At 31.2% G+C, this 144179-nt stretch overlaps 3 protein-coding genes across 4 annotated transcripts; all 3 read left to right on the top strand.

Moving 5' to 3' along the window:
• The first annotated feature begins 1271 nt into the window (after nt 1-1271).
• LOC107455632 (nose resistant to fluoxetine protein 6) lies at nt 1272-43244 on the top strand. The gene is made up of 15 exons (XM_043048458.3): nt 1272-1710; nt 20303-20526; nt 22671-22785; nt 24299-24386; nt 26513-26595; nt 26840-27016; nt 29151-29247; nt 30658-30750; nt 33446-33611; nt 33687-33766; nt 35138-35260; nt 36783-36903; nt 37982-38156; nt 40013-40155; nt 42851-43244. Exons 1-15 carry the CDS (start codon nt 1401-1403, stop codon nt 43034-43036), a joined length of 2181 nt encoding a protein of 726 aa, XP_042904392.2. The 5' UTR covers nt 1272-1400; the 3' UTR covers nt 43037-43244.
• A 5182-nt stretch (nt 43245-48426) lies between these two features.
• LOC107455673 (nose resistant to fluoxetine protein 6) lies at nt 48427-142145 on the top strand. Of its 2 annotated transcripts, none has more exons than XM_087161086.1 (15): nt 48427-48826; nt 49719-49942; nt 53866-53980; nt 58887-58974; nt 60385-60491; nt 61917-62096; nt 63588-63678; nt 66139-66231; nt 72046-72211; nt 85852-85931; nt 88265-88387; nt 90215-90335; nt 92306-92480; nt 95482-95624; nt 141793-142145. In XM_087161086.1, exons 1-15 carry the CDS (start codon nt 48553-48555, stop codon nt 142000-142002), a joined length of 2190 nt encoding a protein of 729 aa, XP_087017212.1. In that variant the 5' UTR covers nt 48427-48552; the 3' UTR covers nt 142003-142145. The 2 variants fall into 2 exon arrangements, with proteins under 2 accessions (XP_087017212.1, XP_015928801.3); XM_016073315.4 differs by lacking the exon at nt 141793-142145 and adding an exon at nt 97428-98736.
• Nucleotides 106843-125135, top strand: LOC122270580 (nose resistant to fluoxetine protein 6-like). Its single transcript, XM_087161112.1, has 7 exons — nt 106843-107189; nt 108322-108545; nt 114413-114527; nt 119476-119563; nt 120858-120964; nt 124339-124518; nt 124966-125135. Exons 1-7 carry the CDS (start codon nt 107087-107089, stop codon nt 125001-125003), a joined length of 855 nt encoding a protein of 284 aa, XP_087017238.1. The 5' UTR covers nt 106843-107086; the 3' UTR covers nt 125004-125135.
• Nucleotides 142146-144179: the final 2034 nt, after the last annotated feature.

Genomic DNA, 144179 nt, shown 5'->3' with positions numbered 1-144179 from the left:
ATTTTATCGACCCACTGAAGGGATGAAAGGCTGAGTCGGCCTTGCCCGGCCCAAGGATCGAACCATGGACCTGTGGCACGACAGCGCGAAGCGCTACCGCTCAGCCACCGGGCGTCACTTCTTTAAAACGATGCAAAAATTTGAAAAGCTCACTGTCCTATATTATTAAATAAAATATATTCTAAGAAAATAGTTTTTTGCCTTCTCTTTAAATAAACGAATTTTATATTGCTGTAAAGAAGTTTTTTTGTTCCCTTAAAAAGTTCTTGAGATAGGGATCTGCATACAGGTTGGTTGTTGTTGTTCATTTACGTCGCACTAGAGCTGCACAATGGCTATTGGCGACGGTCTGGGAAACATCCTGAGGATGATCCGAAGACGTGCCATCACAATTTTGATCCTCTGCAGAGGGGAGCATACAGGTTGGAGTTCTCTGTGCAAAGAACTGTTTATAAGCTTTTAACAGATTGCACAATTTAGAGACGGATGGTACAAGCATGCATCCGGGGTAAAGGAGGCATTCCAACCCGTTATCTCCATGTTTCAGAGCGTTTGGAGGAATGGCAGGAAAACTCGGTCAGATTAACCCCTACCAATTCAGCGAAGGACATCACAAAGTCAAGGACATCATCCAGGGCAATAACGGGATTCGAACCCGTAACCTCCACGCTTTTAAATTTTATTTATTAGCTTATTTAGATTTATTTATTTATTGGAATTACGTACATTTGCAGGCTTATGCGATCAATTTAGGCTTATAAACTTTTGTCAAATAGAAGGAGGGATAACACAATTCAAGGAAAGACTGCACGAAGAAAAATCCAGAGTAATTCGAACCATCTACCTCCACGCTTAGCACAGCATTTGGTGGTCGATACCGCTCGGCTAGGGGGTCCCAAGTTTAGCTATGTTGAGGCAGTCGTTATATTGACACGGTTCCTATCAGATCGCCGAAGTCAAGCATCACTGGCTGCCGTCAGTGTGCGGGTGGGTGACCATTTGGATCAGTCTGCATAGGGACCGAGGGTGTGCGGTATTGATCCTCGTTAAACTGTGCTACCGTAAAGTGCTCGACTTCGCGTGCAGGTCGTTGGGCTACTGAAGCGGGGGTGCCATCCCCTCTGCAGAGGATCAAAATTGTGATGGCATGTCTTCGGATCATCCTCAGGAATGTTTCCCAGACCATCGCCAATAGCCCATAGTGCAGCTCTAGTGCGACGTAAATGAACTACAACAACAACAACAACAGCAGTCGTTATATTGATGTGAGCAGCTGGAGACACGCCGAAGTTATCTGAAAACAAATGGCAACCTTTCAGTTGTTTTCGCGTGTGCATCGAGTTCAATTTCGTAGCTTTAATCTATTTTGCTTCCTGCATTTAACAGAATAGAGTTTGTAAATGATTTCAAATATAAAAATGATTAATAAGATTTCAATTGCTTTATTATTGTTTTTGGGATATACCGAAGCTGCTAATAGTGCATCATTTAGTAGTTTGATACATTCCCATGGGAATATTATTAATAGCACATTAAAATGGCCTATCATACAGGAGATGTTCCAAAAAGCGCTTGATAGCACACTTTCTATGTCCACGTTAATGGAAATAAACCGAATGTTAGAAGAACTGCATCTGTCGTCGGACTGCACAGAATCTTTAGTTAAAGTTATGTTTGGTTTAAGAAAAACAAAAAGATGGGCAATACATAGTAAGTAATTTTTACCATATTTTAATAAATTCCCTTTCCTGTTTGTTTGTACGGAATGAACCTAGAAATCGACTAGCTGCAGTGCTCATATTTCAAATTAAGTTTTGATAGTTACATGCAGGATTTATCACAAAGCGAAATTTTGTCATATTTTCCACATAAACAAACTGTTATATATCACATTTAACTAAACACAGAGTTATTAGAAATTTTTTCAGACTATTTCAAAGTTCAATTTATCATTCGACAGATTTCGCTCAAATTTTTTGAAATAAATACTTCGAAATTTAATTTTTTGACTATTATTAAATAAAATTATAAATATTTAGTAACAGTTACATTTTGCATTGAATTAAGATTGTATAAAAGAATTCGATAGTTATGTGCGTAAATTTTTCGATTCGCTTAAAAATCTCGAGATATGCTGAAATAAGCAAAAAGTAAAATCAACAAACTTTGTAGAGAAAAGTAAAACCAAACTTTGAATCGCTCTCTTCTGGCGAAATTATTGGGACCATATTTCCCAGAATGTGATTATCTGCCATATTTTGGGTGTCAAATCTGAAACCGTCGAAAAGGTGTGTTTTTTTCAGCGAAACTACGTTTTAGTGCCTGATTTTGTAGTTTGAAATATCGTTTTCAATAATTAGCTAGCATATTTAAAGTCTCCCCTTCGAACCTAGGATTTAATACTAGAATGTAAAGAGCTGATCTTTAGTTATTCAGGATGGTCCGTTATCTGTTTCGATCACTTTCAGACACAAAACTAAAATAAAATAAAAATAGAATAACGAAAATAAAAGATGAAATAAGACATATAAAAAAAAACAGGTTTTTTAAGTGAACCATGTAGAAGATATTTCGATTTTGTCACGCCTGAAACGAAATATATAAAAAGGGACTTAGTGATGAGCAAGTACAATTCTGCTCAAAATTCCATTTTTTTTTAAAAAATCACGTGATGGCTCAGGGGATAGCGTTCGCCTTCCAATGAGTGTACCGTGTTCGAATCCCAGCGATGGTTGGTCGATATAAATCCGCATCCGACATGCACCAACCGCAATGCTGACGTGAAATATCCTCAGTGGTAAACGGATCATGGGTTAGAGTCCCTTGCTACCCGTGGGAAGTTTTCGTTTTCTTCCTCTCCATGTAACGCAAATGCGGGTTAGTTCCATCAAAAGGTCCTTCACGAAGGTGAATTACTCCCAATACTTGATCCAAGAGTTCCTTTGTCTTCTGGATTGGGTTCAAGGCTTCGGAGTTGAATGTAAAAGTTGTAAACCCGAAAATTGAGTCTGCTGTTCAACCACGGTAATAAAGAAACACGATTATCTTTCAATATCAATCATGTTTTTTTTTATTACGTTTAATCACGATTTTCTTTCTTTCCTTTTTTTTAATATAACATAATTGAAATATGCTTTATTTTTTTTTAAGTATAACAAATTTAAAAGTTTTCTTAAAAATAATATTTAAAAAAAAAACGTGATCGAGGTAGAAATGTGATTGAAAGAGAAGGGATCTTCAGCTGTTTTTGCCTTCCAATAGATTTCTCCCATCACATAAATTTCCTTATATTTTTTGTTTTAAGCAAGACAAAATCGAAATAACTTCTTTATAGTCCACTTGAAAAACTGTTTTTTTTTTCTATTTATTTTTTTTTACTCTGTTTTTATTTTAGTTTAGTGTCTGGAACTGACCGAAATTTTGATAAGCGATAAAGATTGCTTGAAGAGGTCAAGAAATAGAAACTTTGATTATTATTTAACTTTCTTAATCTATTTTAACACTTTATATCTCAACATCTCTGATTTTAATAAAAATTACTCATACATTAGAATACATCATTCTAAGCATGTAAAAAATAATAAAAAAATTTTACAACATAAAATAAGAAAAATTATCGGAATAAAATTGATTGTTGCATTTCTGCAACATTATGCAAAATGACAAACAAATGCTTGTTGCATTCCTGCAACATTGTGAAAAATGGCACTAAGATTGAAAGATTCAAAAATTTTAATTCATATCAAAATTTTTAAAACAGTTGTTACTTTTGTTGTAACAAAGTCCTACACCGCATTTCTCATAAATAGTGTTGTGTAAATCCTTTGCATTTTGGGTATTTGCATCTGATTCTTTTGTTAGCCCAATTAAGCCAGTGCCCAATTTCATCTTGGAGCACTAGTTTTGGCCGATAATCGCCGAAATCGTCCTTTAAAATTTGTTGGGGCAAAGACATAGGCTTTTTGTGTATGTTGCTGATATGCAACAAGGTGATATAAAGGGTTAAGGAAGTGCAATATTGTTTTTTTTTTTTTTTTTTTAAAATTCCGAGTATATTATGTTTTATGTACTGTACGCAAAATAAAAAACGGATAACTATTAATCAGATCCTAAATCTTGACAAATGGTGACTTGTTCAAATGGGTGACTTCAAATATGCTAATTATTGAAAACGATATTTTAAGTTACGAAATCAGACATGAAAACGGACTGTCTATGAAAAAACATACTTTTTTTTCGGACGGATTTGGCTTTTTGATACTCAAAATATAAGGGATAACCACATTCTGGGAAATATGGTTCTAATAGTTTGGCCAGGAGAGCGGTGCAAAGTTTGGACCCCTAAATGGTAATAACAGCATATCTAGAGAACTTTTTAAGCGAATCTAAAAATTTGCGTGTGCAAATATCACATTCGTTTATTCAAAGTTAATTCAATGCAATATATAACTTTTAATAAAAAAAATCTATTTTATACAGTCGAAAATATTTTATTGTATTTACTTTATAAATTTGTGTGAAATCGGTCGAATAGTTCATGACAAGTTTTACTTAGAAATAGTCGAATTTTTAAAATTTTATTTATTAGTAACTATTTGACCGATTTATCTGATAGTGTTAGCTTTTCCATTTAAAATTGGATTCTTTAAAATGATGTAAAAAATTGCATACTTTGCAATTCACACTTTTCGACAATTAATTAAATAAAATAATAAATATTTACGAAAATTAAGTTCTGTATAAAATTATCTTCAGATAAACGCAAAATAGTAAAATTTAACATTAGGGCAGAAATACGCAAAAAGTAAAGAATAGAAATACGCAAAAAGTAAAATTTAACATTAGGGCAGCATAACTTTGGACCTCTTTTCTTATAAACTATTACTGCCGTATTTCCTAGAATGCGGCTTTGGGGGTCAGAAATCCGAATCCGTCGGAACAAAGGTACGTTTATTCAGAGAAAGTAAGATTTTTCTGATTTCGTAGCTTAAAATATCGTCTGTACTAATTAATTAGCATATTTGAGGTTTTCCCCTCAACCCATAAAGATTGAGTCCTAGAACGCAATGATCCCATCATTAGATTAAAAGTTATTCTGGGAGGTCCATTTTTTTTATTTTGCGTACAGTACAATATAGTGTAATTCAAATAACAAAATCAAGTAATAAAACAAATAACAATCAAATAATAAAACCAATAAATCATGTTAGTTTGGTGAAAATTTGTATTGGTTCGATATCAAAAGGTTGCAAATTTTACTGAATGTCTTTATTGATAGCCAGTTTTTGTGCAATTTATTAAATGTACGGAATAAAGAAAGCTGTGTAATTATTCATAGTGTCTGCTGGTTTAAATTTCTTTCACATGTTATTATAGTTATTATTTTATAAATTCCAAGTTCAAATTGTAGCTGTAAAAATCTGTTATTGAAGCCCTGTAGCCACGAAAAAAAAATTACAATGATAATTTATTGTAGCAAATAGTTTTCTAAATAAAGCTTTCACAAATATTATTCTCTATTAAATGATTGAGGAGCATTAAATAAGCTAAACAGCAAAAAATGAGCATGCTCTGTATTTTTTTCTGAAATCAATTGGGAACGGTCAACAACCTATAAATAAAATTTATAGTCTTTTCATAATTTTGAAAAATGATACTTTGTTCGTAATTTAAATTCTAAAAAACCCCGTTAAGATTAAAAAATCTATCATAAATAAATGCACAAAACTGTCTTCTATAGTATAACACGAACAACATTAACGAAAAAAACTTTTATTAATGCGTCTATTTTTTTTTCAGATCTAGCGCTCGTTTTCAAGCATTTGTATCAAAGATACTCACTAACACCATAAGTTGAAACCTGCACTAACACATAATAAGTTAAGATTTTCAAATGATTACAAAGAGTCGCCCGCCGTGGCTCACGGGATAGTTTTCGCATCTTGATGCAACACCACTGGTTCGAATCCCAGTGAATGACTGGTCGATACGTATTTCGCACCCAGATCGCACCGACCACAGTGCTTACATAAACATATTCTCAATGGTAGGCGGATCATGGGTTAGTCTTTTTGATATCAGGCTAATCGTGGTTGGTTTTCATCGTTTTCCTCTCTTTGTAACGCAAATGCGGGTAAGTTCAAAACCTCCTAGTAAAAAGGAAGGCTTCTGCACGAATTAATTTAGTAGTCCGGTGTAACAAACATAAACTGCGTAGTGGAGAGAAAATACGAATGATGTCACTACGTATGGACTACTAATGGGACTTTTCTTTTCTAAGAGGTGTTTCAAAAAGTCCTCCACGAAGGCAACTTTCTCTCAATGCTTGATCCAGGATGTATAATGTGTTAGAGTCCCCTTTAGTCAGCTAACTGTGGGAGGTTCTCGTAGTTCTTCTCTCCCTGTAACGCAAATTCGGGTTCGTATCATCAAAACGTTCTTCACAAAGGCAAATTTCTCTTAAGTCTTGATCCAAAAGTTCCCTAGTCTTCTGGATTATCATCGAAATTACAAGGCTACGGAGTTAAGCATTGGTAATCAAATTTCGTCGGATTATTCAAGCACGGTTATAAAATAAAATAGTTACAAAAAATAGATTAAACTTGAACTTTGAAGATACCATGCGCTCTCATCATTTTTCGTACAGCACTTGATTTTGAATTAGATTTTGAAAATGTTTATTTGTCTTGACTTGGACTATTGATCACAGAAACATATTTTTAATTTTTGATAGAAAACCGTTATCTAAGTAACCATTATTCGTAAGTTTAGGATGAAAATTGTTATACATAATTTTAAAATTTATTTTTCATTTATTTTCGTGTTTTATTTACAATTATTTGTTGTGCGATTATATTTTTTTATTTGAATAAAACATGTTTATTCATGATTGTGATCACAATAAAAATTGCAATTCATTCTTATGATAAGTAATAAGATATGAATTTAATAGACTTGATAACAAGTGTTGGAAAACTATTTTTATGCGATTGAGATTTTTGTTAAAGTTCCTCTAAGGAATTTATGAGGTTATAAATGTTATTCTTGATAGATCATTCTTGATAGCATGGAAAAGATAACATTATTTATTCAGTCTTTAAAGTTATAAAATTTTCTTTTTAGGGCTTTCAAAGGAATTATTAACAAATATAGGTTCCACATTCCCGAGGTGTTGCGTTTTGTGTGTTTTCTAAAGTTTATCTTTTGTTTTTGCCGCAGATATTGCTTTTATAAAAATTTATTTTGCTAACACTGTCCTGTTCAGGATTTTAAGTTCTTCTGTTACTTGCAACTGACGTACCTAGTAAACTAAATACAGTTTAAATATAAAAATTGTATAAACTAGATAATGAATTAACGAAAATAGATAATGAATAAAAACTAAAAAATTATTAATATTTTCAGCATTGCCTACTTTTTTTTAACTCTAAGTAACTGATATGGCAGCACTTTATGCTTTGAGTTCGGCACCGCATAGCCTCATTTGACTTATGTGCTTTATGTAAAATCTATTTTATATTTTTTTAAACCAAATTTTCTTTGATAACATATTTTTATAAATAAACAAATCTTAGGCGTGAATGTAAAAAACTCGATCTTACTTTTTATTTTGTAAAAAATAAATAAGAAAAGCATCATGATTTATTGAGGGAGTGCTTCTGTAAAAATTTTTAAAAGTAGATTTTTTTTCTTTACACATGTTAGAACATTTTTACATGTTAAAATGTTCACAGCTCTACTGAATTTTTTTTTTTTTTAGATTGGCGAAATTATGGATGAAATAAAATTTCGTAAATTGTTAATGGAATTTTTTCAGAAATATTTTTAATGTTAGTAAATACTTAATTTTTCTATAATTTTCAACCAATATGTTCGCAAATAGAACAGCATTGACATTTCAAATGTAATTTCTTGTTGTTTAGCACATACTTTTTTTATTATTGAATTTGTTTTCAATAATTTAAATGATTATTTAAGACTTTAAAAGTAAGATTAAATTATTCCGTTTATGTAAGTTTACCTGACTATACCTTTGTCTGATTTTACATTCTCTTTTTTCGATTCAATAATGTTTTGATTTAATGCCAAAGAAAATTTAGATTTTATTACGCCGTAGTTTATATTGGTTTATTAAAATTTCTAGAAATAATGCGTATAATATAAATTGCTCTAAATTTGAGTCAAATGATTCAATTCAGCATTTCCAAAAATCTATAATCTTACTTCGCAAGGAAGTGTTGAATGTTTTTTTTTTTTTTTTCTTTTTGTTATAGCATACGTAGTTACAATATGGCGCCAACTATCCTTGTCTAATGATATAGTAAATATTTTAATGAATTGCATTTTTTAGAAACATGCTTTTTTGATGGATTTTGATTTTTATAAGAAAGGTACTGAGCTACCATTGGAAAACATTGGGGTTCGATCCTCTGTAGCGGCTTGAAGTAGCACCTCCTAGAAGAGAGTAGGCCTTACCACTAGTTACCATAAACGAGAAATCCAGTCCTTCAATGCTCCAAACGAAGGGACATCTTTCGTATTTTTTCCCCACTGCGCAGTTTAGTAGCCTGAACTTTTTGAATTTTTTTCATTTTCCCCACTTTACAGTTCTTATCTGGTACGACATACTACTAACTTGATCCGTGCAGAGTACCTCTCTCTTCTACGGAAGTGTTTGTTGCCCACCTAGATCCAGATACATGGACGCCATCTTGTCTTGGAAGTAATTCGGACTATGCGTAATGCTAATCACAAACCACGCGGTAGGTTACAAAATTGCAAAACCTTAACCTTCATGATCCTCTTGGCTTACTGCGGGCTTTCATGTTCGAATCCCTCTTCGGGCATGGGTCTAATTTATCTCTGTTCTATTTGTCATTCTTTTTGTCATACTATACATTCTATTATGGAGGTGGCATTGACCTAGCCAAATGGTGTCCACGATAGTGATTAGAAATGTTAGATACATAACAAACCACAACTTTTTTTTATTTATTCATTTATTTATTACTTTTTAAAAAAAGATGAAATATTTTTTTTACTATTGACAGAATTCGTTCACTCGAAGTGACAATAGTTATTTCGTCACTCTGACGAAATGTTCGCTCGGAGCATGTACCAAGAAACGGTTTAATCAGAAACGACATTTGAGTATCCATTTATTACAGTGAGGTAACGTCATTAAAATTCACGATAAAAGCAAACTCCAATCTTAATTCTGCTGAAAAAATATGAAATTGTAAATTGAAAGATTATAATAAGGGTCTATATAATCATACAAAGCATAAAATTTTGAGGGAAACTATTAAAAAAATTTCATAAGCTTAAAATCATTTCCGACATCTGGTTTTGTCCTACCTGTGAGGTTGGAAAAGAAACCTGCTTTATTTCGTAAGCTAAGGTAAAAAGTATGAAAGAAATCGGTTTAATAGTTTCCTATAAATGTAAATTCACACGAAAACTATGATCCTCATATATAGAATTATTTTAATTGCATATATTTTGTGCTCTGATAAATGTTTATCATAAATATGCAAACGTAAGCGACATGAGCAACTCCTACGATTTTCATGAAAGTTTTATTTCAAAATTGATTTGATTTTGAAACCCAATGCAACTAGTAGTCTGTAACTTGGCAATACTTATGTTTATTTCTCAATCGAGAGTGATAAAGTGTCATAAAAAGATATCATAACTCCCCAAACCGATTTTTTTCCTATTGTTTTTGTTGATTAAATTGATAAAACAAAGAAATTTGAAATTTTCAATGCGTAAAGTCATTTTAGGTGATTCAAAATTTCTATTGAGAGTTATTTCATAGCATAGCATATCTTATCTTTCAAGTAGAGGTATTGTTCAATCAAAAATTTTTTTTAACAAAATAGGTAATGTTATTTGTATAAACAAAGCAAATGTTTTTATAAACTAAACAAATTCTTAGGCCTATTGTTATTGAAATAAAAATACTACTGTATGCTATTTTAATTCGCAATTTTTAATTTTAGTTTAATTTGTATACATATTATGACTTTTTTTAAGGTTATAGTATACCTGAAAGTAACGACTCGTCGCATGGAGAGTCAAAAGAAATAAAAAATGGCGACTTAAATTAAATAATCAGTTAATCACTTTTTCCCATCGATTTTTTTTAAATGTACCATGTATCCATTCAAATTTTTGATCCTTCAGAATCCATCTATTTGTTAAAAAAAAATTCACGTGGAAAGACGTTCGTTAACAATTCGTGTATTTCAAAGTTGTTCTATATATATATATATATATATATGTTACTGTGTCAAGAGAATCAAAGTACCGAATTCAAGAGAATGTCGACCGGTGAATGTCAACAATCACATAGTTGCTTTGGTGAATGTCCGAAATATATGTTATATCCGATTTGATATTAATTCATTTGTTGATACTATTATATTTATTCCATATTTTAATATCTACTGAGGATAGATTAGGAGAAACATCAGTCCTCGCAGTACCGGTTAACTGCGTACTGTGCAGTGCAATGACCTTGAACTGATGTAGGGCATACCGGTCAGTGGCACTAAAATTGATCTAGTATTCAGAGTATTCGCTTTTTTTATTTTACGCAGTGTAATTTCAACTTCGTAAAAACGAAGATATTCAATTGCTCAGAATTGAACCTTTCGAACTTATGATTCTTAGCACAAAAACTTAGAACTTTATTTCTTTGAACTCTGATACACCTTTAATTGTATTTTTTTTTTAGCAAAATTTTGATTACTTTAAAGGTAAGGCTTGACTAGAAAGCATAAATCGATTATTTTTAGTCTTTTTTTAACCCCCAGATTTTCGGGATATCTCGAATAGGAAAATTATATTTAAATTTTTTCGGTAGAAAATTTCTGATCCTTTTATCTATTTCAAACAAAAACTTAAAAAAATGGAAATCCTCTTTTCTAATAATTGACTAAATAATTATATCGAACCGCGATGGAGCAGTGCATAGAGCGATCACTTCCTAATGATATGAACCAGGTTCGTTCCCAGCGTTGGCAGGTCAGATCGAATTCTGCACCCGGCTCGCATCGACCATCAGTGGTAGACGGATAATGGTTTAGTTCCCTTGTCGTTGGGCTAACCATGAAAGGTTTTCGTGATTTTCTTCTCCATGTAACTCAAATGTGGATTAGTTCCATTAAAAAGTCCTCCATGAAGGCTAGTTTGTCGCAATACTTGATTCAGGAGTTCCTTTGTCTTCTGGATCTGGTTCAAAATTACAAGCCTACAGTGTAGAACATTGATAGTTGTAAACTTAAAATTGAGTCAGCTGTTCAATGTCGGTCATAAAATAAAATAGTTATATAGTTTTTATAGAATTTTAAAAGGAAAAAATATCCACACTTTGCATACAGTACTCACCGAGTAGACTTCTGATACACCAGAGGGTATGCAGAAATAATTTTTCTGAAACACATGCATAAATATGAAAAAAAAAGTTAAATGAAAACAAGATAAAAATATAACTTTCACCACTTTTTCAAGGAAAAGTTAAAAGTTGATAGGTAGTAGTTTTTTATTAATTATTATGTTGGATAAACGTTGATAAACAATGTTGCAAGCTTTAATTTCTTTTTTATGTAGCCTTTCCTTCACGCTTTTAAGAATAACTTCGAATGAACCAATTATGATCAATTTTAGAGCTGCTCACATTTTTGCAAAGGAACGATGGTTTAACCTTGGCCTGAAACAGAGCTTTCCCCTAAGAGAGTTCATTCTACTCACCTTAAATAACTACAACTTCTAGAAACAACTAAACTTTCTTTTTATACGAATTACTGGTTATATTTTTTATGCGAAGATAAAATTCTTTCTTCATATTACATTTTTGTATTTTTATTTTTCATGTGAGAAAACAAAGTAATTAGATTTTTTTTTCAGACAGCCTTGTTTCATTTTTATCATTACTATTTTTTGAAATTCACGTAAGACAGTTGGAACCCGACTCAACGATATATCGATATAATCGATACAACTGTATCGATGTAACTATATATCGATTTTCGGGATTTAAAATTATTCTATAAGGCAATAATTCTTTTTTAAACGAATAATACACTTCGATTGACGAACAATAAACTTCAATAAATTAAACATTCTAAAAATTATTCTTGGCACTTTTAATAGATTTAATTTTTTATAATTTTTGTACTTTTTTAAAACTTTTTTTTGGATATTTTTACTTCTTTAAATAAATTTATGATGATGCAAGGGAAAAATTCTGCTATTCATTTATTCATATTCCACCTATCCTCTAATTCTCAATTTTAAAATGAGTCTTATATTTTCTTGTAAAACTCCAAGTGTACTTCAGTCACTAGACACAGGATCGTTCGTTTTCTTAAAATTAATGACAGATAGTTGTTATAAATAAAATCATAGCGTTATTGGTCGAAAATGTAGAGAAAAGATACTAAGCCTACTTTTTGGATGCTCGCCGTTTGAGGCAATCAAATTAAATCACATCCAAAAATCAAATAAAAAAATGCATTCAAATAGTTATTTTTTTCCTGCCCACATGTGGAATGAGACAGTGCCTTATTACTAAATAGAACTAAAGATTTTCTATTACTAAATAGAACGTGTACTGTAAACTATAAATACGAGATGCAATTTTCCAATCCAGCTATCTTTAACGACCCATTTTCTTTTATGGCATTTTCTAATAAAAATAAACTTGATTCGTGGATCTTTTTTGTTCAGGAGACAAATTTTTAATAGAAATAAAAACTTGCATTATAATTGGGACAACTAAAAGGAAAGTGTGCAAAAGAAAGAGAGAGTCGTTAAAAGCCGCTGGATCGTAAATTAGCATACGAGATTAGCCTAAATGATGCACCAGGTTACAAAGGATTGTTTACTTACAAGTAGTATACGTCATATAGAGACAGAGTGGCTCAAGGGATAGGGCGCGTGCCTCTAAATGAGGTGCCCCGGATTCGAATTCCAGCGATGGCAAGAATTCGAATTCCGCACCCGGCTGGCATCGACCACAGTGCTGACCTAAAAATATCCTCAGTGGTAGACGGATCATAGGTTAGAATCCCCTTACCATCAGACTAACCGTGGAAGAGTTTCGTGGTTTTCTTCTCCACACAACGCGAATGCGGGTTAGTTACATCCCAAAGTCTTCCACAAAGGCGAATTTCTCCCTATACGTGATAAAGGAGTTCCCTTGTCTTCTGGATTGGGTTCAAAATAACAAGACCACAGAGTTCAATTTTTTCTAAATTGGATTTGCTATTTAAAGATGGTTATAAAATAAATTTAAAAAGTGTACGATATACAAAGTTAAGTGGTCCTTGGTACATAGACATATCAAGTTTATCGTACAATTTTCAAATGTTCAACGTGTATATCAATGGTCAACCAGTGCGTATCCCAATGGTATAAAAGTTTTGTCCATGCATTTACTAAATAGCGCGTTACTATCTATAACCATCAAAGCAGCGCCGATGCGTTTCTGATGTGTTGTTCTCGTAGGGGGGGGGGGGTACATTACTTATGATTTACAAAGTGAAATAGTAAAAGACATTTTTGAACTTATTAAAATATTTCTCGTCTCGCTTAATAAGCATTTTCTGGAAGAAAATTACAGAATTTTCTAGCAACATTAACTCAATTAATAGGGGAAAAAATGCTGTTACCACTTTTATGCTAAGTCTAGAAAAATACATGGCCCCTCCAAACAAACATTCGCGTATATTTTTTTGTTAAAATTTTAAAACTACAATGAAAACAAAACTACAAGACAAATCTCTCTACGTAAAATTGTGACAATTGACCATATCAAATATAATTGTAAATATGAATATAATTTATATCAAAGTGACTTATTTCTCTTTGTAAAGAAGAGAAAAACTTTAAAAAATATATTTTCGTTAAAGAAAATTTAGCTCACAGCTAATTTTTGTAGCAATTTCTGAAAAGAATTTTAAATATTCCTTAACTTTCACCGGCCTTCACCTCATAGGTTGTTTGTTGCTCTGATAATTGAGATGAACAACTTCTGTTGGTATGATTGCTGTTTAGATATTTATTGACCTTTCATTCATTGACCATTCCTTCAAGGTGAAGGGAACTTGGTTCAGTTGATTTCTGTAATTTTCAGACCTTCAAAAATATTGTATAACTTAGTATTATATCTAGAGACAACTTTAAAAATGCAATACCAATAAAAGTGCCCTGATCAAAGCGAATAGTCTTATTTTTAGAAAGTGCAGGATGGCGTTATATTGGATGTTGATTTTGGTCTTGGGTTCAGCTTCTGTTTCTTTCTCGAGCAATTTTGTAAAAGATGAGGGAGTACATTCTTGGAAGAATTTCTTGGGCGAAGCCAAATCTAGTACCTCTGCAACTTTAAAACTTGTCCTGCCTCATCTTCTACGTAGTCTTAGCTCATCTAACGTGACTTCTAAATGTGAAAAAAGTATGATGATTTACATAGTGCATCTGTCAAAATGGAAGCCATGGGCTATTCGAAGTAAGTGGGTCAACTTGAAACTCTATTGATTGAATTAGGGTATTGAGACAACTTTTTACCAAAAAATATTCGTCGAAATTTTTGTTTATATTTAAAATTATACTTCGGAAAACACAATGTTTGAAGCACCGATTAGGAACTTATAAACTCATAATTTAATAGTAATTTTTAAAATCTAACTAATTTTTATAAAAAAAAACTAAATAATTATTTTAAAATAATTAACAAAAGAAAAAACCTTGTCCAGTCTTTGAAGACCACATTTTTATATTGCGTAGAAATTCTTTCTTACATAAAAAATTAACGCTTACTAATTAATACTTAAATTTCTATTTCAGGGGGCAACAAAAAACTGAGATGATAAAAAGTGATCAGGTATAAGCATGAGCGCTTATACGTTTAAGTTTCGAAAATACGTTTATGATTATATTTTAGAAAAATTAAAAGTGAGCTATAATTTGGACAGAAATAAGAGGTTAAAAGCGTTCTGTATTTTTGTTTTAATTACAGGACAGTTCGTTTTTCTTAGAAGTTGAGGCCAAAAATTCATAGTTTAAACCCGTTGACGATTTTAACGGTGATGCAACGAAAAAGTTTTATCGGTTCTGTTATTCTGAAACAAGGCTAAACTAGATCGCAACTTTGGGTCTTTTAAGAACGCTAACGCTAGAATTTTTAAACTTAAACCTTTGAATCAGTTGTAGTTTGCAAATTATCTAAAGATGATTTGGTTTCAAAGGAACGAATTAAACTCATTCGTTTTAACGAATTTATTATCATTGTTTTTTTTATTTTTTCTGATAGCAGATTTTATTTTATTTCTTTATCTGATTTTTATTCAGACTGATAGCGATCTGTGTTTCACGTTCATTTAAAAAATGTAGAAAACATATTTGTTTTTGAATTCAATGATATGAATTAGTATAAAATAAAGATAAAAGTAAAAACAAAGTTTACTTCTTTAAATATTTTTTTTAAATTCAACTAGTAAAGCTATAACTGTAGCTCAAGATGATATTTTATCAAAATTATTAATGTTTTGTAATAGTATTTCGAAAAAAAAATTATTTTAAAAAGAACTAAACACACTAAGAGTTAACACTTTAAATCAAATGACTAAAAGTTTCGATTTAAATTGTAATTTCAACGCCTTCATTAAAAAAAAATTCTTCCTAGCCCTTTTTTAATATAATTTTCAGTATTCTTTTTTAAATTTAAAACAGCAGTGATTTTTAAGAAACTATACATTTTCATGAATATGTTCTAAAGACTTATCTTAATATACAGCAGAGTCATGCATTATTTACCTTTGTAAACACTGTTTTAATATATATCTATATAAAACAAATTTTAGTCTAGTTTGAAAACTTTGCAAATATTTTTTTAGTGTTAATAAATGCTTCACATGGGAATGGTAAACTCTACCATTGTTTAAATTTAAACAATAATAATAAACCATTTTCTAGTTTTAAATATATATATCTAGTTTTAAATGTATATATCTAGTTTTAAGCTTATAAGCTGTATATTATGGCGTGTGTTACTCAGACTCGAATGTAATAAAATAATTTTTGTAATACAATATGGAGTTATAGTCGGGAACACCAAAGTTAGTGGTTAACCATTAAATTAATTGAATGGTACAATTTCTTTCTTTCAATATAACACAAATGTACTCAGCCATAAAAATTGTTTATAAAGAATCTTAAAGATTAGGTGCAGGGTAAAAAAATTTCTTAAAGTGCTTAAACTAAAAAGAGAAACAAAAAAGAAACATCTAAAGAACATCTCGTGGTTCAAACAGTTCAGATTAACGCCACAATGTCGGTCAAAGTTACGCTCGTTACAGTATTAAAAAAAGATTTCGAATGAAAATATAATGAGTCATTGAGTATATTTTCAATAGTTAAAGGTATGATTATAGTAGTGTTTCGCAATAAAAATATTTAAAAAGTACAATGCAGTATTTGTAATTTTGATTGGAGACATTGAATTTTTTTTGACTCGCAAAGTGGTGCGGTAATCCCCAAAATGGTTGAGAACCTATATTTTTAACTATGAGGTAGTTTCGCGGAGTACTGAAATCTTAATTACCTATTTTTTAACCACTTGCGTTTAATCACCGTTTTTTAATGTGAGGGAAAGGCTGTCTTAATTTAACCTTTTTTTCCGAGCTGATTTATTTTGGGAGATAAGGTTCGATTTCATCACTATATAAATTCGTAATGAAGGTAAAAGCTAATCAATTATTCAGACATTCGTCTGGTAAACGTGATATTTACAAATATGTTCTATATAAGTAATGCGAGAAAGTAGTAGTGGATTGCCAACTTGAATGGTCAAGGGCCACTCCCTCTATTAACTTATTAACGCACGATTTTTTCCACCTTTTAAGGGGGTACAACTTAGTAGAATCCTGAAGGAAAAGAAAAAGATTTAGTAATTAGTTTTGCAATTGTGATAAGCTTAGCACATTTTTTATAGCACGTATTTTAATCTTAATTTTATGTCACAATTAAAAATTTAAAAAAGTAGCGCTTTTACAATATTTATAACTCATTTCTTAAATTAGTCATAGCTTGCTGTTCTCATCAGTTGTAAAAATCATCCAAATTTGATTCCGTTTTGATTTTTCTAAACGATTTGAATGTAGTTTTCGTTACACGTAGAAGTTTTGAAAAATAAATTTTTTGGCGAGTTGGCAAAAAAATTTTAAAAAATTACAAAGAAAATAATTAAAAATTTTAAAAAAGGGGAAAAAAAGCTAAATTTTCGTGACTATATCAAACACAATTAAAAATCCCTACGTGAAATGAAAACTATATTTATTAAGAACATTAGGTCAAAATTTGAAGTAAATCGGTTTAAAATTGTGCTGGTTAGAGGTGCAATAAGTAAAAAAACAGTATCGAACAAATTACGTTTAAAATTTTGTAATCAATAATCCATACAACTAACTATAATGCATCAATGCTAGGTCCGTAAGATACTTCTGCTCCAATTTTTTCAAAGTTTCAAGTGCTTGTCTAGCACTTTTTCTTGTCTATCTACCTTCATGTGAGGCCTCATATATTTTTAGAGTAGCAGTCGAAATTTTGCTGTCATCTTCATTTTGATCACACTATTTGGATGCAAGGGGCCTACATTTATTTCCAATAGCTCTAAAACTGTCAATATTCCTTTGCAACTTTTATTAGAAATTATTACAGCTACATAAGTTGCAATTCCAATTATTTACATTGAAAGTACCATTAATTTATTTTTTCCATAAATTAAACAATTTATTTAAATGAAATAGTTAAAATGAGAATATTTTGATGAAGCGTTTTCTTCAAATCTATTAAACTCAACTGAGCGCAGAAGTTCAATTGTTCATACACAGTGTCACGCAGTGTTGTCACAGGGGGTCGCGAGTGACATATTTGCTGTAATTTTAACATTATTTCGAATCTTTAAAGAATAAACTATCGAAAACTTCAATAAGTTTTGTTTCCCAATTTTTCGAAAATTTTATAGAGTTGTTCCCCTTAAGTGCCTTGCACTTCAAGTAAAGCCATAATTTTGAACTACATGTGTCATTTTGTCTTAAATATTGAAACCTTTGGAACGAAAAAAAAAACTTTCAGATTTTAAAAAGTAAAAAAGACTTTTTTAAAAATCAACATTTTGACTGGGTGTCTCCACCCAAATACAAATGATAAAAATCAATGTATAATTGTTTTTTTTTTTACAAATTTTTGTGAATCTAGGGAATGAAGCGTTTGATCAAATTTTTAAATATTAAAAAATTTGTTTACGTGAGCAATTTATTTTCACTAAGCTATGGCTATACTTTATATTACTGTTTTGCGCCATTTTCATTATTAAATTTCCTGGCACTGATCACAGGCTTAACTATGTGTAACAGTAATCAAACTCACATCAGTTAAAAAATTAGAATATTACTCACAAAGTATATCCCGTGACGGTGCGATCTTCGGAAGAAAAAGAAAACACATTAAACTGAGTGAATATATTTTCTTCTATTTACTTCCACTTTAGATAATAATTATTATTTTTTTAATATTTGTAAAGTTTTACAGTTATATAGAAGTTTTTTCCAGGTAGTGTACAAGTATTTTGCTTAACCAAAATAAACATTGATAATAAGATCATGTTAGTTTTAACCTGTAATGGTTTAATTATTGTTCTAAAATTTATCGCAGAAACTGTTGAAATTTTTTAAGCTCCTTTTCTACTTTAAGAAATCCTGTCTAAAAGCGTTTATTAAATTATTTTTTAATAAATTAAAAAGAAAATGTTTTAAAAACTTAGCACGATTTGTAAACATGTGAGATGCTAAATATAAACCGCTCTTAGAGTTGTATGTATTAAAATAAATGAGAGCTTGAAACTTATTTACCTACATAATAACAGAAAATTCTGATTTAAAAAAATGATGCTAAAAGGCATGCAGAACTGGAAATATGTGTAGTTCTGCAACAAAAATTATGTATCTCAGACTGTTACAGTGAATGCCATACTTATGCTGAAAATATTCGTATAATTGTAACTACAATTATATTTTATTTTCATGCATTAAAATTTTGTATAAAAAATACTTAATGTTTTTAATTGTATTAAATTTTTTGAATCTAAATTTAATGTTTTGGAGAAAAAAATTTTCAGTATCAAATATAACTTAGGAATAAGTATACATTAAGAGTCGCAAATTTAAGCAAAATAAAATAAAAGTTATAGAAGGAGCGCTTCATCGTAGGAACTTGCAAAGCTACTGAAGGAGGACGACTTGATTAAAAACATTTGAGCTTGTACATTTATTAAGACAATTTTTAGGCTCAGAATCAATTTTAAAAAAAAATCCTTAAAATTTCATTTTGCACTAAAACTGGGCTAGATATTTTACAGGAGCAGCGATGACTCAGGAGATAGACCTTCCAATGAGGTGTCTCAGGTTCGAATTCCGGTGGTGGCTGGTAGTTACTCTCCTCCCAGCTTGTACCAACCACCGTGCTGACATAAAATATTCTCAGTTGTAGACGAAAATGGGTTAGAATCCCCGGATTGCCGTTGGACAAATTGTGGGAGATTTTCAGTTTTCTTCTCTATGTAACGCAAACGCGAGTTAATTCTAAATCTAGGAGATAGAAGGCATCAACTCGGATCAATTTAGTAGCCTGACGTAACGAAGATAAATTAAGCGGTGAAGGAAATATAAGAAAGATGTCATTACGTTCTGGCTACTAAGCTGTGCTGTGGGGAAATATACGAAAAATTTCTTGCTTATGGTAACCCGTGTTGAGGCCTTCTCTCTCATAGGAGACACTGGTTAGTTCCATTAAAAAGTCTTTTACGAAGACAAGTTTGCCCCAATACTTAATCTAAGAGTTTCCTTGTCGTCTGGGTTGGGTCCAAAATTATAAAGCTATGGAGTTGAACATTGGTAGTCGTAAAATAAGAATTGGCTGCCTCTTCTACGCTAGTTGTAAAGTAAAATATAAAACCATCAATACAATGATTCCTGACATTTTGATAATATTTTTGCTTTTACTTATTAAGGGAAGTATATATTTGTGATTCTTAATGTGCATAAATTACTTGCGTCATTATTACAGCGATTTTAAAATAATTGCTGTGGTTAAAGAATATCTCCTAGATATATATGTTGCTCGTATCAAGAATTTTTTTATAGAATATTTATGAAAAGTCTAGATTCTTATTTTTTTTTCTTCCCTTATTGTTTACTGTGCAAATGATTACAATTTTAACAGTAGTGTTAATTTATAGTGGTCGACTCTAGTGGCAAACTACCAAGTGGGATATTGGAAGGAACAGTTATGGATTTCGGTTCGTATGACGAATGCCTTAAAATAAGATTCAACGATTCCTCCTTGTCATTCAGAGGACAATACTGTATGGTTGGATATTCATCTCCATTAATTAGCCCATTTTCTCCTAACAGTTCTTCTGGGAAGAAATACATCGATTCCTATGGGTATCCTCCAGAATGGGTAAGATTTTTAGTTTAAGTATAATTTTATTTACTTTATAACTTATCCAGTTTCGTTCTGAATAGAGATTGACTTTTTTTACAGGGGTTTAACCTAAGCACAGATATTATTTAAATGCAAACACTTTTATAAAACAATACATAAAGCTTTTATAATTTATTTTTTTAGAACTGAAATTTAAAGGAAAAGAGCAAAGAGCAGATATTATTTAAATGCAAACACTTTAATTAAACAATGCATAAAGCTACAACTTAATTATTTTAAAACTAAAATTTGAAAGGAAAGAAAGATACTATGACTCCTTGTGCTCACGATGAGTCATACAAATCGTGTTAAGGGCTAGAAACAACTTATAAATAGGCTGACAAATTTGCTCTTTTTTTTAAAAAAAAAAGTAATTCAAAGAAGTTTAAAAATAAAAAAAACATTTTATGAATTTATTTAAAAAAAAAACAATTTTTGAATCGTTTTAGAAAAAATTAATTTGACCAAAATATATATAAAATATTTCCTAATATTTAAGCATTAGTTTGAAGTATGAATTTAGGCAACAACTCAAATCAATTACCAAGTTTTAACTTAATAGTTTTATTAGAAGTTGAGAAATCTTGCACACTAGGCAAAAAAATTTGTATTAGGAAAAACAAATTTAAAGACAAAATTTAGAATGAATAACATCGTACAAAATACTCGTTTGTAGACAATTCCATTTTAAAAATTGGAATGCGTGGTATTTTTTCTGTTTTTAATGAGTAGGATTAAGTATATTTGTTGAAACTTTGGAGTTTTTGAGTATTATCTGATACTTTGAGTCAAATTGCTCAGAACCCTCTAGACCTCTTCATTCGTACTAATATTTCAAGTGTTATGCTGTGGTTTTTGCCAGAAGAACCACATGTTGACGAACATTACTAATAATTGTATTTTAAATTTTTAAGAATAAAAAGTCTAGTTTCCTTACCAGAACGCAGTATACTGTAAATTTCTATCTTCTTTCATCCTTAAGGCTGTTTTTCAAAGGCTCCGAGGTAATATGAAGTGATGCTTTTTTGCGAATAATATGCTATTTTTATAGCTCCTGTGAGTTAGTAACAAATTTAGCATATTAAAAGCCAGAGCTGTTTATTCTTATTTTGAAAATGGCACAAAACATCAATATGGAAAAAGACACAGTTTTGTGAAAATGAAAAACATTTGTGATCTTTTTTAATATTTAAAACTTAACTCCAATGATACATTTACTGAGCTCATAAAAATTTGCAAAAACTGAAAAAAATAGCAGTCATTTTGATAATTTTCATCTAGGTCAGGGGTTTCGAGCTTACTTGAAGCCTGAGGCCGCAATTAAAAACACCAATCAAAATGCGGGTCGCCACTTTATCAAAATTTTACGTAGGACTTTTTACGTTTGAAGGAACATTAAATATTACTGTTAGATTTACTTTCAGATACTCACATGCTAAATTATATACACAAAATACAAGAGCATACCTGATTATTTTTGTGTTTGAATAAATATTTTCTTGGATGCAAAACATGAGAAATAAATTTTTTTTGCATCGTTGGTATGTTAAATTTCACAGAAACGAAGAAAATAAGTTTCTTCAACGAAAGAAAAGTATTTTAAGCTCATATAGATTTTTTACGAAAATTGTCCGCGAAAAATGACTGCAAATATATTTTAGTTCGCAGGCCACAAAAAAAAAAGCATCGCCAGCAGGATGCGGCCCGCGGGCCGCCAGTTGGTAACATCTGATCTAGTTGGGGAAATGTCGCCAAATTGGCGATTTTTAAGAAAAGTTTAATAACTTTCAATATATTTTAGTTATTTGTCTTTTCTAAAGCCCAAATAATTCTTCACAGTAAGATTATATATATATAGTTTAAAAATCATCACATCGCTTCATGTCTACGGCTTTTATTTATTTTTATTTTATTTTCCTTGGCTACAGAGCTTCGAAAGACAGCTTTAACTATTTTTTTTTTGAAAATCCTTATAATTTCGGCACATCCAAAAAATTTATTTACTTTTGCAGAAGATTGGTAAGTAAAATCTTCTTTAACTTCAGTTTATTTTTATCGCTGAATAACTTATCTAATTTATTGTGAATAATAATTTTCTTATTACAAATGTCTTCTTCCAGATAGCTAAGGAGATCATTAATGCTGGAGGTTACTTGAAACGTGTTGCATTTTGGCTTGGAACATGTGTTCCATCCACATGTTCTCAAGAAGATATGACGAAGCTCTTATCGCAAGGTATGTCAACTTCCACTATTTCGTTTTAATCAGATTGATGTTATTGTTGTTACGTCCAATCATATTTAGGCTTCTAATTTGATACTTTATTTTGAAGCGTTTTTTAAGTTGACTAGTTTGCCAAAAATAACACGATTAGAAAAAAATTATTAGCAAAAATTGAAAAGGAAAACGAGGCATGTTTTGCAAGCAAGGACCGTTTTGTTATGTACACAAATAGATGTCGCGAACACCGCAATGAGTACTTGCGTTGTGTTCCGGCATTCCTCGGGAACAACCGTTTGGATTACTGAACTGTGTTTTGTGTATTATGTGTATGATTATTGAATCGCGGACCCGTACGAGATACAGACAGTGAGGCATTCTTTGATCGGCAAAAAATCCTGCCTGCTGCAAACATTGGCAGATTTTGCTTTACTGATTGGGAATTTTGCAACTCGATGCAGCTCAGATCAGCGCTTTATTGGAATCTTTCGGCTAGGAAGTTCTGCATCCTCCTCCCTGTAGCCCAGACTGAGCGATATTCATCTTTTCCGATATTTCAAACACAATTTCGCCGGTAACCACTACAATGATGACGAAGACGGAAAAACGGCAGCGACCTCGTGGTTATCGGAGCAGGCAGGAAGTTCCTTTAAAGAGGGTATTCTAAATCTAGTAAGGCATTACAAGTGCTTAAACAAACTTGGCAATTATGTTGAGGCATAGAAAAACGTCTGTAGAATATGAAAATAAATTTGTTTCTTTAAAATTTTCCTTCGTTTGATTTTTATTTTAGAGCGGCTCCTACTTAAAAAAAACACACCTCGTATTATTATGAGTTTTATCAGCAGAGGAAACAAGACAATTTAATTTTGATAAACTTTAAATCTTGTTTAAAAGTCGTTTGTTGATGGCACTGCTTATTGAGAAACAGTAAGTTTTTTAAGAAACTTCTATATGCTGTAGTCTAAAAACGAAATTAATACACATCTGAGGAAATATTTCATCTGGAATGGTCTGTACACACAAAATTTTTTCATTTTATAGTAAGCTGTGCTATCTGTTGGAAAAAGCGTAATAAATGGAAAAACTTGGTGTGAAGAATAAATAGTTACCTTAGCAATTGACAAATTCTTGTTTTTCTTAAATTGCTTTTTCAATTTGACCGTCATTCGTAGTCGGTTTAGTTTTAAACCTAATTAGACCGAACTATAACTTAAAAACCACTTTATTTCTTAAATATGCCACTTAACCCATTTTGACATAGCATGACATATACGTCACGGTAATTTGGAGATTTCTTTTGATTTGAAAAAAGACTGTTTTCACATCAAGCAAATGTTTTTATTTTCAAATATCAAGTATTAGCTAACAGAAAAAAATATTCATTTAGTAAAAAAAAAAAATTTCTTTTAATAGACTTTTTGCGTCATGGTATACAAAAAAAAATCAGGTTTTAATGGGTTAATGTGTGTGAGATTTCTTTACATAAAATATTTGTATTAATATGAGCTATATTTCACAATTTTAGTTACAAAGCCATTAGGGATGAAAGTATCTATCGCTGATTGCCAGATTGAAAAACCAAACCCATGGCCTTACTCTGCATTTGTAGCTGTGTAAGTACCGTTTATTTTTTCTTCAAAAGAAAAAGTATTTTTTTATAAAAAAAAAATGAAAATCAACATGAATATCAGATAAAACAATGCGCAATTGTTTTGCAATATCATTGATTAAAATCGCATTATTAATAATTAGCAAGTAAAAATATTTGTTACAGGATGATTACATTATTTACTTTAATTAACAAGGAGCAAAATTTACTCATCGAATTTCAAAATATTAACCTCAATTTCTTAAAAAATTTAATGAACACTTATCATCCGTGTGATTAGTCACATTTAATAAATTTAAATCAATTCCAATATTAAGGATATTCAATTGATTAAAAAATAAGTTTAAAAAATAACCTCAATCAGAAGAGTTATACATCCGTTTTATTTAACCAAAAATCATCTACTGGGTACCACCCTTGCGATTTTTAATCTGTTGAAATAAAGGGTATGTGTATTTAGAGAAAGTTAATTTTGTATCTGATTTCGCAACTTAAAATATTCTGCGCTTATGAGTCCTAGAACATGCAAATCCGATCATTACATCAAAAGTTATTCAGGGTTGTCTGTCTATATTTTTGCGCGCTGTATATTCTGTAAGACTAAGTATAAAGAAAAACTTATAGTTTTTTCTTCATAAATTTACGATTTTTCTTTACAAATTACGTTAATTTACGAAGACCTGAATAGGCAAAGGTTCTAAGCGACTTTTCAGTGAATTTGAATAAAAGTAGCTTCAAAGCTTATATATTACTATTTCTCGTGCGCTAAGTAACAAAGATTATGCTTTGTCTATATTTCATATCCATAAGTTTCCAGTTAAGGAAATCTATAAATATCTGATTTGTCAAGACTTAGGACCGGCCATATAAAATGTTTGACCTTCAGAGCGAGCGAAAAAACTTATGCCTATTGTCATTGCTCGGCCATCGCTGATGCGACATGATCTTCTGGACTTGGTCTAGGGCTCTAGACCAAGGGGATAAGCAGCAACAACATAAATATCTGACACTTAAGTAAAAAAAATCATATCTCAGCATTTATCCAACTGGCATTACTTACAAAGTTATTGACAAAATGCCGGTGATACTCTTTTTTTTGTTTTGTACCAGTAACCAAACGCTGCATCTGTTGCCAAATGAGGAAATTTCGTCTCGTGGATAGATGTGTGTCAGTGTTCACCCTTTTGGCGTTTTAATATGACGACAAAAAAGGCTTCGTAAGATTACCGTTCACTCTTTTATTGCCAAATGTGCCTTAAATCTGTTTTTATTCTAAAAATGAACTTGGGCTGTGGTTGCTCAAGGGGGTAGAATGTTCGCCTTTCAATGAGGGGAACCAGGCTCGATTCCTAGCGATGGTTGATTCGAATTCCACACTCGGCTGCACAGACCATAGTGACGACATTAAATATCCTCAGTGGTAGACAGATCATGGGTAAGTCACCTTGCCATTAGGCTAAAACCGTGGAAAGTTTGTGATTTTCCTCACCATGTAATGTAAATGCGATTTTTTTTCTATCAAAAACTCCTCCTTGAAGGCAAATATTTCTCAATGCTTGAACCAGGAGTTCCCTTGTCTTCTTGACTGAGTTTAAAACTTCAAGGCTATGGAGTTGAGCCTCAAAAGTCGTAAAACCCAAACATCGAATCGGCTGCTCATGCAATGACTGTTATAAAGTAAAAAATGAATTTAAAGGTCTTTCACTTAGCACAATTATCCTCTGAGACCTCTGAAATTTGACGGCTTGGTCAAAATAATGTTGCATAGTGTCATGTTTATCTCTTTGTTTATCATGTAAAAATAGACATTATTTCAGTTATAATTCACATGGACCCACGTTGCAATGGATTAAAATAAGATATTTTTCCAAGAAATCTTAATTTTAATTAAAAATTGTTACTCAGAACAATGTTTTAAACTCTTTAACTGTCTCTTTGTATGACTCAAAAGTGCGATCTGTTTTGGAATTAAAACGAGGTTTAACATTTAAAGCTGCGCATCAAAATTTGAATTCATATGATAAATGAAACATTCAAATTGCTGTATTTAAAAAATTTATTTCAATGACCAACAATTTTATACTGTAGCTTTGTTTTGTATATCTGTATGATGACAAACTTTTCTTTCAGATGTTTTATGATGGTTATTGCTGGTTTATGCTTTCTGGGAACTACAGCTGATATCATCACAATTCGTCAACATTCGTATTGTCGTAAGTTTCCGGAAATATTTTTTAGTTATGAAATTATGATTAATAATGCTTTTAAAATTAGTAGTTTTTCATATTAGAAAATATTTAAGTTGTGATTAGTTTAATAATTCTAGTCAATTTACTCGTTGATTTCAAATAATTTGATATAAGATTGAAATGCTCGACAATACTGCATAATTTGGTGGTATTATGATTTGAAATTATTTATTACATGAGTCGATTAAAAATGAAATTTGTTTTATAGATTTGGTGAGATTTTTGAAAGCTTTTTCAATCTACACAAATACTGAGAAGTTGATGAGTAATATTCCTGATGGTGGAGCTTTGGGATGTTTTCATGGAATGAGATTTCTGTCTTCCACTTGGATAGTTCTGGGTCATACTTATTTTTTTACTGATACTTGGAAATATTTGAAATATAGTAAGCTATATTTAGATTATTATTTAAAATTATACACAATTTTAAGGCTTAATGAAGAGAGTTTAAGAACTTGAGTTGTTCTTAAAATTATATAGTTCCCGGAACATAATTTCTCCTTTCTTAAGTATAATTCTTCGTGGATTTCTTTTGAACATTTTTTTTTCTTGCTTACATCTCTGACATAATTTTTCTAAACATACACTTTAACAACTCTAAGTATTTCATATCAATTTTGAGACTTACTTAACTAGCTCAATAATCTCAAAGAAACTGAATTATAAAAAAAATCGAGCTATCCCGTCGAGTAGGGTAGAATCTTTGCCTACCACTGTTTGGACTGTGGTTCGATTCCCCGAGCTAAAGGTTCGGAATGCTGTCTTAGGTTACGGCTCAGCTGTTTGAAATCTACTTTAAATCAATATCCTCAGTTGTTTCAGAGCTGAAAAATTCCACTTGTATTGGTGATAGGGAAGTTGATAACTGTAGATATCTGCTCTCCTATCTAGATTGTGATATTGTAGAGGGCACAGGAAACCAGTATTGTCTTCACATCATCGTTAAGGATGAATTGTAGAAAGCGTAGCCCATTAGTGCAGCTCTAGTGTGACGTTAATAACCGAAACCAAACTATTGGTAAAAATGTAGTATTGTTTTTTTCCCCTTCAAACAATGGTATTACATAAGGTAACTTTCTGTATCAAACTTTTCTCAAAGTTACAAGGTTACGGATCCAAAAATGAATAGATTGCTCAACGCCGGTTTTGATATGAAATATATCAACCTTTTTGTGATCATATTATAAACTGGTTGGAATTTTTTCTGATGGACAACATATGTGGTACAATGAAAAGAAAAAAATCATTGTTGAAAAATAATTTAAGAATGAAAAATGGTATTAAATTTAAAAAGAAATCATAAAACATCATTGTGGATTATCTCTCCCCTAAGTCTGTTGATAAACAGTATTGTTAAGCAGACATTTAACAAAAAAGTGTTAGATGCTATTGTATATGGGAGTTCATTCCCACTGTTTTTCTAAGAAATTTTCAAAAGAGAATTTGCAGAGTTATTCTCTTTTGAAATTCTTTGCTGTCTTTGTATTTTGACCATTTTTATCAAAAAAAATTGCATACAGTCAACAATATCAAGACACTTTATGGTATGAAGAGTTCTGAGGTATATGTTATGATGTTGGATCCTCTTTTGTATCATTGACAGCTTTCTTACCCCTGGGGACACATACCTTTCATTTTTGATGAGTGACCATTGGAATCGACTTCCAGGAGTCCATCTCAGTTGAAAGGAATGTTTGCCAGCCTGCTTGCATTGAGGAAGGTCAATTGTTTTTGGCTACGCAGTCTGTGTTCCAATTCATCACGAAACTGTTCTATAGAATTTAGATCGAGGTTCTGAGAAAGCCAGTCCAGTTTTTTAACACCAATTTCCTTAAAGCATGTCTGTGCAGAGTTCAATGTGTAAATAGAGTTTATGCCTAAAGCAAAGGGAAGTGCTCCTTCCCCGAAATTCGGTAATGGAATTGGGAGAATGTCCTCTTACCAATCAGAATTCTTTTTTAGTAACAGGAACTAAGGGACCCAAACCAGACAATGAAAACACCTCCATATTTTGAAACCTTTGTTTGTTAATAATTTTGCTGTTTTTGACTGGATATTGTAATGTGTGAAATTTGATGTATCCTAATCCACTGAGTCAATTTAATTTCAATTTTTGAGAGCCAATTTAAGTGTAGGAATTCTAATGCATTTTTTATTCGCTTTAAAATTTTAAAAAGTTTATTTTTTTCTTTCTTGCTGTATCATGTAATTAAGGAACTCAAATTTAGGTAAACTAATTTCTATTGTTCATTTCTGAAAAACGAATTTTCATTTCGCAGCATTTTATCGTTGAAATGCATGCAAAAAACTTTAAAAAAAAATGCAAAAATTACCTTTTTTTACTTTTTACGAATCCTAAAAATATCTAAAACTTCTCACCATTTTCAATACTGTTTAAAATTTTATCAATCTGTATCACTAAATAATTGTGAAGGAAATTCATAATATTTGAATGAATTATTTTTCCTATATTTTAGTTTTTTATTTAAGATTTTATATTGTCTGTCATATCTTTTTAGGAAACTTATTAGGATTTCAAGCAATCTTTAATCATAACTTGCCTCTAGCTATAATTGAAAACTTTACTATACCCGTTGGATCCTTCTTTTTTATGAGGTACTTTTTCTCTTCTTATCAAAACTTAAGGTCAAAATTTGAAGAATTGATAGATCTTGCCAAAACAAGCAATATTCACCGTACAAAGTGGATTCGAAAGGAAACGAATGAGCCACGAAAAGGCACCTCTTCAAAGAAAATCGAGAATACTGCATACTTATACCGATGAATAATAAAGAACAAGGAATCCCTGTAATTAAAAAGTTTACAAATTTATATCTGCGCAAGCGCAGAATATTGACATTACTTCTTTAGAATTAAACTACGGATGCCATATTTGGACATGTACAATGTGCAAAAAACGGACCTATATCTAATTAAGTAACTTTTGATTGAATGATAGGATTTTAAGGTTCTATTTTAAATAAGTCAGATGCTTAAAATTCGATTTCTCAGGAACTATTCGCCTAATTTAACTCAAATTTTTTATTTTGCCATAGAAAATTAAATTTTTTAAAATAATGAAAAAAACTGTATACATGACTATTTAAGAAATTTTTTTGAACATTCTTAAATGAAATAAAAAATAATAAATATTTACTAAAATTTATTTTTTGAATAGAATTATCTTTGGGTAAACGAATTTTATAATTGTGTGGAAAATGTTTTCAATTCCCTTAAAAAGTTCTCGAGATATAGCGAAATATGCATTTAATCGAGCCATTAAGTTTGAATTGTGGAAAGTGAAAATAAGATCATTTGGATCATAAGTTGTTCAGGGTTGTCCCGTAATATTTTTCTACTCTGTAGATTAGATGTCCATATGCGTTGCCGTCAGCTCGCACTGTGAACTCAACCTAATTTCGGTGATTGTGTTTTCAGGTTATTTGATATATATTCATAAATGATACTTTTTAAAATATCACGCGGAGATAAAAAAAATCTAGATAAAGCATATCAGGAGATGTTAGAGACCATGAGACGAGCCCACCATCACCAACGCATCTGTATAGAAAGACCAAAGAATATATATATTCTATACAATATATATATTCAAAGAATATATATATATATTCTATTCACCTATATATTCTTTGGAAAGACAATGTACCAATTGTTTGCCTAAGCAGATTTCACTTATCAACGCTCTCCCTTTGCGTTCCAATCCCCCACTATGGCATGAAATTGTTTTTGCAAGTCCTGTCACCCTTAAAATTGTGACCAATAGTTTTGACATACTCTGAATACTTATTTAACCAATACCTCCCAGAAAAGGGAATGCCTCAGCACGGGTTGACATGAGCAAGAAACTTGATCCTTTAGTAGTCCAAACGCAATGCCACCTTGCGTATTTTCTTCCACTGTGCAGCTAAGCAGCACGTGTTTCATATTTTTTCTGAGGCCTTCTCTTTTTCTGGAGGTGTTGATTTCACGCACATTTTAAACAATTCCTCATACAACTTATTTCAGTGGATTTTTACTTGTTTACTCTACATGGAGAAAATTGGAAAGGAATAATGGGAAGCTTAATTTGATTATGTTCTTCATTCATAAATATTGGAGGTAAGTTTTGTAATGCAGAATTAACTTAATTCCTTAAGTCTTGTTTTGACGAATTTACTATGTAGCATTATTAATGTGCGTATAAATCGACAACTTTTCATACTTTTAAACCTTAATTAGAAGAAAAATTATAGGAAAAGTCTTTACCTAACTCTCCTTTTTTACATCCAGTGCAAAATGTAAAATAAAAATACCGAATTCTGAAAAAACTGGGAATCTATTACGCATCACGCATAGATGCCTTTAAGGAAATTCTTCAGTAAAAAGTTTAAAGTGGTATCGACTTAACAATTTTGATATGCTATATTAACTTATGCTTAATTTGGATATGTTTAATTTTACAAAAGCTTTTCAGCACAATTATGAGAGAACTTATGTATTTGTTCAAATTATTTAAATTTGTCTGTCAAAATAAAAAAAACAATCAATCAATGGTCAAAAATATTATGAATCAAATTTATTGAATCGAATATTAAAGGGGAAAGAATAAGTTACACTACCACTTAAATTATTTTTGAAAACTCACTCTCCAAAAACGAAAAAGTTTGGCAGTTTTATCTATGTATAACATTAAAGCTGTTTTTCGAAGGCTCCGAAAATTTTTTTTGTTGCAAATAATACACTGACGGAAAAACAAATCGCAACACTAAGAAGTTGTGCTGGATAAACTAAACTTGCTAGGCTAGTTTATACAACTAAATGACGATGTCAACTCAAATTTCGCGCTAGTAGCATAAGTTTTAGTATATGGCGCCACTGTGAATATGCAAATCGGGGTTGCTTTGAATACGTGCTTTACAGTTCGTAAGTTATTTTTCGTTAAATGTTGAGATAGTGAGTTGCTGTTAGTCAAGGAATCCCTTAAAGAAGATGAAGAAGCCATTATCAGTTGCGTGAATGTGAGGTGATAGGTTTTCAATGCCCTTCTATGCGATAAATTAGTTATACGTAATTTTTTTTTCCCTTAGAAATTGTCACATCAAGAATATAAATGATATTTATTATCTGTATGAGCTTCTTTTGCAAAGGCGGACACATGACTTCGAACGTGTTCGTGTATTAGGGCTGCGAGAAGGTGGATTATCTTTCCGCGATATTACAGAAAGACTGGGAGAAAATGTATCCACTGTGCATGATTGTTGGCCGCAGTGGTCAAGGAATGGTACTGCTTCAGAAAGGCTGAGTTCTGGGCGGCCACGTGGCACTACTCAGATAAATTTGTATCCGGCCTAGACACACTAGACTTACAAATATAGTTATGATCTGGGGAGCAATTTCCTATGACAGCAGGAGTACTCTCGTAGTTATTCCACCCACCTTGACTGCAAATTTGTACTTCAACTTGGTGATTCAACCTGTTTTGTTGCCATTGCATGAGCGCAGTCAAAGCGGTATTTTTCAACAGGATATAAAATATAAGCTACTTGCCAAAACTTTTAGTTTTTGTTACTTTTTCTTATACAAAAATGACTATCTAAAATTTTAGGTACTTGCTTGAAATTTAAATTCAGTCATTCTGATTGAACTATTTACACAACAGTTTTTGCAGAAATGTGCAACTAATCGAATGCAGTACGTTAAACACGCATTACATCGTAATTTCTGATCCGAAAGCAATTAACTGTTCTCCCGGTCTTATGACCGGTAGTTGTAGCAATGGGTATGCAAAAAGTATTATTCGAAAAAAAATAATAATAGAATATTAACTGTATATCAGAGCTCGAAAAGCCGCCCGTCCTCGGCGGTCAAAAATTCCCCGCGGACAACAAATTTCTCGAATCCAACGTCCGTGCGGACGGCCATTTTCCCGTTAATGTTCGTGATGCATTTTTCAATTTTTGTTATCTTACACGAGTTTAGCGCCTCACTTCTAAAATGACCCTCTAATCTAGAAATACAGCAACATACTGATCATGGTGGAATTGATGTTTTTTCTGTCTGGGAGTATTGCAGCTGTTGAAAGAGGTTTTTCAGCAATGAACTTACAAAATAACACATTACGTACTGGTCTTAAACAAGAAGCGTTAAACGCAATTATGAACATCTACCTAAATGGAAAACCCCTTTCATATTTCTGTGCAGAAACCTCTGTTAATCATTGGCTTGATTGTGGAACTGGCAAACGTCATATTTGATTCATTTAGAAAACGCAGTACCCTCGGATAAATTGACATTCCAGATAACTTGACCTTTGTCATTAAAATTATTTCATAAAAGAAATACTAATTTTTACTAATAGTAACCTAGTATTTCTTTTACTGTATAATGTAATCCTAGTAACTACTAATTCATTGTGCAATTTATATAAATGATTGTAATAAATAAGAGAAAATTATATTTTTATTTATTTAGAAGCTACGGGTTAGTTTCAAAGGAGGACGGGTACATTGTTGGACAAGTCGTCCTCGGGGACGGGTAAAATTTCGGAGTTTTTTCGAGCCCTGCTGTATATAATTGCTAGAAGAATTCATGAAGTCAAATGTGCAAAAACGATAAGATGATAAGCGCATTTTCGATGCAAAAGTTTTTAAACGGTCATTTGACCGGTTATGGTATGTTCAGTGTTAAAACAAAAATAAATAAATTAGTCATGTACTAAAATATAAATTCATCAATATAATAATAAATTTTTAGATATCGATGTTTTGCGAAAGTAAAAACTAAATAATTTCGCTTGTCATTATTTCGATTTCAGAATGACTCCAGCTCTTGTGCTGATGATATTGATGCTCATGGCTTTACCACTCATTAATGCTGGCCCTCTTTGGAATTCCACTTTAAATCCTCCAATACAAGCATGCGAGAAGCATTGGTGGACTAATATTTTGTACATCAACAATTGGTGGGGAGCTGAGGACTTCGTAAGTTTTTTTTATTTTTTACTAGTACTATAAATTTTCTGCTGAAAGAGTTTCATTATTCTTTATTTCCTCTAGTGTGTAATACATACTTGGTACTTAGCAGCATTGATGCAGTTTCATCTTGTTGGAGTCATCGTTTTATTGATTTGTTATAGGTAAGAACTCTGTTTAATGACTGGATCATTAACTTATTTAATAATTACACATTATGTATTAAACTAATTTCAAAAACAGATTTCTTAACTTGTTTTGTGGAAGTTTAAGAATTTCGTTTTTAGCTCAAGGAAATCAACTTGCAATTATAGTTCATCACCTTAGTTAAAGAAGCTATTTCAGAATTTACTATTTCATCTTTTACTATAACGCAATTCGGTTATTTTCTTGCAAAATATTTAATTAAAATATTAGGTATTTTCATGCAAAATATTTATTAAAATATTCGGTATTTTCTTGCAAATTAGTTAAAATATTCGGTATTTTCTTTCAAAATATTTAATTAAAATATTCGGTATTTTCTTGAAAAATATTTAAAATATTCAACAACTAAAAGTTTTCTCTAGCAAAAATGTTTGCTTTGCCAGTGTAATTATAATATATTATAATATGTCCTTGATTATAAATTGTTTCTATGGTGTTTCAATTTTCATAGTGAACATGAAAGTACCCAATTAAACTGTGTTCTGTAATGGCCTACTTAATACATACTTTTAAAATCCTTGTTAAAGATGAAGAGAGACTGAACGCAAGGGGGGAGGTAAATTAGTATTTATTGAAAGTCAAAAACAAAAGCCCTCTCTAAATTGGAAACATCTTTATTGAGCATTCAGACAATTTTCAAAATTACAATTGTATTTAAATATTGATTTCTAAAGATTCAGAAAGTGTGTTCAGTGTAGAACATCGCAGGGTTACTAGGTTTTGAAGACATTTTTGAAACCTTTAAATCGTAGCTGCTAGAATTTTCATTTATTTCTTAAATGCTTCATTTAAGCTCTTTCGCCAAGGAAAATAAAAAAAACCACAGTTTAAGTGCCTTAAACTTGAAGCAAAGACATAATTTTAAACTGTATGAGTCGTCTTTGCAGTGAAAAATTATCTGGACTTTAGAACGAACAAATAACTAAAATATTTTAAAATTTATTAAACTTTTTTAAATATCACCAATTTAGCGAAATCTTCCCACCTAGTTGAAAATTATCAAAATATTGATTTATTTTAAGTTTTTGCAAATTTTTATGAGCCCAGATAATGCAGCATTGGACTAAATTTCTAAATATTAGAAAATTTGACCACAAACGCTACATTTTCTCAAAATTGTGGCCTTTCTCCATATTGACTTTTTGTCCCATTTTCAGAGTAAGCATGAAGGACGCTGGCTAAACATAGGTAAAACTTGATCTAACGGTTATGTGTAACTGTTTAAAATTTACATCAGTTATAAAAAATATAATATAATTTGCAAAAATGCATCATTTCATGCTACTACGGAGCTTTTGAAAAACACATTTAATTATTTTCTCTTACAGGTGGAGAATTTTCGGAACTGTTTTAGGACTCGTAATTGCTATTGGAAGCTGCATTTTAACTTCATTCATTGCTGCCTGGAATGATTATCCTATGCCGGCACCAGGATACATAAAAGATATGGAGTATGTTCTATTTCAATTTCTTTTTAAGATTTAAAGCATATGAAAATAAATCATATCAATGTTATTAAATACACTTATTATTATAAAATTGTTTTTCGAAGCTGTGTTGCCAAAGAAAATAAAAATAGAACACAGTTTGAGTGCCTTACATTTGAGATAAAGCTGCAGATTTAAACTATGTTTACAGTATTGCCATAAAGAATTATATGGGTTTTAGAACGGAGGAATAACTTAAAATATTTTAAAAGATTCATTTTACAAAAAAACCATTATGGTGAGATATTTCCTATATAAAAAAGACCAAAAACAAAGAATTATTCACAATTTTAACAAATTTTGAGCCCAGAAACAGGATGGTGCAGCTTTCCTTCGACGAAGCTTTTCTGACTGAAGGGCGTACTGGGAAGCGACGTCATCGTGGGTATGGATCCTGATTAGCTGTGGATACACGGCAATTGTTAAAGTTCGCAACTGCTCGTTTCATTCTATTTCGAGCAAAGCCTATCACGTCAAATCGGAATTCTTTTGAGTGACACATTCTACATTCTTTCGCAAAGAAAGATTTTTTCCTTTTCTTAACACAGAGGCAGGCATGAAGCAATGTAGAACATAAACTAATTATGCAACAAAGTTTCCCGATACACAAAACAAAAGTATTCACGGTTGCAATAAAATGCGCAAACACATAATAAATCTTTGTTAAATAAAACAGACAAAAAGAACCATATTTTAACTAATTCGATATGAGATACGGCATTGTATTTAAATATCTTCAGGTTAATTTGCAGTTTAACTTATGCAGAGAGACCTAGCTGGACCTTAACTAGCAATATCCAGAATATTAACACGACATCTTGTTTATAAACAACCAACTGACGCTGATCCCCATAACTGATGAATACAAATTTTAATATAATGATCTATCGTCAAAAAATATCGATATTTGGTAATATATCACGATGTTTCTTGTTTAACCAATTTATATATTTTTTACATTAGTCAATATTTTTGTTACCCAAATAAAATTTATCGCTACTCAAAATAATATCGTATTCAGTAATAATCGTTAAGCATAATAATCACGGTATTATCTTTTTGATATTTAATTTTATAGTATGGTATTATTGTATTCCATATTTTTGTTGTTAAAGATCGTGTCATTGCCGTATTTGGTACGCCCAACCTATGGGTATTATCAGTTGTCGGTGATCTGTGTAAACCAAAAATCTGATGTTCTTTCCGCGTGTCGGCAAATTTGGCTTCATGTTCCCTACAACTGATAAGAAACGGAAGCTGTTTAAAAATCAGAAATTTTTTTGAAAACCATTTCATAAATGTTAAGGCAATTTTGGTATTTGACATGCTCTTAAATGCCGGAAGTTCAATGCTTTGAGCTTCCACTAAGTTCTTCAGTTTCAACATCTTTTTTTTTGATTTTATATGAACTATAAATATTTTGATAACTCATGTCTTGCTAAATCAAATCGTTTATTTACTTAAACATATATTGTATTCTTTGCAGCATTGTTGATGATTACAACACAAAGATATATGTGAAATCATTCAATCACACGGTCACTTATTTCATGGGAATGCTGACAGCTTATCTTGTTTTAAAATACAAAGACAAGAAGATGGCTACTGTAAGTTATTCTACTTGAATGGAGTTTCAATTACTAGAGAAAAAGTTTTTATTACTGCGCTTGAAATTTCGACTAACAGTAGATTATGAATAATTCGAAATATCTTTATATTGAAGTATTATCGCTTTAACTATTACCACTATCTTCGTGTGCATGTTTCGGTATATAGATGTTCTTATTGCAGCTTTGTTCGGGTTCAATAACATCGCTTAGTGAAGCATATAGGCAGCAAATAACGATCTCATAAAATAAATCTGTAGGAATTTTGAATCTGTTTTTTTTTTTTTTTTTTTTTTTTTTTTAAATTTGTGCTGGAAATTGCTTCTGTATATCTATTTAAGATTTCTTTTTGCTAAAAATAAATTTATGTAACTTTTTTTTAAACATAAATAGTGCAGAATTTTTCGTAGATTAGAAATCTCCGTCCATCTACCCCCATGGTTGCCTCTTTCTTTTTTTTTTCTCTTTAAAAGTTGATATTTTTTCGTAGAAAGTCTTGTGTATAAAATATATACTTATTAAATTTTAAGTAAGAAATTTTGTTTCCAAAGCCACTTGCCAATACCAGCAAGCCTGCTTGGTGAAATCGACAAATTTATGGCAGAGGGTGCGTTTCTTGTTTCTCAGTGGCGCCATTTTGGCCAAGAATACGACTTCTGTCACACACACACGACACAGTCCTTTTTAAAGGGTGAACCCAATCAAACTCCATTCATCCTTCCGCAGATCGTAATTTTGACCTGTACCAGAGAACGATTAATCTCCGACTCAGTACCCTAGAGGCATTGATTTGTTACGAGAATTTGGAGGACTTTGTGACTCGATACATATAACGTGCACCAGTCGCCATTTACTACGCATTTCATATTTGCAAGGCTTTTAAAAACATATTTTAAGAGATTATAATGAGACACCCTATATCACTATCTAAAACGGATAAAGCAATGCAAAAATAACATGTATATGTTTTTGAAAAAAAAATATTCTTTAAATTTTATTAGAAAGGGTAATTTATAAAGAATACTATTCATTTGCATCAACTAATTTTAAAAATGAAATTGTTTTCTTTTCTTCACAGCGTTATCAAATACTTGGATGGATTTTAGCTCTTACTAGTTCTTTGTGTTCTATTTATGGACTATATGGACCAGCAGATTCGATCGTTGTCCGATCATTTTACATTGGCTTCCACCGTATTGGCTGGACTTTTGGTGTTTGCTGGGTTGCTTACTCTTGTATAACTGGAAATGGAGGTAATGGACAACTAGTGTTTTCATTTTGTAACACTGCGAAGTTAACTGTTAACCGAGCTTAAAGCAAAAACGTAAATATTTGTCTCTTTTTAGCTCTGAGTATAAACTTAAATAGGTTCCGAAGCTTGCAAAGAGGTTTCTTCCTATATATATTTCTTCCTATATATATTTCTCCCCATATATGTTTCTCCCAATCATATATAAAGCAGAGATCGTTACGTAATAGAGTTGAATTTCTTTCCTAGCTTCGAAGATCTTCTCAGTGTGAAGTATATTCTGTCTGTGGAAAGAATTTCTCACGCCATTTGTCTGGAACAGTGGCGGTGACTATGGTTACGAGGTTTAACTGTTTAAAGTGGGGAAGCTGGGTCAATATTTAAGACAGGTTTTAACTGGTATCGACGAGAAAAAATTAGGTGAGAGCGAGAGGCTTCCCTCTTTGAAATGCGCTATTTCTTGTTAGCAGTTGGCTTTATACTTTGTGGTGAAGGGAGTCTTTTCTATAGACAAATTATAAGAGGTTCAACCCCATTCTAGATGTGAATTAAGAATCTATTTCGTGTTATCAATTTATTAGAAAAGTTTCTATTTCCCTATAATTTGTACCAGTATAATTGAAAAAGTTGGGGCAGTATGAATAAATTTTCTTGTAATACAGGAGAGCGTTATTGCGTTATCAATATAATTGAAGAAGTTGGGACAATATGATAAGTTAGATTTTCAAGTAATAAGGAAAGCATTATCAATATAATTGAGGAAGTTGGGGCAATATGTTCAGTTAAATTTTCAAATAATAATGAAAGCGTTATTGGGAAAAACATCACGATTTTTATATACGTAAAAGGATATTTCTGTGTGTTGCGCTGCTATCTTGTGGAAGTTTTTTTTTCAAACCATTTTCAACGCTTATTTTCGTCTTCTTTCAGTTTTCTTTTTTGTCAACGGGAACCATATTTCAGTTCATTAATTTTCAGTTTTCATAAAATTAAACTAAACAAATTAAAATCTAGGACAAGAAAATCCAAATCGAAGCTGGACAACATGGATCTCCCAACCTGACATAAAACCCAATTTTAAGAAAGTTGATGAAACGAAATAATGAAAAAAATGCATTCTTCATTCATTTATTATTTTCAAAATATTTCATAAAATTTTCCTTTTTATAACCGTCGTTGAACACCCGATCCATTTGTTTTGGGTTTACAACTACTACTATGTACAAGTCAGTAACCTTGTAGTTTTGGACCCAATCCAGAAGACAAGGGAACTTCTGGACGAAGTCTTGGAAGAAATTTGCCTTGAAGGAGCACTCTTTGATGGAACTAACACGCATTTGCGTTAAATGAAGAGAAAAACCATGAAAACCTCCCACGCTTAGCTTGACGGCAAGGGGAATCTAATCCATAATCCGTCCACCATGGAGGATTTTTTACGTCAGCACTGTGGTCGATACAAGCCGTATTCGTATAGACAAGCTATCGCTGGGATTCGAACCCGGTTCCATGACGGCTCATAAAATTTTAATTATTGAATATTTTCGAAATGATTAATATTTTTAGATTGATTGACAATTATTCATTAAGGTTTGGGAGCTTTGCCAAAAAAAGTCGATGATTTAAGCTTCCATAGCCGAAAAGAATTAGGAATCGCTGCTTTAGGCAATTAGAGACTGGTCAAAACTTTTATTACAAGCCCCACTGTTATTAATAAAAAAATTGTATTGATAAAAACATTGCGAAAAATAAGTAAACCTAGCTGGTTTGCTTGAATTGTATATGAAATTATTTATTGTATTTTGCAATTTGATTTTAAATTTTGAAACTATTTCAAGGCACTTTAGAAGTTAATTTTTTCAGGCATAATAAACAGATTCTTATCCTGGAAACCTTTCATTCCGTTGGGTCATCTGAGTTATTTAGTCTATCTCATTCATCCACTTGTAATACTTTACAGAACAGCCTCTTTGCGTGAGAGAGTGTATTATGGACATACAGATCTCGTAAGTGAATCCAAATATTATTCTTTAACTTGCGTATGTTTTTTGATATAATAATTTGATTGGTTAATAAATAGTGACTAGAATTCAATGTTTTTTTCTGAATGTTATTAAATCAGTGTAGAGTGCACAGAAAAAAACTGACCATGCTGAATAACTTTTGATCTACTGACTGGATCTTCACGTTCAATTTTAATGGTTCACGGTGGTGACCTCAATAATTATATTAATTACTTTGTGCAGACGATATTTTAAATAACGAAATCAAACACAAAAAAGTACTTTCTCTGAATAAACTTACCTTTTTTTCAATGGATTTGGATTACTGACCCTCAAAATATAGAGGTAAAGACTCTCAAAGTACAAGATACTGACCCTCAAAATACAGGGTAGCCGCTATCTAGGAAATATGGTCCCAATAGTTTGGTTAGGAGAGCAGCTCAAACCTTGGACCCCATGTTAATTTCACTTTTTGCGTATTTCACCATATCTCGAGAACTTTTTAAGTGAATTGAAAAAGTTTTGCACACAATTATAAAATTCGTTCATTTAGAGATAATTCTATGCAAAAAATGAATTTTAGTAAACATTTATTTTTTTATTATTTTATTTATTAATAGGCGAAGCAGTTTTGAATTAAGTGAGGTGATCAGATAAATTTTTTTTACATTTTTTTTCAAGTACGTAGTTTGCATAGCTAAATATAGAATTTGAGCGAAATCGGTTGAACAGTAATTGAGAAATCGAATTTTGAAAAAGTCTTATATTTTAAATACAGTTTCTCTAAATAAGTAATGAATATTTACTAAAATTTAATTTTGGCTTTATATTTAGATAAAAAAATTTTATTTCATAATTGCATGGAAAGATTTTTCAATTCGCTAAAAAGTTTCTCCAGATATGGTAAAATACGCAAAAAGAAAAACTAACATTATGGGTTCAAAGGTTTTATCGCTCTCCTGACCAAAATATGGGGACCGTATTTCCCTGATTGCGGCTACCCCCCCATATTTTGAAGGTCAGAAATAAAAATCCATTGAAAAAAATATATATATTTATTCAGAGAAAGTACGTTTTTTGATCTGATTTCGTAACTAAAAACATCGCGTGCACTAATTAATTAGCATATTTGAGATCACCCCCTTGGGCCATTAAGATTGAGTCCTAGAACGTGAAGATCCAATCATTAGAACGAAGGTTATTTAGGGTGTTCTGTTTTTTCCCCCTCGTACTGTACATAGTGTCCCATAATGACCATCCTTAAAGTTTATTTTTGAAATCTTTTATAAAAATCAAGCAAAAGTAAATATTTTAAGGGACAAACATTATTGGTTGAGGAAAGAAAAAAAAATGCTACTGAAATCTAAAGAATCACGATTAAAAGAATCTGGACCATAAACATTAAAACCTTTTTGATTGCCTGTAGAAAGAGAGGAACTGAAAAGTGATTCTTTTATCTCCTAATTTCCTAGCTGTTAACTCTACTGGATACGTTAGTAAACAACTGGATTTTGCCAGTTTTTCCCGGTCTTCTAGTTTAATAAAATTCTCCTGGATTTTGTACAGTTTAAAAAAAAATCTTGAAAAAAACATCTGAAATTTTTTTTTATAAAATAGAAATTTTACACAATTATTGGTTGCTTGATTGTTTAAATAAGTATTATTTTTACGAGCCTCATTTATAGTAATCAGTTTCAAGCTTTTTTTTTATTTAGAACTCTCGTCCGAAATTAAATAAAGAATATTTTAACTATCAACAAGGAATTTTTTCCATTGTTATGTAAATATGACTTTATAAAAAAAAAATGCACATATAAGTTCTTTTATTATCAATCATAAATGGAAAACTTTTCAGATAAATGAGGGCAAAATCGTACAGTTTGTAAAAACCTGTAATGAATTCCTTTAATGTATATTTTTTGAGTTCTTCGCAAAGTATTTAATTGGGAATAAAACAAAATGATATCGCAATATACTAATCATTCACGGGGAAGATCAAAACCAGTTTGATTGCCAGAGGAAATTTTGATGCTTATAATAATCACTTTTTCCCTCCTATTTCTTCTAGGTTCAATCAAGGTTTAATAGTTTGCCCCACTTTTCGGTTGTAATTCCTTAGATTTCTTTAGCGTCTTAATTTTTCCTATTAGCTTACATTTATTACATTGTTTTTTTTGTCTTCAACTTTGATAACTAATCAATCTTTACATGTTAAGGTTCGTAAATACGGAACGTTAATGGATCACACATATGCACACATTTATGATTCAAAAAATTATTTTCGCTCTGAAAAATTAAAACAAACGTTATCAATATATGGCTAATCATTATTGAGGAAGCCTGAGTTTAGGAAATAAATATTTTTTTCTAATTTCTGTCAAAAATTAAGACATTAAAATGCAATTATGTAACACAAACTTAACTCAGAAACTTTTTAAATAGGAATTCAAATTTGCAATTATGCATCTAAATTCCATTAAAAGTATTCTCCCCTTTTATTAAAGAAATTTTTTTAACTCTTCAAAAGCATTTCTAAATTGATTATACTCACAATACAATTGAAATTTACCTAATTAGCAAACTTTTAATTTTTAAGTAGAATGGGGACTGGAATTAAAGAAAATTAATGCATATCTTATTCAAAAAAGTTTGATTTGGAACATTTTTGATTATTAAGCTACTAAAATCTTTGTTACAGGTTTTTGAATATTTGGCATACACACTAGTCAGTTTCTTTTTGGCATTCATTGGATACATCACAGTAGAAATGCCATTCACAAATCTTGAAGGAATGATATTCAAGACAAGTTCATCAGTAAAACCAAATCCAGATGATTCCAACCAAAAAGAAATTTCTCCACCGCATGTTAAAAATATTCCGTAACGATATTAACTTATTTCTTTTTACATCTGTTAATTTATATCACCAGAGCTGTAGTACAAAGTTCGGAACATTTTGAAAACACTTTATCAAAATTTTGATTTCTGTTTGTATATATTTAATATTACCTCATACAGGACAATATTGTTAATAGTGATATAGCTGGCTATATTTTACATTTTGTTATTTATTAAAGTGTTTTGTTGAATTATTGAGGGTTTTTATTTGATTTCTTGTGTTGTTCAGGTTGATTATTTTCCACTTAAAAGCTAAGTTTTAATTTTAAAATACATATACTATGTAAATGAAATAATTGACTGGAATTAAAAACAGATAAATATTCCAAATACTTTTTAAAATTAAATTTTTAAGAAATCACCAATGCTGTTTTTTTTCCAAAGACAAAAACGTTAAAATTAATAATTCTCAATTTGTGCAGATTTTTAATAGCCTAAACAATTTAGCATTGAAGTTTCTCTGGAAATATTAACCCTGCAACGCATATAAGAGACACCGGTGCCCTTTTTATAGATTTTTTTCTGTCGTTCTAATTACTCGCAAAAGTATATTTTGGTATTTTTTAGTTACAAAATAGTCTGATAGTTAATAAAAGCAATCTGTTAAATCATTAGAATTATATTTGTACTAAATGTAAAATCTAAAAAAAAGTAGTTCAAAAACTTTTTTTGATTCATATTAAAAAAACTTATCCATAATTAACTTCGTAAATTAAGGAAATTTCAATGAGGAATAACTGTTCCCCTTGGATCTAAATAACTAAAAGTAAATGCAAATTTGAAAAATTGTTTAGAAGATTTTAATACTCCGGTGGTTCATGCTATATTTCTTAACCATCAATCATTAAAATGCTAAATATTATATATTTCATTTATTTTGACTTATTAAAACGAAATAATGTAAAAAAACATGAAGTATACGTTTAATAGAAATTCTATGTGAAAGGGTCAAACTTTTTATCGCAAATGCTTTTTTATTTCAGAAAAGTTAATTTTCTTATTGACTTTCTGGCCATTTTCATAATTATCAACAGAGGGAGCTGATTAAAGATGGACAAAACCTTGCACAACAGTCATGAATAACTGCTACAAAATTGAAATAGTTATAAAAGTAGCTTATTATTCGCTAAAAGAACATTTTATATGATGAAATAGCTGTCAAAGAACGACTTTATCCACTACATAAAATTTAACAGAATACTAATTCTAGTCAGTTTAATTCATTTCAGTAGTTAGCAGTTAATTGTGGCAACTACTTATTGCGGTGTAATACCTATCCGAATTTTGCGTTGAAAAACTTCTATAAATATCGTGTGAATGACTACTTTGTTTCGAGTTAATACCGTATCAAACTTCCATACAATTTTTAAAGGGTGAATTTAGGCACCGATAATCGAGGAAGTTTACCACAAGCTCAGATGGCAATTTTGGCGTACGTTTGGAAACAGATGAAAACGGTAGATTGTTTTTAATTGAGCACGATAAGGTGAAAGTTTGTCAACCTTTGAAAGTCTTATCTTTTCCAGAAGCAGAAGTTAACTGTAACCAAGGACAGGAAAGTTTATGCAATAAAGATAATTGTGTTCTTGCAAGAAGATTTATATAAAACTGTCAATTATAATAAATAACTTTATAATATATTTTTATTCACTTTCGTTTTTTAAAGCCCAGTTCGAATTCTTATTAGTATTTTCTCTCTTGTGTATATGTACAACCTAATTTTAAGTATAAGTGTGAGTGTGTATCCTTAATTAATGATTACTACTTTATATTGCGTTGGAAAAAATACCATTACTGTCTCTTATTTTTATTGGTCTTATCTTATGTCTCTTATTATTACTGTCTCTTATTTTTATTTTCTCTTATTTAAGCGGATTTTTTTTTTAAAATTAAGGGCCGTTTGAAATTAAAAACCAAGCGAAGGAAAATTTTCAAGAAGCAAATTTATTTTCAGATTCTGCATACGTTCCTCTTTCTTTTCTCCAGCATTGCTACCAAGTTTGTTTAAACACTAATACCTTACAACTAGATTTAGATTACCATTTCCATTCAAACTTGCCACCTGCTTCATTAGCCAAGAGGTTACGTTTGTCTTCACGTTTTCTTTATCGTTGTAGTGATTGCGACGAGTTGATGTTTGAAATATCGGTAAAGATGAAAATCACTCAGTGCAATATCTGGACATCCATGCAACTTGCCACCATACAACTAGTTTTAGAATGCCCTATTCATACAAACTTGCCACCTGCTTCATTAGCCAAGAGGTTACGGTTGTTTTCCCGTATTCGGCATCGTTATAGTAATTGCACCGAGTTTATGTTTGAAATATCGGTAAAGATGAAAATCACTCAGTTTCATTACACCACCTGGGTGTAAAGTGTAGTTGCAACTATTTTCGTGTTAATAAAGTCTAATTGATAATTGCCAAGAAAAAAACTTTTTAAGAGTAAAAGTTTAAAAAAGAAAGTCTTTAATTTCTCAATCAATTCAATTGATTTCGTTTAAATTTTTTATTTTGTCACTTGGAACTATATTAAAAGATCGTAAATTTTTTTTCAAATCTTGTAACTATGGTCTTTACCGTTAAATTAAATGAAAAAAGCAACTATAAAAAACTTTATAAAGAAAAGACGCTCCGTAAAAGAGCTTTACAAATAGATGAAAACAATTTGTAATTTGCAGTTAGTTACATAACTCAGGCTCAGAACAGGAGGCTCAGATTTTTGACTTTTTTGAATTTTGTAGATCACACTTAACCTCAATTTTTCAGGGACATACAAATATATATAAAAAAATGTGTATGCTCTAAGAACATGCGCTTTTGTGCCTGATTTCGAAACTTTGGAATGTTCGAAAATTGAAAATGATTTCCCTTTTATGTATTTGACTTGTTATTTTCAAAGAATAACGTTATTAGCTCTTCTTAAAATGGAGGGAACATTGTGTTAGTATCTGAATTAGAAAACGAGATAAAATTTTTGCATTTAGTAACAAATTAATTTCAAATAATTTTTTCTCGATAAATTTTTTATCTCTTTTATCAAATTTAAAAGCATATCTCAATGAAATTTGGAATAGTATATATTATATACTTTATTTAAATTTGCCTTCAAGAAGTTTAAAAGTTTGTATCTTTCAAAAAATAATCGATTAGAAAAATATGCATGTTTAAACATCGATTTTTTTTTTTTAGTTTTGTGAATTACTAATATAAAAAAATACTGAGAAAAAATTAAATTAGGAATAATTGTATTAAAAGTTAATCAATAATAATACAAAGGCACGAAATTTTTAATTTTATGAAAAGGAAAATATTTTTAAAAAGTTTTTAAAGCATTTATAAAATGTTTCACAAGAAATTTGACAACATGACAAAAAATTGAAAAAAGATGCATGCATTTTTAAAAATGTATCAAAATTATTTAGTGAATCCTAAATTAGCATTAGCGTCGTCAGAAGATGTCACTCTCAAACCTATTAATTACAAACCTCTTAGTAAGTGAATTGTGATCCAGAAATCAAAAGTTATTCTTATTATAAGATAGTTAACCAGACTTAATAGACTGTTCAAAAAAATCCAATATAGAGAAAATTAGGAATTTCGGTCTGTTTAAGAGAAATTATTTATATTTTAGTCAATGGGAGTTGAAAGGCTTTTTTCGGTCCAACCGTACCCAACTGTTTAATGGGTAAGTGATATTAAGATGGGTTAAACGGGTTCTAAATATTCTTTTAATCCTTTTTCCTTAATTTTCACTAACTGATGGTAGATATTTACTCTATTCGGGAATATTTTTTTTAAGTCATGCAAAATGAAAGGTCGTCATCCAATCACAATTTGAGATTTAAAGCATGCAATATTTTTGATTCGTTCATGTTTTTTTCTGAAAAAAAATCATACCAACACAGTTCTGCAATCTGCATTCTTCAAAAAGCAGTTTGGTGTCTGTTTTTCGGTTTTTAATTAATATATTTGCTTTACATAATTTACGTAAAAAGAAAAACTTTTTAACGCCCCACAAATCGGATTTCATTAGTTTAAACACAAATTAAATGACATATTAAACAATCTGAAAACATACAAATGTGTAGTTTTAAGTTGCCCAAAACCGCAAATAAAACTATACAAAAAATTCATAGTATTACTTTCAAAATAAAACCTTTAGTAACTAACATCTGAAAATAATCAAGTCATATTTCTCCTTATCCAATAAAGAAACGCCTTTGTTTTCCGTGTGATATAATAGTGTCGAATAAATCCATCATCAAAAATATATTAAGAGGAAAAAAATAATTAGATAAAAGTGAAAAACAAAAATTTAACCTTAAATAAAAGATCAAGGGATCAAAAATAATCTTTTAAATTCTTTTTCATTTGTTACAGTCTGACCTGGTAAAAATGATTTAAAAAAATAGTCGTACGTGACGTTTTCGACAAAAAAAAAAAAAAAAAAAAAAAAAAATGCAATTTAATTTTTCCCCTGCGTCCAAAGTTTTCATTATTTAACTCTGCAATTTATTTAATTTTATTACGATGGAATTTCACCATTAAAAACTAAAGTTTGTCTTTATTTAAATATTAACTAAATTTTTCTTCATATTGAAGACAGTCCATATCGAACTTTTTATTGTAGCTTGTTGGTTGGTTCATTAACACAAGAGCCAGAAATGGTTATACTGCGCCAGTCACTAGGTTAAAATCCAGGTTAATCTAACAAATTTTGTCTTAATGTAAAGAATAAAGTTTTATAGTCTTGATAAACTTTAAAAGGTGATGTATAGGATCACAAATCAAAGGTTGAAGATCAGGATAAAAGCTGCCAAAAAGTTGGTTTCTCAAGTGTCTTAATCGTTTGCAGTCATCTAAAATATCATCAGTAGTAATGTCAACACTTCATAGAGAACAATTAAGTGCAGGTTCAGATTCTAATAAATGCATGTGGCTAAAACTGGAGTGAACAATACGTCTATTGATTACAACCAGGGTTTTATTGTAACAATGACAATACCTTAAAAAGAACATTTTGCCCTTTCCAAGGGCCATCAATAAATTTCTACTTCAAACATTTCTTAAAGGAAACTTTATATATCGTTTATTACATTTACTCACCCTGATAAAAAATAAGAGATTGATTATGTAGTTAAGTTAGTAAAAACAATGGTTTTAAAGGAATGAGGAAAATGATATTTGGAATGAGAAATGATAATTTGTAATTATTTTCAAGATGATTAAGGAAAAAAATTAGTCAATAGCCTTTTATCTTCTTATAATTTCAATAAATTAAATGATAACGTTCATAGATAGATATTATGTCTGAAAATTAATTAGAGAATCAAGAAATTTACTCGGAAAATAATACTAAATGCTGCATTTGTCTTCTTAATCCTATGTTTTTCATGTGGTATTCGTCTTAGGTCGTTTGAAGTCAGTAGTGTCTCAAGTCTAAATTCAGCGTACTCATTTCTTTGAATATCGTATCGTTGAAAAGTGAATAAAAAACTATGAGAAATGTTCTATATTTATTGATTTTGCTAGGTTTCTTGATAACAACTAATTCAACCGAAATTAATAAGAAATTCGGTGAGGATGGTGATAAAGAAATTACTTGGGAAAAGTTTATGAAAAAATCTTTGTGGTCAACGCATACAATTGCAGAATGGATACAACCGTATAAGAATTCTTCATTAACATTTAGAAATATCAATGAGTCATGCGTTAATAGTTTATTATTGTATTTTGAAGGAATAAAAACGTGGGAGCCTTGGGCGATCAAAAGTAAGCACAAGTTCTTGTTCTCTATGCAAATATATATGTATTCTCAATTCAAAGCGTTAAGTGTTAAAATAAAGTTATTTTAATGCTTACTGTTAGAATAATAAAATCAAATAAATTTAAAACCTACATTTTTCAAGTAAACTTTTTCTAAAAATCTTTCAAGCATTAAAATGTGACTTATCTATTACTACCATTTTTTAAAGATATAGTAAAGTAATTGTTTGATTTAAACAATTGGAATGTAGAGTATAAAAATTTAGAGTATAGAAGTTATTTAAAAATAAAATTTACATTGACTTAATTAATATCATCAATGCTTAAAATTGTCAGATTGGATTGGAAAATTTTTTTAAAAGATATTTATAGAAAACGTATTCAATAATTTATGCTAATTCCTATGGTATAAAAAAATAGCTGTAAAATTTCATAATTTACTCAAGAATTTTAATTGTGAATTAAATTTAAACTTTATTATTTAAATTTTAGCTTAAAGTTTAAATTTGTTCAGTGCATCCACCTTTTAGAACTGCCCAAGGAAGAAGCAACTCTATTTTTGACAGATTTAAAAAGTAACAAACACTTATAAAAACCGAAAAACTTTCTTTCTCACGCTTTTTAATACTGATGTAACCCTCATTTTCCGTTTTACGTAAAAATAATATGAAGTTATTAATTCATTAAAAACTTCATTCGAATCAAAAAAAATATAGTTGGGCTGGAACGACTGTTGTTTTCCAATTTGTACAATTTCGAAGTGAAGCTTTTAGTTAAGCATTATCTATCCGCTTCAGTTTCTTGGAATCATTTATTCAATATAAATTCATTTTTTTCGCATTAATCTACTTAAAAATCATAGTTTTTTAAACTTTCATTTGACTTTTGTGCCTGATAGTGATAGATGCAACTGGTAGAATTCCTAGCGGCCTAATGACTGGTACAGTGACAGACTTTGGAAATTTTGACGAATGTTTGCAAGTGAGATATAATTCCGAATCAGAAAATTTCAAGGGAAAGTTTTGTATGATAGGATTTAAAATTCCTCTAGTCCAGCCCCCCAATGGAAAAACAACGAGTGGAAAATCTTACTTAGATGCTTATGGGAACCCACCGGAATGGGTAAGTTTTTCTTAATAAAAATAATTATACATTAATTATTTGAATTACAATAGTTTTCCTACAATAAGTTTCATTGAAAATATTATCTTTATTACAGAAATAATTATCTTTAAAGCAATAATTGCCTTCAAACAATAATTATCTTTATTTCAGTAATAATTATCTTTAAAACAACTGCCTTCAAACAATAATCTTTTTTGTTACAATAATTATTTTTGTAACAATAGTTATCTGCAAACAATACCGTTTTCGCGGAAAAGGGCAGGTGACACTATATGCATGCACACCTGAACACGAAAGAAAAAAAATTACGTTCTTATGTGAGAACAGATGGTTAAGCCAAGTAATGGTTTTTGGACATTAAAATAAATGAAACATTTGCATATAATTTGCTTAATCTCCTTCGGGAGTGATTTTTTTCTACATTATTATTGACATCTTGCGAACAGTTACTGATTGGAACACACATATATTTTGGTTTGTTCTGTTTGATGATTTTAAAATATTTTTGTTCAAAATCTATATATTTGTTTCTCTTACGTGGCAACAAAAACGATGGTATCACTCGATCCAAATTGACCACAAACTAATAATCTATATTAATCTTTTTTGTTCGACTGTCTCAAGTAATAATTTAAGTAGTCTTAAATAATTACCTAGTTTTACGTTAAGTATTTGGTTATACTCATTTTGCTAGATAGCCTTAATTATTTAAGTAAATAGTTAGTTGCGCATTAAGTATTTATTTAATATAATAATGTTGTATTTTTATAGAAATAAACATTTTGTTACGAAGTAGTTATATCTTTTAGTTTATCTATTATTTTCTGGCTTGTTTACATTGTCAGTCAAAAGATCTGCAATTTCAGAGTTGTTAAAGCTAAGAAAACGGCGGTATGAAATCGTTAATTTGCTGGGAACACAATCGTTATAACACAAAAGCTGGAAGATTAAATTAGAAAATTTCAATAAACGTTACTCTTATTATTACAATTTACTCTTATTATTACAATTTACTCTTATTATTACAATTTACTCTTATTATTACAATTTACTCTTATTATTACAATTTACTCTTATTATTACAATTTACTCTTATTATTACAATTTACTCTTATTATTACAATTTACTCTTATTATTACAATTTACTCTTATTATTACAGTGAAACTACCAGGAAAGCTTACTTTTATGCAATGATCCCTTTTATTTGTGACCACTTTCAGGAGGCGCGGAATTTTTTCCGTAGACTTTGTGTTGAATAAAATCTTAAGAAGAGACAAACGAAACCTCTTCCGGCGACCGAGCAAAGCTCTGCACCAAACGCAGAACAGGTCAAATAAGAAAACACGAAAAATCTATATTATATAAAACGCTAATACGTACGTATGTATGTATGTATCAATAAAATCAATGATATTTCTTTTCTCGCGCTGGCAACAGTTTTCATTTTTAATCGATTGGATCCGGCGAGCAAAAGCACGTAGTGAGCAACCAGATAACAATAACCAGAGTTAGCATTATCAGGTTGTTCAATTCAGATTCATGCACTAAAAACATGACAATATTTAATTTAAACTCAATTAGGAATTGAAGTGAGAATGCTTTAAAAGGCCGCTGTTGAATTGATATTTTTCTACTGGGAGCTACCTAAACGTCTAAAAAACGTTTAAGTGTTTGTATTGAATGCATTGAATTTTTTTTTATATTTCGCGTTTATTTGTGCATTGAATTTTCACGCTTTAAAATGCAGAATATTAGTGAAGCAATATTTGATAATTTATTTTGCTAATATGTTTCTTATTTAGCTAATGTTTTGATTTCACCATGTACAATCTAAATAGCTAATATACTTTTTTAAAAGCCAATAAGAACATTGGTAGAAATCTTCTACAGAAGTACAATACTATGTCTTTGATGATAAAATACTATGTCTTTGATGATAATATATTATGTCTTTGTGCTAGAACATTGTGCTCATTGGCGAGCGAGCGCAGCGAGCCATGGTTCACGGCGTGAACCACATAGGATTGCGTAGCAATTCTCGGGGTATTTCGGGTTCTTCCTATTTATTCGCTGTCCGGAACATCTCTGTGTATATAAATAAAACTATTTTTGTGTGTTCTATAATGCTTTAATTTCTTCAAACCATTTTAGTAACGATAATAATATTAAAAAAAATTAAAAATTTACACGAATTATGTGTTTCTAAGTATCTTGGCTTCGCCTGTCACCGGTGACCCTCGTGGCGCTAGGAACAAACTCACTACCGGTCACCCGTGACTCCAATAGCATTCAACGCGTTAAAAACAAACGTAAATTACTTTTGTTAATTTTAGTGTCTAAAAACTTTATTTCGTTCGCGTGCGATAATTACCCATTCATTATTTTAAATCGTATTACAGTGAATGAAAAAAATCTTTACATTTTTAGTTATATAGAACCTATCACGATTTTTTTATTACTTGAAATAAAATTAAGTAATGTGAGTGAGTGAGACGCTTCCTTTAAATGATCTCAATTCATTGGGTACAGTATCGGATATCCGCATTTATTCCCTTAGGATATCTGAGAAGAATACTCATGTGTCGTTTGGGCTGTAGCCAGTGATCAGTGACTTTATAGAATTCTGCGCAATGTGTGATAGAAATTAAAACTGGGGACAGCTCGTGTTCTAAAGTTAAGGGACTGAAAACGTTTGGTAAATTTATTTCCATTACAAAAGTAATTCAGTTTTATACGTTAATTTATATAATAAATATAATAAAATACATCATAATATATATATATATATATATATATATATATATATATATATATATATATATATATATATATATATGTATATATTATAATTTATTAATAATAAAATAACTCATGAAGTATAAAAAACTTAACGCATATACAATATAAATTATACTTTGGGTAAATAAACAGGCGTAAAAGGTTGCGCAATTTCACTATTCTCCGTTGCTATGGTTAAATTTAATATTTTTTTCCAGACTAGTACGTTTTAGTAAGAAGTGAGGAAAAGTAAGAATAGCTGAAACCATGGTAACGGAAAGGGGAACATGTGGAGTTATGAAAAATCATGTAACCTTGAGACACTTATACTATTAACAAATTGTATGAATACTAATTAAATATCGCTATCAAACTTTCAAATAAACATTGAAACATTACTACTTGTATTACATATGAAATTTTTTCTAAGGGAAGCACTTTTAGTCTTAATGTGGACCTGTAAACGTGCTACATTTTCTGCTATAGGCCTCATTTAATCGTAAATCCATTCCGTTTTAATAACTCTTTCCTTTATAGTAATTCGTCATATTTTAAAAATTAGTTTACTTTTACCTCTATTAACGCAAGGTGTCACAGAGATCCGATTTTTGAGAGGAACGCAATTAATTTTTCTAAATTTGGCATTTAACAAAAAACTAATGTGCTAAATACGGGCAAAAACTTTTTTAGCTCTTTCTTGTTTCTCGTACTTTAAGGATGGCAATTGGTGAAAAAAATTTTTTTTGGTTGAAATTGTGTCTGGAATTTTGTCTGAAATTTTGACCGAAGAGATTTTTAATTATTATGAGGGGTATATATACCAATCGTCCCCTCATCAATGACTGACATGATTAGATATTTGTTATCGAGCTTAACATTTGTCAAATATTCTACATGTATGCAAAAACGATAATTACGAAATACCCCACGCTCGGGATGTTCCGTAATCTCCGCTCTTAATATAACCGAAGCACATCCGGAAAGTAAGATCTTTCTGCAGTGTTGTGCAACTATTTATGAGCAGAAATATGACGTTGACAAATAATAAATTTCTGCATTCTTAACTTATAATTCCTACTATGTCCTATTTACCCCACTTATTTCTGTTTTAGAAACACTAATTATTCCAATCTGTTATAGATATCTGAATTTATGAGAGAAAAACGAGGTTTTGTAACGCATTTCCGTTTATTTTTTGGATCTTGTTTACCATCTTCTTGCAGTGATCAGGACATTCATAATCTGGTCTCAAAAGGTATAAAACAGTTTTCTTTTTATATTATGTGGGCATTGAAATCCGTTTCTTTGATTTGGTCGTAGTTTAAAGATGAAATTAACTTGTAAGTTATCGCGACCTACATAAAAAATACTTAAAACTTATGTAACAGTTACACGATATCGAACAATTATGTAACTGAAACTTACGTATAATTACATACAACTTACCTTTAATTATACTTTCGTTAGGCTCTATATAACTATTGGATAAATTGTAAGATTTTTCTTAATTATTTACAACTTTTCTACAATAAACTACAACTTACCTGACAATTAACAATCATATACTTAACGCTTGTCTAATAACTAAAAATTTACAGAAATGTGAAATTCCTGTTATATTCAAAATTTCGAAACTTCATCAGTCTTTATTTTACTTTCAATTTTCTTATCAATTAAAAATTGGTAGCCTACTGAGTCTGTTTTTTTATCGACTTTTACAACTCAATGCTTTTGGTCAATTTTCATTCCGAGGACGTAAAATATCCTCGGTGGTAAAAGGATCATGGGTTAAAGTCCTCTTTCAGTCAGGCTAACCTTGGGAGATTTTCGTAGTTTTCCTCTCCATGTAACGCAAATACGGATTAGTTCCATAAAAAAAGTCCTCCATGAAAGCAAATTTCGCCGAAAACTTAATCCAGGAGTACCCTTGTGTTCTGGATTGGGTTAAAAATTACAAGGCTACGGAGTTGAACATTAGTCGTTGTTAACCCGAAATTCGGCCGATCGTTCAACGACGGTTATAAAATATGAAATATTGTCCTAGAATAGCTTATATAGGGACTATATTTCCTAAATAATATACATAATATATCGTGAAACAGACAATTCTATATATAGGGCCGATATCGGTTGTTAAGTAGCTGTAAAATATAGGGTGTGAATCGAACTATTTTATATAAAACTTTTTTCGAAAAAATAACGCCCTTTGAACCCTTATTAAGCCAAAAGATTCGTGAATATTGTTCTGATGAAGACCCAAGTTATTTTGCTGCTAAGAATGGTTTAAAACACATCAAAATAATAAGTTTTGCGAACGAATAAGGGTTTTGATTGTTTAGACGCATTTCATCTTGCATAAAAATGACGCTTTTTGATGCCTTTTAACTGCCCATTGCTCGGTGGAAGAAAAATATCAACAGAAATGCAATTTCGGTTAATGGAGAAATCTTCAATGAGAAATTTTCTAAGATTATTTTGTTTTGCTTTTTTAAAACAAGTTGCGAAATCAGACACTCATTTTAATGCTGAGTATAGCAAATAAAGAATACAATCCACGCAATTTTTTTATCCAACAATTCAACAATTTTTAACGAAAAGATATTATTGTTACGGTGAAATTTCATCAAATTCTACTCAATCGCTAGATAACTGCGAATATTTGTGCGACGTTTTCAGATTCTCGTCATGCAATGGTAATTGTGATGCCACAATCTATGCAATGGATTTGTTCATTTCCCCCGTGCATCGTAGAATATCGTCTGTGAACTTTATTGTTTGTGTATTGTTCAAACTAAGTGTTTCAAAAACTAAGTATAACTTATAATGTGGGTTTTAAAAAATGAGCTTAATCGCAAAACACTTATTTAATCAATGGGCATAATTTGTAATGCGTATTTGAAAATTGTATATGACCAAGGGCGGATCTACTTAAGGGCATTTTGGGCTGCAGCCCAGGGCCCCGTGGATACAAAGGGCCCCAGTCCCCACTGAAAACAATCGGTGATATTTTGAATTTAAAAAAATATCTAATATTAAAAAAAAAAAAAAACTATTATAAGGTTGGCAACCCTGAGATCAATCAACCCATAAATGTGCGCGTCTATCGAACGGAACGGGGAATTACCAGTCGCTTGTTTTTGGTCAGTGTATTTTTTCGCGTCTATTACGGGGGGCTTCCCGCAGCGCCGCATGACGCCCGACGTAATTTTTTTCCCGCACTTCTGTTCTCGTCGTCAAAGTGTCAAACTTGTTAAGTTTACTAATAACTGTCTTGACTACCAGCAACCCTCTCATCCTACTGAAAACTATATTGGTGTTCAGCAAGAGGACGGTAATACCGAGGCGGAAAGAAATTTAGAGAATATTAAGTTTGAGTTTGAGAAATATGTTGACGTGGGCTTGTGGCCAGAATTGCTGAATAATGATTTTATTAATGACATACTCTCACAAGAAATGACTGACTTTCAAAATAAATATCCAAAAAATATATATTCAGCTTCAATAAATAAATACAAAGAACAAAACAGAACATTTTCAAATAGGTATTTCATTAAGAAAATGAAAAATGGTCAGTCACTGGAAAGATCTTGGTTCAACCAGGTTATTCAACCAGGGTTGGTACTATTTTTCGTTTGACTTGCAAACTTTTTTCTAAAATCCATTCTCAATACAAAATCGGATTTTCTGATTGGAAACACATAGGAACTTGTTTAGAAAATCATGAAAATTCTAATGAACATAAGAAATCAATGTTAGTGTGGTTGACACGTGAAGGCAACAAGTTAATTGTGTCATTAAAAGACTTCGTGAGCAACATAAGGCACCAATCAGATCAGAAGCTAAAGGAATATGAAGAGAGAACTAAAAAATTAAGTACTAGTGTGTGAATAGACTACAATGACATAAACAAGAGACGCATTACTCCAAAATTTTCAGATAAGTCTACAGATAAATTCCCAGTATACGGCGCAGAAAAATTTAAAAGAGGCACGCTAAACGTTGCGTTGGATAAGTTGATTATGGATTTAAATAAAAGGAGCCAAGTCTATGAGATGTATAGCAAGAAATTCAAATTTTTAATGGATTTGCAAGACAAAAATATGGAAAACATAGATCTGGAAAGTGTACGTAATATTGTTGATCATTATCCAGATGACGTAGACGAGCATTTAGTGAATGAATGCATTAAGTTAAAATCTTATTTACTTCAGTCTAAGCCTGAGTCTTCTTACACCTCTTGCAGTGAAATTTTCATGCTAATTTATGAAGAGAAATTTGTTGATGTTTTCTACACTATCATTCTATGATGTTTCTATGCTGCACTATCTTAAGGATTTTTTTAACTTTGCCAATCACCAGCTGTGAAGCTGAGCGCTCTTTCTACAGGATGTCATACATAGAAAACAAATATAGGACAACAACGTCGAACCATCGACTAAATCATTTATTAGTTCTTTCCATAAATTGTGATTTAACGAAGGACTTATAATGTGCTGAACAAATAAAGGAATTTGCACCACAAAAATGCAGAAAGGTTGCTTTATAATTTATATAACATAACTACACCTAATCTGTCAATTTCTTTTGCAATAATGTTGTACAGTTGATGTTTGTATGGACAAATAAAAATAAATAATTAAAAAAAATTTATAAAATTATTTTATTGTCCTATTTTTTTCTATATACTTATCTACATCACTATAGAAAACAGTTTTTTTGACAAAATGGCTATTAGGGCCCTAAAGTAGTTTCAGCCCAGGGCCCCACAAATTCACGATCAGCCCATGTATATGACACAAAATCCGCGTTTAGTAAAATGCATTGCATTTGAATCAGTTTATAAACAACAATTATGACTATAGAATTATAACAATGAAGCACATTTGGTTTAATTTTCTTTCATAATCAGTGTTGAATAACCGACCCTATTCTGAGTTTACGACTATCAATGTTTTTAGATCTGTCACATGGGGAGGAAAACCACGAATACCTCCCACGGTTAGCCAGACAGCAAGGGGATTCTAACCCAAGATCCATTTACCATTGAGAGTATTTTACGCCAGCACTTTGGTCGGTGCGAGTCATGGACAGAATTCGTTTCAGACATCAATCGTTGGGATTCGAACCAGGGTTACTTTACACGGACTCTATTTCCTTAGCCACCATTGCTCAGTTTGGTTTTATTTTTATTTTTATTTTATAACCGTCGTTGAACAGCCGACCCAATTTCATGGGTTTACGACTACTTACGTTCAACTCCGTAGCCTTGTAATTTTGAACCAATCCAGAAGACAAGGAAACTCCTGGATCAGTACCCCCAGAGGTATTGATTTGTTGTGGGAACATGGAGGACTTTGAGACTCGACAGATTTAACGTGCACCAGTCACCATTTACTACACGGGGAGTCAAAGTCACATTGGAGGTACACTAATGGGCTATTGGTGACGGGTTTAGGATTCATCCTTGATGATAGACACTATGAAGCATTACGTACATTACGCAATCATAAATAGAAAAAAGGACAAATGATAGTAATCATCCACCTCTGGATCACACTCCCCATTAACCCGACACCGACCGAGCTTTTCCTGGTCTAAAACTACTTAGAACAATATTATAAAATAGATTCGGAAACAGATCTACTACGACTTAATCGAAAAAAGAACAGTCCGAGCATTGCTCTGACTCTCTCAATGTTAATAAGCTATCTCCAGTTACATTAAAAATAGTTTGGTGTAGCCGTCTAGTATGCAAAATGAGAAATGAAAATAATTCTGGGCACAAGAGAGGGATATATTTAAACCTTTTTGGTGGATTACTTTTGAATGGTCTAGCCCGGAAATACCCCGGGCACGAGAAATAGAGACGAAAGCTCACCCCGTGATTTCGACGGGAGCGAGAGGGAAAGAGTTAAGAAAATATTGTTGAGAGCTCAAATAAATCTTGTTAGGCTCTATTAAGCCTTACCTATTGAAATGCAGTGCTTTAAGCGAAAGGAGAGAGCACGCTGCACTTCACTATACTCATTACTCAAAATATTGTTCACGAGTTTTAAATATCAATAATATTGCATTATGCTGTATAACTTTAGTTTTAGATAAACATTGAACTTAGCAGCGTGCAGAATATAGTAGTAAATTCATATTTATGTATGTTCTAGTCACGGAACCCTGGACTTCAAATATTGTGGTGTCAGACTGTCAAACAGATCAACAAAGAGAGTGGAATACTTCTGGTATCATTGCGCTGTAAGTTGTACCTCGTAAACAAAATAATATTTTTCCATTATATTATACGTATTATTATAATAGAAATTCTTAGACGATTTTCTTAATGTCGTAATACAGCATTAATTAATGTCGTAATTATTAATGCCTATAATTTCGGGATCTTATGCTTTGGGTCCGCGAATCGCCTTGTGCCCTCGCGCCGTGCGGGGTTCCTCGTCGCGGCTATTTTTGTCTGATGGGCCTCATGGCTTGGGTAGAGGTATTAATATCCTTAATTTCAATGTAATGTTCCATATGTAGTTTCACTAAACCTTTCACGCATTAACTTATGCGTTATTACTCTTTGTATTCATTCGATTCTAAAACGATTGCATTTGAAATAACCTTCTGTTGTGGTGCGTTAAGTTTCACGACATTAAATATATTAGATTACTTTTAATAAATAAGAGACCATATACGTATTTAAAAAAATAAGTCTTATAAGCTACCGATTGTTCATCTTAACTGTGTTTCTTTTATAATTTTTTTATAAATAGAAATTTATTCGATATCTTTCCGCAGTCTTTGAATGCTCATTTAAAAATAACAAAGCGACTGGGGTTTTTTTTTAGAAAAAATATTATTGATTAAATTTTATTCTTGATTCTTTTACTTGCATTTGGTTTTCCATTTATTTAAAAGGATCATAAGACTTCTGCGTTTCAGCATTTTATTCCACAGTGATCAGACCAGCAGATCAATAACTTTGTGTTACTTCAGATTTAAAAAAATAATGAATAAAAATAAAATAAAAAATAGATGAACTACACTATAATACCCTCAAAGAGTTGAAAAATGCAATTTACATGAAAAATACAATTTACATGAAAAATACATGAAAAATATAATTTACAAACATACATGATACATACATGAAAAATACATACATGAAAATACATACATGAACATACATACATGAAAAATAAAACATACATGAAAAATATAATTTACAGTGACAGAAAACTAAAGCCAAAACTACTATAAAAAATTGAATAGAACGAAAAAGCACTTTCACCATTTATATATTTTTTTAGTTATTTATGTATAGTTGTGGACAAAACTCTTTCGATTCTAATTCGCATTAGAAAAAATATTTTCTAAAGCAACCAAAATTCTGTTTTAGTTGATAAATCTCTATTTTTTTCTTCTTTTCTAAAATTGCAGAACAAAACATAGTAAAAATTTACTGTGTTTTACAAAATGAAAATTATAGAGGAAACCTCTAATCCAAAAATTATTTCAAGTAATTAAATCTGCTATAACACTATATTTAAACACAGAATGAACAAATTTTAATGCGCTATTCACAAGCATATAGTAACAATAATCTTTTCCCTTTATTATAGAACTGTTCCACTTCTATAAGTTTGTTATTTTTCTTTATTTAAGGTGCATTTTGCTGGCATTATTTGGTATTTGCATTTTGGGAACTGTTTTGGATTCACATGACAAAAACAGAATGGCTGTATCCAAATATTCCACACCAACTAAAGAGTGTAAACATGCTTTTATTTTAATTTTATTATCGTTTCTTCAAATTATTTAAATTATATTTCAATAGATTGTACTATATTCCATTCTTGCACACCGCTCGAAATCAATAAATCCACAAGTTTAACATGATGACTTTTAATTATATTTCTTTACGATCGAAAAAAATTTATAAAGTTTGTTAACCAAAATTATACACGGTACGTGTAAAAATATATTTATTGCAGTATACACTTACCAACTTAACGGTTTCTGTATTGTTTATGGTTTGCCTGAGACATATTTTTCTAAGCTTAATTTTGAATACGTAACAGAAAAGACAACTATTTGCAAAAAAAGAAGAGACAATCTACGTAATGTATAAAATGTCCATTAGGTGGAATAAATTATAACAGGATTAAAAAGGGCTAATTTTTACCACCGTATCATTTTGTTGATCAAAAAATGTATACAAGATAGCACACTGTTAGAATTTTTTCGAAAAAAATTTATTAAATAACAATTTACTTAATTGTTATTTTACCGTATTCAAACAAAACAGTCAAATAACCATAAATAAGATGGTAATAAAACTGTAAAAGAAACAAGTTTATTAACTGCTTTTGCTTCATACGGTTAAACAACCAGAATTTTATCTCACTAAGCTCCTCTAATGAAGCCACATAGCTCCCTGCAACTACGTACATATTATAGCCGAGAGAGCTAATATGCCAGTCTATGACCGACTGAACTGGGGTTTAAATCCCAGCGTAGACGCCAGAATATTTCCACTAATACCTTCAACACATGAAGAGTTTCCAGTGTCCTGTAATCTCCAATGCCCATTACACAACAAAACGCATAGCTTTTTTGCCCAGTTAAATATCATTTTTTACGGTTTTGAAATCATGCTAGTTGTAAATGGTTAAAAACAGCATAATGTTGTGTTTATGGTTTCATAACCATACTAGTTGTAAGCGGTTTCAAAATCGTAAAGGTAAAAATTTTTTTTTATTGTAAACTTTACGGTTAATCGGATGAGCTGACTGCTGCCGGTTATTTTACCATAATTTTTAGAATGAAAACTCTAACAGTGTATTATAAGTCAGTACATATTTTCGAAAATTAAATGCTATTCATTTCAGCAACAACATGTTTGTTCACCCAAGCAACAAATGATAGTTCTGGTTTTTCAGAATTAAAAAGCAAACCAAAAAGTGGTTTTCCTTTTTTTTCATTGTTTCTTCTTTTTCTTGTAGTATTTTGTTAAAAATATTATGTTTATTTTGACTAATATTATTTTGAGAGGACTATTTATAATGTTTGTTATATTTTTTGAATATGTACGATAACAGAACTTAAGTCTTTCAGTATTCTGTAGTATGGTATTGCCATTTATAATACGTTTTGTATTTTTTAATATGTAAGATAACAGAACATAAATGTTTCAGCATTTTGGAGAAAAAGCTTGAAATCATTTTCCTTACCTGCAAATTCAGCAAAAGTATTCGAACCGAAGAAAGGAAAGCATTTCTTGGACTGTATCGACGGTATTCGTTTCTTCTTATCCATATGGGTTATAATTTCTCATATCGCACTATATGAGGAGCGGTGGAAAGAACGTAAATATAGTAAGTACATAACCATGAATAAGAATAAATTTTTTGGAAGAAATTTTAATCGCATGTGGCTTCTGTCAAAACAAGTTTTGATAGCTTTAATATTACAACAATTAACTATTTTCGCATGAGTTATGGGACATGGAAAAAAATCTTCTTCTTCTTCAGCACGACAGCCCCATACAGACCTTGACTGCCTCAACTACACGTAGCCTCCAACGCCTCCAGTCCATGGCGACTTTTTTCCAGTTGTTTATCTTTAATATTTTTAGATCTGTAGCAGTGTCATCCAGCCATTTAGTTGGAGGTCTTCCTCTAGCCTGAGATCCCAAAGGATTTTTAAAGGTGGCGATTCGGACTGCATTATTTTCTGAACTTCTCCAGATATGGCCAAGCCATCTTAATCTATTGCTGTGGATGACCTGCACCATCTGTGGCTGTCCATAGAGTCTATATAATTCAAAGTTGTATCTGATTCGCCAACAGCCTCTTTCCTGTAGTGAGCCAAAAATATTTATAAGGATTTTCCTTTCAAAAACACCAAGAGTACGCTGAGTGTCTGCGCTTAGTGTCCATGTTTCACTTGCATAGAGCAATACAGGTTGAATAAGAGTCTCATGAATTTTAATTTTAGTTTTTCGACTGATTAGGCTTGATCTTAATTGCTTTCTTAGTCCAAAGAAGGACTTGTTTGCCATTTTAATTCTGTTGTCTACTTCTGTTTTTATGCTGTTTTGGTCATTGATCATTGTTCCAAGGTATTTGAATTCATTAACCTTTTCAAAGGTGTAACCATTTATGAATAAAGGATCATGAGGGAAAAAATCTACACACAAGAAATTTCAAGTAATAATTTATAATAGTTTATTCAAAGAAATGAATAATTGGCACAGTGTAAAACTTAATCAGAACTCATCTGAATAATAAACCTTTCACAAAATTTTACTAAAAAAGTTTCTGTTGTTCTAAATTACAAAATTAATTTTTGAGACTTAAATGTGATTTATGACTTCATGTTTTATTTCAAACTCTCATTGTATCGATTTAAAAAAATTGGCAGTTGCAAAAAGCATATCCCTAACGTAAAAGGGGTATTCATGGGAATAAAATATCACTTCTCTAATTTCTTATAATTGTCAGACGCCCCAGAAAAAGATGATTTAAAGAGGTAGGAAGACATCTGAAAAAAAAAGAACGAAAAATCAAACATTGGAGGATAATGGCTAAGGACCAAAAAAAGTGGAGGTGTGTGGTAAAGGAGACAAAGGTCCTTCATGGACTGCAGAGCCGAGGAGTAGTAGTAGTAGCAATTTCTTATAATCACTTTTTGAACATCTTTATACTATTTTGTTCAAAAATGTATTCGTATGAACTTGGGTAAATTCTTTATAGCGTTTTTGTGTTATTTTCGTAGATATTGCTTGCTTGTAAATTTCTTTTTTGTATAAATATATTTTCATAATCATGTCTGATATACGGAAAAATGTCTTTGTTTTCTTTCAGATTCCGGTTACAACATTATGTCCATCTTTAATGCTCTGACAATTTTCATTGAAAATGCTCACATAAATATGGAAAACTTCAGCGTAATCAGGTAACGTATTTACTTAAAATTAATCAAATAACAAAAGTTTGAACCACGGTATCATGGTTAATGATGTTCAATGCTTTTTTATACCATCAAGCTTGAAAATTAAAATGAAAACTATTAAACTTATTTTCATAAATTAAGGATAATGACCTGCTCTGGAAAATAAAGGTTCTGAAACGAAACAAATGTGACTAATTCATGAAACTCATTTAATAAACGAAAGATAATAAAAAAGAAAGATGATAATGGATGATGCCATTCATAAAAACTATGATTTTTGCGTCCATCAGCCATTATAAATAATATCTCCGTCACAAAAACTTAATATTACATGGTTAGTATGATGGTTAATACATTGTATACCACCCATGAAATGAAATACAGCCCGTACAATGTCTAAGCATGCTGAGTAACAAAATATTGATCCGGTCTAGGGGAAGATTACTTCACTCACCAAGCAACACTCTTCGTAGATCTGGTATACTTATAGAGGTTGTTGACGAGCTGTAACTTTTCAGCCAAGCATGCCCCTCAGAAGAACGATCAGAATCAAGTCAGGTGAGAGTGCTGGCCATTCCATACGAATGATATCATCACATTGAAGGTATTCGTTTAAGATGCTTGCTCGGTAAGGACGAGCATTGTCATCAAACACGAATTCTGTGCCATGGCACCCCTAAACAAACGTATATGCTGTTCCAGAATGGCAACCCGATAAATTTGGCCTGTCATGGTTCCGATTTGATGGCGATCTGTTCTAGAGCCCAGTATATCTTCACCCCAAGATAGATCACATCACCCCAAGAGGATTCACATCACGAGGAATCCTGCAATGGTGTGATTGAATGATGTTGTTTTTGTGGTCACTGGACTTCTTCATATAAGAGTCCGATGCGAATCAGACTGCAAGCTAAACCTGTACTCGTCGGAAAACTTAACACAAGTCCATTGTGACGATGTCTACATTACTTGTTCTCTAATCCGGACGAATCGCTGCGGACAGTGAGTTGAAGTGAGCGAAACACATCCGATAAACCAACGAACATATATTTATGCACAGTTTGCCTTGAAACTGTGATTCCCGTCACTGCTGATAGCTGACAAGACAGATCGGATGTTATGCTCTGTCTGCTTCTTTCGACAGTTACTTTAAATAGCGCCCTTCATTCGGCATTGTAACTCAGGGCAACCAGTACTGTGATGACTACTGACATCTCCATCACCTGGGAGTTGCCAGGACTAAGAGATTGTACTTTGGTCATTTCCAAGTTTTTCGGATACTTCTGAATACGCCCACAATCCAGACGGTGGATGATTCTACCTCGTAAAGGATCATCCACATGCATCCGATGTGTTATGACTATTCGGTTGTGGCACGCTGATCGGCTAACAGAACGCTTGCGAACAATTTTACTTCTTTGCACCACTTTTTTAGAACCTCTTTCTTGTCATCAAGATGTACTGTCAGTGTCATCTGGCGGCTTCCTGTAATTTTTATATTATTCTTATAAATGTGTGTGAAAATTCTACAAGGGACATTTTTGCTTTGCAGTTAACTTCCGCGTGATTCTGAATTTTTCCCAGTTTATGAACATAAATGTAATTCAAAACTTTCGAAAAAAAACTTTGGTAGTCGTGGAAAATTAATTATTCGATAAACAATGAAAATATTCCATGAGTTTTAATTTTTTTTTAAAGAAAAGGTTTTTAATGTTTAGTTTAATAGTGTAACAGGTTAAGAATAGTTTTCCAAAGTTTATAGTCAATCGAGTAAGACTCTATCAGAGAAAGCATTTAGAATTTCCTGCCACTTAGCACGGCCAAGTTAAACTAGATCAGTTAAAATTCAGTATTTGATTCAGTCGGAGACCAAAATAGATTATACTTTACTTGTGCATTTTTCTACCATTATATTATTTTTAAAATGTTATATTACTTTCTTTTTTCGTAACTGACTGTAAATCTGTTTCCAGCATCTAATTAATCTTAAAAATAATCAATAATTTGACAGTAAGCTATATGACTTGTATCCCATGTTCTCTGTAATTATCCAAAAATTACAGTTTTCTTAGTATTTTTATTATAGTCTCCACATTTTCGTTCTTCAGATAAATGCGGGTTGCTTTAGCTTCCGGAATCCTAATGATTTTTTGTCCTTTCGTTCAACTCCTTTTTTCTTATGGCAATAGACTTAGTTTATAACACCATTCAATTTCATTAAACTATATGTGAAACGAATTTTGTGTTCGGTTCTGGTATTATTAAACTTTACGTGCAACTTATAAACTAGTTTCTCTGTATTATTAAATGTATTTCTGAAAGTAGAGTTCCTTGAAAGCAAACTGTAGGAAAGATTTTGAAGGTAGACATTTAGTAAAAATGCATAAATTATTTCCCAGTTAATAATTAGAATTTCTTTATTTAAATAAAATTTTGTAATAGAGTAATTTTTCCGCTTTTTAGTGGATTTTTTCTGGTATATAGTATAAAGAAGAAAATGGATAAGAATGGAGGTAAAATTGATTTCATGGAAACTATTGCTCAGAAAATTTGGAGGTAAAATCAAAAAGTATTTCATCAATAATCAATATTTTTTTAGTATATATGTTAAAAGTCCTTATCAAAAATGTTGTCCAAAATATATAAACAGTGTCGTTCTAAGATTAATGTTTAAGCGAAGCAAATAAAAAGTTAAGTGTTGTAAAAGTTGAAGCGAGATTAAAGGCATAAAAACATGTTTAGTTGCCTAAGAAAATTCGAAGGATATGAAGGCAATTATAAGAAACACTCTCAAGATTTACCCATTATTCAAACTAGTTAATATACATATTTTTAAAAAAAAAACACTTTCTAAAAAATGGATCAGAATTTTGCATTTTTGTTTTATGCTTGTTTAAAACTTATTTTGCGAGTCTGAATGAGTGATTTTTTTATCAACATATTTGATAAGGATATAAAAAATAAGTATAAAAGGTTCTGATTAAAAAGCAGCTTGTATATTTATACAGGGAGTCTCGAAAGTTCTGGGAATATACATCGGTCCAAAGAAAAACGAAACACACTTTTAATATTTTACAAAGAAACTCTCCAATGACATCAAATGCATTCATGATATCCTAGTTGGTAGGACGATGAGCTCGTGTTCGTGAGAACGTGAGTTCAAATTCCGCCTTTCGAGGAGTAAATTTTGACTGGTGTACGTTAAATCTGTAGGGGTCATAAAGTCCTCCAGGTTCCCGTAACAAATCAATTCCTCTGGAAGTACTGAATTAGAGAGTGATATTTCACTGGTTCAGATTAAAATTACGATCTGTGAATGAATAAATGGGAGTATGAGTGGGTCCTCCTTGTAAAACGGCAGTGACGTGTGTGTGGCTGAAGTCGTATTCTTAGGCATAGATGGCGCCACTGAAAAAAACACGAAACGCTCTCTTTGCCTTAAAAATGCGCTTGATGGTATTAACCAGTGGCATAAGTAACAACAAAAAACGTTATTGGCTAACCCCAACCCCTGGAGATAGAAGGGGGCGGCGAAATCTTCAAAAAAAACCTTCCTTTTCTACTATAGATTCGGATTTTTTTAATAAAAATAAATAAAAGAAAAAGCAATCCGATTCAACCCACAGGTTTCACCAGTGATGGTGCTTTAATCACTAAATAAAATTCAAAACAGATCAAAACAACATAAATAGACGTGTCTGATGTTTGAAAAAGTATATCTAATGACACCAATTTTAACCCATCCCACAATTCTATAGTCACTCCAACCTCAAGCGGAGGGTTGACGTTGAGTTCCTAGTCAGAAGATGAGTATTAAAAAATATGAAGCTTATAAACTTTCTGACCTCACAAGTATATCCCACAGTAACTCCTTTTTAAGCAATTTCAATTAGCTATTAACCCTATTATTACTTAGCTTTCTCAGTGCCATCTAGGAACTAAAAGTTTTGACACTGTAGGGATTTAATTATCGACTATGTCAACCTTCATCTATCAAAAGGTACCTCAAGATTTAATCAAGTTAACATGTTTTATATACTAGTGAATTGGTATTTAGTATTTATAGTGGTAGTTACGCCACATTACTCCCCTTCCAGAATTTTATCTGTGATAGAATTCGATGAATGAATACCACTAGTTGAATCATGCTGTTATTCATTTTCATCAATTTTGCTCATTATATTTGCACGTTTTATTCTATTTTTTATAGCATTTCGCTCATTATTTTTCTTCTTCATTTTTTTGTTTTATAGCATTTTGCTCATTTTATTTCTTTCTTCAATATTGTTTATTGACCGGGAAGCTTCATTTACTTCACCGGATTTTTTTATTTTTATTTATATCATTTCGCTCATTTGTTTTCATTATTTTTTGTTTATTGCATTCTGCTCATTATTGTATATAACCGGTTGACTTTATTCAATTCACCGGATATTTTTTTTCTTCTTTGAGTAGTATATTTTAAAGCAAATCAACTGTTTAATGCGGACCATCCATCAATATTGGCAAGTTCTTATCACATCCGGAGGTCACCGATGAGGGGAATTAATTTATCGACTATGTCAACCTATCAAAAGGTACCTCAAGACAGAATCAAGTTAACATGTCTTATATACTAGTGAATTAGTATTTAATATTTATAGTGGTAGTTACGCCACAAATCTGTAGGTCATATCTGAGTACTTATTTTTCGGAAAATTCAAATCCGGAGTAAAGCATGGAGAGTCGTGAGTAAGATTTCAATATTGCTACCACTAGAAGGTGAGAGTGCGTTAAGTCCGAAAACATTGGCATTGCTACTAGCTTTTACTTTTTTTGTTAAAACTTTTTTCATAGTGGTAGTTGAAGTGCTGAATTTTAGTATTATGCTTATTAGCAACTTATTCAATTTTGTCAGGCTTTTACACATTTAAGGCGTAATATTTAGTATTCTTATGTATGTTTTTACTAAATTATATATGTAGTGATAGTTAAAAAAGCTTTAAACCGAATTTTTCAAACCTAGAGTAATATATTAAAATTTTAAATTGGCTACCGCTAGAAAATATCGTTTGTAAAAATTATAAAAATTATCGGGCATGCATTGGATGGCTTTTTGTAAAATCTTGAGCACATGATTTGTTTTATACAAAATGCTGGGAATATTTTACCATAACAAAATTTCCCCATGTACCACAGGTTCTATTCTATTTGTAGATTTTTTTCTGTTAACCTTATTGAAATTTCCATGTGTATTAGAAACCATGATAAAGATGCATATTAGATGGATGTTAAAGTAATTCATAAATCTGAATAAATTCATAAACTGAAATATATTAGCGATTTCAAAAATAAATAAATAAATAAATGTTTAAATAAATAAATAAAAATAAAATGTCAAATAGTCTTTTGTTTCAGATATTTTTTTAAAATTCATTTAGAAATTTTTAAACATATACTTTTGAATGCTGCTACTTATGACTGCTCACTCGCTTTTTATTTTAGTTCCCAGTTTCCCTACAAAATAAGGAATTCCATCGGTTTTTAAGGAACTACGCACATACGCATTAATGTTTTACGTAAAACTATGGGGCTGCTATCAATAACTCCCAAAAACGTGATTTGAAGTTAACCTAGCTGCAAGGGACTTTGCAAGCATTTAGAATTAGAGAACTTTTTCCTGCTCTTAGTACTTCACATAATAATTTATACCATAGCAACTTTTAAAAAAGAAATTTTTTTCACAAATATAAAGTGATTATGACCGCTAAAAACACTTTTAGCAGCTTTTATTGTTAACTTATCATTCAACTTTAAGCAAACAGAAGAAGGCCTGCATTCAGACTCGAAAAGTATACATAGTGTTCCGTAAGCATCATCCTTAATGTATATTTTCAGTATCTTTATGAAAAATTCGTAAAACGAGTTTATACGTTATAGTTCACAAAGTATGATTTAATCGACGTCTTTCAAACTACAGTCAGACCTCTATTTAACGAACTTCCCTTTTACGAATTTCTCTATTTTGAGAATTTTTTCGAGAAACCAAGAACATTTTGGAAATTTCTTCTGAAATAACTTCCAAATAGCGAAGTGAATTTTCTATTTAACGAACTTTTCTTTAAAATCCACTTTAACTATTTCAGTAAAATATCAGAGCATTTTGAACTTGTTAACTCATTTTAAGAGGGAAATGCCCTTGAATAGATTTTTGAAGCCTCTTAACTTTTAGAGAAAGCAGTTAGATCCCTTTCCCTATATGTTTGCATTTCAAACGAAAAACTCAGACAAATTTAACGGATTTTATCAGTAGCAATTAAACTTGTTGTAATGTATGTTTAATATTAATTTTATAATAAATGCAGATATAATTTTATGCATAAATTTAGTTTCTTTTAGTTTAAAATGTATGTATCATGATAGTGTAACACTGTATAATGTTTTGCTCTATTCTTGCTTTCCATGCAGATTTCTTTTATGGTTAAGATTTTTAAAATGTATAGTAGATACTACTTTGCAAGATAAAGGTGCATTAATTGCTATTTTAATTATGTCTAGCGTTTATGGATTTAAAACCTGTTTTGTGCCGTTTAAGTATTTCAAAAGGTGACTTTCTATTTAGCGAATTTTCTATGTAACGGATTTATTATCGGGATTAAGAGACTTCGTTAAATAGAGGTCCGACTGTACTTATACATAAGAGAGTATGAAATTATTCAAAATCAGTTTAATTGCGTTATGAAACTCAGAGGTTCTTCAACTCCAGAGGTTCCACTTTTCTTCAATTAATCATTTTATTAATTTTAACTTGCGACCCTTGTGTGATCATGCTGTTTGTTATGAATTTACAATTGCAAGAATCAAAAGAATATAACAGTCAAAAATGGGACTAAAGAAATGTAAGCATGTTATATGTCTCAAATTAATATTTAAGAGATTTTAAAAACCACATTCTAATGGCCAATTTAAGTTTGAAGGCGTTTTTATCAACTTTTCTTACTTTCATCAAATAATAAGCTCAGAAAGTTCAGATACCTTTGATTGATCCATCATCAATTTGTTATTCGTCAGATTTTAATCACGTTTTTGTTTCTAACTTAAATATTAATCTCCCTCTCCAAACATGCATGCATATTTTATTTCATTTTTGAAATGGATTCTGAAAATGTATATTATAAGGAAGGTGATTACAGAACAGTATGTTATATTATTAAGGTATAAATGCTAATATAATCGATTTTGAAACAAATGTTAGAAAATTTTGAAACAGAATGTTAGAAAAATAGAAAATAAAAAATAATGATTTGAAAGGTGATTTGTGTTTATATGATAGTATTTAAAACAAAGCCAATAATGAAACTCTAAAATATCAGCATTTTAGTGATGGTAACCAAAAAATTTTACAACCTAAGGTTTTGAAGCTATATATAGTGGTCAGCCACATTTTTAAATTTTTTTCCGAAGAGCATTTTAATGAGTTATTTCGTTGATAAATATTTGTAGTCCTTGAAATATTCATTGTAGACAATTTACAATATTTTATCTAATAGAAATTCAGCATATGATTACTTTTTTTTTGTACAGCCTCTTATAACAGATAAATGCGCTTTTTTTATGGCTATTATGAAAATGATATATATGAACATTTGAATATTGAAACATATAAATATCTGATTTTTAAAATATATTAACATTTGAATATTGAAATATATAAATATATGATTTTTGAAATATATTAACATTTGAATATTGAAATATATTAACGTTTGGACATTGAAATATATAAACATGAACACATTGAAACATATAAACTTTGAAATACATAAACATTTCAACATTCAAACATTTAAACTTTGAAATATATAAACATTTCAACAATGAAATATCTACACATTTTAACATAGAAATATGTAAACATTTCATCATTGAAATATAGAAACATTTCATCATTGAAATATATAAACATTAAAATATATATACATTTCAACATTTAAATATACAAAAATTTCAACATTGAAATTTATAAACATTTCGTCATTAAAATATATAAACATTTCATCATTAAATTATATAAACATTGAAATATATAAGCATTGAAATGTATAAACTTTTAAATATAGAAGCATTAAAATATATAAACTTTGAAATATATAAACATTTCAACATTGAAATTTATAAAGATTTCAACATTGAAATAAATATACATTTCAATATTGAAATATATAAGAAAATCAACATTGAAATATATAAATATTTCAACATTGAAACCTATAAACATTTCAACATTGAAATATATAAAAATTTCAACGATGAAATATATAAATATTTCAACTTGCCCTATGCTTATTACGTTACAGATATTTACATATTTTTATAATGTTTGTATTACAGATTTTGTCCGTTGTTTTTATTATTCGTTGTCTTAATGTTAATAGTACCAAATCTTCATTCTGGACCCATATGGAACTCTTCATGGGATTTTGAAATTAAAAAATGTCAGAATTCCTGGTGGATGAACATCTTCTTTATGAACAATTTTGTACATTCTAATGATATGGTAAATCTACATCTATTTTTTTATTTTTTTCCCTTTAATTAATTTATTTTTCTGGGATGAAATATAATTTCTTTAACTATTAGGAATGCATGATTTCCGAATGCTTATTTAAGTTGAAGTAAACAATGTTTCAATTTTAGTTTCATGCTAAACAATTTAGAATAGATGAAACTGATGTGTGTAATATATTTACAGCTTGATTTAACTAGTCACAAAAAAGAGAAGGGAAAAATGGAAAAAAAATTGAATTTTTATTGAATTATTTTGACGGCCGTCTATTAGTTCTTTCATATGTTTTTATTGATTTTATTGATTCGAAAAGTCAATTAGATGTCAGTAACTACCATAGAGCTGTAATAGAGGTATGCAGCAAGCATTCTGTTATATTTCTCTATACCTCCTTGCCCAGCATCAGAGTCACATGATTCTTGTCTTGCAGCAATTTTGGCGTAGAAGAAATGAAGTCTTGTGACAAATAATATAAGCTTTAATTGGTTTTCTTTCTATTTGGTTTATGTTTTGAGCTTTATAGAGCACGAAAAGAAAGTTTGCAACTTCAAGAGTTCAGGTAAGGAATATACGTGGAAAAAGAAGGCTAGCTTCCATAGACATAATGTAAACAACTTCTCCAAAGGTTTTGAGAACACACTGTTTAAAGGAAGAAAAAAAGCAACAGTTTGGGACGCAGCAGCATGGGTTCTTGAAACGTTCATTTAAAAAAGTTTTATTTTCAACCAAATACACTGCAATAAAAGAGCATATTTAAAAAAGAAAATTTGCAAAAATTCGCGAGTAAGAATTTTTTCCCTTTGAAATAACAATAATAAGCAGAAGGTGGAAAATTACCCTACGAATCTCCCACCCAGTCACGTGTGTTTATTATTGGGACAAAAATCAACCGAAAGGCTTGGTCAACCTACATTATAGCTCTATGGTATTTAAAGGTACTTATAGATATTTAAAGATTTACTTCATAGTATACTATAATAAAACCCTCTTTAACTTAGTATACATCCAGACATGGCCAAGCAACTAGCTCGATTTTGATTTTTAGAGCTCTGTCATTTCTTAGCCATGCCTGAACCGTACCACGTAATTTTGACTCCAGACAGACAACGTGGACAACGCCTGTGCTGTTACTCCTCTCTCCAAACTTTCGCACCGCAAGCCATGACGGATTTTACTACTGTTTGGTTGGCTGTTGTCGAATTCACGATCCTCCAACGATTACTTTATCAACCGTACCAAGTACACAACTACATCGAGTATCGGTGACCTTTGTATCATTGTTTAGATAAATACGAAGCAATTGTTTATTTAATTAAGGTATAATAGTGCATATATTTTTCTTAATGTTATACCCTTGAAACTAAAAGAAAATTTCGTAAAATTTGTCAACGTTATGTTGTTCAGAGTGCGGTGCTCGCCACTCTCACCAGTCTTACCGCCAGCTTGGCGATTTAAGATCTTCAGGTAAAAGCAACCCTGTGATCCTAGTGATATATATTCTGTCCTTCAGAGGAAGAACAGCCACTTACCTTTTCAACTTTTTCACTAGCTAGCTTGATCGCAGGACGACCCATAATGTTTAATTTAGTTTATGTTATATTGATGTTTGTGTTCATGAAATAAATATGCTTTAAGAGAAACCCGCATTTCGTACTCACTTCAGTGGTGACCCGGACTTCGCAGCATGCTAAAATCAACTTTCATGGAAGAACCCTTGGATTATACTGTATGAATTATGGGATTACAAAGCTAGCTGGCGACGATTCAAGTATGTTTTTATGGTCATTCGCTTGGTTTAGGTATGCAATTTGTCCCTCTTAGTCATTAAGTTATCAGTGGTAGTATTTATATTTAGGTAACTAGTCAATTCTAAACTTAAAATACTTGTCAAATTACGTTAATACATGAATTAGTTTTAGCTGTTTAAACTTGCTTCTATTTAAAGTTCAAAATGCCAAATGAAGGTGAGCAGAATCTTGCCGAAGCTCAAATTGCTCGTATAGCTGTTAAACTACCACCAATATGGAGAAATAATATCAAGCTTTGGTTTGTTCAGGCAGAAAGCAATTTTGATTTATCAGGAATTACTAACGACCAAACTAAATATAACAATATCATTGCAGCAATAGACCCAGAGACTTTATCAGCAGTTTCAGATATTTTGTTTAATCCTCCAACTGCAAATAAATACAATACTCTTAAAGAAAGACTTATCGCGGAATTTACAGACTCTGAAAGTAAGCAAATCCGTAAACTTCTTTCTGAATTACAATTAGGAGACGACAAACCGTCCCATTTATTGAGGAAAATGCAAACACTGGCAGGTACATCTTTAAATGAGGATTTTTTGAAAACCTTATGGCTGCAGCGTTTACCATCAGAGATACAAACAATTCTTTCCGTTAGCTCAGAGTCGCTAGAAAATTTAGCTAAGCTAGCGGATAAAATAGCCGAAGTTAGAACGGATTCCCGTCCAAATGTTTGTGCAACGAATAACGCCATGAGTTCGAATCCCTTACTCTCAGCAAAAACACGAGAAAATCCGCCAACATCGAACTCGCTATATCAGGAAGTATGTGCAATTCTCCAGCAAATAGCTGCACTTAGCCAGCAAGTTGAAAAATTTTCTCGCGAGAGATCACGCAATCGTTCTCGAACAAGATATAATAATTTTCGTAGATATACACCTAGCTCTAGGGATCGGAAAAGATCGTCTGAAATCTGTTTTTATCATTCGAAATTCGGCCAAAAAGCTAGAAAATATTGTTCACCGTGTTCATACAACAATAACCAGGAAAACTAAAACCGGCTGTCGCTATTACAGCGACAAAAGATCCGACAGCCGTACGTTCGTGTCGCTTATTTGTATATGATAAAAAAAACTCATTTAAAATTTTTAGTGGATTCAGGTTCAGATGTGAGCTGCTTGCCCGTCCCAAAAATGATTAAAAATTTACATCCTGGTCCCTTACAGTTAACTGCAGCTAATAATTCAAAAATTTTTACCTACGGAAGTAAATTATTGAACATTAATTTAAGATTACGAAGAGACTTTAAATGGAAATTTTTAGTTGCTACGGTGCCTATTCCAATTATAGGAGCAGATTTTTTAGAGCACTTTGGACTGTTGATAGACCTAAAACGTCGTAAATTAATTGATGGTGTCACTAATCTTTCTTTATTGGGCATAACTGCCAAAACTAATGTTTTTTCAGTAAAATTAATTTCAGGTGACACATATTATCATAAATTATTATCAAATTTTCCGGAATTAACTAAATTAACACCAAAAATTAAGCAGGCGTGTCATAATACTGTGCATTACATCGATACAACTGGTCAGCCTATACACAATAAACCTAGGCGATTAAGTCCAAAAATATACGATGTTGTAAAACAAGAATTTCAGTTTATGTTAGAGCAGGGTATTTGCCGGCCTTCGAAGTCACCATGGTCGTCTCCACTCCATGTCGTTACTAAAAGCTCGGGAAGTATTCGACCAGTTGGAGACTATAGGAAATTAAACGCCGTGACAACTCCGGATCGGTACACTATTCCCCATATACAAGATTTCACACACGCGCTGAATAACAAAAATATTTTTTCTAAGATTGATATAGTCCGTGCTTATTTTCATATCCCAGTACAGTCCGCAAAAAAAAAACGAATCACCCTGAATAACTTTCGTTCTAATGATCGGATTTTCACGAACTAAGTGTCAATCTTAATGGTTCCTGGGGGTGACCTCAAATATGTTAATTAATTAGTGCTAACTATTAATTAAGTTACGAAATCAGACACAAAAACGTACTTTCTCTGAATAAACATATAATTTTTTTTACATATTTGGAATCTAGACCCTTGAATTAGTGGGGGTAGACAAAATTTTAAAAAAATTGGGTGGTAAATTCGGCCGCAATAAATGTTTATATATTTGGCGATAGTCCAGAAAACCGCCAAAAAAAGTCGCCTGCGCAAATAAATATTTTAAGATAACCCATTGACTAATTCAAAAGAGGAGTGCTTAATTTTACTAGGTTGCTACGCAACCAAACTCTGATAGTAAAAAAATTGAAATAATGTTCAGTGATTGCTCGGAGGGGCTTAATTTATTGTTAATAGAAAATATCTCGAAGTTTCCAGGCCATAAACAATTTTTTTAGGGGATTTCTGTCCAAAAAGCAAAAAAAAATATTATTTTAATCTCCTTTGAAAAGTAAATTTGAATCGATTTATAAATTATTTATGATAGTTTTTAGAATTTAAATACATGAACTTTTTATCTGATATTGTTTAGATTACACTGTTTTTACTATATTTATTCGAGGATTTTATACTAAAATAAAATGAGCATAACTTATTATAGCTATATACAAAATTTTAGGGATAATCATTTTGACAGTTTTAATCGAGTCTTCCAGGCAAGAAAATTTGAAGAAAAAAAAAGTGCTTGAAAAATAAAATGTAGATTGTATAATAATTCTAATGCACATTCACAAGGCTTTCTATAACTTACGATATTTCTTTTTTCTATAACTCAAGGAATTGCTGAATGTTTAGTGGCATTTTAAAAAGATTGAAATATGTTATGTTTAAGAATAAGATATTGAAATAATATGTTGCAAATTGTAGGATTCATTGCTTAAAAAATCGCTTCATTCTACTAGATATTTAGGTTACATCGTTTCCTTTGGATAAAGATGATTAGCAAATAGCATCCTCATGTTTCGATACATTCTGAAACTTATACGTTCGCAAAGTCACCATAAAATGTCGCACAGCATATTCTTCAATTACGATAAGCTACATTTACCACCAAATACTGCTAATCTGGTTATTTTTGCTTTCTTATATATATCTGATGATCTCTTTTTAAACAGAGCTCGTAAGATCCTTAAGATACTGAAATGGGGGCACAAAAACTTAAGAGATAAAATATTTAATTTCATTAACTCAAAATATCTGGTGCCAAAATATTAATTTTTAAGTTAAATATAACTTTTACAATATTGATGTTCTTACATTTTTAAAGACCATATGAATCCTGATAAAATATTAAAATGCATATGTTTACTTTAACTAGTGTAAAATCCTTATCAAAATAATGATCAAGACCCAAATGTAAAACAGTATAATTGACGATAAAAATTCAACTGGCTTCAAAACATATGAAGAGGGAAGTAAAAGTCGACATGTTTCGAGTTTTCAAATATAATCGCCCATTCTCAAGACTTGTCAGGCTTGGATAACTTGTGACTTTTATTATTGGACGCTCAAAACATGTCTATTTTTATTATCATCTATTATTTTTTTAAATCAATGAAGTTTTTATATTTTCGATTCAGTTTCTTGGGATTATCCATTTAGTTACACAACATATTAAATTATTTCACTAAATATTAAAATAAGTTTTACATATGTTATAGGCACAGGTTCTTAGATTGAAAAAATAATAATTCACTACTTTGTAAAAAAATTAATGCAGTAAAAAAAAAATTTTTTTTTTTTTTGCTGCAAGCCTTAACATTTTAGTTTAAGGTCATAAAAAAATTCCGTTTACAATTGAAATTTCAAAAGTCGAATGTGAAAACGGATTGTCCCCTAGTACCAGGAATCGAAATTAAATAGTAACAAGGACAACTTTTTTAAACAAGTTAGCGTTTCCGTCCTACTCGAAGTTGTTTGAAAAGGTATTTTTTATATATCGATTCCAAAGTTTATTCTACATATATTTCAGGGTAGACTTTCGGAGTATTTCGATCCGGTTTATTTTTACACCCTTATTTGCTTAAAATTATTAAATAATTTACTTAAAATAAATTATTCAAGCTACATGATTTAATGCATTTATAGTATAATAATAAACGGAGCTTCCGACGCATATCCTTAACCTTAATACCGCTATCATTAAATAAATGGAATAAGCTTAGATAAATAATAAAAGTTAATTTCTCCCTCGTGTAATTTTCAAGGAATAATATGTTTCGATCAAACAGATTTCATTCTGGAAATAGCGAAATTATTGAGTAGGTCCCTTGGAGCAATATCATTCTTATCCTCTTTCGACGGAATATAGGAAAAATTAGTTTTCACAGTTTCTGTAAAAAGTATGTTAGCCTACTTGCCACATTTTTTTTAAAATTTTTTTTATTAAAATAAGGTCGGAAATTGCGTATTGTGTGCACAGCTTCGGAATCCTTACAAATTTCAATTTTTAGTATTTCCTGATTAACAAAATAAGGCATTTTCTTGATAACAAATTATACTACAATAATGTCTTGGAAATCATGCTAAAGTAAAAAATTAAACTAAATAGTTTAGTATATTATCAGAAAAAAAAATCTACTTGGTATCATAAAGAGTAAAAGATATAATGAAATAATTAGTGAATCACACGTGGTCAGATAATTAAAAATTTAATTTCACAACTAAGATAGTAGGACGACATTTAAGATACTGAGATATTTTAAGACACTAAAAAAATTGACTACGTATTCCACAGCTTTTTATGTTCGGTATCTTTATCCTCTTTGTAGTGACTTATAAAACATCAACACTATTTTAGATAATCTAAATTGAAGTCGCAAGAAACAAAAAAAAAAGACAATCAATAATTTATATTCTTTTTTCAAAAAAATAGCATGCTATGTAAATAATCAGCTGTTTTGCATTAAATAATTTTAAACAGCTGAATGTTTTTAATTTCTTAACAAGGTTTTATTCTTAGCTAGCAGACAATAATTCTTTAAAAAAAACTTGACTATAATTTGAAAAGGAAACCTAAATTAAAGAAAATCTAAATTAAAGTTCTAAAAAAATTATTAGTATATTAATGAAGAAATAATAAACGTAAAATGGAAAAGAATAAGAATTTTAAAATGTTAAAATTTTATTAAATAGTTGGTAAAATAGTTCTGCGATACACTTCCGGAAATTTCTTTTAAGATTAGGATGATATAGGGTAAACCAACAAATGAAGGAGCATTTCATAGATATTTCTTAGAAATAAGATTTTAAACGTTTTAATTTAGATTGATTGGTAAGAGTAGCTTACTACCTAACAATAGGAAGTCCTTTAACAATGCATTTAGTTATCTGGTCTTTGAGTCTTCTCTGGAAAAAGTTTTGAATTTGTTAGTGTCTGTTCAACGCCTTGTTTCTTTGACAAAATTATAAGGTCAGTGTTTGTTGTTATTCGTTTAAACTACAATTAATTGCATATAATAATGCTTTTTCTTTTCATTGTGAAAAAAAGAATTCAAAATATGGTCATTGAAGTTACGTTTTATTTATTTTAAGCATCATAACATAAGCAAGTACTGAGATTAGGGGGTGTTTATTAACTGGATTACAGAACGATGAAAAACCAATGTATAAACAAGTGTTCCTTTACTGGGATTTTTTCAAGTTAATGAAAATAAAAGAAAAATTTTAATTTTCTTGTACCTTTTGTCATATTAAAAATCAAAATTATGTTAAAAATAAAAAAAAACAACTTCTAACCAGAGAAGGAACAGGCATGTTCCTTCACTGAGAATAGATTTCCCAGTGAATGAATAGTATGTGTGAAATATGATTTTACTTGGATAATTAGTAGTTCAGCGACATAGAGGACTCCTAAAATTCAGTTAAATGTTGAATGAATAGTTCCTATAACTATTTTATTTAAATATGCCAATTTAATTGCTAAATTTATTTAAAGAATTATAATAATAATTAATTTATTATTTATCTTTATAAATGTAGTGATTAGTTATTACATCATACCTTAGACTCCTTAATAAACTATGTTTATTAACTAAATATAACAACTAAATATAATAATAAAAGCTTGAATGGAATCTTTGCAGGATTTTGTGCCAATAATTAGCTAAATTATTATCCTATTGCCGTCTTTAATGTCCTAACGGGAACTGGCAGGAAAAATCCATTTAAAGACAATTTTCTAGGTGAAAAACGGGTGAAGTTTTTTTAAGGTGACATCCACCGATAACTCAGTGCAATGCGAAGATAATTTCAAAAGGCAAAACTTCCCTTAGAGAATAATATTCGAAATACTGGTTTTAAGAACTTCAGAGAATCTTTAGGAGGGAAGTAGCCCTGGCATCCTTTTATAAAGTGATTGCATTTACAATGCGAATGAAACAAGAGTTGAATACTGCCCTTAAACGGGAAAAATCTGCGGCCTTAAAAATTATAAGGATTTATATTCTAAAGTACCTAGGAAAGAAAAAGTACCTCCATTGGTAGTTTTTCCTTACAGAAGAATTCGTAGAGATATTACAGAATCAGTCCCTGCTACATATTTCATTGGAAAAAGCTATTCATGAAATGAAACAATGACCGCAGCAACATTTTACAAATATATTGCAAATGTTTCTACCCATGGCTAATTAAAAATGCAATCAAATTCCTAATTTTGCTTCTTCTGGATAGGTATAAATCTCATATCAATTTGAAACTGAGCAAGTTTTGTTCCTCAAAACAAATTTTCTGGTTTAGTTTTCTACGTATTTCTTGGAAATCTCGTTAGATCTTGAAAACAAAAGAATTGTAAAACAATATGTCTAGAAAATTTTACATCCATTTTCAAATAAGATTTGAGGCATCAACTGATGAAGTTAAAATGCTTTTATGAAATGCGATATTTTTTCATTCGATGTAGAAAACGTTGACTGTAACAAATGCATGCAGACACCAAGAGTTAATGAGCAAGACAACTTATCAACAAAACACATGCTTCGAGAGTAACGATGCGCTATTTCTTCAGAAGCTTGAGAAGGAAATCTCACAAGTTATGTTGCAAATTTTTAAAGGAACATTGACAGAAAAGTTTAATCTCCCAAATATCCAATAGCCTGCGCTTTTCTCAATATTGAGGAATTTATTTCAAAAAGAACAATTGTAAAATTAAAATTTTGGCTCTGAAGCTGAGACAACTAACATTAATAATGAAAGTATCTTGAAAACCGATTTTGTGATAAGTCCTCTTGAGGCATTGTTAGTTGCAAAAACGATTGGTTTCATATGTAACTACTAGATATAAGTCAATGAGAGATGGGTTTTACTCAAACTTCGAAACTCCTTTTTCTCATTTATTATCCAGTGAGGAATTCTGGAAATGGAACTGGAAAATCATAAGAAATTTCGAAGATACATTTACATTGGCCAAAAATTTGGAAAAAAGAGGAAGGTTAAATCAAAAGAAAAAGAAATAAATTACTCATGACGAAGAGAAAAAAAAATACTTAAAAAGATTTTAAAAAAAAGCTTAAAAAATATGAGGAAAAGATTAAACAAAAAAATGATCGAATTATAATAATAATAAAAACATCATCAGATTACACAATGATAAACATTCATAATTTAGAACGGACTATTAAACTGTGAGAACAAAATGAAAAACATTTTTTTAAAATTATGTATTCAAACATATTTTACTTTCCATTCCATGACTGAAAAAAAAGTAAAATTTTCCACATTAACTATGGTTATATGTCGTAATTCCAAGAAAAATCTTGTCTTTAGACATTTGTGTGGCCTATGGATTCCTAACGAGCATCAAACATTATCAAAATTAAGTGTTCATTCTCTGGAAAATTTAGTGTTTATTCACTGGTAAGAACTGTTCCTTCACTTGGTCATCTTACTACTTATTATTTAAACCACCAAAAGCGTAAAACAATATTATGTAAGTTATCTAACTTTTTTTACATAATTTGCATTTAATAACAAATATGTAGACACCATCATTTAGCTAAAATTACAAATTTTGAAATTTTTACGAATTTTTTTTAAAAGCAAGCTAAGTTTAAGTGTTCCTTCATAGTTTAGTTTACCCTATAAGATGTTGAGAAATTTGCGATGTTGTGAGAGATGTTTAAAAATGTTGACTACGTATTTTTATTAATATTTATAAAATATATATTCAAGAAATTGATAAATATATTATTCCAAATCTATACATACGTATGTATATTATTGAAATTGTATCAGTTATTGAAAAACAAAATAAAAAAAATAAAAAATAATCACATTAAATAAACACAATCTGGTGTATTCTATCAGAAGCACACTTTTTTAAAACTAGACATTTGTTGAATAAAGTGTTTTTTATTCAAAATTCTTTACTAAATTGCAAATAAATTATTAAATGACTAAAAAAGAAACATCGTATTTTATAGTGTGAAAGAAATAAAAATAAAAAGATTAGCAAACGATTATTAGCGAAAAAAATATGAATGAAATTTTACGCTACGCGCGCGAAGTCAAGTTCCTCCCATGTTTATCACATTTTAATATTAATCGCCCCAATTAGTTATTTCTTTATTGTCGCCAAATTATTTTTTTAAAAATAATTAATTTTAATTTTTCTCAGCTTCTAATAAATAAAAACAGTTGAAACTTTAGATTTTTTAATTAAAAAATATGTAGATTAATATGGTATAAAAAAATTCATACCTTATAATTCAATATTTTTTCATCCTCACTTTAATTAAATAATAAAAAATAATAAATAATTATTAAAAATTATTTTTTGCATGAAATTATCTTTGGGTAAATGAGTTTTATGAGTGGGTGCAATTTTTTTTGAATTGCTTCATTAGTTTTGAAAATATGACTGAAAACGCAAAAAGCGAAATTAACATTAAGGGGTACGAACTTTGAATCGCTCTCCTGACCAAACTATGGGGACCACATTTCCCAGATTGCGGCTACCCCATATATTTTGAAGATAAGAAATCCAAATATGTAAAAAAAATGCATGTTTATTCAGAGAAAGTACGTTTTTGTGTCTGATTTCCTAACTTAATTAATAGTTAGCACTAATTAATTAGCTTATTTGAGGTCACCCCCAGGAACCATTAAGATTGACACTTAGTTCGTGAAAATCCGATCATTAGAACGAAAGTTATTCGGGGTGATTCGTTTTTTTTTTTGCGGACTGTACACCCAGATGACATACAAAAAACTGCTGTGTGTACGCCTTTTGGGCTTTTTGAGTTTCCTTTCTTAAATTTCGGTCTATGTGGAGCCGCGCAAACTTTTCAGAGGTTCATGAATGAAATTCTGGGAGATTTGCCTTTTTGCTATGTTTACCTCGATGATATCCTTATTTTTAGTGAATCAGAAGAACAGCATAAAATGCATGTTCAAACCGTGTTTCAAAAATTAAATGAATACGGTTTAACGGTAAATGTATCAAAATGTCTGTTTGGTGTGCCAGAGATTTCATTTTTAGGCCACTTAATAACTAAGGATGGCACCAAACCATTACCCAATAAAGTAGACCCTATTTTAAATTACCCACAACCAAAAACAATTAAGGAATTGAAAATATTTCTCGGACTTCTAAATTTTTTTCATCGTTTTCTACCTCGCGCAGCTCATAACCAAACTCACTTAAACGATTTTTTAAAAGGCTCAAAGCGCAATGATAATCGTATGATTAACTGGTCAGAACAAGCAATAAGCGAATTCCAAAACTGCACAACTCTTTTAGCGAACGCTACGCTGCTTGTTCATCCTAACCCCGATGCAAATTTAGTACTGCAAGTAGATGCCTCGGATTTTGCTATTGGGGGAGCATTATTTCAAACAGAAAATGAACATCTTCAGCCGTTAGCATTTTTTTCGCGCAAGTTATCCGAAACTGAAAAGCGCTATAGCGCATATGATAGGGAGTTGCTTGCTGCATACGCTTCAATCAAACAATTTAGGTATATGCTCGAAGCACGAAATTTCGTTTTGTTCACAGATCACAAACCACTCACCTATGCATTTAAGCAAAAGTTAGATAAATTTTCACCACGTCAAGCACGTCAATTAGATTTTATATCGCAGTTTACAACAGATCTAAGACACCTAAATGGTTCTGACAATATAACTGCAGATGCGTTATCAAGAATAGCCAAATATGAATCAAATATGAATGAAATATCAAGAATATAAATATGCCAAATCCTATAGATTACAGCGAAATTGCAAAAGCTCAGGAAAATGACAAAGAATTGAACTATTTAATCAAAAATTCTCAAAGTTTGGATTTAAAAAAAGTAAATATGCCAGATTCGAACACTATTTTATATTGTGATATTTCTACTAAAAACGTTAGACCTTTTATTCCAAAACAATTTCTTAAACAAATATTTGATACTATTCATAACTTATCACACCCAGGAATAAAAGCAACTAACAAATTGATTAGTAATAGATTTATTTGGCCTAATTTGAATAGAGATTGTAATATGTGGTCTAGACACTGCATTCCATGCCAGAAATCTAAAATAATAAGGCATACTAAATCCCCTATTTTTAATTTTCCAATACAGTCCAAACGCTTTGACCATATACATCTTGATATCGTTGGCCCATTACCACCATCTAAAGGATTTTCATACTGCTTGACAATGATCGACAGATACACTAGATGGGTGGAAGCTGTTCCAATTCCTGACATTACAGCGGAGACAGTAGCGGAAGCTTTCTTCAAAACCTGGATTGCTCGCTTTGGATCACCTTCAGTGATAACGACCGACCAGGGTCGCCAGTTCGAAAGTAGACTCTTCAAAGCGCTAGCACAACTTCTGGGCATCAAAAGAGTTCGATCCTCACCTTACCATCCTCAAAGTAATGGGATGATAGAACAATTGCACCTACCCTTGAAAACTGCACTCAAGGCCTACAGTACAGACCATTGGTCAGACGCCTTACCAGCTATCCTGTTAGGTTTTCGAGCAGCATATAAGGAAGATCTACAGTCATCATCAGCAGAGCTCGTGTACGGGACAACACTTCGTCTTCCAGGAGAATTTTTTGACTCAACAACAATGGACTCGTCCCCAATTCAACTAGTCGAGGATTTAAAGAAACATTTCTCTACTATCAGACCATCTTCAGCTTCCAGCCACTTTACAAAGTCAGTGTTTGTGCATCCAGCCTTAAAAGAATGTAGTCACGTCTTCATTAGGAATGATGCTGTGAAGAAACCCTTGCAAGCCCCTTACGATGGACCTTTTAAAGTGATTCAGAGAACTGATAAAACTTTTGAAGTTGATATTAGAGGTCGGAAGTCGACAATCTCCATAGATCGTGTGAAACCTGCCTTCATTGAAAGTGAATTATTACAACCTTCTGAAATAACTAAGACTCTAAAGTTTGAAATACCGTGTACTCCTGTAATGCGGGAGACCAAAAATAGGTTTGGAAGAACTGTGCGTTTTCCAAAAAAGTATAGTAAGTGATACACTGCGGGGGGAGTGTGCGGTGCTCGCCACTCTCACCAGTCTTACCGCCAGCTTGGCTATTTAAGATCTTCAGGTAAAAGCAACCCTGTGATCCTAGTGATATATATTCTGTCCTTCAGAGGAAGAACAGCCACTTACCTTTTCAACTTTTTCACTAGCTAGCTTGGTCGCAGGACGACCCATAATGTTTAATTTAGTTTATGTTATATTGATGTTTGTGTTCATGAAATAAATATGCTTTAAGAGAAACCCGCATTTCGTACTCACTTCAAGAGTAACCATTAAGCAGGGTTGAATAAAAATGACTTTACTGTTTGGAATTTCATATATTTTAACATAAAAATTATAACTACTTAACTTTAACATTTAAATGCTTATTTGTAGTGCATGCTTCATTCTTGGTTCATGGGGATGCTGATTCAAATGCATATAGCTGGTCTGGTCGTGTTGCTCGTCACATACAGGTATGTCAGTTTTAACTGTTAAATAATACCGAGAATTAAATTCATATTCAAGGTGTTCCACAATCGCCGCTCCCAGTAATTATTTCTAGATTCCTTGTAAAAAAAAGTCACTAATATTTTAGCGAGAAAAACTCGCTATCATTCTCTGTCGAATCATTAATGAGGAAGATAGGCTGAAAACATCAAAACCTGTTTGATTGCCGAAAGAAACAGAAGAGTAAAAATGCAGTTATTACTCCTTCGAAGTTTTAGCAGACAATCAAATTAATTTTGGTAGTTCTTCTTTCGTCTATTTTAGATATTCTCCAAATTTTCTCCTTTCTTCTCGCTTCAATATTAATTTGTGCGCCCAAGCATATGAGCTTCTCTTACTTCCGCATTTCTGATAATGCATTTAAAGGCCTGGTTTCTTAGGACAGGACGCCGTCAGCTGGAAATCAGCGCTAACCTCTGATTGGTCCATTTGTGAGTTTGATAGTATACGTCATCGAACGCTCATCTTGAACTACAATTGCCGTCCAACTCAACTGCAGTTGGATTACAACGTGACGTTAACCACAGAAGCAATGACGGACAACATCCAACAGCACATTGAAATCAGCCAAGATTTTGATTTTGACATTAAACATAGCTTCTTCATTAAACATAGCACTCTTTATTTAGCTCAGCTATAATGTGTTTTTTCTTGGACAAAGTCATTATTTGTTCTCTAAAACACTGGTCGACAATAACAAAATCAATAAAAATTCAAAATAAATATTTGTTTACATTATTAACGCATGCGCAATGAGAGATAATGCCTGCGTTGAACCGACTGCTCACGCTGAGCTAACAAAAAAGTATTTTTTTGGCGTCCGCTCTACGTCAACTTTCCGCTGACGCCCAGATAAGGCGCTTGTCCTAAGAAACCAGACCTTAAGATATTATAAGCGATGATTTCGATTAACAGTACTAAAGTAGCAGAAACCTGCTACAGAAAATGCTTTAATTCGTAGTATTTTTTCGACATCATAGTGCAAATATCATCATAAGCAAATTTTAAAGCGATTGATTGGAAAATTGTTTTTAAACATCTTCTAAAAATGATCAAAAAGTTCAATCATAAAATAAGTTAAAATTTAAACGTTTTGAATATTTAAAATGCTTTTAAAACATTTCATTTAAATATTGACAAAAAATTATTTATTTAAACAATAATATGGTTATCTGCAACAAAATGTTAATATTTTTTTGCTTTATAAGTTAGTAATTTAACTAACCTCCTAGTGGCTCAAATTCTAGTTAAAATTAAGAACCAATTGATGTTCCAGTAAAAGGTGCTTAGCTATATTTTACTGAAGTTTTTAATGAAAAAGATCTATAAAGCTAACAGAATAAAAATTTGAACCCTAAAGGATGAAAAAAAATTGAATTACGCAACTTTTGAAAGTATAATTACAAAAGATAAAGAAATTTAAAAAAAAAATTGGGATCTAGTAATGCCTGAAAAGTTTTTAGTTCGACGTCAAAAGCATTTATTTGGATAATATGAAGTGCGATGCAATTTTTTTTCCTGGCATACAAGTCCACAATGTGAAAGGATGAACCATAACACAATTTTATATCAGCTCACAATACATAATTAAGAGATTTGTTTCTTAGTAGCTAAATATGTGACCACCACTTTAGATTCTTTTACACTGAAAAAATTTTCTACAAGTTATCCACAAGGCATGGAAATGGTCAAAAATATCACGACATACGTTTACATCAGATCAAATATCTAAGAATACACATGTGAAAAATATGTGTATCTAAAAATATACAAAGTTGAAGCATTTTTTAGTCATAGCTGAAGCAAAAGCGTTTTAAATACTTGCATTAGATGATATTTTGAAAAGCTTATCTCATGACACAAAATTGGAATCCCACTTCCAAACGAAAATGGCGGCCGGCAGACAACCAAGCATCAGAATGTCTGAAGGGGTTCCGTCGAATTTGGTTTCGTTGAATTCATGCTTTGAAAATATTTCACCTTTGTACTTTCAGATTTTTGGTCTGATGTAAACTTATAACGGAAATATGATCCTCGTGGCCATACATTTTCGACCCATTATAGTAATTTACTGTAGTCCAAATTCAAGACTTATTACGCAATTAACAATAGAATACCATCCCTAATCCCGTTAAAAGTACCAGGATTATTTACCAACTACACTCGCTACAACCCTTAATATCTAGAACCGAGCGAAATGAAACAAGTGTAGTTAAAATAAGCAGTAATCGGTGTAATTTTTGACTTATATTTATGAATTCATTTAGTCTGTTAGAACTGTAATTGAATTTTTTTACAGAATGCCAAAAATCGGAATGGCCTTGGCTTCAGCATTGATTTCAGCATGCATTCTTATTGTTTACGAGACTTCAATAGTTCATAAATTCCAGATGGTTTCCTTTACATTCCTCAGAGATTTAGAGTAAGAGTTCTTTTCTCTTTTAAGCAGTATTTATATCTTTAGTGGACGCTATTATCTCTGAAGAGACCTTTCATGTCAAATTCTGTCTCACTAAAAATTTTAAATTCAAGTTTAGGAAAAAGTGAGTTCCCGTAAAATTCTCAAAAAGCAAACAAATTATGTCAGGTTTACTCAGTAGGGAAATAATCTTGTCATAATGTGTTTGCATTTTGATATTTTGAGAATATTTTTTCTAGCATTTAAATCTTCATGGATTACCAAACATTTTTACTATATTCTAAACTAAGTTTTAAATTACCAATGAAGATAAAATAGAAATTGCCGTGAAAAATTTCTTCATAGCATAGCATCTTTATACATTCGCATCTTCTGTAGTTTAGCTTCAAGAGGTAGCTTTTTGTTATACTATGTTGATATCGTTGAAATAATGGTCACGGATTAGTGGTAATGATACTATTCTGTGACTTGAAAGATGCATGCTTTTGGCGCGACCCCAATAATAAATAATGACGATTCACTATCGAATATATGAATAATGACTTGACTATCAAAATGCGTGACGCTAAAGCAAAATTTATGGGGAAAAAAATAATTTACATTGCTCTTAGTTTTTTTAGTGAATGATCATTATTTCTGTGATTTTGCCTCTCCAACAAATTTAAACCCCCTTCCCGTTTTCAACAAAGTGAATGATTTCTTAAGAAGAAGCATTTCTTTCTCGCTTCAAATGTTTCCTTCAAAACATTTTTATAAATACCTAGTTTCATAATATGAGTCTTTCTTGTTTTTCGTGAACTTTTAAATGCTTAGTAAAGAGCTTCCAGTTTACACCAACCAGAATACAGATGTACAGATGCGTCAGTTATTAAGAATTCGAGAAATTTTCAATTGCATCACATTGTTAGAATCTTGGGTATAAATTCAGTTTCAACAATGATAAAATTATTTCCACTCCAGTTACATCATGTTGCCCAGGAATCTTGTTCTATTCACTTGAATGCCGATTACTTTTCCAACCTCTCCTTAAGGCATGGGAATGCATTTTACTTTGATTTACCACTGTGTTTTTTTCGGTTCTGTTTTTTATTTTCTTTCTCTCTCTCTGCTTCTGTGGATTTTCATGTTTTGTTTCTCACCTTTATTTTCCCATGTTTCGTTGGAAACTTAACGTTTCAATTTCATAACAATTTTATTTTCCTTACAATCACGCCAGACAAGTCTTGAAAATGGGTGCCTATTTTTGATCCGCTTGAAACATGCCGACTATTATTTTTTATTTGTTTATTTCTGAAGTGAATGAAATTTTCAGTCAGGTGAGATTGGATAGTGGTGTGAATCTTTAGAGATCATGGTGGTGGTTCAGATTTAATCAATTCTGCGTGTCCTACTCCTGTTTTGGCAAATGTTATTAAGAGTTCCAACCTCCAAAGAATATACTAACGCTTTTGAGCACCAACTACTTTTTTTCTTCTCCTGACTAAGACTGTACCGAGTTGGTGCGTAACGCTTTCGGTCAAGTTTACGGGTCAAGAGCTCTTATGTCCGTGGCGGCAATTTTGCACTATATTACTCAACTGCTATATTATTCAACTGACCTACTACGTTCGAAACATTGTATCGGTTAAATAAAGAATGACTATAACTAATGACGATTGTTAACATCTGATTCTGTTCTTTAGTATATTATAAATGCTATAATTTGCCTAAATCTGTTGTAATTGCCCTAGTATTTATGAATAGCAAACAAGTAAATAATAGTTGTAAATGTTTTATTATAAAAATGTTGTCCTTAAATATTATTAATTCTAACGGCAATTTAAATTTCAGCATGCTTAGGGACTGGCTTTCTACCATATACTTTCTTCCATTTAGTCATTTTCCATCTTTTGTAATGGGAATGTCTCTAGGATGGGTTATACTCACACACAAAGATGTCAAACTATCCATTGTAAGTAAATAATTTCATATATTGATACACATCAGATATTGATATATATTTATACCTAATATCTATCCTTCTAATAAAATTTCTGATATGTAACAAATGTACGATCTTTCTGATTTATGAATACCTATAATAAAAGTACAGTGAAACCTGCAGGAAAGACCACAGCTGTGCAGCGACCTCCTCTATTTACGACCACTTTTTTCCATAGACTTTGCGTTGAAGGAAATCTTTAGGAGATATCGTCAAAACCAAGCTTATCTGCACCAAGAAAATGACACTGTGTAAAATTAAAATTGCTTGTGGAAAATCATGTACCTTCGATAACATTTTTAAGTAAGTGGAGGTAACCCCTCCGAACGACCAAACACCGTTTTACTGTGAAACAGAGTGATCGTCCCCGAGAGGTTTCACTGTATATCTATTCATGTAACAAAATTTCTTTATAAGTATTAAACTACAGATTTTCCTGATATATCTATACCCAGAATAAAAACATATTTATTCCTATAATAAAATTTCCGACATGATCAACCTATGATGAACATGACTTTTGAAAATTGACGAATACTTTTGATATTTGGCTAATCTATTGGCTAATAATTCGAAACCCTTAGTGAGGGTCTTGATAAAAAAAAACTTTCTTACTGTTATTTCAAACATAAGTGTCCTAAAAGTTGGAAAATGGCTCAGAGGATAGATCGTTCGTCTTCCAATGAGGCGAACCGGGTTCGAATATCACGATGGCTGGTCGAGACGAATCCGCATCCGGCTAGCACCGAACACAGTGCTGACGTAAAATATCCTCAGTGGTAGGCGGAGCATGGGTTAGAGTCCCTTTGCCGTCAGACTAACTGTGGGAGGTTCTCGTGGTCTTCCTCTCTGTGTAACGCAAATGCGGGTTAGTTCAATCAAAAAAATCCTCCACGAAGGCAAATTTCTCCCTATACTTGATGCAGGAATTCTCTTGTCTTCTGGATTGGGTTCAAAGTTACAAGGCTACTGAGTTGAACATTAGTAGTCGTAAACCCAAAAAATTGGGTCGCCTGATCAACGCCGGTTATAAAGTATAAAATAAAATTCTGGGGAAAGAAAATCTAGGGTACTTACCAGGCAGAATACATTCCATTTTAACAACTGCATCAAACATTCCAAAAATCACTGATGAATTGAAAAAAATCATTTAAATGTAACGAACAGAGATGTGCGATTTACTGCATCTACTAATGAAATGATTGAGTTGTCATACAGCTTCAAAACAAGTTACAAAGTTTGTCAACAGATGGCGTCTTTTAACTGATCAATGTAGTAATAGTATTACTAATTTACGCAGCACTAGAACTGTACGATGGGTTATTGGTGACGGACTATGAAACAATCATGAGGATGGTCCGAAGGCCTGCCATCACAATTGCGATCCTCTACGGAGGGCATTGCTACCATATTTTGGTAGCCCGAAGACCACAATTAATGTTTTCAAAACAACCATCATTTTCTGGAACAGTTTGGAGCAGTCTGAGATCAAAACGACATGTCTCAGAGGAAATATTTTAAATTTCAGTTGAATTAGTCTTGACTTATAGCAAAAAGGATTCTTTCACAGTTTTTTAGTACGCGTGCCATTTATTGACAAACCTTGTAAACAATTTGTATATTTTATTGTATTTAATGATTTCTCCAAAATTATAGCTCATATATTTCCAGTAGAGTTTTAAGCATTGAAACTGATTTGTTGAAAAGCCTACTGTAAGTGAAGGAAGGATCAAAAATTTTTAAAACGCAATTTACTTACTTTTTCATTCCTGACCTTGCCACAAAAGACCCCACTTCAACTGTAATCAGAACACTTTCTAACTTAATTTTTACAAGTTACAATATAATAATTAAAGGATTATACCAGTATAATATTTTCAGATTGAGTTATTTTACTTTGAGGTTTACAGAAACTTTAAATAACTATGTAAAATTTTCAGACTCTTCGTACAACCTGTTGGATCTTGACCATTCTATTTTATGCAATAGCCATGTATGGAATATGGATTCCGACAAAGAATTACAGAATAATTGCAGCTTATTATGCCCTAAGAACTTTATGTTGGGCCTTCAGTACATCTTGGCTGCTTTTCAATCTTTTCACAGGAAAACTGGGTAAGAGAGTTTTTGGAAAAAAATTATAATTAGTGTTATGGTTTATGACATCAACTGAATTGTAATTTATAACTTCGAAAATGCTGAAAAATTACACGATTTGTGGAGTCGGAGAATGGTTTGAGACCCTGGGACAAATAGTTTATATGCTATGTTTTTTATTTACAAAAATCACAATGCTTGACTCGCACTTATTTAAGTATCTAATATTGAGTCCAGAGACGTATTGTTTCCTTAGAATTTTTTCAGGAAGAATTGAGGAAGACTTAACACCACCAGTTTAGAAACTGCAATGGTTTTATGTGCATAAAAGTATAATTTTTGACTTGTACTTAATTTAACCTTTGACATCTAGACAAATGAAGTTCTGCTCTTTATGTATTTCTTACAATTAATTTAATGAGGCTAATTTCGGGAATATATGACTGTAGAAATTTTTTATTAAAAAAATAATGAGGTGAACTTAAATGAAAATTTATAATTATGGTGAAATGTGCTATTTTGTGATAACTCAGAATCAAAATACGAAACTGAAAATAAAGGAATCAAAATAGTATACCAGCCCTTTATAATAATTGCTAGTTCCTGGTACCACTCATTTCTTTCACCGAATCATATTTTAATAGTCCATGGCCCTTCGGACTACTGCTAATTTCGAGCCCTGTAAAGAAATTAAATGGTTTCATGTACAAGAAGTACTACGTTTGATTTATATTGACTGTGTTTGACTATGTTTAGGTTAGACTTGTACCTATCTGACATTGTTATCTAGACAAGTGAAGTATTGTTTTTAATGCATTTTTTTCCATTTGAATAAAAGGAAACAAAATACAAATAAACAGAACTCCCGGTTCAAGCGTTGCAAGAGTTAGGTACAAAAAAGTATTTTTTTATCTTGTACTTATTTACCCTATTGACTCCTATTTAGTCTCAATTGATTTGGCATAAGAAATAGATGAGAAACCATCCATTACTTGTATAGAAAGCAATGATAAAAGTGTAAAGAAGTAGAAGTCAAACTTTTATTATGATTTGTCTTACATAAATTCTTCAGCTCATATGACCTAATATGGAGAAATTATGTTTTCTTTCATATGACATAATATTAAACAGCTTTAAGCATTAATCAGCTCAGCAGAGGTGTTTCTAACAGTAACTTAAAGAGTTAACCAAAAAATGCTTGTTTAAATGTATTTTCTTCACTTTTCATACTAATGGTTAAATAAAAAATAAATTTTTGCGAGAAAGAACAAAACATTCCATGATATTCTATTAACATAAACTCCTGTATGTGAAAATTGCAACACCATGAAGGTATCGTCATAATTGAATGAAATTTAATAAGCAGTTGAGTGGTAGTGGTACAAATAAATGATTAAACTTACAAAGCAAACAAACAATAACAAGAGATCGAAATCAGTATTTTGTGTGACCACCACGCTCCGCAATAAGTGCTGCTACACGACATGGTATGGAGTCTGAGGAAGAGAATTCAATACTGTTTGTATGCGTACCCAAAGTTCGTCTGTAGAAGCAACAGGACGAGGATTACGAGCGAGACTTCGACCAACGAAATCCCACTCATGTTCAATCGGCGACATATCCGGGGAATACGCCGGCCAAGGAAGAAGTTGTACCTGTCGCGATGCAAGGAAGGATTGAACAGTCCTAGCAATATGAGGGCGGAAATTGTACTGTTGAAATACAGCACCTGGCAAGGCTTGAAAGAAGGGAACAGCTTGGGCTGTAGAACTTCTCTGATGTACCGGTTGCTGTTCAGATTACCCACAATTCGCAGCAATAGAGATCGTCCATGATATGCTATGTCACCGCAGACCATAACCCAGGGTGTTCGTCCACTGTGGCGTTCGATAACGCACTCCGGAAGATGGCGTTCACTGGCATAGCGTCTGACATGGTACCACAAATTGAAGCGAGATTGGTCAGAAAACACGACACGCTGCCAATCAGCAAGCCAGTCCCTATGCTGGTTGGCCCATTGCAGCCGCAGGCGGCGAAGGTTCAGTGTGAGGGGGATCCTGTATAAAGGAGTCCTTGCGCACAGTCCACGCTGCAGCAGACGTCTACGAATTGATAAAGTACGCAATGAAACACCTGTTGCTATTGACCACAGTGCTGCCAGTTGTCTAGAGGGAGCCGTACGGTCCGTTAGCGCAACGCTGAACATGTGTCTTTCATCGCGAGCTGACGTGACATTTCAGGGTCCACTCCAGGATTTCCGAGTTGTCCGACACTCGTCCATCCACTGCGTTCAAACACGCACCACTGTGCTGCTGTTACGCTGCACACGAGCGGCATCTGCACGATAAGATAATCCATCTTCACGAAGGCCGATGATTCTCCCCGTTTAAACTCCGTAAGTTGTTGAAATCTCGCTCTCTTTCGTCGAATAGGCATAAGTAATGACTAAGCTAACATTTACCACTAGCAGATAACCACCGATAACCATAATCGCTTGGCTACAGCCATCTATTTATTCGGATCCATCGGCCGTTCAGAGGGCGCTGCTCAGGATACGCTTGCGCTACGGGTCTGAAATTCTAATCATTTGCATATCATGCTCTACTTTGCATTTCCTGAAAATTTCAGTTCACTCGCGTAAGTCCTTCATGGTGTTGCAATTTTCACAAACACGAGTTTATATTTCCAGAATTATAAAAAATATTCAAAATAAGGCATCACAAAGCATATTGAAATCTGGAAAAAACAAAAGCGCTATTCTGTGGAATTACTAGTAAAGAAGATGTAATTAAAAACATCATTAAACTGTTTGATTGCTTGATCAAATTTTGTTGTATTTTTAATCACCACTTTTTAGTAACTGCTAGCTAACAACCAGGTTTTGACCTACTTTTTTCAATAGTGATTCACTGTTTATATTTGTCCAACGCTATTATAGGACACCCTATATACACATACAATAAGAAAAAAGATATCTAATATTATGACGTAACTGAATACTCTTTGCTTTTTTGGACAGACTTGATGCACAGGTTTCTTTCGTTGGATGTTTTTACTCCGTTGTGCCGTATCAGCTATAGCCTTTATGTTATGCATGTACTTGTACTAATCTTCAGGGCTGCATCCCTGAAAGAAAGGGTATACGCAGGAATGATAGATATGGTGAGTGTAATTTGGATATATTTAGTTGTTTATACAAACGTAACAGATTTGACCAAAATTCTTCCGTCAGATTTCTTCATGCACCTACATCGAACTAGTTGTCGTATGGATGGTTGACAGAATGTAAACAATATTAAGCTTCCTAAAACCGAAGGAAATTTAGAAAATTTCCGGTGTATCCCTGCACTTATATTATGCTCCCTGTTATTTCGAACCCAATCCAGAAGACAAGGGAACTCACGGATCAAGTTTCGGGAGAAATTTGCCTCCGTGGTGGATTTTTTGACAGAACTAATCCGCATTTGCTCTACATAGAGAAACCACCCACGGTTAGAATGACGGTAAGGAGATTCTAACCCATGATCCGTCTACCACTTTAAATATTTCACGTTAACACTGTGGTCGGAGCTAGCCGGGTGAGAAATTCGTATCGGCAGAATTCAAACACGGTTCATCTCATTCGAACGCTCGATATTTTGAGCCACCATGGCTCAGTCTTAAACTATAGTTTGCTACTTACCAGAGGAAGCATTTTTAACTCTGGCACTCTTTTAAAAATTTTAAGCAATCGAAAAACTACTGATATTAATAATGTCATTTCTTTTGAGATATGTATTTCTCAAAACATGGTTAATAGTATGAGGTTCCTTTCTAAATGGAAGAATTTTAAGGCATAAAATAAAGCAATTTTCAGAATATTATGAATATTGATAATAATTTAATATAAATTTAAAAATAATAATAAAATGCACGCGGGCTGCATTGTAAGTGGTAGAAAAACTTACAATGTAAGTGATAGTAAAACTTAGAATGGCATACAAATTTTTTAATCGTCATTTATTTTATTTAGTTGCTCTGGAACCGATGGCGACTGCTAATTTTATCCCATACGGAACGAATCTTGGATATAAAATTTTGCGACCAATAACCTGTCGTGATCACTGAGTGCCATTACTTTTCAGACAATTGGGTTGAAAAGAGACCAATGTGTGCAATATAACAAATTTTACCATTGATTTGAAACTGTTAGGTCTACCAGGCAGCTACCTTGATCCTTCACAACGGCAGCTCAGTGTTTTAATCACAATCCTATCATGACTATACAAACATTCATGGAATAATAATTTTGAAATTACAATGCGCATTTTAATAATATACTATTCCGAGTTGTAGTGGCTCAGGGGAATAGAGCGTTGGCTTCCTAATGAAATGGCCTAGGTTCGTACCTCGGCGGTGCTGGCTGATACCAATTCTGCTCCCGGGTCGCACTGACCACAGCACTGACGTAAAATATCCACAATGATTGATGGATCACGGGTTAGAATCCCCTTGCTGTCAGGCTAACCGTGGGATGCATTCATGATTTTTTCCTCTCATGCAACGCAAATGCGGGTAACTCCATTAAAAAGTCCTGCACGAAGGCAAAAGTTTCTAACAATATTTGAGCCATGAGTTCTCTTGTCTTTAGGGTTGGGATCTTCTGGCTAAGGTTCAAAATTTTAAGGCTAAAGAGTTGAACATTGGTAGTCGTGAACTCGGAATTTTCTCGACTGTTCAACACCGGTAATAAAATTAAGTATTCCATATATTATTTTAAACAAATGAAGAAAATTAGAACAAATTTTTCATTATAAAACTGAAGTTTAAGTAAATCAAATTTACCACTGTTTAGAACCAAAAGTTGATGAAAGAATTTCTTCTAAAGTCTAAATGTGTTTTATAACGATAGTAGCTAATGAATAAATGTTACACAACTTTCTGTTGTTAACAAATAATTTAATTAAACATTTTTTTCTCTTGCAGCTTTTTGATTGTTTGGCAATCATTGTAATCTCTATTGGATTAGCTTATGTGGCGCACATTACAGTAGAATTGCCATTCAATTCTGTATATGATTTATGGCATGAAAAAGCAAAGGATGGCAAAAATATAAAAAGGACCATAAATGAAAGCAATTCTAGACACTGTTTTGGAGAACAAAAAATACATGAGAGCAAAGAAAAAAGCTCATAAGCTTAGTCAAGTTCTGCCTTCTAAAATATATATAATTTCTTTTTTTTCATATATGCATTGAGTATCAGAGCTAAATATCCACATTACCTGAAAGAGATACTTCGTTTTAAACTATAATTGATTAACTTAGTATTAGATGTATCTTTCAAAATGTTTAATTTATGTTTTTACAAATGAGTTGCCCCTTATCTAGTATCTGCAGCAAGTTTAAAATTTTGATTTATATGCACAAGTTTCACAGTTGTATTTCTTAGTTGTACTCGATGTTTTTTTTTAATACCAGTAAAAAAACTGTAAGACACTTAACAGTCAATGTTTTTTAAAATTATTTCTATTAATGATTCTTCTGCTATGAACTTCTTTCGTAATTAAAATCGATTTTTGCATGAAGTCAATTCCTACAAGATGTCTAGCACACTAACTTTTGTATTAAATGCAATGAAATTTATTGAAAAATATGAAAAAGAAAATTAGTTATTGATAAATAAGAAAGCTGTCATGATGAATTTGATTTATAATTTTTAGAGTCACCGTCTAATTAAACATTACATTTCTTTTCAGTTTATTTTTTAATTCTAAAAAAAAGATCAATTAGTGCTAAACCATCATAGTTGCACCCCTTCAGAAACATGAATTTTAGAATTCTGTCATCATGAGTATAACATGTATTCATTTTTAATAAAAAAGAAAAAAATGTGTCTCAAAATAATAAAGGAAAAAGGAAGATTTCCTAGATTAAAGGGATCATGTCATGTTTTTTATTAGAATTGGAAGAAAAGATAACTTTTATAATTTTATATCAAAGTGGATACTTGCACTTCAACAAGATCAAGGATACCCACACGTGACCTACAATGTCAGTGCCAGTTCATGTGATCTACGACGTTTGCTTATATGTGATCGAATGTTAAAGTTGAGCTTAGTTTCTCCACATAACTTAGAATATTAATTAACGTGAAGTTAATTAAATGCAGTGCCGTATCACACATCGAAATTGCTGAAATATAAATCTTTCCCGTCTATGTCTTTTACAATGCAATAATTATTATTTGTTTATGTATTTCATTGTAACACTGATATATATTTGTGTACCTGGCAACATCGATGCGTAATTTTATTTGCTTATGTTCTACATGGCTTCGTGCCTGTCTTTGTGTTAAGTAAGAAATATATAGTGAAAGAATATATAATGTTTCCTCTAAGAGAATTGATTCTTGCCGGGCTTGGTTTACTCGAAATAGAATGGGAAGAACAGTTGCTAATGTAAACAAAAGCCACGTTTCAACAACCAATCAGGATCGAGATATCCCATACTACCTCACTTGCAGGTATCTCACTTGCAGTGAAAAAATAAATAAATAAACGTAACATCCTGAATAACTTAAGATTCAGTGATCGGATCTTTATGTAATAGGACTCAGTCTTAATGGTTTAAATGGGTGACCTCAAATATGCAGACCAGTTAGTGCAGACAATATCAAGCTAAGAAATCAGATACCAAAACGTATCTTCTCGGAATAAATATAGATTCATTAGGATTTCTTACCCCAAGGATTAGGATTAGGATTCCTTACCCAAAGATATAGCTAGGAAAAAATATGGCCCCAACTTTTTGGTCTGGAGAGTTGTCTTAAGTTTAGAAATCTTAAATTCAATTTAACCTTTTTTGTATTTCTGTATTTTGCATTTTTTTGTATCTTTTAAGCAAATTAACAAATTTTTTGCGCATAACTTTAAAATGTGTTTATCCAAAGATAACTCCATGCAAAATATATAATTTTTGTAAATATTTACTATTTTTTATAATTTTATTTATTAATAATTATTTTGAATTGTTAAGGTATACAGTGTTTTACATCATTTTAATGACTGCAATTTTAAATGGCAAACCACAAAAGTTCAGCAAAATCTTTTGAAATGTTCTTGAAAAATCAAATAGTTTAAGTGAATCAAAAATTTTTTACACTCAATTATAAAATTCTTTTCTCCAAAAATAATTTCAAACAAAAAATAATTTTGAATAAATTAAATGAAGTCGTAAATTTAAAATTTGATTTATCAGGGATTATAAAGTTACATTCCTTAATATTATGTGAAAATTTTTAAACTATACAATTCGATTCTTTTTACCATAATTAAATAAAATAAAAAATATAAAAAAATTTGTTTTTAATGAATTTTACAATTTTGTGCAAAAAATTTCAACTCAATAAAATTATTCTCGAGACATGGTAAAATGCGCAAAAAGAGAAATTAGCATTAAGGTTCAAATATTGGACCACTCTCCTAACCAAACTATTTTGACCATATTTTTTCTCAGATTGTGGCTATACTTTTGGGGTAAGGAATCAAAATCAGCCAAAAAGTAATTCAGAAAACAGTGTATTTTTATGTCTGATTTCGTAACTTAAAATATCGTCTGCATATTATAAAATGTCGTCAGAATATATTTGCATATTTGAGGACATCCTTTTAAACCATTATAATTGAGTTCTAATAATTGAAGATCTAATCACTAGATCGAAAGTTATTCTGTGTTATGTTTTCTTTCCTGCACTTTATATGAAAAATGCCTAAAAAAATATTCATCAATAGATTCATTTTTATAGTTTCTAATGAGATGATCATTTAAACTTTAGAAACACTTTTGACCTACTGTTTATAAAATTGTACACCAGCGCAATCTAGAAATGGATTTGCACATGGACGAAATGGATTTGTTCATGGAAAAATTATATAAATTAACAAAGAAAATTTTTAGTAAGTAATTTTAGCCACGGATTTGCCCGAAATGGATTTGCACATGAAAAAATTATATAAATTAACAAAGAAATTTTTTTAGTAAATATATCTACAATAATATATGATTAACTCAATGATTTTATATAGAATTTTACAACTTTAGTTGGGTATCCATTGTTTTCAATCAAATTTTGAAAGAGTTTATCTATTTGTTTTTTGGATAAATAAATATTACTACATATTCTTTTAATTCTATTCATTTCATTAAATGTGGTTTTTAAATAGATGCTCCTAGAAACATTAGAATTCCAAGTAATTAGTTTATTTATATTAAAATTAAAATCATTTCTTTTATCGTATAAATCAACAAAGCAGATATTTTCTTCTTTTATAATACCCAAATCCGAGAAATTGAAATTAATATTATCATCATGATTACGAAGCAAGATTAATTCCTCGGGGTAAATATTATTTAATAAAATAGTATAATCTTGAAAATTAAATTAAATCATCAATAAATCTAAAGACAAATTTAATACTAAGAGTATAATTTTTTTCACAATAATGCAAAAATAAGTTAGCTAAGAGAGATGAATAATTAGATCCTTGTGGTATTCCATCAATTTGAAGAAAAATATCCCTTCCATTATTAAAAAGGCAAAAATTAATCAGAATTTCTCGATAATCAAAATCGCAACAAAGGATATTTTTAAAATAATAGTAATAATTCAAAAAGACATCTTTTAGTTAAGAAAGGGGAATGCTATTGAAAAGATCCTGGAAATCAAAAGTCGCAATAGAATTAATTTTATTATGTTAAATGAATTCTAAAATCGGTTGATTATTAGTGATAATCCAAGAGAAACCTTCTTTAGAAATATTGTTAATAATTTAATTTAAGTAGTTAGAGAAAATGGTGTCAGGTTTAGTTAGATAAGTATTAGTAGCTTATTAGTAGCTATAAAAGTAGCTTATTTTTCGTTAAGAGAACATTTTATATGATGGAATAACTTTCAAAGAGCAACTATATCCATTTCATAAAATTTAACAGAATACTAATTCTAGTCAGTTTAATTCACTTCAGCAGTAGTTAGCAGTCCGTTGTGACAACTACTTATCACGGTGAGCTACACAGAACGAATTGAGATGTAGTACCTATCCGAATTTGGTGTTGAAGAACTTCTATAAATATTGTGTGAATGACTACTTTATTTCGAGTTAATACCGTATCAAACGTCCATGGTGTTTTTAAAGGGTGTATTTAGTCACCGATAATCGAGAAAGCTTTCCACAAGCCCAAATGGTAATTTTGGAGTACGTTTGGAAACGGATGAAAACGGTAGATTGCTTTTAATCGAGCACGATAAGGTGAAAATTTGTCAAGCTTTGAAAGTCTTTATCTTTTTCAGAAGCAGAAGTTAACTATAACAAAAGGCAGGTAAGTTTTCATTTGCGCAATAAAGATAATTGCGTTCTTGTAAGAAAATTTATATGAAGCTTTTAATTGTAATAAATAATTTTATAATATATTTTTATTCACTTTCGTTTTGCAACAAAATTCGAATTTTTATTAGTATTTTCTCTCTTCTGAGTACGTGTACATACAACCTTATTTTAAGTATTAGTGTATGTATCCTTATTTGATGATTACAACTTTATATTGCGTTGGAAAAAATAATTTTGCTGCCTCTTATTTTCAGCATATACGAGGTTTGTTATTTAATTAAGGGCCGTTTCATATTAAAAACCAAACGAAAGAATATTTTCAAGAAGCAAATTTATTTTCAGATACAACATACGTTCCCCTTTTTTTCCCCATCATAGTTGCCAAGCTTGTTTAAACACTAATATCTTACAACTAGATTTAGATTACCCTCTCCATACAAACTTGCCACCTGCTTCATTAGCCAAGAGGTTACGGTTGTTTTCACGTATTCGTCATCGTTGTAATGATTGCGCCGAGTTTATGTTTGAAATATCGGTAAAGATGAAAATCACTCAGTGCAATATCTGGACGTCCATACAACTTGCCACCATACAAACTTGTCACCATACAACTGGATTTAGAATACCCTCTCCATACGTCCATACAACTGGACGTCTGGACGTTCATACAGCTTGCCACCATGCAACTAGATTTAGAATACCCTTTTCATACAAACTTGCCACCTGCTTCATTAACCAAGAAATTACGGCTGTTTTCACGTATTCGGCATCGTTATAGTAATTGCGCCGAGTTTATGTTTGAAATATCGGTAAAGATGAAAATCACTCAGTGCAATATCTGGGCTGTAAGGAGGGGTGGTCCAAAACTTCCCAACCAAAAGAGTTAAATAAAGCTGGGATCTGAGCAGTGGAGAGAGTCATTGTCATAGAGTAGCAAAATTCCCTGTCAGCATGGTCAGGGAAATTTTGCTACTATCTGACTATGAATGTATGCAGCAGACAGGTTTTTTGCAGATTAAGAACGCATCACTATCTCGTTCGTGGCTTGCGATTTGCTAAGTTTGAACATTTTAACGACACACAACTGATCGTACAGTTTACCAGTTTACCTACACAGCTGCAACTGAGCACAGTTGTTCCCAAGGAATACCGGAACACGACACAAGCACTCGTTGTGACTCACAAGTCACCTATTAGTGTACACAACAAAGCGGCCATAACTTAAAAAACAACCCTCGTATCTTACTGTAATAATAAATTTTAGTAACACTGAATACCAGAAGTGGTGGATGCTACTTTACCCAAGTATTAAATAACATTCTCAATGTTTCATTATATTTGGTGAAGTGAAACACCAAGAGTTATGTTTCACAACAGCACCTTTGTGTAAAGTGCAGTTGCCAACATTTTCGTGTTTAAAAAGTCTAGTTCAGGGATGGCGAACCTTTATACACCAACGTGCCGTTTTTTCCAAAAAATTGTTTAATAAGGTCATAGACGTGCCGTCAAATAATTATGCCTTCGTGATTATTGGAAAAATAATAATACTAAATACTATCAACTTAAAACTCTTTAATTACACTGAAAAAAATAATATTTTGCAATGTCACAGTTATACGCGTAATTCAACTTAAAGTAACATCAGTGTGACTTCTGCTGTTGCAGATTAGATGACAAATAACTTATATTAGGTTGTAAGATGTTAGTTTAAGCAGGACTGTTTATTTTTTTTGTTAGTTATTTATTGTTAACTTGTTTTTTATGGTTATTAATTGCTTTTTTAGCATTAATTGTTAATTTTTTTCATTAATAATTGTTTATTATTTTGCGTGTTTTTTGTGAATTTTAATTTAATTGTTACATATGCTTCATAGTGAAATAGCATTTGAGTAATAACAATTCATAGTGTAATAACAAATGGGATCGGTGGCGTGCCCAAAATATTGTGTCGGGTGCCATAAATGGCACGCGTGCCATTGGTTCGCCATCCCTGGTCTAGTTGATAACTGGAAAGGTAAAAGCTTTTTAATAGTAAAAATTTAAAAGAGAAAGTCTTATTTTAATTTCTCAATCAATTCAATGGATTTCGTTTAAATTTTTTATTTTGTTAGTTCGAACTATATTAAAAGATCAGAATTTTTTTTAAAAATCTTGTAACTATGTTACTCACCGTTAAATTAAATAAAAAAAAGAAAAACTTTGTAAAGAAAAAACACTACGTAAAAGAGCTTTTCAAATGAATGAAAACAATTTGTAATCCGCAGTTTGTTACATAGATAACATGCTAAAATTTTAGGAGGCTCACATTTTTGACTTGTCTGAATTTCGTAGATTACTTTTCACTTTTTCAGGGACATACAACTATATATAAAAAAATGTGTATGTTCTAAGAATATGAGCTTTCGTGCCTGATTTTGAAACTTTGACAACAAGAAAATGTTATCCCTTTTATGTATTTGACTTTTCGTATTTATTTTCAAAGAATAGCGTTATTAGCGCCTCTTAAAATGGAGAGAACATTCTGTTAGTAGTATCTGAATTAGAATAAAGAGATAAAAAATTTTACTTTTAGTTATAAATGAATTTCGAATTATTTTTTTCTCGATAAATTTTTTTATCACTTTGTTCAAATTTAAAATCATATCTCAATGAAATTTGGAATAGTATATTTTATATACTTTATTTAAATTTGCCTTTAAGAACTTTACAAGTTTGTATCTTTTAAAAAATAATCGAATAGAAAAATATGCATTTTTATACATTGAATTGTTCTTTTTTTTTCTTTTTTTTCCTTTGTTAAATACTAATATCAAAAAATTCTGAGAAAAAAATAAATTTGGAAGAATTTTATTAAAAGCTAATTAATGATAATATAAAAAGCTCGAAATTCTTAAATTCATGAAAAGGAAAATTTTTAAAAAAAGTTTTTAAAATATTTATAAAATGTTTCACAAGAAATTCGACAAAATACTATTTAATTATTAAGTGATGAAAAAGATGCATGCGTTTTTAAAAATGTTTCAAAATTATTTCTTGAATCCTAAATTAGCATTAGCGGCGGCAGAAGATGTCCCTCTCAAACCATTTAAATCCTCTCAGTAAGTAAATTGCGATCCATAGATCAAAAGTTATTCATATTACAAGCCTGTTAACCAGACTTGATAGACTATTGAAAAAAATCCAATTAGGATTTTAAGCCTGTTTCGAGAAATTATTTATATTTTAGTCAATGGGAGTTGGAAAGCTTTTCTCGGTTCAACCGAACCCAACTGCTTAATGGGTTAGTGATAATAGGATGGGTTAAACGGGTTATAAGTATTCTTTTAATCCTTTTTCCTTAATTTTCACTTACTGGTGGTAGATATTTACTCTATTCGGGAATATTTTTTAAATCATGCAAAATGAAAGGTTGCCATCCAATCACAATTTAAGATCAAAACATGCAATATTTTTGACTCGTTTTTCATTTTTTTTTCTGAAAAAAAATTATACCAACACAGTTCTGTAATTTGCATTCTTCAAAAAGCAGTTTAGTGTCTGTTTTATGGTTTTTAATTAATATATTTGCTTTGCATAATTTACGTAAAAATAAAAACCTTTTAACGTTCCACAATTGGTTTTCATTACTTTAAGCAACTATAAAATGACGTGTTAAACAATCTGAAAATAGACAGATGTGTAGTTTTAAATTGCTCAGAACCGCAAATAAAACTATAAAAAAATCCATAGATTTACATTAAAAATAAAACCTTTAGAAACTAACATCTGAAAATAATCAAGTCCTATTTCTCCTTATCCAATAAGGAGACATTTTTATTTTCTATGTGATATAATTGTGTTGAATGACTCTCTCATCAAAAATTTATTAAGAACATGAAAATAAGTAGATAAAAATGAAAAACAAAGATTTAACCTTAAATCAAAGATCAAAGCCTCAAAAATAGTAAGCAAAAATAATCTCTATAATTCTTTTTCATTTTTTATAGTTTGACCTGGTAAAAATTGTACAAAAAATAGTTGTGACGTTTTTGACAACAAAAAAAAGAAAGAAAAGAGAAATGCAATTCAATTTTCTTTCTGCTTATAAAGTTTTCATTATTTAACTCTGCAATTTATTTAATTTTATTACGATGAAATTCCACCTTTAGAAACTGAAGTTTGTCGTTATTTATATACTAAACTAAATTTTTCTTCACATCGAAGACAGTCCATATCGAACTTTTATTGTAGCTTGTCGGTTGGTTGGCCCATTAGCACAAGAGCCAGAAATGACTATACTGCGCCAGTCACTAGGTTAAAATCTAGGTCAAACTGATAAATTTTTTCTTAAAGTAAAGAATAAAGTCCTATAGTCTTGAAAAACCTTAAAAGGTGATGGATAAAAGCTGACAAAAATTTTGTTCCTCAAATGTTTGAATCGTTCGCAGCTGGCTAAAATATGTTTAATAGTAATATCAACACTACATAGAGAACAATTAAGTGCAGGTTCAGATTTAAGTACATGCACCTGGGAAAAACTGGAGTGACCAATACGTCTATTGATTACAATCAGTCTATTGATTACAACCAGGGTCTTATTGTAACAATGACGACAATACTTTAAAAAGCCATTTCGAAAAGCAATCAATAAATTTCAAATTCAAACATTTCTTAAAGGAAACTTTGCACATCGTTTATTATATTTATTCACCCTGATGAAAAATAAGAGTTTGATTCAGTTGTTAAGTCAGTAAAAACAATGGTTTTAAAGGAATGAGGAAAATATATGTTCTTGATACTTTGTTATTATTTTCAAGTTGATTAAGGAAAAAACAAATTACTCAATAGCCTTACATCTTCTTATAATTGCAATGAATTGTAACGTTCTCATATAGATTTAATGAAGGTTCTTATATCGATACCATCACTAAAAATTAGAGAATCAAGAAGTTTATTCGGAGAATAATACTAAATGTTGTAATTGCTTTATGGCTTTTTAATCCTCTTTTTTTTATGTGGTCTAATGTCTTTTGAGCTCAGTAGTGTCTCAAGTCTAAACGCAGTCATAAATTCATTTCTTTGAATATCGTTTCGTTCATAAGTGCATTAAAACTATGAGGAATGTTCTTTTATTGATTTTGTTATGTGTTTTGATAGCAGCTAATTCAATCGAAATTAATCAGAAATTTGGTGAGGATGGTGATAAGGAAATTACTTGGGAAAAGTTTATGAAAAAAGCTTTGTGGTCAATGAATACAATTGCAGAATGAATACAACCGTCTATGAATTCTTCATTAACATTTAGAAATATCAATGAGTCATGCGTTAATAGTTTATTATTGTATTTTGAAGGAATAAAAATGTGGGAGCCTTGGGCGATCAAAAGTAAGCATATGTTCTTGTTCTCTATGCAAATATATATGTATTCTCAATTCAAAGCGTTAAGTGTTAAAATAAAGATATTTTAATGCTTACTGTTAGAATAATAAAATCAAATAAATTTAAAACCTACATTTTTCAAGCAAGCTTTTTCTAAATATCTTTCGAACATTAAAATGTGACTTATCTATTGCTACCATTTCTTAAAGATATAGTAGAGTAATTGTTTGATTTAAACAATTGGAATTAAGAGTATAAAAATTTAGAGCATGCAAGCTATTCAAAAATAAAATTTACATTGACTTAATTAATATCATAAATGCTTAAAATGGCAGATTTGATTGGAAAAAATATTTTTTTTAAAAGATATATATAGAAAACTTATTAAATAATTTATGCTTATTCTTCTAACATGAAAGAATGGCTGTAAAATTTCATAATTTACTCTTCTTCGAATCTTCATTGATTCTTACGAATCTTCATTGTGAATTAAATTTAAACTTAATTATTAAAATTTTAGCTTATAGTTTAGATCTGTTCAGTGCTTCAACATTTTGGAACTGCCCAAGGAAAAAATAATTTTATTTTTGCCAGATTTAAAACGTAACAAACACTTATAAAAACCGAAAAACTTCCTTTCTTATGTTTTTTATGCTGATGCAACCCTCGTTTTTCGTTTTACGTAAAAATAATATAAAGTTATTAATTGACCATTCGAATAAAGTTAAAAACTTTATTCGAATCAAAAATATACAAATTGGGAAAATGCAGACGACTTGTCTCGAACGCTCAAAAATAGGCGACCATTTTCAAACAAAAGTGATTTGGAATGTAAATCTCAAAGTTGCCAATGAAAAATGGAAAAATAAAGGAGAGAAACAAATCAAGAAAAACCACAGTAGCTGAGAGAACAAGTCAGGGTAAAATATTTTACCATGTAGTATGGAAAGAGGGTGAAGAACGACTGTTATTTTTTCAATTTGTATAATTTTAAAGCTAATGAAGTTTTTTAGTTAAGCATTATCTAACCGCTTCAGTTTCTTGGAATCATTTATTCAATATAAAGTTATTTTTTCCGCATTAATCTACTTAAAAAACATAGTTTTTTAAACTATTATTTAACTTTTGTACCTGATAGTGGTAGATGCAACTGGTAGAATTCCTAGCGGCCTAATGACTGGTACAATGACAGACTTTGGAAATTTTGACGAATGTTTGCAAGTGAGATATAATTCCGAATCCGAAAATTTCCAAGGAAAGTTTTGTATGATAGGATTTAAAATTCCTCTGGTCCAGCCCCCCAATGGAAAAACAACGAGTGGAGAATCCTACTTAGATGCTTATGGGAGCCCACCGGAATGGGTAAGTTTTTCTTAGTAAAAATAATTATACATTGATTATTTAAATTACAATAGTTATCTTACAATGAGTTTCATTAGAAATATTATTATCTTTATTACAGAAATAACTATCTTTAAAGCAATAATTGTCTTCAAACAATAATTATCTTTATTTTAGTAATAATCATCTTTAAAACAATTACTCCCTTTAAGCAATTATATTTTTTGTTACAATAATTATTTTTGTAACAATAGTTATGTTCAAACAATAATTATCTTGTTTTCAGCAGTAATCAGCTTTTAAACAGTACTCATTTCTGTTACAAAAATTATCTTTCTAATAACAGTTGTCTTTAAATTATCCTTGAAACAATAATTATATTTAAAACAATATCTTTAAAAGCAATAATTATTTGTATAACAACTGGGTAGCTTGGCGGAGGAACGTACCAAGTGATTTTCTGAAAAAAGTCACTTTTGAATTAAATGCAACGTTATTTTTAAGCATTATAAGTAAAACTTAGATTTATTCTCTGCCTAGTCATTAGATAAAATGACTTTTAAATTGAATGGTATTCTGTAATCCCTGCCATATGTGACTGTTAAAACATGGATTCACAATGTTCTTTAATTTAGATAACTTGCATATTCATCACGTATTTAATCGAATATATTTTTTTATATTTCCGATACACAGAATATTATTGCATTTTATGTAATAAATAATGTTAAAAGCTCCACCTCCTATATTAAACAATATCAAAATGGATTATTGAACAACACGATGCTTATCCCTGCATTAATTAGGAGTTTGTGTTTGAAAAAAAAAATTTTTTTAAATACGTAAAAAACAATTTTTCCGAATTATATTATGTTATGTTTTCTTCACTTCGTAATCAGGATTCTTTTTGTTATTAGGAAAAAAGATTTCACAGTATAAAAAATTCATTAATTTGAATGGTAAAAGTCAGAATAAAAAAATATGGACAATGAATATTCGTAATAAAAATAATTCTCTTCATGCACTTTTTAAAATACCGCTTGGGAACCCACTGGAATGGGTAAGTTTTTCATAATAAAAATAATTATGCATTAATTATTTGAATTACAATAGTTATCTTACAATAAGTTTCATTGAAAATACACTGGTGGACAAAATTAAGAGATGGAAAGCATTTTCGCACATTCATTCGCACATGCAAGATACCCACACACCGCTCCATGTGTTTGCCAATGGTTCCGTGAATGCCCAGAGTCACAGGCAGGAGGTCCTGAACCCTATGTGCGTCTTTTCAGGGGCGCTGTTGGCCTTGAGTTCATTTTTATGAACGACAATGCGCGACCATATTGGGCTCTCATGGTTGATGAGTATCTGGAAAGCGAGGATATTCAACGAATGGATTGGCCAGCCAAATCCCCTGATCTGAATCCTATTGAACATGCTTAGGATGCTGTTGGGAGAGCTATTGCGATGCGCCAACCTCCCCCCAGAACCATTCTGGAGTTAAAAATTGCTCTGGTGGAAGAATGGGAGGGTCTTCCACAAGTCCTCCTTAACTCCCTTATTAACAGCATGCATACTCATTGTGCATGCTGTCTGTCTGTCAGGGGTGACCATACGCCATACTAGAGGCAACACACACTGTACAAGCCTCACTTTTATTGTCATCTTTTATCCTTAAGTTCAGACTACATTGGATTTATTGGCAATAGGTCTTGCCAGTGAATGGCACTTTCATTTTTGCTTTGCATACTTTATTATCATGGAATAAGCTATATCCATACCAAATTTCATTTATTTATATTGAGTATTTTTTGAGATATTTGGGAAAATGTCTTCCATCTCTTAATTTTGTCCACCAGTGTATTATATTTATTACAGAAATAATTATCTTTAAAGTAATAAAGGCCTTCAAACAATAATTATCTTTATTTCAGTAATAATTATCTTTAAAACAATAACTGACTTGAAACAATAATCTTTTTTGTTACAATAATAATTTTTGTAACAATAGTTATCTTCAAACAATACCGTTTTCGCGGAAAAGGATAGGCTGCACTATATGCATACACATCTGCTACTCAAAGGCACAAAAGAAAAAAAAATCTTTTTCCTATGTGAGAGCAGATGTCTGCCATTATTTCAATCTAAACAGAGTATATTAAAATAAATGACACATTTGCATATAATTTGCATGTGATTTTTTTCCTTCATTTTTAATGATGTCTTGCGAGCAATTGTTATCTGGAACACACGCACATATTTCTTTTGTCCTGTTTGATAATTATGAAATATTTTTGTTCCAAATCTACATATTTATTTCTCTTACGTCTCATCAAAAATGCTGGTATATCTCTAACCAAATTGACGACGAAATAATCATCTGTATTATTTTTTCTTGTTTGGTTGTCTCAAGTAATAATTTAAGTAGTCTTAAATGATTATTTAGTTATCGTTAAGTATTTGCTTATACTCATTTTGTTAGATAGTCTTAAATAATAGTTTAAGTAAATAGTTAGTTATGCATTAAGTATTTATTTTATATACTAGTGCTGTACTTTTATAGAAATAAAAATTTTGCTGCGAAGTAATATATCTTTTACTAAACTAAACTCAGCGGCGCGACAGCCCATGAGGGCCAAGGCCAACTGTGCCCATCTCAGTTTTCTTGACCTTGGGCTCTGGGGTGCAGGAGCAGATGTTCCGGTCTGGCGGTCAACCGAACGCGGAACCCCTAGTGTTTAGTTCCCAAGCATGCTTGGTACTCATTTATCGACCCACTGAAGGGATGAAAGGCTGAGTCAACCTTTGGCCTGCCCGAGGATCGAACCAGGGACCTGTGGCACGACAGAGCGAAGCGCTACCGCTCAGCCACCGGGCGTCAAATATATCTTTTAGTTATATCTATTATTTTATGCCTTGTTTACAATGTCAGTCAAAGGATCTGCTATTTAAGAGTTGTTAAAGCTACGAGAACGACAGTGAAAAATCGTTCGTCTGCTGGAAACACAATCGTTATAACAGAAAAGTTGGGACTGTAAAGCAGTCGCATCAGTGGTTGATTAAATTTGAAAATTTCAATAAACATTGCTCTTATTGTTACAATTCACTCTTATTATTGCAGTGAAACCTTCAGGAAAGCCCGCTTCTGTGTAACGATCTTCTTTATTTGCTACCACTTTTTTTCATAGACTTCGTGTTGAAGAAAACCTTTAGAAGAGACAATCAAAACCTCTTCCAGCGACCAAGGCTCTGCACCAAATGCAGATCAGGTCAAATAAGAAAAGACGAAAAAATATCAAAACAAAATAGCATCTCTTTGTAAGGATCTCTGAAAGAGATCTGCAACCTCATGTTACAGTCAGAGTGCACTAACGACGATGCTATCAATGATTTATTTTTAGAGTTGAACGTTAAATTTAAAAAGAAAAAAATATTTTAGGAAAAATGTAAGCATCTCAAACAAACAAACCTCTTCTCGTCTTTTGAAGCTAACTAATTTTTATGATATATAATTAAATGGAAACTCAGGGCTCGAAAAACAGCCCGTCCGCCCGTCCTCGGCGATCAAAAATTCCCCGCGGACAATAAATTTCTAGAATCCGACGTCCGCGCAGACGGCCATTTTCCCGTTAATGTTCGTGATACATTTCCAATTTTTGTTATCTTACAAGAGTCTAGCGCCTCACTTCTAAAATGACCCTCTAATCTAGAAATACAGCAACATACTGCTCATGGTGGAATTGATGTTTTCTCTGTCTGGGAGTACTGCAGCGGTTGAAAGAGGCTTTTTAGCAATGAACTTACAAAAAGACACATTACGTACTGGTCTTAAACAAGAAGCGCTTAGCTCAGTTATGAACATCTACCTAAATGGAAAACCCCTTTCAGATTTCTATGCAGAAACCTCTGTAAATCATTGGCTTGATTGTGGAACTGGCAAAGGTCATATTTGATTCATTTCAAAAACGCAGTACCCTCGGATAAATTGACATTCCAGATAACTTGACCCTTGTCATTTAAATTATTTCATAAAGGAAATACTAGGTTACTATTAGTAACCTAGTATATACTATATAATGTAATGCGTATTACTGCATAATGTAATCCTAGTATTTGTAATCCTAGTAACTACTAATTCATTGTGCAATTTATGTAAATGTTTGTAATAAATAAGAGAAATTATATTTTTATTTATTTAGAAGTGACGGGTTAGTTTCAAAGGAGGGCGGGTACATTGTTGGACAAGCCGTCCTCGGGGACGGGTAAAATTTCTGGGTTTTTTCGAGCCCTGCTGGAAACTTAAACAAAAATTATAATTGTTTATTTATTCAAAATATTTTAATCATTCATAATTGGTAAATTTGTTTTTTATCATAATTATATCATTTTTATTAACGCTGCATTTGATTAATAGATCTGGTTTTCATGACTCCAACTTAGTGGTATTTCGGCACCAAAAAAATTGAAACTAGCGAGAATTAAAATCATTTGCGAAAAATCATGTACCTTCAATTACATTTTTAAGTCAATGGAGTTAACCCCTAAAAATGACCAACCTCCATTATCGACCATTTTACTGAGGAACAGAGAGAGATCACTCTCGATGAGTTTTCACTGTGTTTTTTATTGTTTTTTTCCTTAATTTCTAGAGAGAAGTATTAAGAATATTATTTTTTGAAGAATTACTTACGTTAATTTTACGGTCTTCAAAACTTTATTCCGTGCGCGTGAAATAATTTACTATTCATTATTTTAAGTCGTATTACAGTGAGTGAAAAAAATCTTTACATTTGTAGTTATATTGAACTTATCACGTTTTATTTTACTTGAAAGAAAATTAAATAGCGTAAGTGTGTGTGACGTTTCTCTTAAATGATCTCTTCTTATTGGGTACAATCTCGGATATCCGTAAGCTATCCACTTAGGATATTTGAAAAGGATATTCGTTTGTCTTCTGGGATGTAGCAAGTGATCGGTAACTTTATAGAATTCGGTGTGACGTAATTAAAACAGGGAACAGCTGGTGTTCTAAAGTTAAGGGACTGAAAACGTTTAGTGAATTTATTTCCATTACAAAAGCAATTCAGTTATATACGTTAATTTATAAAATATAATAAAATAACAAGCCTTTAATTTCACACAAATCTGCAATCACTGCAATATAATGAATATGAATTAGAACAAGTCGTATCTCAATTTAAATATTTAAGCACAATAGTAAATAATAATATCGAAACGTAAGTGGAAATCAAAAATAAAATCAACATGGCTAGCAGATGTTAACATGAATTGAGAAACCAGTTCAAATCAAAATACGCAAGTTGTGAAACAAAAATGCAGTTATACGAGACAATAGTGAGATCAATAGCTTTGTATGACAGTGAATGCTGGGAAATTAACAAAGAATTGATGACTTTCGAGAGGAAAATATTAAGAAAATTTTTTGGTGCAGTAAGAGAATACGGAGCCTGGAGAATTCGTTGCAACCATGAATTACAATCAAAATACAAAGAGCCTAACATAGTAAAAATGATCAAGGTCTCTCAAATAAGGTTAATGGGACATATACTTCAATATAGCGATGAAAATTCAGTTAAAAGATGACCTTCTAAACTCCAGAAGGAAAAAGAAAAAGAGGAAGACCTGGAACAAGATGGTTAGATAGAGCAGAGAAGTCTCTAAATGGAGTTAACAGATGGAACAATAATTTGGAAAGAAAGTATCGTTTCGTTCATGTTTTTGTAGTGTTGTGCAACTATTTATGAGCAGAAGTATGAAGTTGAAAAATAGTAAATTTCTGCATTTTTAACTTATAATTCCTATTATGCCCTATTTACCCCACTTATTTCTGTTTCAGAAATACTAATTATTCCAATCTGTTATAGATATCTGAATTTATGAGAGAAAAACGAGGTTTTGTAGCGCATTTCCGTTTATTTTTTGGATCTTGTTTACCATCTTCTTGCAGTGATCAGGACATTCATAATCTAGTCTCAAAAGGTATAAAACAGTTTTCTTCTTATATTATGTGGGCATTGAAATACATTTCTTTGTTTTAATTATAGTTTAAAGATGAAATTAACTTGCAAATTATCGCGACCTATATAAAAATACTTAAAACTTATGTAACAGTTACACGATATCGAACAATTATGTAACTGCAACTTACATATAATTACATACAACTTATCTTTAGTTATACTTACTATATTATTAATCGTTAGGCTTTATATAATTATTAGATAAATTGTAAGACTTTTCTTAATTATTTACAACTTTTCTGCAATTAACTACAATTTACCTATAGTTATACTTAGAATTTATGCAATAATTATAAAACACCTGACAATTAACAATCATATACTTAACGCTTGTCTAATAACTAAAAATGTATAGAAATGTGAAATTTCAGTTATATTCAAAATTTAAGAACTTCATCAGTCATTATTTCACTTGTAAATTTTTTATCCATTAAAAAAATGATAGCCTACGGAGTCTGTTTTTTTATCGACTTTTGCAACTCAATGCCTTTGGTTAATTTTCATTCCGAGGACATAAAATGTTCTCGGTGGTAAAAGGATCATGTTTTAGAGTCCCCTTGCCGCCAGGCTAACCTTGTGAGAATTTCGTAGTTTTCCTCTCAATGTAACGCAAATACGAGTTAATTCCTTAAAAAAACTCTTCCACCAAGGCAAATTTCGACGAATACTTGACCCAGAAGTTCCCTTTTCTTCAGGATTGGTCTCAAAATTACAAGAAACGGGGTTGAACATTAGTAGTCGTAAAACCGAAATTTGGCCGACCGTTCAACGATGGTTATATAATATAAAATATTGTCCTAGAATAGCTTATATAGGGACTTTATTGACGAAATAATAAATATAAAATGTCGAGTGAAACTGAAAATTCTATGTAGGTTCGATATCGGTTGTTAAGCAGCTGTAAAATATAGGGTGAGACCGACAATTCTACATAAAACTAATTTCGGAAAAATGAATCCTTATTTAGCCAAAAGATTCGTGAGTATTGTTCTGATGAGGACCCAAGTTATTCTTCTGCTATGAGTGGTATAAATCACATCACAATAATGAATTTGGCGAACGAATCTGAGTTTTGATTGTTTAGACGCATTTCATCTTGCATAAAAATGACGTTTTTTGTTGTCCAATAACTGCCTATTGCTCGGTAGAGGAAAAATATCAACAGAAGTGCAATTTCGATTAATGGAGAAATCCTTAATGAGAAATTTTCTAAGATTATTTTGTTTTGCTTCTTTAAAACAAGTTGCGAAATCAGACACTCATTTTGATGCAGAGTATAGCATATAAGGAAACAATCCGCGAAAATTTTAGCGAGAAGATATTATTGTTCAGGTGAAATTTCATCAAATTCTACTCAATCGCTAGATAACTGCGAATATGTGTGCGACGTTTTCAGATTTTCGCCATGTAGTGGTAATTGTGATGCAACTATATATGCAAAAGATTTGTTCATTTCCCCCGTGCATCGTGGAATATCGTTGATGAACTTTATTGTTTGGGTATGGTTCAAACTACATGTTTCAAAAACTAAGCATAACTTATAATGTGGGTTTCAAAAAATGAGTTTAAGCGCAAAATACTTATTTAAACAATGGACATACAGTCGGACCTCTATTTAACGAAGTCTCTTAATCCCGATAGTAGGTCCGTTACATAGAAAATTCGCTAAATAGAAAGTCACCTTTTGAAATACTTAAACGACACAAAACAGTTTTTAAATCCATAAACTAGACATAATTAAAATAGCAATTAATACACCTTTATGTTGCAAAGTATTATCTACTATACATTTTAAAAATCTTAACCATAAAAGAAATCTGCATGGAAAGCAAGAATAGAGCAAAACATTATACAGTGTTACACTATCATGATACATACATTTTAAACTAAAAGAAACTAAATTTATGCATAAAATTATATCTGCATTTATTATAAAATTAATATTAAACATGCATTACAACAAGTTTAATTGCTACTGATAAAATCCGTTAAATTTGTCTGAGTTTTTCGTTTGATATGCAAAGATATAGGGAAAGGGATCTAACTGCTTTCTCTAAAAGTTAAGAGGCTTCAAAAATCTATTCAAGGGCATTTCCCTCATAAAATGAGTTAACATGTTCAAAATGCTCTGAAATTTTATTGAAATAGGGAAAGTGGATCTCAAAGAAAAGTTCGTTAAATAGAAAATTCACTTCGCTATTTGGAAGTAATTTCACGAAGAAATTTCCAAAATGTTCTTGGTTTCTCGAAAAAATTCTCAAAATAGAGAAATTCGTAAAAGGGAAGTTCGTTAAATAGAGGTCTGACTGTAGTTTGTAATGCGTATTTGAAAATTGTATATGACTAAAAAACCGCGTTTAGGAAAATGCATTGCATATGAATCCGTTTATAAACAACGATTATGACTATAGAATTTTAACAATGTTAATTTGGTTTGTTTTTATTTCATAACTAGTGTTGAAGGGCTGATCCAATTCTGAGTTTACGACTATAGTCTGACTGTAGCATATATCAATGTCTTTAGCCTTGTAATTTCAAACCTGACCCTAAAGACAAAGGATCTCTTAGATCAAGCTAGGACAAACTAACCTTCGTGGAGGGCATTTTAATGGAAGTAATCTGCATTTGCGCCACATGAAGGAAAACCATGAAAACCTCCCACGGTTAGCCAGACAGCTTGGAAATTCTAACCCATGATCCATTTACCGCTGAGAATATTTTACGCCAGCACTGTGGTCGGTGCGAGCCGTGAGCAGAATTCGTTTCAGACATCAATCATTTGGACTCGAATCTGGGTTATTTCACAACTTGACATGGGCCCTATCTCCTTAGTCACAATTGCTCAGTTTAATATGATTGCTATCAGGGCTAAAGAGAATAGAAGGGCTGGTTCACTCCTTCTCTCGCCTCTCTCTCGCCAGTATCTCTCGCCGCGCCGATCCTCCGACGTCACTCTAGTGACGTCACTTTGGCGCAAGGCTCGCACTTTTACTTCAAGAACGGAGCGTTTGGCTTTACTAGCTCTAACTAATATTGGATCATTTCTTTTTGCGAGATATTCTAAGACATTTGTTATTTGCTATAATGACTTTCCTCAGTTTTTGCAGGGAATTTACAAGAATTTAAAACTATTATCGAAATGCCAGTTTGCGCGATTGCAACTTGGAAAAATTTTGATAGAAAAAACAAAAGGAAAAAATATAATTTTCCGCGTGTTCCCTAAAGTAAATGAACAACTATGTAAAGAATGGATTCCGAAATGACACACTTAATATAAAACAGCAATACGTTTATTCTGTCGTAAAGAACTTTTATAAAAATTCATTATCCAAATAGAAACCGCCTCGTTACTTCATAAAGAAAGGCAGGTGAAAAGAATTAAAAAATGGATAAAGTCAAAGAAAATTAAAATGTAAATAAAAAGTATAAATAAAATATATAGTACATAGTTGAAATTCTCCTAATTTCATAACACATTTTTTAATGTAGTTATTCTAAATATTTATGTTTTTTTTTAAAAATTATATTCTCTTCAATTTAAATATCTATAAATTATATCATCGTAAATTTAAATGTCTATAAACAATTGTAAAATTTCTAATGTCATTATGAACCTAAATTATTATTTTGTTTCAGTAATTAGCGTTTAAGGTCGATGTTTCCTAATGATTAAGTAAGAACAAATTGCTATTAACGACATATTTTAAAATCAGGGATTCTAAATTTAACTTAACTTGTCGTTATAAAAGAATATGTAGATAAAAAAAGTGTTGATATATGCCTTCATTTTTCTTAATATTTAAAGTTAAAACTGAACTTTTTAAAATAAAGTATTTATCGTGTCATTTTCACCAACTAGCAAAAGATTTTTATAAGTTTAAAATGGTATTTTTTTAAATATAATAACCAAGAAAGTTTTTTTTAAACTATGTTTATGAACGGAAATAATGTGTTAATTACGTAAAGTTTGAAGGCTAATAACCAGAAAAAGTATAACTTATTTTTACAAAGAGAAAGATGCAAAGTTATCATATCTTTGCTTGCGATCTCCGAGATCTGTGGACACAGTGACATCATGAGGAGGGAAATCGTAGCTTCAGCTCTCAGAGCGGAGTGAACTTGCCCTTCTATTCTCTTTAGCCCTGGATTGCTATAACGTCACATTAGAGGTACACTAATGGGCTATTGGTGACGGTTTAGGATTCATCTTTAATGATAGACCCTATGACGCATACGCACATTACGCTATCATAAATAGAAAAAAGGACAAATGATAGTAATCATCCACCTCTAGACCATACTCCCCATTAACCAGACCATGAGCGAGCTTTTCCTGCCCTAAAACTACTTAGAACAATACTCTATAAAATAGATTCGGAAACAGATCTACTGTGACTCAATCGGAGAAATAACAGTCCGAGCATTGCTCTGACTGTCACAATGTTAATAAACTATCTCGAGTTACATTAAAAATAGTTTGGAGTAGCCGTCTAGTATGCAAAATAATAAATGAAAAAAATTCTGAGTACAAGAGAGGGATATATTTAAACCTTTTTGGTGGTTTACTTTTGAACAGTCTGGCCCGGAAATACCCCGGGCACGAGAAATAGAGACAAAAGCTCACCCCGTGATTTCGAAGGGAGCGAGAGGGAAAGAGTTAAGACAATATTGTTGAGAGCTCAAATAAATCTTGTTAGGCTCTATTAAGCCTTACCTATTGAAATGCAGTGCTATAAGCGAAAGGAGAGAGCACGCCGCACTTCACTATACTCAATACTCAAAATATTGTTCACGAGTTTTAAATATCAATAATATTGCATTATGCTGTATAACTTTAGTTTTAGATAAACATTGAACTTAGCAGCGTGCAGAATATAGTAGTAAATTCATATTTATGTATGTTCTAGTCACGGAACCCTGGACTTCAAATATTGTGGTGTCAGACTGTCAAACAGATCAACCAAGAGAGTGGACTACTTCTGGTATCATTGCGCTGTAAGTTGTACCTCGTAAACAAAATAATATTTTTCCATTATATTATACGCATTATTATTATAGAAATTCTTAGACGATTTTCTTAATGTCGTAACACGGCATTAATAATTGTCGTAATTATTAATGCCTATAATTTCGGGATCTTGTGCTTTGGGTCCGCGAATTGCCTTGTGCCCTCGCGCCGTGCGGGGTTCCTCGTCACGGCTATTTTTGTCTGATGGGCCTCATGGCTTGGGTAGAGGTATTAATATCCTTAATTTCAATGTAATGTTCCATATGTAGTTTCGCTAAACCTTTCACGCATTAACTTATGCGTTATTACTCTTTGTATTCATTCGATTCTAAAACGATTGCATTTGAAATAACTTTCTGTTGTGGTGCGTTAAGTTTCACGACATTAAGTATATTAGATTACTTTTAATAAGTATGTGACCATATACGTATTTAAAAAAATAAGTCTTATAAGCTACCAATTGTTCATCTTAACTGTGTTTCTTTTATAATTTTTTTATAAATAAAAATTTATTCGATATCTTTCCGCAGTCTTTGAATGCTCATTAAAAAATAACAAAGCGAATGGGGGTTTTTTTTTTTGAAAAAATATTATTGATTAAATTTTATTCTTGATTCTTTCACTTGCATTTGGTTTTCCATTTATTTAAAATGACCATAGGACTTCTGCGTTTCAGCATTTTATTCCACAGTGATCATACCAGCAGATCAATAATTTTGTGTTACTTCAGATTTAAAAAAATAATGAATAAAAAAAAATAGATGAAACACACTATAATACCCTCCAAGAGTTGAAAAATGCAATTTACATGAAAAATACAATTACATGAAAAATATAATTTTCAGTGACAGAAAACTAAAGCCAAAACTACTATAAAAAATTGAATAGAACGGAAAAGCACTTTCACCATTTATATATTTTTTTAGTTATTTATGTATAGTTGTGGACAAAACTCTTTCGATTCTAATTCGCATTAGAAAAAATATTTTCTAAAGCAACCAAAATTCTGTTTTAGTTGTTAAATCTCTATTTTTTTCTTCTTTTCTAAAATTGCAGAACAAAACATAGTAAAAATTTACTGTTTTTTACGAAATGAAAATGATAGCGGAAACCTCTAATCCAAAAATTACTTCAAGTAATTAAATCTGCTATAACACTATATTTAAACACAGAATAAACAAATTTTAATGCACTATTCACAAGCGTATAGTAACAATACTCTTTTCCCTTTATTATAGAACTGTTACACTTCTATAAGTTTGTTATTTTTCATTATTTAAGGTGCATTTTGATGGCATTATTTGGTACTTGCATTTTGGGAACTGCTTTGGATTCACATGACAAAAACAGAATGGCTGTATCCAAATATTCCACACCAACTAAAGAGTGTAAACATGCTTTTATTTTTATTTTATTATCGTTTCTTCAAATTATTTAAAATATATTTCGTTAGATTGTACTATATTCCATTCTTGCACACCACTTGAAATCAATAAATTCACAAATTATAATGACTTTTAATTATATTTTTTACGCTTTATTTGTTTAAAAAAATTATTAAAGTTTGTTAACAAAAGACATGCATAGTACGTGTAAAAATACACTCTGTAACAAAAAAATCGACGCTCCAAGAAGGAATTGTCTGATTGAAACAAAAATTGGTGGATAGGAAGACAATGTACAGAATAGTAAATGATTAAAATTTCAGAACAATTGAATAATTTATTGCAGAGTTACAATAACAAGTTCAATAAGGTGTTGACCCGTCTCTAGCCTGGATACAAGCTGCCACACGGCGTGGCATAGACCCATAAATCTCCCGGATGGTCTCTTGCGGTATTTCCTGCAAAATTCGATCCAATTGTCGAGCGAGGTCATCAACATTCCGTGCCAGATGCAATCTCCTTCCCATCATATCCCAGACATGCTCGATGGGAGAGAGATCTGGTGATCTGGCAGGCCAAGGAAGAGTTTGGCAAGCTTGCAGACAGTTCGTAGCAACACGTGCCATATGTGGTCTGGCATTGTCCTGCTGAAAAACCAGCCCAGGGTGCTGCAAAAGGAACGGTAGCAAAGCAGGTCTTAGGATGTCGTCGACGTACCGCCGTGCAGTAAGTGTACCTCTAATGACGACCAAAGGGCTTCGGCTGTCAAAGGAAATGGCACCCCAGACCATAATGCCTTGTTGAGGGCCGATGTGGCGTGCAATAGTGAAGGCAGGATCTCCTCTCTGCCCTGTGCGTCTCCAAACACGTCTTCGATGATCGTCAGGACCATATATGGCAGTACTTTTACTTTCGTTACTTGTACCGCCGGTACAAGTAAAAAGTACGTACTTTTACTTGTACTTCGTTACTTTTTAAATTTAGTACTTTTACTTGTACTTTCGTTACTTTTTTAGGGAAAAAGTACAAGTATTTGTAACGGAAATGTCGAATGAAATCGTTACTTTTTTCTAAAACTCGGTAAGCTTTTTGAAAAAAAAGACAAAAAAACAAAATGTTTTGGAAATGCAATTATTTTGCAAAATGAATAAAAATATTAATTAGCAAGTTATTTTCATTCATTTTCGAGTTTTATGCATTTTTTTAACAAATTTTAAATAAAAAATTTTGGATTTTGTTATTACGTTTTTCAATTTTCTGTTTGAACTCACTAATAATACAATTTTTGTTTTAATACATTTTTTTACTAAATACATTTTTACCTAGTACATTTTTTACTAAAATTATGTTTATGCCCGACCTTGTCAAACAATGCCCAGTCAAATCTCTAAGAACTTCAGAACTATTTGTGCTACTGAAAGCTATTATAATTACTATTTTAACTCTTGAAAACTATTAATTTAGCCGCTGATACTAAAATTCATTTACAAATTTTAATTATTCCGTTGGGCAGAAATGTTCGGAAAACGATTTTCTTGCATGACTTCAGCATTAGCCATTGTTACAAATAAAATTGTAGACTGTTCTGTTTCAACTTATACTGCTCATTCAATTATTTTTTACTAGCTCAAAGATCACAAAGCTTTTTGAAATCCCATGTTTGCTTTGTTTATGTTTGTGCTTTTAAAACGCGTTTCTATAAAGTAAAACAATTTTAAATCAATGGTAATTTAAATAAATAAAAATAAACTAAAAATTAAAATAAATAGATAAAATTTCTTTTTCGTGCAAATCCATAAAAAGTTTGATATTAAAATTATATTATACGATTATATTATAAAACTATATTATAATATTCTTCCAGATTTAAAAATAAATAAATGTCCATAACTTTCAAAATTAAAAATAATTAAATAAATAACAACAATTTTGCAAAAACATTAGAGAACATAAGAATATTATTCAATAAAATTTTAGGTTCGATTTCCTAGAAATGTACTTTTAAATCGTTACTTTTTTTGTTTAGTACTTGTACTTTTACTTGTACTTTTTACTCGTTACTTTTTAAACTAAGAACTTTTTACTTTTTACTCGTTACTTTTTTTAAAAATACTTGTACTTTTACTTGTTACTTTTTAAAAGTAACGTTGCCATATATGGTCAGGACACAGTTGGAAGCGGGATTGGTCGCTAAAGACAATACGTCCCCAGTCGGCATCATTCCAGCCTGATCGAGCCATGCACCATGGCTCGGCAGTGTGCAGGCGTGAGTGGCAGGTGGTGCGTCGATTTTTTTGTTATAGAGTGTATATTTATTGCAGTGTACTCTTCTCCACTTTACGGGTTTCGTATTGTTTAAGGATTGCCTGAGACAAATTTTTATAAGATTAATTTTGAATACGTAACAGGAAGGAACATTATTTGCAAAAAAAAGAAGAAACAATCTACGTATAAAATGTATAAAATGTCCATTAGGTGGAATAAATTATAACAGGCGTAAAAAGGGGTAATTTTTACCACCGTATTGTTACCACCGTTGTTGCTCAAAAAATGCATACAAGATAGCGCACTGTTGGAAATTTTTCGAAAAAATTGATTAAATAACAATTTACTTAATTGTTATTTTACCATATTCAAACAAAACAGTCAAATAACCACAAATAAGATGGTAATCAAACTGTAAAAGAAGCCCGTTTATTAACTGCTTTCGCTTCATATGGTTATACAACCAGAATTTTATCTAACTAAGCCCATCTATTCCATTCAACACATGAAGAGTTTCCGGTGTTCTGCAATCTCCAATGCCCATTACACAACGAAACGCCTAACTTTTATGTCTAGTTATATAAAATATTTTACAGTTTTGAAACCATGCTAGTTGTAAATGGTTAAAAACAGCATAATGTTGTGTTTATGGTTTCACAACCATACTAGTTGCTAGTGGTTTCAAAACCGTAAAGGTAAAAAATGTTTTATACCGTAAACTTCACGGTTAATCGCATGGACTGACTGCTGCCGGTTATTTTACCATAAATTTTTGTAATGAAAACTCTAACAGTGTAATATTATAAGTCTGTATTTGTTTTCGAAAATTAAATACTATTAAATTCCACAAAAACATTTTTGTTCACCCAAGCAACAACTGATATATAGTTAGCAAACCAAAGAGTGGTTCTCCTTTTTTTTCATTGATTCCTCTTTTTGCGGTATTTTGTTTAAAAAATTATGTTTCTTTTGACAGGATAATTTATAGTGTGTCATGTACTTTTTGAATATGTAAGATAACATAGCTTAAATGTTTCAGTATTCTAGAGTATTGTATAACTATGTGCCTTGTATTTTTGAATATGTAAGATAACAAAACATAAATTTTTCAGCGTTTTGGAGAAAAAGCTTGAAATCATTTTCCTTACCTGCAAATTCAGCAAAAGTTTTCGAACCGAAGAAAGGAAAGCATTTCTTGGACTGTATTGACGGTATTCGTTTCTTCTTAGCCATAATGGTTATAAATACTCATATCGCACTATATAGAGAGCGGTGGAAGGAACTTAAATATAGTAAGTACATAAGCATGAATAAGATAAAATTTTTTGGAAGAAATTTTAATCGCTTGTGGCTTCTGTCAAAACAAGTTTTGATAACTTTAATATTACAACAATTAACTATTTTATGAGTTATGCGACATGGAAAAAAATCTACACTCTAGAAATTTCAAGTTATGAGTTATAATAGTTTATTCAAAGAAATTAATAATTGATACAGTGTAAAACTTACTCAAAACTCATCTGAATAATAAACCTTTCTGAAAATTTTACTAAAATAGTTTTTGTTGTTCTGAATTAGAAAATTAATTTTTTGGGATTTAAATGCGATTTATGACTTCATGTTTTATTGCTAACTCTCATTGTATCGATTTAAAAGAATCGATAGTTTCAAAAAGCAAACACCTAACGTAAAATGGGTATTCATGGCAATAAAATATCACTTCTCTAATTTCTTTTAAGTGTCAAACGCTCCAGAAAAAGATGGTTTTACGAGGTAGGAAGACATCTGAAAAAAAAGAACGAAAAATCAAACATTGGAGGATAAAGGCTATAAGGACCAGAAACATTGGAGCTGTGTGGTTAAAGAGAGTAAGGTCCTTCATGGACTGTAGAGCCGAGGAGGAGTAGTAGTAGCAATTTCTCATAATCAATTTCTAAACATATTTATACTATTTTATTCAAAAATGTATTCGTATGAACATAGGTAAAATTCTTCATAGCTTTTTTTGTGCTATCTTCGTAGAAATTGCTGTCTTGTAAATTTCTTTTTTTGTATAAATATATTATCACGAACATGTCTGATATACGGAAAAATGTCTTTGTTTTGTTTCAGCTTCCGTTTATAACATTACATTCATCTTTAATGCTCTGACAATTTTAGTTGAAAATGCTTGTGTAGGCTTGGAAAACTTCATCGTAATCAGGTAATGTATTTACTTCAAATTAATCAAAATGATGTTTTTCATACTATCAAGCTTAAAAATTTAAAAAAATATGAATGAAAAAAATTTTTAAATTATGTCCATAAATTAAGGATAATGACTGCTCTGGAAAATAAAGGTTCTGAAACGAAACAAATGTGACTAATTCATGAAACTCATTTAATAAACAAAAGATAACGAAAAAGAAAGATGATAATGGATGATGCCGTTCATAAAAACTAAGATTTTTGTGTCCTGCAGCTATTATAAAAAATATCTCCGTCACAAAAACTTAATATTGCATGGTTAGTATGATGGTTAAAACATTGTATATCACCCATGAGATAAAATACAGCCCGTACAATATCTAAGCATGCTGAGTAACAAAATATCGATCTGATCTAGAGGAAGTTTACTTCATTCAGCAAACAACACTCTTCGAAGATCTGGTATACTTATAGAGGTGGTTGATGAACTGCAACTTTTCAGCCAAGCATGCCCCTCATACGTACAATCAGATTCAAGTCAGGTGAGAGTGCTGACCATTCCACATACGGATGATATTATCAGATTGAAGATATTCATTTAAGATGTTTGCTCGGTAAGAGCGGGCATTGTCTTCAAACACAAATTATGTGCCATGGAATCCCTAAACAAGCATATACGCTGTTCGAGAATGAGATCCCGATAAATTTGGGCCTATCATGGTTCCGATTTGAACTTGCAGATCTCTTCTAGACCCCAATATGACTTCACCCCAAGAGGGATCACATCACCCCAAGAGGATTCACATCACGAGGAATCCTGCAGCGGTGTGGTTTAATGATGTTATTTTTGTGGTTACTGGAGTTCATATAAGAGTCCGATGCGAATCAGGTTGCAAGCTAAGCCTGTACTCGTCGGAAAACTTAACACAAGCTCATCGTGACGATGTCTACATCGCTTGTTCTCTAATCCGGACGAATCGCTGCGAACAGTGAGTTGCCGTTAGCAAAACACATCCGATAAACCAATGAATATATATTTATGCACAGTTTGCTTTAAAACTGTGATACCTGTTGCTGCTGATAGCTGACACGACAGATCGGATGTTATTCTCTGTCTGCTTCTTTCGGCAGTTACTTCAAATAACGCCCTTCATTCGGCATTGTAACTCAGGAACAACCAGTAATGTGATGATTACTGGCATCTTCATCACCTGGGTGTTGCCAGGGCCTAGATATGGTACTTAGGGCATTTCCAAGTTTTTCGGATACTTCTTTTTTGTCCTTTTATTCTATTCCTTTTTTCTCATGGCAATAGACTTGGTTTATAACACCATTTACTGTCATTAAACTAAATGTGAAATGAATTTTGTGTTCGGTTCTTGTAATATTAAACGTAACGTGCAACTTAAAACCAGTTTCTCTTTATTATTAAGTGTATGAAAAATTTCTGAAAGTATGAGAGTTCCTTGAAAGCAGACTATAGAAAAGATTTTGAAGGTAGATATTTAGTAAAATGCATAAATTATTTTCCAGTTAATAATTAGAATTTCTTTAGTTAAGTAATATTTTGTAAAAGAACACATTTTGTACTTTTTAGTGGATTTTTTCTGGTATATAGTATGAAGAAGAAAATGGATAAGAACGGAGGTAAAATAGATTTCATAGAATCTATTACTCACAAACTTTGGAGGTAAAATCAAAAAGTATTTCATTAGTAATCAATATTTTTTTTAGTATATATGTTAAAAGTCCTTATCGAAAATGTTGTCCAAAATATAGAAACAAATTTTATATGGTGTTGTTCATAATATAAAAAAAATAAATATGTGACGCTCTAAGATTAATGTTTAAGCGAAGTAAAAAAAAAACTAAAGCGCTGCGAAAGTTGAAGCGAGGTTAAAAACATAAAAACCTGTTTAATTGCCTAAGAAAATTCAAAGGATATGGAGGCAATTATAAGAAACAATCTCAAGATTAACCAATTATTCAAACTAGCTAAAAAATCACTTTCTGCAAAATGGATCAGAATTTTACATTTTTGCTTAATGCTCGTTTAAAACTGATTTTGCAAGTCTGAATGTGTGATTTTTTTTATCAACATATTTGATGAGGATATAAAAAATACGTATTAAAGGTGGTGACTAAAAAACAGCTTGCATTTGTGTACAGGAGAGTTTCAAAAGTTCTGGAAATAAGCATTGGATCAAAGAAAAACGAAACATTATTTTAATATTTTACAAAGAAACTCTCCAGTGATATCGAATGCAGCCAGGATAGCCTGGTTGGTAGGACGTTGAGCTCGTGTTCGTGAAAACATGAGTTCAAAACCCGTAGGTCGAGAAGTAAAGGGTGATGGTGTACGTTAAATCTGTATGCGTCACAAAGTCCTCCAGGTTCCCATAGCAAATCAATTCCTCTTGGAGAACTGAATCAGAGATTGATATTTCTCTGGCTCAGATTAAAATTACGATCTGTGGGTGAATGAATGGGAGTAGAGTGGGTTCACCTTCTAAAACGGGCAGTGACGTATGTGTGGCTGAAGTCGTATTCTTGGACTGATATGATGATAGATGGCGCCACTGAAATAAAACACGAAACGTACTCTCTGCCTTAAAAATGAGCTTGATTTCAAGTAGGCTTGATTGTATAGTAGGCCAATGGCATAACATACATTGGCATTACATACCAACTTTTACTTTTTTTGTTAAAACTTTTTTCGTGGTGTTAGTTGAAGAGCTGAATTTGAGCATTATGCAAAATGATGTATATGACATGTAAAATATACATATATGTAACATTTAACAAAATTATGTATTTGACATGTAACAAATACATATTGTAACAGTACATTTATGTAGCATGTAGCATATACATATATGTAACATTATTTATTCCAAATGTTACATATAGTTAACATATATGTAACATTATTTTTTTTCAAATGTTACTTATAGTTAACATATATGTAACATTTGAATATTGAAATATATAAACATTTGATTATTGAAATATATTAACATTTGAATATTGAAATATATTAACGCTTAGACATTGAAATATACAAACATGTAAACATTGAAATATATAAACATTTCAACATTGAAATTTATAAAGATTTCAACATCGAAATAAAAAAACATTTCAATATTAAAATATATAAGCAATTCAACATTGAAATTTATAAATATTTCAACATTGAAACATATAAACATTTCAACATCGAAATATGTAAAGATTTCAACGTTGAAATATATAAACATTTGAACATAAAAAAAATTTCAACTTGCCCTATGCTTATTAAGTAGATATTTACATATTTTTCGAATGTTTGCATTACAGATTTTGTCCATTATTTATATTACACGTTGTCTTAATGTTAATAGTACCAAATCTTCATTTTGAACCCATATGGAACTCTTCATGGGATTTTGAAATTAATAAATGTCAGAAATCATGGTGGATGAACATCTTCTTTATGAACAATTTTGTACATTCTAATGATATAGTAAGTTTGCATCTGTTTATTTATTTTTTCCCCTTTTAATTAATTTATTTTTCTGAGATGAAATATCATTTCTTTAACTATTAGGAAGGCATGATTTCCGAATGTTATTTAAGTTGAAGTAAACCAATGTTTGAATTTTACTTTCAAGCTAAACAATTTAAATTAGATGAAACTGATGTGTGCAATATTTACAGCTTTATTTAACTAGTTACAAAAAAGAGAGGGGAGAAATGGAGGGGAAAAATTTAAGTTTTTATTGAATTATTCTGATGGCTATATATTAGTTTTTCATATCTTTTTATTGATTCGAAAAATCCATTAGATGTCAGCAACTACCATTGAGCTGTAATAGAGGTACAGCATGCATTTTTATATTTCTCTATCTCTCCTTGCCCCAGCATCAGAGTCACATGATTCTTGTATATCAGCAATTTTGGCGTAGAAAAAAAAAGAAGTCTTGTGACAAATAAGATAAGCTGTCTTTATTTGGTTTATGTTTTGAGCTTTTAAGAGCAAGGAACGAAAGTTTGCAGCTTAAAGAGTTCAGGCAAGGAAAATACATAGAAGAAGAAGGCTAGCTTCCATAGATATAATGTAAGCAACTTCTCAAAAGATTTTGAAAGTCCAATGTATAAAGAAAAAAAAGCAACAGTTTGGGGACACTGCAGCATGGGTTCTTGAAACGTTCATTTTAAAAAAAAAATGTCAACCAAATACACTACAATAAAAGAGCATATTTTTTTAAAAAAAATTACGTTAAAATTCGGGCATGAATATTTTATTCCTTTAAAATAACAATAATAAGCAGAAGGTAGAAAATTTCCCAACGAATCTCCCACCCGTCACGTGTGTTTATTAGTGAGACAAAAATTAACGTGCAAAGCTTGGTCTACCTACATTATAGCTCTATGGTATTTGCAGTTACTTATAGATATTTAACGATTTACTTCATAGTATACTATAATAAAACTCTCTTTAACTTAGCATACACCCAGATTTGGCCAAGCAACTAGCTCGATTTCGATTTTCAAAGTTCTGTCGTTTCTTAGCCACGTCTGAACTGTACCACGTCATTTTGTCTCCAGACAGACAACGTGGACGGCGCCTGAGCTGTTACTCCCTTCTCCAAAATTTCGTCCCACAACCAGCGTGAGGACATTCAGTCATGACAGATTTTACTATTGTTTCGTTGACTGCTATCAAACTCACGATCTTCCGACGATGTGAACGATGCCTTTATCAACTGCACCAAGTACACAACTGCATCGAGTATCGCAGACCCTTGTACCATTGTTTAAATAAATACGAGGAAATTGTTTATTTAATGAAGGCATTATAGTGTATATTTTTTCTTAATGTTATACCCTAGAAACTAAAAAGAAAATTTCGTAAAATTTGTCAAAGTTACGTTGTTAAGAGTAACCATTAAGCAGGCTTGAATAAAAATAGCTCTATTGTTTGGAATTTCATATATTTTATCAACATAAAAATTATAAGTACTTAATTCACATTTAAATGCTTATTTGTAGTGCATGCTTCATTCTTGGTACATAGGGATGTTGATTCAAACGCATATAGCTGGTCTAGTCTTGTTGATCGTCACATATAGGTATGTCAGCTTTAACTGTTAAATAATTCAGAGAATTAAATTCATATTCAAGGTGTTCCACAATCACCGCTCCCATTAATTATTTCCATATTCCTTGTTAAAAAAGTCACAAATATTTTAGTGAGAAAAACGCGCTATCATTCTCTGTCGAAATATTAATGAGGAAGATAGGGCTGAAACCTGTTTGATTACCGGAGGAAACAGAGGAGTAAAAACGCAGTTATTACTCCTTCCAAGTTTTAGCAGACAATCAAATTAATTTTGGTAGATCTTCTTTCTCCTACTTTAGTGATTCACCAAATTTCGTTTTAATCTTCTTCTTTCTTCTCGCTTCAATATTAATTTGTAAACCCAAGCATATGTGCTTTTCTAACTTAATTTCTGATAACGCATTTAAGATATATATATATATATATATATATATATATATATATATATATATATATATATATATATATATATATATATATATATATATATATATATATGTAAAGTGATGATTTCGATTAACAGTACTAGAGTAGCTGCTACAGAAAATGCTTTAATTCGTGGTATTTTTTCGACATCATAGTGATTTGAATAAGCAAATTTTAAAGTGATTAATCAGAAAATTGCTTTTTTTAAAACATGTTCTAAAAGTGATCAAAAAGTCCAATCGTAAAATAAGTCAAAATTTGAACGTTCTAAATATTTAAAGTGCTTCTAAAATATTTGATTTGAATACTGACAAAAAAATTATTTATTTAAACAATAATATGGTTGTCTGTAACAAAATGTTTATATTTTTATTTGTTTCATGAGTTAGTAATTTAATTAACCTCCTAGTAGCTCAAATTCTAGATAAAATTAAGAAACAAATGATGTTCCAGTGACAGTTAGTAGTTACTTAGTTACGGTTACTTAGTTATATTTTATCGAAGTTTTTAATGAAAAAAAATCTATAAAGCTAACAGAATAAAAAAAATTTTAAACCCACAGGATGAAAAAAAAAAGTTGAATTACGCAAATTTTGAAAGTATAATTACAAAAGATAAAAAAAATTGGGGTCTAGTAGTGCCTGCAATTTTTTTAGCTCGATCTCAAAAACATATATTTTGATAATATGAAGTGCGGTGCAATTTTCTTTCCTTGCATGCGAGTCTACAATGTGAAAGGATAAAACCCAAAACAATTTTATATCAGCTCACAATACATAATTAAGAGCTTTTTTTCCAAGTACCTAAATATGTGACCACCACTTTAGACTCCTACACTGAAAAAATTTTCTTAAAGTTATCCACAAGGCATGGAAATTATCAAAAGTCTCACGAGATACGTTTACATCAGATCAAATTTCCAAGAATACACAAGTGAGAAATATTTGTGTCTAAAAACATACAAAGTTGTAACATTTTTTGTCATAGCCGAAACAAAAGCGTTTAAAATACTTGCATTAGTTGATATTTTGAAAAAGTTATCTCATAATGCAAAATTGGGATCCCAACTTCAAATGAGCATGGCGTCAGCTAGTCAACCAAACATCAGAATGTATGAAGGGGTTCCGTCGAATTTGGTTTCATTGAATTCATGCTTTGAAAATATTTCACATTTGTACTTTTAGATTTTTGGTCCGATATAAACTTTTAACGGAAATTTGGCCCTCATGGCCATACATTTTCGACTCATTATAATAATATACTGTAATCCAAATTCAAGTCTTATTACACAATTGATAAGAGAATACTATTCCTAATCCCGTTAAAACTACTGAGACGATTTACCAACTACACTCGCCACAACCCTAAATGTCTAGAACCAAACGAAATGTGTTGTTAAAATAAACACTAAGCAGTGTAATTTTTGACATATATTTTTGAATACATTAGTCTGTTAGAACTGTAAAGATCGCTTTGAATTTTCTTACAGAATGCCAAAAATCGGAATGGCCTTGGCTTCAGCATTGATTTCAGCATGCATTCTTATTGTTTACGAGATTTCTATAGTTCATAAATTCAAGATGGTTTCCTTTAGATTCCTCAAAGATTTTGAGTAAGACTTCTTTTCTCTCTTAAGTAGTATTTATATCTTTAGTGGACGCTATTATCTCTGAAGAGACACTTCATGGTAAATTCTGTCTCACCAAAAATTAAAAATTCAAGTAGAGAAAAAAGTGAGTTCACGTCAAATTCTCAAAAACCAAACAAATTATGGAAGGTTTTCTCACTGAGGAAGTAATCTTGCCATAATGTGTTTGCATTTTGAAAACACTTTTTTAGCATTTGAATCATCATGGATTACCAGACATTTTTACTATATTTTAAACTTAGTTTCAAATTAGCAATGGAGTAAAAATAGAAATTGCCATGAAAATCTTCATGAATTGCTTCATATCATACTGCATTTTTACGTTCGAGTCTCTTATAGTTTAGCTTCAAGAGGTAGCTCTTTGTTATATTACGTTGGTATGGTTAAATAATGGTCACGGACTAATGGTAATGGTACTATTCTATGACTTGAAAGATGCATGCTTTTGGCGTGACCCCAACGATACATCAATGTATAAATAATGATGATTCACTATCGAATATATGAATAATGGCTTGACGATCAAAATGTTTGACGCTAAAGCAAAATTTACGGGGGGAAAACAATAATTTACATTGCTCTCAGTTGTTTTAGTGAATGATCATTATTTTGTATGATTTCGCCTCCCTAACAAACTTAAACCCTCTTCCCGTTTTTTACAAAGTGGAAGCATTTCTTTTTCGTTTTAAATGTTTTCTTCAAAACATTTTTATAAGTGTCGCTAATTTCAAAATACGAGTCTTTCTTGTTCTTCGTGAATTTTTAAATGTTTAGTACAGAGCTTCCAGTTTTCACCAACCAGAATACAGATGTAACTAGTGGTATGTGGATCATCATAAGTTGTCGCTTTTCCGACAAGCTAACAGTATAGGAGGGTTTCCTTTTCATGTAACACAAATGTAGGTTCGTTTCATCAAAACCCTTTTTCGACGGAGACGGGTTATCCCTCCAATAACTTCATCAGGAGCCACGATGGCCAAGAGGAAAGAACATTCACCTCCCAGTGAGGCGACCCAGATTCGAATTCCAGAGGTGGCAGGTTGATACGAATTCTGCTGCCTCTACTCGTGCCGACTACTGTTAATGCAAAATACCTTCAGTGGTAGACAGACCATGGGTTAAAGTCCTTTCATCATCGGTGGCTAACTATGGAGAGTTTTGTGGTTCACCCCTCTTTGAAATGCAAGTACTGGTTAATTTCATCAAATAGTTTTCCCCAATGTTTGATCAAGGAGTTTCTTTATTTACTGGGTTTAATTATTATATTACGAAACAGCCAAAGACATGATTTTATGCTTAATAAGCCCTGCACAAGAATTAAGTTCGCTTTTAATAAGTTTCAAATTAACTGTCCGATCAAAATATGCGTTATAAAATTTTTAAAACAGGACAAATAAACGAAATCACTGGACCACAAACTTAATTTTTATAGTGATAAAACTTTATCCGTGTTAGTTAAAGAAAATTTAAGGAAATGGTGATAGAGTAAATTAAATTAGTAAAAAAACGCTTTACGTCATCCCAATAAAATTAGAAAACAAATTTTTACTAGATGTGGTAGTAGTAGTAGTAGTTAATTTACGTCGCACTAGAGCTGCACAATGGGCTATTGGCGACGGTCTGGGAAACATCCCTGAGGATGATCCGAAGACAAGCCATCACAATTTTGTTCCTCTGCAGAGGGGATGGCACCCCTGCTTCGGTAGCCCAACGACCTGCACGCGAAGTCGAGCACTTTACGGTAGAACAGTTTAACGAGGACCAATACCGCACACCCTCGGTCCCGACGCAGACTGATCCAAGTGGGTCACCCACCCGCACACTGACCGCAGCCAGTGATGCTTGACTTCGGTGATCTGCTGGGAACCGTGTCTTAACGATCAGTCCACTGCGGGACTACTAGATGTGACTGGTATGTGTTTAACTAAAAAAAAAGTAGTTTCCTTGTTATTGTTCAGAGACTGAAACAATACTAACAACTTTCCAGTACAGCTGTTGATTTTGAGATAGTTCCGAAAACGAAGAGTCATCATCGCAATGGAAAATATTGTCTCTTACTGTTATCAACGTTTGAAAAAGTTTTTTAAATGGAAGTTAGAGAGTCAAGGGACAGGAACAGTTTAGATTGTGTTAATAAATAATTCAAAGAAACTGAAGAGACCTTTAGGAGAGATCATCAAAACCAAGCTTTTCTGCACCAAGAAAATGACACTGAGTAAAATTAAAATTGCTTGCGAAAAATCATGCACCTTCTATAACATTTCTTATTTTAGTTAGTGGAGGTAACCTCTTCGAACGACTGACCACCATTTCACTGTGGAACAGAGAGTGGTTGCTCCCGAGAGGTTACAGTGTATATCTAGTCATGTTACAAAATTTCTTTATAAGTATAGATTTTTCTGATGTATCTATACCCATAATAAAAACATATTTATTCCTATAATAAAATTTCAGACATGATCAACCTATGATGAACATGAAACTATGGTTTTTTCGATATGTATAACCTATAATAAAAATAAGCACATATGAAGTTCAATAGTTAATATTTTTTCCCCGCCTAGACGACATGCTTAGTTTGGGAACTAAAATCGAGCCGGTTTTTATAACCAATAAATAAGTATATAAATTGTGATGTCGCTTCCTTTTCTTGCTGTGTAATGCAAAAATCAACAATACGAAAAGAAAAAGTAATAAAATATATAAAAAACTGAAATTGATGATGCGTTCTGCCAAGGAAACAAGTTTCTTGTTATGTATCAATATTAGCTATATATTACGGTAGTAAACGGTGTTTCTGACTGACAAAAAAAAACAATGCTTGCTGCTGCATATCCGACCATTCAAACTAAAATATTGCTTGGATTTTGTCAATTTTCTCCTAATAAAGACACTGTACCACCGGAGAAAACCGTAATGGCAATTTTTTTTAATCGATATAAGTAATTTAAAGTATAGAAAAAAAAGAGTTCATGGCAAGACTGCGTAAGCGCTAAGCATTCACCTACTAAGATAAAATCGTAAATTTAGCCAATAAAATTGTCTTTTGGCGAAAGTTTTGGAGACTGATTTTTCATAACTCGATGACTTTTTTATAACTAACTATGCAACTCGATCCTCAAAATTACATCAGCATGAATTTTTCTAAACTAATCAGTATTTTTTTATTGGATTACAGTAATTTTCGGTAGGTGCACCGCATAACCAATTAGAATTGGGTCCAAATAATATTAAGCTTGAAACAAACTACTGTAAAATAGTTTTCTATGTGAAAAAAGAATTAATCATAAGAGATTGTTAAAATTTGCATTCGACGAAGACTTTCGAAAATTGGAGAATACTTTTGATATTTGGCTAATTTACTGGCTAGTAATTTGAAACCAAGGGTCCTGATAAAAGAAAACTTTCTTGTTATTTTAAACATAAGTGGCCTGAAAGTTGGAAATTGGCTCAGAGGATAGATCGTTCGCCTTCCAAAGAGGTGCGGGTTCGAATCTCAGCGATTGCTGATCGATACGAATTCCGCATCCTGCTTGATCCAGGAATTCCCTTGTCTTCTGGATAGGGTTCAAAATTACAAGGCTATGTAGTTGAACATTAGCAGTCGTGAACCCAAAAAATTGGGTCGGCTGTTCAACGCCGGTTATAAAATATAAAATAAAATGTTGGAAAAAAAATCTAGGGTACTTACCAGGCAGAATACAATCCATTTTAGCCACTGCATCAAACATTCCAAAAATGACTGATGAATTGAAAAAAATCAATTAAATGTAACAAACAGAAATGTGCGATTTACTGCCTTCTACTAAATGAAATGATTGATTTACCACCCAGCTTTAATACAAGTTACTAAATTTGTCAACAGATGGTGTCTCTTATAACTGATCAATGTAATAATAGTAGTACTAATTTACGCCGCACTAGAGCTATACGATGGGTTATAGGTGACGGACTAAGAAACAATCATGAGGATGATCCGCAGACAGGCCATCACAATTGTGATCCTCTGCGGAGAGGATTGCTCTCCTATTTTGGTAGCCCGATGACCACTGATCAAATCAATGTTCTCAAAACAACCATCATTTTCCGTCTGAGATCAAAACGAGATGTCTCAGAGGAAATACTTTAAATTTCAGTTGAATTAGTCTGACATATAGCAAAAAGGATTCTTCTACAGTTTTTTTTAGAACGCCATCATTTATTGACAAACCTTGTAAACAATTCGTATATTTTATTGTATTTAATGATTTCTCCAAAATTGTAGCTCATATATTTCAAGTAGAGTTAAGCATTGAAACTGATTTGTTGTAAGTGAAGGAGATGCAATTTAAAACACAATTTAGTTACCTTTTCATGCTTGTCCTTGTTTAACAAAAGACACCACTTCAACTGTAATCAGAACACATTCTAACTTGATTTTCAAAAATTACGTTATAAAAGGATTGTACCAGTATAATATTTTCAGAGTAAGTAATTTTACTTTGAGGTTTACAGAAACTTTAAATAACTATGCAATATTTTCAGACTCTTCGTACAACCTGTTGGATCTTGACCATTCTATTTTATGCAATAGCCCTGTATGGAATATGGATTCCGACAAAGAACTACAGAATAATTGCAGCTTATTATGCCTTAAGAACTTTATGTTGGGCCTTCAGTGCATCTTGGCTGCTTTTCAACCTTTTCACAGGAAAACTGGGTAAGAGAGAAAAAAGTTTTTGGAAAAAATTATAATTAGTGTTATGGTTTTGTGACACCAACTGAATTGTAATTTTTAAATTATAAAAATAATAAATGTGAAAATGTTGAAAAATTACACGATTTGTCGCGTTGGAGTTTTGTTCGAGACCCTGGGACAAGTAGTTTATATGTAATGTTTTTATTTACAAAAATCACAATGTTTGACTTGCACTTACTTAAGTATCTAATATTGTGATCTAGTCCAGAGACATATAGTTTCCTAAGGACTTTTTCAGGAAGAATTAACACGAGTCAATAAAACTATCAGTTTAGAAACTGCAATGGTTTTATGTGCATAAAAGTACAAATTTTAACTTGTACACTTCATTTAATTTTTGGCATCTAAACGAATGAAGTTTTGTTTCTGATGTATTTTTTACAACTAATTTAATGAGGCAAATTTCGAGAAAATATGACTGTAGAAATTAAGAGAATTACATTATTGGTCTGTGACTAAAAAAAAAAAAATTCTAGTTTATACATATTTATGCAAACCCGTTTATATATATCTATTAGTTTTTTATTAAAAAAATAATGAAGTGACTTTAAATGAAAAATTACAATGCATGTAATTAAAAACATCAAAACCTGTTTGATCGCTTGATCAAATTTGGTTGTATTTTTAGTAACAACCATCTTACAGTTACTGCTAGCTAACTCGATGTTTTCCTACCTTTTTAAATAGTGATACAAAATGCATTTCTTCATGTGTATATTTCTCCAACTTCATTTTTTCCCAAGGCTTCTAAAATATATATTAAAGGCCACTATTACAGAACACCCTATATACACATTCAATAAAGAAAAGATATCTAATATTATGACGTGACTGAATACTCTTTGCTTTTTGGACAGACTTGATGCACAGGTTTCTTTCGTTGGGTGTATTTACTCCGTTATGTCGTATCAGCTACAGCCTATATGTTATGCATCCGCTAGTACTTATCTTCAGGGCAGCATCCTTGAAAGAAAGGGTATACTTAGGGATGATCGATATGGTGAGTGTAATTTGGATATATTTAGTAGGAATATTATTTATAGAAACGTAACAGATTTAAGCAGGATTCTTTCGTCAAATTTCTTCATGCACCTACATTCGAACCAGTTGTCCTATGGATGGTTGACTGAATGTAAACAATAACAAGCTTCCTAAAACCAAAAGAAATTTAGAAAACTTCCGGTGTATCCCTGCAATGTTATGCTTGCGAGACGATGTGTGGACAGGCTTAATATTCTAGGCTTAATATTATTATTGTGATTTGTGTTTAAATTTACGTGTAATTTTGGTAGACGGAAAAAAAAGGTACGGAAAAAAAGGTCCCGGTAAAAAAAAGGTACGGAAAAAAGGGTCCCCGGAAAAAAGGTACCTCCATAGGGAAAATCTGTAGCGATATTTCCCCTCTCGCTTTCTGGGCAGCATGAATGTTTCTCGCTGTTTCAATGAATATTCTTTTTATCCGTAATAATTCAGATTAGATCATTGAGGTAGGAGAAGGGTAAGGGGGGGACTTATGGACTGGTAGTATTACGCCTTTTTTTTAAATTTTATTTCATTTATTTATTCTTCTTTGATTATTTTTTAAAGCCGGAAGATACTATTTAAATTTTTCTTTTAATTATTTTCTTTTATTAAATTAACTTTTTTTTGTAATTTTTCTAAGTGAAAAATGTGTTATTTTCTATTTTAAATTATATTTTGTGAAGAAGTTGCTAATGTGATGCTTAAAGTAGCCAATCGGGGAAGTTGGGAGGATTTATGTGCTGGATGTTTATTCGTGATTGGAGGGGAAAGTATTGGTCCTTTTTAATTAGTTGAAAACGGGCGACACGAAAAAAAAAAAAAAAAAAACATGCACGGAACAGCAAAAAGCACTTCAATCTAATCTTCTCATTTCAAATATTTTCCCCTACACAGGTACCTTTTTTACCGGGACCTTTTTTTCCGAGGGCCTTTTTTTCCTAGAATCGTAATTTTACCATTCATAAGAGAGTTTTCTGCAATTTATGAAATTCTAACAGGAGATTTGCCTAAAACAAATTTAAGAAAATTAATATCGCAACACAAATAAAGTGTAAGCTTTGCCATGTTTTGAGTGTTATCCCTTATTTGGGTATATCTGTGTAAAATAGAGCCGTTTGTTATTTTTTGGGTAGCATCATAGCAAGCTCGTGGTGTCTTCCGAATTCATATGCTGTTTGTTTCGTTGAAAGTTAAATTGAAAGAACACATTAGATTGAAAATACTACTATAATAATACTGGATGTTGCTCTTTTTCAAGCTTAGCCGAAAAAATCAATCGAAAACAGTATCCCGTATGTCTTACGACAAATTTTAACTCCAATCGCCATCTTTACTTAGCTTTACACGGTCAACTATCCACAATTGACTGATGATTTGAAAAATCTATTACAGATAAACGGAAACAAAAATGAATAGTTTTACAGCCTTTCGCTTACGAAATGTAATTTCGCATCAAGTTTCAAAATTAGTTACAAATTTTGTAAATAGTTGGAGCAACTGATTGTAAAATAACTGTATTACAATATCATCAAAATAACCGTTTCCAACAACAACGTGGCTCAGTCTGAGGATAAAATTAAAGACACCAGTTGAAATATTTCTGTTGAAATGGTATGCTTAAAATTCTAACTCAGTAAGAAACTCCTTCTGTAGATCAAGTTAATGACAAATTTTAAAATACTTTTTTTTTTAATACGACGGATTATGATATCTGATCTCCCAAAATATAGGGGATAGCCACAATCTGGAAAACATGATCCCAATAGTTAGGTCTAGAGAACGGTCAAAGTTCTGACCGCTTAATGTCAATTTCAGTTTTGTGCGTATTTCGCCATACCTCGAGAACTTTGTTAGCGAATTGGAAAAACTTTTGCACACCATTATAAAATTCGCTTATCCAAAAATAATTCCGTGACAATTACTTTTATTTTTAAATATAGTTTATTATTTTATTTAATATTAGTTATTTAATTTAATATTATATTTTTAATTACAAGAGTATACGCATTTTTGTATCATATTGAAGAATGTAATTTTACATAACAAAATGCAAAATTTGAAAGAAATCGGGGTGGATAGTTTATAAGAAATCAAATTTTAAAAATCTGATATTTTAAAAACTCAATTTTGTCAGGAACTATTTGAATATTAATGTTATTTTCTGTGCCCTGTACAACACTGGAAACGATAAAATGTGATTGAATTTAAAAATAGATTAGTTAGGTATGGAATAACCTTAATAGTTAAATTTTCCGTTACCCTAATATTTAATAAAGAAATCGTTTATCACCCAGTCCTACACTATTTTATTTTATCATCATTGAACGGCCCATCCAATTTTGTATTTATGACTACTAATGTTCAACTCCGTAGTTTTTCCTTCTTATTTTGAACCCAAAGCATAAGTTAAGGAAACTCATGGATCAAGTTTCGGGAGAAATTTGCCTTCGTGGAGGATTTTTTGATGGAACTAATCCACATTTGCGTTACATAGAGATTAAAACCACGAAAACCTCTCACGGTTAGCCTGACGGCAAGGGGACTCTAACCCATGATCCGTCCCCTTGCCGTCAGGCTAACCGTGGGAGGTTTTCCTATCCATGTAACGCAAATGCGGGTTAGCTCCATCAAAAAGACCTCCACGAAGGCAAATTTCATCCAATACTCGATCCAGGAGTTCCCTTATCTTCTGGATTGGGTTCAAAATTACAAGGTTACGGAGTTGCACATTAGTAGTCGTAAACCCATAAAATTGGGTCGGCTGTTCAACGACGGTTATAAAATAAAATATACTATTCCGAGCTGCGGTGGCTCAGGGTGATAGAGCGTTGGCCTCTTAATGAAGTGACCCAGGTTCGTATGTCGGCGGCGGCAAGTTGATACCAATTCTGCTCGCAGGTCGAACTGACCACAGTACTAACGTAAAATATCCACAATGGTTGATGGATCACGGGTTAGAATCCCTTTGCTGTCAGGCTAACCGTGGGATTCATTAATGGTTTTCCTCTCATGTAACGCAAATGCGGTTTAGCTCCATTAAAAAGTCCTCCACGAAGGCAAAAAGTGTCTCCCAATACTTGATCCATAAGTTCCCTTGTCTTTTGGACAGGGGTCTTCTGGGTAAAGTTCAAGATTTTAAGGCTATAGAGTTGAACATTGCTAGTCGTAAACTCGGAATTGGTATGACTGTTCAACACCGGTAATAAAATAAAGTATTCCAAATATTGTTTAAAACTAATGCAGAAAATTAAAACAGATTTTTCATTATAAAACTGAAGTTTAGGTAAATCAAATTTACCACTGTTTAGAATCAAAAGTAAATGAAAGAATTTCTGTTAAAATCTAAATGTGTTTTATACTGATAGTAGCTAATAAATAAATGCTAATTAACTTTCTGTTGTTAACAAATGATTAAATACCTAATTTTTTTTTTCTTGCAGCTTTTTGATTCTTTGGCAATCATTGTAATCTCTATTGGATTAGCTTATGTGGCACACATTACAGTAGAACTGCCATTCAATTCTGTATATGATTTATGGCATGAAAAAGCAAAGGATGGCAAAAATATAAAAAGCACCATAAATGAAAGCAATTCTAGACACTGTTTTGAAGAACAAAAAATACATGAGAGCAAAGAAAAAAGTTCATAAACTTAGTCGAGTTCTGCCTTCTAAAATATATATAGTTTCTTTTTTTATATATATATGCATTGAGTATCAGAGCTAAATATCCACATTACCTGAAAGAGACACTTCGTTTTAAACTTTAATTGACTTACTTAGCATTAGATGTATCTTTCAAAATGTTTAATTTATGTTTTTACAAACGAGTTGCTCCATATCTAGTAAGTTTAAAATTTTGATTTATATGCATAAGTTTCACAGATGTATCAGTAAAAAAAAACTGTAAGACACTTTACAGTCATTGTTTTTTAAAATTATTCCTATTAATATTTCTTCTGCTATGAACTTCTTTTGTAAATTAAAATCGAGTTTTGCATGAAGTCAATTCCTACAAGATGTCTAGCATACTAAATTTTGTATTTTTAAATACAATGAAATTTATTGAAAAACAAATGCCATGCTTCAACAACCAATCAGGATTGAGATACCCATACTACCTCACTTGCAGATATCCCTTTGAGATATGTTTATTTATTTTTTTCACTGTATATAAATAACATTCTGAATAACTTAAGATTCAGTGATTGGATCTTAATGGCTTAAATGGGTGATGTCAAATATACAGACCAGTTAGTGCAGACAATATCAAGCTAAGAAATCAGATACCAAAATGTATTTTCTCTGAATAAACATAAATTGATTAGGATTCCTTACCTAAAAATATATAGCCATTAAAAAATATGGCCCCAATTACTTGGTCTGGAGAGCGGTCTTAAGTTTGGAAATCTTAAATTCAATTTTACTTTTTTTGTATTTTGCCATATCTCTAGAACTTTTTAAGCAAATTAAAAAAATTTTGTACACAACATTAAAATTTTTTTATCCAAAGATAATTCAATGCAAAATATATAATTTTTGTTAATATTTATTATTTTTTATAATTTTATTTATTAATAGATGAAAAGATTTTGAATTGTTAAGGTATGCATTGTTTTACATCATTTTAAAGACTGCAATTTTAAATGGCAAACTACAAAAGTTCAGCAAAATCTTTTGAAAAATCAAATAGTTTAAGTGAATCAAAATTTTTTTACACGCAATTATAAAATACTTTTCTCCAAAAATAATTTCATACAAAAAATAATTTTGAAAAAATTAAATAAAGTCATAAATTTGAAATTTGATTTATCAGGAACTATAAAGTTACATTCCTTAATATGTGAAAATTTTTTTAACTATGCAATGAAAATTTTTTTTTTACCTTAATTAACTAAAACAAATATTAAAAAATTTATTTTTAATGAATTTTATAATTTGGTGCAAAAATTTTCAACTCAATAAACTTATTCTTGAGATATCGCAAAAAGAGAAATTAACATTAAAGTTCAAACATTGGACCACTCTCCTAAACCAAATTATTGGGACCATATTTTTTCTCAGATTGTGGCTATACTTTTGGGATAGGGAATCAAAATCAGCCGGAAAGTAATTCAGAAAAAAGTGTGTTTTTATGCCTGATTTCGTAATTTAAAATATCGTCTGCATATTATAAAATATAATCTGAATTAATTTGCATATTATAAAATATAATCTGAATTAATTTGCATATTTGAGAACATCCTTTTAAATCATTAATATTGAGTTCTAATAATTGAAGATCTAATCACTAGATCAAAAGTTATTCAGTGTTCTGTTTTCTTTTCTGCACTGCACATGAAAAATGCCCCAAAAACATTCATCAATAGATTCATTTTCATAGTTTCTAATATGATGATCATTTAAACTTTAGAAACACTTTTGACCTACTCTTTATAAAATTGTACACCAGCACAATCTGAATGTATTTTGTAATACTCTTTTATAATATATATAAAAATAGAAGAATTGCATTCAGTTAAAAGCAATAACAAATTTATTATACAAAGTGTTGTATAAAATAATTGTTGACATAAAATAGCAAATATGAGTCAAAGACTAGAATACAAAAAATGGTATAACACATGTTAATAAGCATATAAAAAGATCTAACATACTAATCATCATACAATTAGTGAAAATTTATAATATATGTTTAAGTCTATTGAATTGATAAGGAAATGTAAAGTATGAGTAACATTAACTAAGAGAAATAAAAAAACATCTTCAGATCAAATTAAGTACACATGTATTTTCACACCTTTAGTAACATATAAAAAAAAATTTTA

The sequence above is a fragment of the Parasteatoda tepidariorum genome, chromosome 1 (assembly GCF_982258835.1).
Source record: "Parasteatoda tepidariorum strain Cologne lab strain chromosome 1, Ptep-v5.0, whole genome shotgun sequence".
Taxonomy (NCBI): domain Eukaryota; kingdom Metazoa; phylum Arthropoda; class Arachnida; order Araneae; family Theridiidae; genus Parasteatoda; species Parasteatoda tepidariorum.
Note: the sequence above shows the minus strand (reverse complement) of the source record. Positions and strands in the feature narration are given on the sequence as shown.

What these genes read in the sequence shown, in the direction of transcription:
- LOC107455632 (XM_043048458.3), top strand. Translation starts at nt 1,401, where the DNA reads ATGATTTCAAATATAAAAATGATTAATAAGATTTCAATTGCTTTATTA. An exon ending in GACGAAGCTCTTATCGCAAG is followed by an intron (nt 22,786 to 24,298) that starts GTATGTCAACTT and finishes TCACAATTTTAG; the next exon opens with TTACAAAGCCATTAGGGATG. An exon ending in TTCATTCATAAATATTGGAG is followed by an intron (nt 30,751 to 33,445) that starts GTAAGTTTTGTA and finishes TTTCGATTTCAG; the next exon opens with AATGACTCCAGCTCTTGTGC.
- LOC107455673 (XM_087161086.1), top strand. Translation starts at nt 48,553, where the DNA reads ATGAGAAATGTTCTATATTTATTGATTTTGCTAGGTTTCTTGATAACA. An exon ending in ATGGGAACCCACCGGAATGG is followed by an intron (nt 49,943 to 53,865) that starts GTAAGTTTTTCT and finishes AATCTGTTATAG; the next exon opens with ATATCTGAATTTATGAGAGA. An exon ending in TTGTACATTCTAATGATATG is followed by an intron (nt 72,212 to 85,851) that starts GTAAATCTACAT and finishes GCTTATTTGTAG; the next exon opens with TGCATGCTTCATTCTTGGTT.
- LOC122270580 (XM_087161112.1), top strand. Translation starts at nt 107,087, where the DNA reads ATGAATTCTTCATTAACATTTAGAAATATCAATGAGTCATGCGTTAAT. An exon ending in ATGGGAGCCCACCGGAATGG is followed by an intron (nt 108,546 to 114,412) that starts GTAAGTTTTTCT and finishes AATCTGTTATAG; the next exon opens with ATATCTGAATTTATGAGAGA. An exon ending in TTCCACACCAACTAAAGAGT is followed by an intron (nt 120,965 to 124,338) that starts GTAAACATGCTT and finishes TAAATTTTTCAG; the next exon opens with CGTTTTGGAGAAAAAGCTTG.